Genomic DNA, 121,468 nt, shown 5'->3' with positions numbered 1-121,468 from the left:
CTGAATGGCACACACACATTCACAATTCGTCTCAAGGCTTGAAAATCCTTATTTAACCTGTCTCCTCCCCTTCATCTACACTGATTGAAGTGGATTTAACAATTGCCATCGATTTGGAATCAGTGTTCACCTGGATTCACCTGGTCAGTCTAGGTCACGGAGAGAGCAGATGTTTGTAATGTTTTGTATATTCAGTGTATATTGAAGGCTAGGAATGTTTTTCAGATACTGTATATCCTTGACAAAGGGTGTTTTTCTTTCCTCACAATGAGGTATTTATTTACAAATTGATACACATGGTGGTATTATGACCTTAGATGAGATTTTTAATGTTAATTATTGCTTTAATGTTATTCTAACCTTTGTTCAGTGTCCCAAAAAAGAAAATGAATGTAAATGTTAACGCTTTTAACTTCATTCATGTTGTTTAAAGCAGTACTCCCGTGTGTTATTTTAGCATAGTGTTGTGTAGATGCAAAATGTAGCAATACATCGGTGTGGAGAAAGTCAGTACTACAGTATACTGCTGTACGACACATTTCCACCAATCACGTGTGTTTTGAGTACAAGATCAAAAACACACTTGGTGGCTCCCTCCCCTCTCACCCTTTTACATTTAATATTGAAAAATAAAGTATTTTCCTACAATATCTTAATTTGTGGGGGTCAATTGGTTATTTCATTAAATTGCTCACAATCAAAATGTATTTCAATGAATTTTCCATCAACATTGTCAAAGGATTGTTATTTTATGATGATGATGATTAGAATATCCATTCAAAGTCTTTGGCTCTTTACTGCTCTTCACTTGGATCAAACAAACAGTCATCAGTCGTTTAGGAAGTACAAATAGAAGTAGTCTTGCTATTAATTACATAATTACACAATGATAAAAGGTAGACTACATTTATTTCCTATATTGCAGTGCAACAATCAGCATACAATTGAAGTTAAATCTGAAATGGAAAAATAGCTACAAAGATTATACTGAGGAACTTGTAATGTCAACATTATTTCACTATACAGAAAATAAACAAGGATATCAGTCATTATTAAATTGTTAATAAATGATAACTGCTGGTCCACAATGAGATGACGGACTCATAAGAAAGTCAAATACCAGCAAATGGAGTCAAGTAATCTAGATATCAAACCTGAAGGACAAAATAACACAATCACACTTACAAACGTTAAACTTCAACATGGTTATAGATGAGTTAGCAGCTAGCTGACATCATCACGAAAAAAGATGTACGCGCGTTTCCATGGGGCAGTCGTTAGCAGTGTTTATTGTGATTCTGGACGGCCAGATTGCTAGCAAGAATGACAAACTGCCATGTGTGAAATTGTACGTGGCTCGTTTCATCTCGTTCTTGGTACCATGTCTTGTTTTGAGGTGTTTTGACTGATTTAATGTCAATAATAATATGGCTAGAATTCGCTAGCTAGCTAAACAACAATTAACAATGTATTTGAGAGACAAGTGGTCATTGTGCACATTTATGTTTTCAATAAACAGATGAAATATAGCTTACATGTTGTCAACCATTTAAGCCAACACCGTCTGTTTCGCCCCATTGGCTGTGCATGCATCAGTTTTGTTGCTAAACCAACCCATCTATTAAAATAGTTTGAAAATTGCATTTTATATTAGTGGTGAACAGAAAGCGCTTGGGAGTTCCCTCTATGAAAATACATTTACAAATGCCTACAAATCCTATGACTGAAAAAATTTATAAACTTATTTTAAAAGGTCCACTGCAGCGGTTTTTATCTCACTATTAAAATCATTTCTAGGTAACAATTAGTACCCTACTGTAATTGTTTTCAATTAAAATGGTAAAAAAGGAACAAAAAAATAGCTTCTTAGCAAAGAGCAATTATTAAGCTAGGACTATCTGGGAGTGGTCTAAGTAGGGAGGGGAAAACTGACAATTTGCTGTTATTGGCAGAGAGGTTTGGAACTCTTTCTTACTGGTCTATTAACTAATTCACCATTGAAGGCCACATGTACATCCCATCAAAACAGGCTAAAAATTCAGACGGTCTTTTCAAACATCTCTTACACATTATCAGAATTTTCACAGTATTATTACAACCTCATATTGTATCTTCGAAATATGTATAAAACACAGGCAAATCATGTTTTTGACTCCCCCGGGCCTCTTAAATGAGAAGTTCTTAGACGAGAATATATTGTGTCACCATGGCCTACAAGTATAGTGCTTGAGGTTTCTTTTACCATGACATATTCATAGATAACAGGTAGACTCTGTGGCCTTCTCTGTCCCACTATTGTTTGTGGAGATATGTTCTGATGAAGGTTGGCTGCCGGGAAAGCTCAGCTATAATTCAATTACATTTGCATCTGACTGGATGTGTGCAGATACTTTTTCCTGTTTCTCCAACTGTGACAAAAAAATAAAAAATAGAAGATATTCGGAAAGTGTATATTTTCACAGCACCCCAAAGTGGTTTGTGCTCCACTTAATCTATGAGAGTTGTGGGTTAACGATGACATGCATAATTCAGTATTAGCTAAAATTAAGATGTTATTGTAGATACAGTATAAAAAATACAAAGAAAGTGTAGTAACTAAATGTAACATGTCCCAGCATCACTGCAGCAATAAATAATCTGTTTTATTTGGACGATAACACTACTTATGACCTGCTTATGCTGAAAAGGTAAACCCGAAATCCTAATTATACAACATAACACGTCGACACAATCAGTTATTCCCAGAGCCCGTAAAGCCATACTTGTAACATTTATTCAATCAAATATAACAGTTCCAACAGTGCTTCGTTTTCATTTAGCAATGAAACAAGGTTGTGCAGCTTAGAAACGTGTCTCAATAATATCGAATAGTTTTAAGGCCTCGAAGTAAAGATTTCATTTAAATGTAGCCATTGCACGAAGACGGGATGTATATTGGTCTTTATTTTCACACAGCAAAATAAACAAAACCCACAAAAATCTACTTTTAAAAAACACAACAAAGAACTAAGTAAAACTTTGAAATGCCCTCGTGAGATAACTAAGCGTTGACAGAGTTTGGGAAACACTGGGCTATCTGTGCACGTTTTGGTTTTAGCCCCAACATTACACAGTTGATTATTCAAATCAGCTGTGTAGTACTTGGGCAAAACCCAAAACATGTACCCCTTGGTTTGGAAAACCCTGCATTAGCCTGAAAGGCTGCTATGATAGAGGGTGCTTCTGCTCTTTTCCCTTTATTTATTGCCTTCCTACTGAGCCTATGGACATGGGTGGTCCCTCTGGTTCACTGGAGGAGGTTCTGTAGCATGGCTGTGGCATACGTGGGCCTGGCCTGCTTGCTTTCGATGGCGTTTCGCAGGTATGTGATCCCGTCGCAGCGTTCCCAGATCTCCTCAAACTGCCGAGGCAGGATCTCAGCCCCTCTCTTCCGGGTCAGCCCGGTCTCTTCCAGGCTTAGCTCACACATCTCCATGTCGTCTTTCCCTGAGGATGGAGGGAGGGAGAGAGAGAGAGACACTGACAGTCAAAACAGGATTTAATAGGGTAGGGAGAATGCATACACAGAGAATATATATGATTGAATACAGATATTTTCAGGACACACGCACAAAACCATCTACTTGGCACACTCATAATTACTGACCAACTAAATGTAATAACTAAAACATGCACTAATACATACTGCGCTTAGAGTTTCAAACACATCAATGCACATATCCAGAATATATCAAAGCTGATCCAGCTGGAGGGACCCACCTGCCACCAGCAGGATGGGTTGCTTGTCTGGGTGCAGTTCCAACTGCCTGGCGATCCAGGGCCCGTCAAAGTGGGCGTACCACCAGCCCTTCTTCTTGTTCTGGGGGTCCTTGTACTGGTCAGCGGGCCGGATGAAGGGAATGCGGAAGTATCGCTGCTGGCGGTTCATGGCCATCTCCTGCTGCTGGGTGGCCACGGCCGGGGCCGGATTCTGTTGGGCTGTAATGTGGCGGGTTTGACGTCATTATACTGCCAGATATGATATTATGTGATTACATTTGGAATTACGGGTGTTTTTGTTTTGTAAAGAGAAGCAATCCTGTGTTGGTCCTGTGTGACTCAGTTGGTAGAGCATGGCACTTGCAACGCCAGGGTTGAGGGTTTGATTCCCACGGGGGACGAGTATGGAAAAATAGTATGAAAATGCAAGCACTCACTACTGTAAGTCACTCTGGATAAGAGCGTCTGCTGAATGACTAAAATGTACAATTTTATACAGAGAAGAGTCCATTAATGTTTGAAGCAATTTCCCCTCTGAAGTTAAGACCATGACTGAGTTGAAGGGGTGAATCTTTGGGTGGTGGAAGTAAGCAAAAACATGAAACTCTGAAAATATGAGACATCAAAGATGAGATAAAATACAAAAACATATGCCATGGGGGGAAGCCAGGTAAGCTGCTTACAAGGCAGACTTTCAAGAACTTGCTTCCTGAAGCCAAACCAAAGGCAAAGTAAATGGGACCTTCGAGAAAGCTTTCACATCAATAGAGACATATGCAAATACAGGGAAAGCAACTAAATCGGTCTGTTCTTGGGATGAAAAAGAAATGAAGGGCAAACAAAGGAGACTGTAGCTTTCATGTGCGTAAAGAATACATTTACTTTAAAAGTGTTTTTTGGGGTACGAGGTGAATGCATCATGCTTAGCTGGTTTCCGAGCCCGAGATGAATGCATCATGCTTGGCTGTTTTCAAATCAAATCACATTTTATTGGTCACATACTCATGGTTAAATCAAATCAAATCATCAAATCAAATTTTATTTTGTCACATACACATGGTTAGCAGATGTTAATGTGAGTGTAGCGAAATGCTTGTGCTTCTAGTTCCGACAATGCAGTAATAACCAACGAGTAATCTAACTAACAATTCCAAAACTACTACCTTATACACACAAGTGTAAAGGGATAAAGAATATGTACATAAAGATATATGAATGAGTGATGGTACAGAACGGCATAGGCAAGATGCAGTAGATGGTATCGAGTACAGTATATACATATGAGATGAGTATGTAAACAAAGTGGCATAGTTTAAAGTGGCTAGTGATACATGTATTACATAAAGATGCAGTAGATGATATAGAGTACAATATATACGTAGACATATGAGATGAATAATGTAGGGTATGTAAACATTATATTAAGTAGCATTGTTTAAAGTGGCTAGTGATATATTTTACATCAATTTCCATTATTAAAGTGGCTGGAGTTGAGTCAGTGTGTTGGCAGCAGCCACTCAATGTTAGTGGTTGCTGTTTAACAGTCTGATGGCCTTGAGATAGAAGCTGTTTTTCAGTCTCTCGGTCCCAGCTTTGATGCACCTGTTATTGCGATTGCACCTGCTATTGCGATTGCAGCGAAATGCTTACGCTTCTAGATCTGACAGTGCAGCAGTATCTAACAGGTAATATTTAACAATTCCACAACAAAACCTAATATCTAACAAATTCCACAACTAAACCTAATACACACAATCTAGTAGGAATGAGAGGAGAATATATAAGTATAAAATATATGGATGAGCAGTGACAGAGCAGTTAAGATGTAATAGACAGTAAAGAATAGATAGTGAAGGATACATTATATACATATGAGATGAGTAATGCAGGATATGTAAACATTCTTGAAGTGACTAGTGGTCCATTTATTAAAGTGGCCAATGATATCAAGTCTGTAGGTAGGCAGCCGGCTCTCTGTGCTAGTGGTGGCTGTTTAACAATCCGATGGCCTTGAGATTGGAAAACATCTTCTATCTCTCTGTCCCAGCTCTGATGCACCTATACTGACCTCACCATCTGGATGGAAGCGGGGTGAACAAGCAGTGGCTCGGGTGGTTATTGTCGTTGATGATCTTTTTTGCCTTCCTGTGACATCGGGTGCTGTCGGTGTCTTGGAGGGCATGTAGTTTGCCCCGGTGATGTGTTGTGCAGACCGCACCACCCTCTGGAGAGCCCTGCGGTTGTGGGCGGTGCAGTTGCTGTACCAGGCGGTGATACAGTCCGACAGGATGCTCTCAATTGTGTACCTGTAAAAGTTAGTGAGGATTTTCGGTGACAAGCTACATTTTTTCTGCCTCCTGAGGTTGAAGAGGTGCTGCTGCGCCTTCTTCACCACACTGTCTGTCTGGGTGGACCATTTCAGTTTGTCCGTGATGTGTACGCCGAGGAACTTAAAACTCTCCACCCTTTCCACTACTGTCCTGTCAATGTAGATAGATAGGGGGCTGCTCCCTCTGCTATTTCCTGAAGTCCACGATCATCTCTTTTGTTTTGTTGACATTGAGTGTGAGGTTATTTTCCTGACACCACATTCCGAGGGCCCTCACATCCTCCCTGTAGGCCGTCTCGTCGTTGTTGGTAATCAAGCCTACCACTGTAGTGTCGTATGCAAACTTGATGATTCAGTTGGAGGCGTGCATGGCCTTGCAGTCGTGGGTGAACAGGGAGTACAGGAGGGGGCTGAGAATGCACCCTTGTGGGGCCCCAGTGTTGAGGATCAGTGAAGTGTAGATGTTGTTTCCTACCTTCACCCATTGGCGGCGGCCCATCAGGAAGTCCAGGACATAGTTGCACAGGGCGGGGTCGAGACCTGGGGTCGATAACAGGGTCTCAAGCTTAATGATGAGTTTGGAGGGTGTTGAATGCATCATGCCTGGCCGTTTTCCGGTCCGAGGTGAACACAACATGCTTGGCTGTTTTCCGGGTCCGAGGTGAACGCAACATGCTTGGCTGGTTTCCGGGTCCGAGGTGAATACTTCATGCATGGCTGGTTTCCGGGTCTGAGGTGAACACATCATGCCTGGCTGGTTTTCGGGTCCGAGGTGAACCCATCATGCCTGGCTGGTTTCCGGGCTCGAGGTGAACACATCATGCTTGGCTGGTTTCCGGGTCCGAGGTGAATACTTCATGCCTGGCTGGTTTTCGGATCCAAGGTGAACCCATCATGCCTGGCTGGTTTCCGTGTGCGAGGTGAACCCATCATGCCTGGCTGGTTTCCGGGTGCGAGGTGAACCCATCATGCCTGGCTGGTTTCCGGGTGCGAGGTGAACCCATCATGCCTGGCTGGTTTCCGGGTGCGAGGTGAACCCATCATGCCTGGCTGGTTTCCGGGCCTGAGGTGAACCCATCATGCCTGGCTGGTTTCCGGGCCTGAGGTGAATAGATCATTCGTGGCTGGTTGGAGCGAGTGGTCATGGTAGTGCACCACTAAACCCGATGAGGCGTCGTGGCAGCTGAGTCTTATTGGACGGGAGCTACAGTAGGTTTTGGAGCCGGGCTTTTTAGAATACTAAGTGAATGTCTGAAAAGAACATGTGGGCTATTTATAAAATGTGCATTAATCCTCCTCCATCATCATGAGAAGAAATGACGCCATGGAGACACCCCTGTTTTTACCGTCTAGGGCTCACTGGGGCATTGCTGCTTTTTCTTGCTTCTATTCCATGTTAATACGACAGGAACGCAAATGACTATTTCCCATTTTAAAAGTCAAGTCGTGTTGTCATGACACCAGAATTTTGACTTTGATACGATTCAGTTTAAATATCACAATACTCGATACCATCATGATACTCGATACCAAACTGATACAACAGCCCCCCCAAAAAAGAAAGGCATATTAACCAAAGTGACAGAATGGCACTTGATCCAGACAGATAACTCTGCTCCCCCTACAATTGCTGGGCATCTTTTCGATTCAATATCATTTCATTTGAAAAAGGTTACATCAACATGTTTTAGAGACTGTTGATTAATTAGTGCATACATGGCTATATAAATCATACACTCAATTTTACTTTGTTTTTTTTTACCAATCTAACGACATAACAGTAATCATTTATTTGAATGGTAGATCTCTATTGATACATTGGGTAAATCAAGGCCTATTCACAATACAGGTGAATGCATATTCAATAGTAGTCTGTGCATGCATTGAGTTACTGAGCTTGTTTTGGCTGATTTCATGGGGCTTCAGATGACAATCTGTTTCCCTTCCATTTGGGACTTGTGTTGTACTGATCAACATTTGCATAGAAATATCTTCTTTTAGAAAAGTGTGCCCTGTGCCTTTAATCAGTAGGAACGTCATTGAGAAGGCCGGCCCTTCAGAGCCCTATTCACACACATAGTTGGTTCAATAGATAATCTTAGGAAGAAAGAGACTGATGAAGTGAATAAATAAAGTTTTGGTGGCAATCAGCTTTGAAATCAGCATATTTTGCGTTATGGTTTGCATATTATCACAAACAAAGTACTGATGTTCCAGTAAGGGAAGTTATCCTACAAAGCTGGAAGCTAACGGTATCTTCTTGCATTGTAACGTGTTCTAGCTGGTAAGGACTTTGTTTTGCCAATAGTTTCAACAGTTCTACATGCCGTGTTGCATTATTCAAGTGTGTTAACTTATGTGCAGCATGAGTGAGGAGCTAACATGATGCAGACTCTCAGCGCAGGCTAAGTGGAGTATGAGGGAGGAGCTAACATGATGCAGACACCCAGCGCAGGCTAAGTGGAGTATGAGGGAGGAGCTAACATGATGCAGACTCCCAGCGCAGGCTAAGTGGAGCATGAGTGAGGAGCTAACATGATGCAGACTACCAGTGAAGGCTAAGTGGAGCACGAGCGAGGAGCTAACATGATGCAGACTCCCAGCGCAGGCTAAGTGGAGCATGAGTGAGGAGCTAAGATGATGCAGACTCCCAGCGCAGGCTAAGTGGAACATGAGTGAGGAGCTAACATGATGCAAACTCCCAGCGCAGGCTAAGTGGAGCATGAGTGAGGAGCTAACATGATGCAGACTCCCAGCGCAGGCTAAGTGGAGCATGAGTGAGGAGCTAACATGATGCAGACTCCCAGCGCAGACTAAGTGGAGCATGAGTGAGGAGCTAACATGATGCAGACTCCCAGCGCAGGCTAAGTGGAGCATGAGTGAGGAGCTAACATGATGCAGACTCCCAGCGCAGGCTAAGTGGAGCATGAGTGAGCGAGCTAACATGATGCAGACTCCCAGCGCAGGCTAAGTGGAGCATGAGTGAGGAGCTAACATGATGCAGACTCCCAGCGCAGGCTAAGTGGACATGAGTGAGGAGCTAAGATGATGCAGACTCCCAGCGCAGGCTAAGTGGAACATGAGTGAGGAGCTAACATGATGCAAACTCCCAGCGCAGGCTAAGTGGAGCATGAGTGAGGAGCTAACATGATGCAGACTCCCAGCGCAGGCTAAGTGGAGCATGAGTGAGGAGCTAACATGATGCAGACTCCCAGCGCAGGCTAAGTGGAGCATGAGTGAGGAGCTAACATGATGCAGACTCCCAGCGCAGGCTAAGTGGAGCATGAGTGAGGAGCTAACATGATGCAGACTCCCAGCGCAGGCTAAGTGGAGCATGAGTGAGGAGCTAACATGATGCAGACTCCCAGCGCAGGCTAAGTGGAACATGAGTGAGGAGCTAACATGATGCAGACTCCCAGCGCAGGCTAAGTGGAGCATGAGTGAGGAGCTAACATGATGCAGACTCCCAGCGCAGGCTAAGTGGAGCATGAGTGAGGAGCTAACATGATGCAGACTCCCAGCGCAGGCTAAGTGGAGCATGAGTGAGGAGCTAACATGATGCAGACTCCCAGCGCAGGCTAAGTGGAGCATGAGTGAGGAGCTAAGATGATGCAGACTCCCAGCGCAGGCTAAGTGGAACATGAGTGAGGAGCTAACATGATGCAAACTCCCAGCGCAGGCTAAGTGGAGCATGAGTGAGGAGCTAACATGATGCAGACTCCCAGCGCAGGCTAAGTGGAGCATGAGTGAGGAGGCTAACATGATGCAGACTCCCAGCGCAGGCTAAGTGGAGCATGAGTGAGGAGCTAACATGATGCAGACACCCAGCGCAGGCTAAGTGGAGCATGAGTGAGGAGCTAACATGATGCAGACTCCCAGCGCAGGCTAAGTGGAGCATGAGTGAGGAGCTAACATGATGCAGACTCCCAGCGCAGGCTAAGTGGAGCATGAGTGAGGAGCTAACATGATGCAGACTCCCAGCGCAGGCTAAGTGGAGCATGAGTGAGGAGCTAACATGATGCAGACACCCAGCGCAGGCTAAGTGGAGCAGGCACGGTGCCTATGACCTATACGGGGGACATTGGCTGCTCTGATAGACAGACTTGATCTGTGAAACACATTTAACAAAAATATTGTTTTACATGTTCTAGTATTGAAAAAGTAGCGAAGTTTCGGGAATATCGTGCAGAAAGAAATAAAAAACAGATGAAAGAATAAAAAAGGAAGCTACTGTATAAAAGGCAGAGTCCTTAATGGACACAAATTGTGATAGCGAGGTTAAGCTAGAATGTGTTAATGTCTGAACACAATCCTGGGTTGAGGAGCGCAGTCTACAGTAGTAGCATCCCACGACAGGGAATCTCACTCACCGTAGTCAGTGATAGATTTGGGGGCCCTCTGCTCAGCAGCTGTGTCACGTTTCTTGTTCTTGGATTTCCAGGCGTGGTAGACCTTGAGACGGCGATGGAACTCCTCCCTGCATGCCGCCAGCAGCTCAATATCTACACAGGGATGACAACAGTAAATTAAACATGCTTAAGGTTATAGGAGTAGGCCTTTTATGCCACTATTAATGTAATATCCGTGAAACAAATATGGACTATTTTCTATACCACCTTTACCAATAAAATATACACTGAAAAAAAATATAGACACAACATGTAAAGTGTTGGTCCCATGTTTCATGAGCTGAAATAAAAGATCCCATACATTTTCCATATGCCCAAAAGATTATTTCTCAAAAATGTTGTGCACAAATTTGTTTACATCCCTGTTAGTGAGCATTTCTCCTTTACCAAGCTAATCCATCCACCTGACAGGTTTGGCATATCAAGAAGCTGATTAAACAATATGATCATTATTACACAGGTGCACCTGTGTCTATACAATGCCACAGAGGTCTCAAGTTGGAGAATGTAATTGGCATGCTGACTGCAGGAATATCCACCAGAGCTGTTTCCAAAGAATCAAATGTTAATTTCTCTACCATAAGCCACCTCGAACGTCATTTCAGAGAATTTGGCAATACCTCCAACAGGCCTCAACCTCAGACCATGTATAACCATGCCAGCCCAGGACCGCCACATCCGGCTTCTTCACCTGTGGGATCGTCTGAGACCAGCTACCCGGACAGCTGATGAAACTGTTGGTTGGCACAACCGAAGAATTTATGCACAAAATTGTCAGAAACTGTCTCACGGAAGCTCATCTGCATGCTCGTCACCTCACCAGGGTCTTGACCTGACTGTAGTTTGGTTTGTGCTGTTCATGGATTAATCTCGGGTTTCAACTGTACCGGGCAGATGGCAGACAGTGTGTACGGTGTCGACAGTGTGTACGGTGTTGCATTTTATCGATGGCAATTTGAATGCACAGAGATACCGTAACAAGATCCTGATGCCCATTGTGATGCTCTTCATCTGCTGCCATCACCTCATGTTTCAGCATGATAATGCACAGCCCCATGTCGCAAGGTCCCAGTTGGCCTGCACACTCAACAGACATGTCACGCATTAAGCCTGTTTGGGATGCTCTGGATCGACCCATATGACAGCGTGTTCCAGTTCCTGCCATTATCCAGGAACTTCACATATACATTGAAGAGGAGTGGGACAACATTCCACAGGACACAATCAACAGCCTGATAAACTCTATGTGAAGGAGATGTGTCTCGCTACATGAGGCAAATGGTGGTCACACCAGATACTGACTGGTTTTCTGATCCACGGCCCGATTTTTTTTTTTTACGGTATCTGTGACCAACATAAGCATATCTGCATTCCCAGTCATGTGAAATGAATAGATTGGGCCTAATGTATTTATTTCAATGTAGTAATTTCCTTATATGAACTATAAGTCTTTGAAATTGTTGCATGTAGCGATTATATTTTTGTTCAGTATAATTTCTGTGAATCAAATGGAGTATTTTCTATACCTCCTTTACCAATAAAATGTTGGTTATATCGATATAGTTTGAACATTCACAATTGGCCCAATGGACAGTGAACAGGTAAGTCTACACTCACACACAGTCGTTGCAATGTTTTTTTTGTAAAACAGATATATCGATATGGGCAAATGATATCGACACAGATTTTCCATATCGGTGCCCATCACTGGGTACACATGTAATAATATTCAAGGTAATACTCAAGTTTTAATCTGCACCGGTCAGGAAACGACAAACATTCAAATTGGTGAGAGAAAGCTGCAACAGGATGGGTGTAAATAATTCAAAAGGGCCGTGGAGAACGTAACAAAATCGTTACAACCCTCCAGATTTAATTTGCATCACAATTAATGCATTAGACAATTAGCCAGTTTCCCATCCACTCATATAGGGAACTTCAGGGCTGTGAACTAAATTAATCGGGCTATTAGCAGAACTGTTGGTCCGGAGCGCTCCCTAACTGCCAGCTGGCCTATTCATCTGTTTACATGTGGATTCAGACAGACGGTAGGACTCTCCTCCTTGTTTTACTACTGAAGCTGCTACAGAGAGCAAAACACTGTAATCCACCATAATGGTAATCATTTCATCGTCTGCCACCGGACTGCATCCTTATTAACGTAGCAGCTGTGCGTACAGTCTCCCGTCGGCCCTGGTCGACAGTTTTGCCCGGCTGCAATCTCCTCGAAATTACCCTTTGGCTGTCCCTGAAAACTATAGGAGAAATCACACCAAGGCAGGAAACTCAAGAGTGGGGCAAAAAGAAAAAGAAACATACCACACTTTTGAAGAGGTTACATTACTGAAAACACGGCCAGATGTTCAATTATTAACAAAGGGGCTGAATTAATGATGGCGTGATTGATGGAGGTGCACAGAGCAGGATCAAGAATCTCCCCGAGAGCTCAACACCTTGCCTGTTCCTCCCAGGGCTTTTTCAGAGTAGCATAGTGAATGGATGGGGCCCCATGCTGTTAGTAGCCCTTCAGGGCTGGTAGTGGTGAGAGGGGTTGGGGGAAAGTCTTACCGCACGAGGTGTTGATGACGTCCCGCAGCTCGGCGTATTTCCATTTGCTCAGGTCGTACTTCTTCACGCCACCGGCTTTGAGTGCCTGCACCTGTGAACCCCTGCAGTCTCGGCAAGCAAGGGAGAGAAGAGAGGAAGTCAATTTAATTGTAATTGAACATCTGACAGGTCCAAGGAGTGGGACGTCTCGGAATCCCAGCTCGGATTGGCACACCATAATGCTGTGGTCATGTTCAGACACTAAACTACTGGTAACAATTAGAGAAGTTATCAAGTGCTAAGTTGGGGAAAAAAGGGGGAAATCTGTCTGAGGGTAGCCGGACTGCATGTATATGCCCATTTCACCCTATAACCTACTCCCTAGTCCCCACCCACTAGGGCTGTCCCCTACTAAAAAAAAAGAGAAAGTCTGGTGAAAATGTTAAAATATGTATCTTTCCATATGTGTTTTACTAAAATCAACTATAAATGCACTGAGCTCATTGTTTGACGAAATAAGACAAATAACTCAAAAGAGGGAGCCAGAAATCAAGATAACCTGACCATCCTCCCGCTCCCACTTCGCAGGTTCTACTGTTTCTCTCCTGAAGTTGCTGGTAAAATGATACACGAGGAATCGGCAACCTTTCATGTGGAATTCCAATTTATCTTCCCATTTCTACCGATCTGCATGCCAGTTAGGGTTTTCATATGCACATTTTTGTAGAACAGTTTAATTTATAATAACGTCTTTGTATCTCAAAATCATTGCCATGTGGTTGATCAAAATCTAAATTAAAATTATACAAACCTAAAAAGTAACTTCTATTGCCATTTCCAACTACGTAAAAAATATCCTATAAAGTCAACAAATAAAAACATTGTAGCCTGCAGGGAAAAAATATCCTGATAAAAATAAATATTCTATAAATCACATTGGCTACATTGCAACAAACTTGAAACATTGTATCCATTAACTTGGGTCCCTCCAGAAGCCGGAGCTAGCAAACTTGCAACATTATAAAATATTCTGGGCCAGTGAGTCGGGACAAAGACAGCGGTAGGCTATTTGCGCAAGGGATAAAAAGTAATTAGGTAGGCCTATTTTATGACATTTCCACTGGATCAGAGAGCTGGAAAGATGTATATGCCTACATTTGCAAGCGGGCCAGGTACCCTGTAAGCCGAATTCTATGCGTAGTCAGGTGCGTGTCCTTACTCAAAATCGACAGGAGTGCTCAAAACAAAAGACAGTGACTAAATTGACAAAATATGTAAGTGGAATTAAATAAACCAAAATGTTTCTCAAAAGTGTAGCATAGGTTGTGCACTCTACAAACAATGTGTCCACATCGACAGTGAGAACTATAAAAGACTGGAATAATAATAAATTGAATGCCTTAACCTCTTGAACCTCTGTGGACACTATTTCATTTTTGGATGAAAAACGTTCCCGTTTTAAACAAGATATTTTGTCACGAAAAGATGCTTGACTATGCATATAATTGACAGCTTTGGAAAGAAAACACTCTGACGTTTCCAAAACTGCAAAGATAGTGTGTGAGTGCCACAGAACTAATGCTACAGGCAAAACCAAGATTACATTTCATACAGGAAGTGAGCCAGACTTTGGAGGCGCTGTGTTCCAATGTCTCCTTATATGGCTGTGAATACGCAAGGAATAGCCTGCACTTTCTGTCGTTTCCCCAAGGTGTTTGCAGCATTGTGACGTATTTGTAGGCATATCATTGTAAAATTGACCATAAGAGACTACATTTACCAGGTGTCCGCTCGGTGTCCTCCGTCAAAACTATTGTGTAATCTCCAGGTGCGTGCATTTTTCCATTTTGAAGAGAGGAGAAACCAAACTGCAACAAGTGATTTATCATCGAATAGATATGTGAAAAACACCTTGAGGGCTGATTCTAAACAACATTGGCCATGTTTCTGTCGATATTATGGAGTTAATTTGGAAAAAAGTTTGCGTTGTAATGACTGAATTTTCAGGTTTTTTTCTTAGCCAAATGTGATGAACAAAACGGAGGGATTTCTCCTCCACAAATAACCTTTTTGGAAAAACTGAACATGTGCTATCTAACTGAGAGTCTCCTCATTGAAAACATCCGAAGTTCTTCAAAGGTAAATGATTTTATTTGAATGCTTTTCTTGTTTTTGTGAAAATGTTGCCTGCTGAATGCTAGGCTTAATGCTATGCTAGCTATCAATACTCTTACACAAATACTTGTGTAGCTATGGTTGAAAAGCATTTTTTGAAAATCTGAGATGACAGTGTTGTTAACAAAAGGCTAAGCTTGTGAGCCAATATATTTATTTCATTTGCGATTTTCATGAATAGTTAACGTTGCATTATGGTAATGAGCTTGAGGTTATAATTACGCTCCCGGATACGGGATTGCTCGTCGCAACAGGTTAACAGAAATAACCGTAAACAAACAAACATTGTAGAACAGAAATTATAGGAATTAATGGTAAATGTACTACTGGTGATATACGTAATGGAGAATTGATAGACACTAACCATTCACACAATAAAGTTATGAAAAAATGAATGTGCACAAATTTGCGTGAGCACGCGCATTCTGTAGAGATGAAAATTGTACATCTCAGCCACACTCTGCTTCTTTGACTGTGCCATTCCCGTGGCCTCCACCAGCGTTCTGCTGAGACCTCTAATTCAATAACCCGGCAGGCCGGACTTGGCCCCTATATACGGGTGGCCCTCCGGGTCTGTAAGGGCTTCTATGGGCCAAGGCTTGGTGCTAATCCAATAGCTGACAATAAGCTAACCTCGTGGGAGGAGGGCCAGCCTGGGCAGATAATAGAGCGACAGAAAGATGACAGGGAGAGACAGTGGAGTGTGTGGTGGTGGCAGCTCGTGGGGCTGAGTGCTGGATAATTGACATGTCACCCCCTCAAAGTGCTCCTGGTGTAACCAGGATTGATGGTGAGATAGAGACTCTGAGGGGTGTTGGCCAACGTTGGAGGGATTAAGAGCTACTGTAACAAGGGCTTACAAAAGAATGCCTACTGAAGATGAGACGAGCAACTCTGATGGATGTCATGCCTTTAAGGAAGTTTGTTGTGTTCAAAGTTCTATAGCTGTTGTCAAACCACAGCGGACACAACATCTGATTTTATCCTAAAATAGACACACACAATCTGATTTCAAGATTCAATACACTTAACAAGATAACACCCTTGGCAAAAATGTCTTCATTTCCTATTGCTCACTCGGATTTTTAACTATTTCATAACGAACAAAACAATGATTTTCGGAAATGATTTGTTTGATTAATTTGGGTGATTCTGGTGATCGTTCAATTTGGCTGCTGGGGGGCAAGGAGATCCCTAGCTCCGCTAAAACCATTGACAACAACGTGCCATTTTCATAGGAGTTTAATCTTATATTTGGTTTTATTTTCATCACCTCTTTTAAAGAGCATCATCAGATATATATTTTTTTATTATTCGATGCAAAATGGTGACGTTTTATTGATAACGACCAATTGCAAGCAGGTGCTTCAACAGACGAGTGGTTCCTGAGTTAATTAAGCAATGAACATCCATCATGCTTAGGGTCATGTATAAAATGACCAGTTGCTCATTGTTTTGGCTACCATGGCTAGAAGAAGAGATCTCAGTGACATTGAAAGAGGGGTCTTAAAGGAGTATAGGGGTTTAAAGAGTGTATGTGTCTCAGTCACCAGATTTGACACGTATGGAAGATTCTGGACTGGCGCCTGAGACAGCGTTTTCCACCACCATCAACAAAGCACACAATACATCTTGGAGTTCTAGACACTTGTATAACACGGCACATTGAAGCTGTTCGCCCTATTAAAATACACTATGTTGGTGTTTCACTTATTTTGGCAGTTACCTGTATCCGTAGTATAATAGTATTCCCCATTAGTCACGGAGACCAGGGAGGCTTCCACTAAGAGCTGTCTGTGCAGCCATCTGATACGTGATGTCAGCGCGTGTTGTGACAGTCTCACACTGTTGTGACACCTGTGGCGTGTTGACACCTATGAGCGGTGGAATATGCTTAACTGTATCCCTCAGTGACCAGGTGTGAAAAAGTCACTTGATGGGTGAACAGGTACCTTTAGGCCAGGTGTTCAGGAAACACAAATACAATACTCCTCTGTTCCAACTGTAACTAACCATGACTAAACCTATCATCTCTATGACGGTAGGTGCTACTGATATCATTACAAGAGTGTTAAGACTGAGTACTAACGAACTAGTTATTAAGTCCTGTCACCAACGGTGGTTAGGAGTTAGTTCTACAGTACATCTCAACTGTGTAGTTGATTAGTTTACAGAGGGGAATGAGCATTGTGTGTTTGTTCAGGTAATTGTGCAAAGCTAGCTATCAAAGATACAATAGGAATGGAAAATAAAATGGATTTCCATGTCAATAAGAACAAATACAATGTATGACAAAAGCCATAGAATATACATTGTGAATGCCTGAAGATGTTGATGTCCATCAGCACTGCAAACAGAGGATAATGTATGATTAGACTGGGGCAACAGAAAAACCATCAGCCCTATTATACATTCCTGTTTAGATTTGGCACGCAGTGGTCATGGTCATATGTTTCGACAGGCTAATTATCAGACGTGCTTATCCCCTGGCCCTGTTGATTCATGCCCTGGGCGGGGAACACAATGGCGGATTGAATCATGACTGGAACACAGTGTTATTTGGTTCTATCCAACGTGAAGAATTAGATAATTAGCGTATTGTTTATGATGGCTTTGCATGGGCTGGTATAATCCTGGATCTAGGTTGATGAAAGATTAGATGAGGTTGAGATGAAGGATTAATGGGTTGTGTTAGGTTACTGGAAGAAGGAGGATAAGCTATTGGCTAATGTCTTACATGGCTCTCACTGTGTTTGGATAGAGACCTGAGAAAGACCCATTGCTGGGAGAGGGGAGAACAAGAGGAGGAGAAAAGAGGTTACACATGCATTCAGTGGACAGGTGTAGTCTCCTTATGGACCTAAGAAATACAACAGCTATTTTTATTTGACGTGTTGAATCCTTTCAGCTCCTATTAAAACATTTCTGGGTTAAACAACAACCTTGGTGGGCCCAGTAAAAACCTAATCTAGGGCTTGAGTATTGACACGTGACAATATATTCATTCTAACATATAGATGGACAGATAAGTGTGTATATCTGTATGTGTACCTGCGCAGACTGGGGTCCATCTGGGCCTCGTCGTTGATGAGTTCGGCTTCGCTCTGGGCGATCCTCATGGCCAGCTCTCTGTCTCTCCTCTCCTGCTCCAACAAGGCCGATCGCTGGACGTCCTCCTCCCGCTCCAGCGCTATCTGGATGTCCATCTCCGCCTGAACACAAACACACGTTTATCATCGTCACTGCATCATAATTCTCAACATCCCCATCGCATCATCAGGGATTGATGTCGTTCATCTACAGGGCATACAATTCCTATATGAAAACCGCTATTGATGTGAAGCATCACTAGAGCAAAGAATAGACTATCATTATCACTGGGCCTCGACTTTCAAAAAGTTGAAATTTAAAAAGTTAGGAAGAGTATTTATTAAATGCCATAGATTCACCCGAACACGCCACTTTTAATCTTCAAACACAGCCAATAAACAACTCAGAGAGGGAGAAACAGATTTTTGCTGTTCTAGAGAAGTTGCAGAGGAAACCTTAGAGGTAGGTTAAGCTGAGGCTCTTGTGGACTGAAGAGAGAGGCTTCAGAAACTCATAACCGATGAAAGCTTTGTGTGTGAAATGGACCGCTAAAAGCAACGAATATGTGAATATCAATGCTGGGCTGGGTTGAGCTGAAAATAGCAGACGTGAGTGCTTCCGCTTGCGGTCCATTCATTGACCTAGCGTCAGTACGCCTCGGCGTACCTGGGCCTTTACCAGGCCTGGGCCTTTACCCCTGGTAGATTAGAGACAGTGTAGTGGTGGTGACCTCCAGGAGAGAATCACCAAGGCGATAATAGGAGGGTAGAGGAAGACCCAAAGGGGGGTAAAAAGGGAAAGAATAGGAGGTCAGGGAAAGGGGGGGCTGGTGGGTTGAGGGGCTCCAGCGGTCTAAGGCACTGCATCTCGAATCCAGGCTGTATCCCTACTGGCCGTGTTTGGGAGTCCCATAGGGCGGCGCACAATTGGCCAAGCATCGTCCGGGTTTGGCCGTCATTGTAAACAAGAATTTGTTCTTCACTGACTTGCCTAGATAAATAAAAAGAGGATTGCAGAAAAAAAGGGAGGGCTGGTGCGTTGAGAGGGAGAGAAAAGGATTGTAGGGACTAGAGAACAGTAGAGCAAGAAAAGAGAAGACCGGCGAGAGAGAAGGCGAGAGCGCGCTACATTTTCCACTTCATATTACAGTAACTAGGCTACTTTTCATTTAAAAGTTTTAATTGGTTAGTCCATCGTGCCCGCTCTCGCTATAATGAACGATATGCATCTTCGAGCGATCTGTTGATAGGATAGGCTCCAAATGAAATCAAATTGTATGTCACATGCGCCGAATATCTTACCGTGAAATGCTAACTTACAAGCCCTTAACCAACAACGCAGTTCAATAAATAAAGTGAAGAAAATATTTACTAAACAAACAAATGTAAAAAATAAATAATCTAAAAATAACACAAGAAAATGGCATTACAATAACGAGGCTATATACAGGGGGTACCGGTAGCGAGTCAATGTGCGGGGGTAAAGCATAGTGACTATGCATAGATAATAAACAGCGAATAAAAACAAAGGGGGGGCAGGCAATGTAAATAGCCAGTGTGACCTTTGATCAATTGTTCAGTTGTTTTATGGCAGAAGCTGTTAATTAAGGAGCCGTTTGTGGTCCTCGACTTGGCGTTCCGGTATCGCTTGCCTATGACTTGGGTGACTGGAGTCTGTCAATTTTTGAGGCCTTCCTCTGACACCACCTAGTATATAGGTCCTGGATGTTAGGAAGCTTGGCCCCAGTGATTTACTGGGCTGTACGCATTGCCCTCTGTAGCGCATTACGGTCAGATGCCGAGCAGTTGCCATACCAGGCGGTGATGCAACCGGTTAGGATGCTAAATGGTGTAGCTGTATTGTGTATTGTGGATCTGGGGACACATGCAAAATATTTTCAGTCTCTTGAGGGTGGAAAGTTGTTGTCGTGCCCTCTTCACAACTGTCTTTGTGTGTTTGGACCATGATAGTTTGTTGGCGATGTGGACACAGAGGAACTTGAAGCTCTCGACCCGCTCCACTTCAGCCCCATCGATGTTAATGGGGGCCTGTTTGGCCCGCCTTTTCTTATAGTCCATAGTCAGCTCCTTTGTCTTCCTCACATTGAGGGAGAGGTTGTTGTCCTGGCACCACACTGCCAGGTCTCTGACCTCCTCCCTATAGGCTGCCTCATCGTTGTCGGTGATCAGACCTACCACTGTTGTGTCATCAGCAAACTTAATGATGGTGTTGCACTCGTGGGTGAACAGGGAGTACAGGAGGGGAGTGAGCACGCACCCCTGAGGGGCCCCAGTGTTGAGGATCAGCGTGGTATATGTGTTGTTGCCTACCCTCACCAGCTGGGGGCGGCCCGTCAGGAAGACCAGGATCCAGTTCCAGATGGAGGTGTTTAGTACCAGGGTCCTTAGCTTAGTGATGAGCTTTGAGGGCACTATGGTGTTGAACGCTGAGCTGTAGTCAATGAACAGCATTCTCACATAGGTGTTCCTTTTGTCCAGGTGGGAAAGAGCAGTATGGAGTGCGATTGACATTGCATCATTCAAGGGGATGGCTTATTTTGGACCCAAACTTGTAGCCTAACTTCTCGCCTTTGGGACAACAACTCCCATTGTTAGTGTGAAGACATTAGCATCTCGTCATACAGATCTCTGGTTGCAGTCTAATTTCTTTACATGGAGGAGGGAGAGAGCATGATGCTTGTGGATTAGCACATCCCATGTAACATAGCTGAATTCAGAAAAAAGTTGGCCATCATATAAAAACTGGGAAAGGTTAATCCGTGTTTATTTCTGGGTCTGACAAGTGAAAATCAAAACTATTGTCACTAACCACATGATCAAAATCATATCACTTCACTAGTGTGACATTGAGGGGGGCAGAGCAAGCTTCTAACGGGGAGCTCACCCTGCGAAGCAGATTTTTTTCTATTTTGACGTTAAGGTTATAAAACGGTCATAAATAATGCACTGTGCAAAACTGTGATGTAAATGTAAATACCATGTACTGGTGCATCAAAATACATAAAAAGTGGCCAATATTATGTTAAAATGTTATATTTGTTCTAGTCCCGCTTCATCAACCATAGCCAGGGTGTGACATGGGTTATTGTGGTGTGTTTTTGTCTTGGGGTTTTGTGGGATGTCTAGCGTAGTCTATGGCTGCCTGAGGCGGTTCTCAATCAGAGGCAGGTGATTATCGTTGTCTCTGATTGGGAACCATATTTAGGCAGCCATATTCTTTGAGTGTTTGGTGGGTGATTGTTCCTGTCTCTGTGTTTAGTTTCACCAGACAGGCTGTATAGTTTTTTCACGTTTCCGTCTGTTGTTTTTGTACATTTCAGTATTTTCACGTCAAGTCATTTTCCATCATTAAACATGAGTAACCACCACGCTGCATTTTGGTCCGCTCCTCCTTCAACAGAAGAACGTCGTTACACCACTTACTTCCAAATTCAACCTAAGTGGTAACGAGGAGTCAAAATCCACAACTTGGCCTAACTATTGTTTTCTGATACATACATTTTCTTTTGAGTGTTTCACATAGCCAGCCACACAGAGTTATGGCGCATAGTAGGCCATTTACTGTGCTTTGATTGACAACTGAACAGCAAGAGTTGACTAGTTTATAAAACGTGCCTAAGTGACTGAATAAACTGAATATAGACTGAATAAAGTTGATCTCCTATATCCCTTTGCCATTCAGAAATCATGCAACATGGTTATATATCTATGGTAACGAATTGGGACAAGTAAACCAAAGGATTTTCTAGGACGTCGGGCCTTGCCAGACAGTGACTTTAAAGTGAGTGACTCTCGTCTCGTGGTGAGGCGTTATGCCCATAGGGGGTACGTGCCCCCCTTTGTCCTGTTTAACAAAAATATATATTTTTTGTTACATTTTTTGTTGTTTCTCTGTAATACCACTAGCCACCTAGCAATGTTATGAAGTTGGCTTTAGCTAGACCAGCTTGGGAACCTCCACTACATGACCAAAGGTATGTGGACACCTGCTCATCGAACATCTCATTCCAAAATCAGGGCATTAATATGGAGTTGTCCCCTCTTTACTGCTATAACAGCCTCCACTCTTCTGGGAAGGCTTTCCACTAGATGTTGGAACATTGAATGGAAGAAAGTCCCCACAGCAGCCACAAGAGCATTAGTGAGGTCGGGCACTGATGTTGGGCGATTATGGCAGCAGTCGGCGTAGGCCAGTCAAGTTTTACACACCGATCTTGACAAACCATTTCTGTATGGACCTCAAATTGTGCCCAAGGGCATTGTCATGCTGAAACAGCAAATGTCCTTCTCCAAACTGCTTCCACAAAGTTGCAAGCACAGAATCATCTAGAATGTCATTGTATGCTGTTGCGTTAAGATTTCCCTTCACTGGAACTAAGGGGCCTAGCCGGAAATATGGAAAACAGCCCCAGAGTATTATTCCTCCTCCACTAAACTTTACAGTTGGCACTATGCATCCGAGCAGGTAGCTTTCTCCAGGCTCCACCAAACCCAGATTCGTCAGTCGGACTGCCAGATGGTGAAGCGTGATTCATCACATCAGAGAACGCGTTTCCACTGCTCCAGAGTCCAATGGAGGTGATCTTTACACCACTTCAGCCGACGCTTAGCATTGCACATGATGATCTTAGGCTTGTGTGTGGCTGCTCGGCCATGGAAACCCATTTCATGAAGCTGCCGACGAACAGTTATTGTGCCGACGTTGCTTCCAGAGGCAGTTTGGAACTCGGTAGTGAGTGTTGCAACTGACAGATGATTTTTACTCGCTACATGCTTCAGCGGTCACATTCTGTGAGCTTGTGTGGTTGTTAACTTAGAAAAACAAATTTAGTGGTTTTCCTATTAAAAAAATGTGTAATTGAGAGGGAAACACAATGTTTTAACACGGGATCGGTGTCCCCCCACGGGACGGTTGAGCTAACGTAGGCTAATGTGATTAGCATGAGGTTGTAAGCAACAAAAACAATTCCCAGGACATAAGCTTTCTGCCCATATAAGATGTCTAAATTCTTGTTAATCTATCTTCACTGTCCAATTTACAGTAGCTATTACAATGAAAGAATACCATGCTATTGTTTGATACAACATTTTGTACAGAGATGCAATGGTTCATTGAATCCGTCTAAAACTTTGTACATACTCTGCTGCCATCTAGTGGCCAAAATCTAAATACATGATTGCATTTCTCTTGCGTTTCAAAGATAGTTCAAAAAAATAAATGCATGTTTTTTTCTTTGTATCATCTTTTACCAGATCTAATGTGTTAAATTATCCTACATCAATTTCACATTTCCACAAAGTGTTTCCTTTCAAATGGTGTCAAGAATATGCATATCCTTGCTTCAGGTCCTGAGCTACAGGTAGTTAGATTTGGGTATGACATTTTAGGCAAAAATTGGAAAAAAGGGGGGTACAATCCTTAAAAGGTTATTAATAAAATACATAATTTAAAGAACAAACATCGGTGGCAATACATATCTTACGGTAAAACTGTAAAGACTTTAATCTCAATGGTCAGAACTAGAAGCACAAGCATTTCGCTATACTCACATTAACATCTGCTAACCATGTGTATGTGACAAATACATTTGATTTGATCAGGACAATTTTTCTAAGTAAGAGAACATTAAACCTTTTTAACATTTAACCGTAATATCTAACAAGTAATATAACCTAACAATAGGCCTAGACAAGATCCAGAACATCTAAAAATACACTGAATTCAAATATATTCAGTAATATAAATATTAAAGTAATGTCTTTCGACACAATACCACAACTATTGTTTCCAATCTATGAGGTAAACTTGATAAAGTATTCAATCATTTCACTGTGTATTTCAGATGGAGTCAAGCCATTAGAATGTACCAGAGGCCAACAAAATACACCTCATTCTGCAAAAATGTCGAACCACCGGCCCAGGGGTGGCCGGCTACTGTATGTACTTGTGGAAAAATGTGATAAATGAGGAAGGAAGAGGATTGATGGAAATGGAGAGTTGAGAACAGAAGAAGAATGAGAGGAAAAGGGAAGAAAGGAGGGGAAAAGGGGGCCCGGGGCTGGGAATAGAGGGCAGAGGAGGAGAGAAAGAGGGAACAGCATATTGCAATACAAGACAGAAGAAAAGAGGAATACAGGGTAGGAGAGAGGACAGGAGGGGAATACAGGGTAGGAGAGGACAGGGGGGATACAAGGTAGGAGAGGACAGGGGGGATACAGGGTAGGAGAGGACAGGAGGGGAATACAGGGTAGGAGAGAGGACAGGGGGGAATACAGGGTAGGAGAGGACAAGAGGGGAGGGGAATACAGGGTAGGAGAGGACAAGAGGGGAGGGGAATACAGGGTAGGAGAGGACAGGGGGAATACAGGGTAGGAGAGGACAGGGGGGAATACAGGTTAGGAGAGGACAGGGGGGAATACAGGTTAGGAGAGGACAGGGGGGATACAGGGTAGGAGAGGACAGGGGGGATACAGGGTAGGAGAGGACAGGGGGAATACAGGGTAGGAGAGGACAGGGGGAATACAGGGTAGGAGAGGACAGGGGGAATACAGGGTAGGAGAGGACAGGGGGAACAGGGTAGCAGAGAACAAGAGGGGAATACAGGGTAGGAGAGGACAGGGGGGATACAGGGTAGGAGAGGACAGGGGGAATACAGGGTAGGAGAGGACAGGGGGAATACAGGGTAGGAGAGGACAGGGGGAATACAGGGTAGGAGAGGACAGGGGGGAATACAGGGTAGGAGAGGACAGGGGGATACAGGGTAGCAGAGGACAGGGGGGATACAGGGTAGGAGAGGACAGGAGGGGGAACACAGGGCAGGAGAGGAGAGACGACAGGCTGCTCCATAGCAAGAGACTACAGGCTGCTCCATAGTAAGAGACTACATGCTGCTCCAAAGTAAGAGACTACAGGCTGCTCCATAATAAGAGACTACTCCATAGACTACTCCATAGTAAGAGACTACATGCTGCTCCATAGTAAGAGACTACATGCTGCTCCATAGTAAGAGACTACAGGCTGCTCCATAGTAAGAGACTACAGGCTGCTCCATAGCAAGAGACTACTCCATAGCAAGAGACTACTCCATAGCAAGAGACTACATGCTGCTCCATAGTAAGAGACTACATGCTGCTCCATAGTAAGAGACTACAGGCTGCTCCATAGCAAGAGACTACTCCATAGTAAGAGCTGCTGCTCCCATAGTAAGAGACTCCACAGGCTGCTCCATAGTAAGAGACTACAGGCTGCTCCATAGTAAGAGACTACAGGCTGCTCCATAGTAAGAGACTACTCCATAGACTGCTCCATAGTAAGAGACTACATGCTGCTCCATAGTAAGAGACTACATGCTGCTCCATAGTAAGAGACTACAGGCTGCTCCATAGCAAGAGATGACAGGCTGTTCCATAGTAAGAGAGACAGGCTACTCCATAGTAAGAGACTACATGCTGCTCCATAGTAAGAGACACAGGCTGCTCCATAGTAAGAGACTACAGGCTGCCATAGTAAAAGACTACTCCATAGTAAAAGACTACTCCATAGCAAGAGACTACATGCTGCTCCATAGTAAGAGACTACATGTTGCTCCATAGTAACAGACTACATGCTGCTCCATAGTAAGAGACTACTCCATACAGGCTCCATAGTAAGAGACTGCTCCATAGTAAGAGACTACAGGCTGCTCCATAGTAAGAGACTACATGCTGCTCCATAGTAAGAGACTACAGGCTGCTCCATGATAAGAGACAGGCTGCTCCATAGTAAGTGACTACAGGCTGCTCCATAGTAAGAGACTACAGGCTGCTCCATAGTAAGAGACGACAGGCTGCTCCATAGTAAGAGACTACAGGCTGCTCCATAGTAAGAGACGACTCCATAGCAAGAGACTACATGCTGCTCCATAGTAAGAGACTACTCCATAGACAAGCTGCTCCATAGTAAGAGACTACTCCATAGCAAGAGACGACAGGCTGCTCCATAGTAAGAGACGACAAGGCTGCTCCATAGTAAGAGACGACAGGCTGCTCCATAGTAAGAGACTACAGGCTGCTCCATAGTAAGAGACGAAAGGCTGCTCTATAGTAAGAGACAGGCTGCTCCATAAGACATAGTAAGAGAACACTCTCCATAGTAAAGAGACTACTCCATAGTAAGAGACTACTCCATAGTAAGAGACGACAGGCTGCTCCATAGTAAGGGACGAAAGGCTGCTCCATAGTAAGAGACGAAAGGCTGCGCCATAGCAAGAGACTACAGGCTACTATCAGGCAAAAGGGTCAATATGTGATGGAGTGGGCAGTGTTGGAGTGTCTTGTAGGAGGAGAAGCGTAACAAAGCTCTCCTTTTCTACAAAAAGGTCACTTCATTGGGGTCACAAACCTGCATAATCTTCTTTTCTTCCTCCCTCCTCTTCCTCTCCTCCTCCTCCTGCTTCCTCTTATGCTCCATCTCTGATTTCCTAATGAGAGGGGGCAGGGACGACAGAGATGGTTAATGCTCTTATATGGCAAAGCGCCATGTTACTTTAGATCACAGATGGACATGCCTCTGCCTGATCAATGTTCTCAATGACATGATCAAACCATGAACCATGTATAAGCTCAGTCTCTGAGCATCAACTCTGGACATATCCTGTTGGGGGTTTCTTTAAAATTGAGAGGTCATCATGCCAATGACTTCAACCAAAATATGAAGGGCTGCTTTGGTGCACTTGTGCAGGCTTTTATTCCGGCCCAGCACTAACACACTAGATCCAAAAGCCCTCCACTACCGAAATAGCCCACCCTAGTGCTACCCATTTATGTTCCGACCCCCCCCTTACTTCTTTCTGTCGTTCTCCTCCTGCTGCCGTTGCTGGTCGTCCTTCTCCCTCCTCTTCCTCTCTCTTTCCATCTCCTCTTCGATGCGCCGCAGCCTCTCCATCTCATCTTCCTCCTGCTTCTTCTTCTGCATGGAGGAGAGCAGCTGCTCCAAGCTCTTCACCAGCCCCTGGTACTCCTGGTCAATCTCCTTCCTGGTCATCACTGTGGCCTATAGGAGGGGGCATAGGTTAAAAGGTCATAGGAGTGGTGTCATAGGCTAAAACCAGAATTATTTGGACCTGTCTGTCATACAGTATGTCATGGTCAGTATTATAAACATATACACTGCATTTGGAAAGTATTCAGACCAGTTTACTTATTCCACATTTTGTTACATTACAGCCTTATTCTCAAATGGATTAAATAAAAAATGTTCCTCATCAATCTACACAAAATACCCCACAATGACAAAGTGAAAACCGGTTTCCCCGAAATGTTTGCAAATGTATTAAAAATAAAAGAGAAGTAATGTATTTACATAAGTATTCAGACCCTTTGCTATGAGACTCAAAATTGAGTTCAGGTGCATCATGTTTCCATTGATCATCCTTGAGATGTTTCTACAACTTGATTGGAGTCCACCTGTGGTAAATTCAATTGATTGGACATGATTTGAAAAGGGCACACACCTGTCTATATAAGGTCCCACAGTTGACAGTGCATGTCAAAGCAAAAACAAGGCCACGAGGTCGAAGGAATTGTCCGTAGAGTTCCGGGGCAGAATTGTGTCAAGGCACAGATCTGGGGAAGCGTACCAAAACATTTCTGCAGCATTGAAGGTCCCCAACAACACAGTGTCCTCCATCATTCTTAAATGGAAGTAGTTTGGAACCACCAAGACACTTCCTAGAGCTGGCAAATGGGGGAGAAGGGCCTTGGTTAGGGAGATGACCAAAAATCCGATGGTCACTCTGATAGAGCTTCAGAACTCCTCTGTGGAGATGGGAGAAACTTCCAGAAAGACAAACATCTCTGCAGCACTCCACCAATCAGGCCTTTATGGTAGAGTGGCCAGACGGAAGCCACTCCTCAGTAAAAGGCACATAACAGCTCACTTGGAGTTTGCAAAAAGGACTTTCAGAGCATGTGAAACAAGATTCTCTGGTCTGATTGAAACCAAGATTGAACTCTTTGGCCAGGACCTCAGACTGGGGCGAAGGTTCATCTTCCAACAGGACAATGACCCTAAGCAAACAGCCAAGACAACGCTGGAGTGGCTTTGGGACAAGTCTCTGAATGTACTTGAGTGGCCCAGCCAGAGCCCGGACTTGTACACGATCTAACATTTCTGGAGAGTCCTGAAAATAGCTATGCAGTGATGCTCCCCATCCAACCGGACAAAGCTTGAGAGGATCTGCAGAGAATAAATGTGAGAAACTCCCCAAATACACATGCCAAGCTTATAGCGTCATACCCAAGAAGACTAAGGCTGTAATCACTGCCAAATGTGCTTTAAAACTTCTTAGGGCTGAAATCCCGTTAACGGGATCGATACGACAACAGCCAGTGAAAGTGCAGGGCGCCAAATTCAAAACAACAAAAATCTCACAATTAACATTCCTCAAACATACAAGTATTTTATACCACTTTAAAGGTAATCTTGTTGTTAATCCCACCACAGTGTCCGATTTCAAAAAGGCTTTACAGTGAAAGCACCACAAATGATTATGTTAGGTCAGAGCCAAGCCACAGAAAATCACAGCCATTTTTCCAACCAAAGATAGGAGTCACAAAAATCAGAAATAGAGATAATATTAATCACTAACCTTTGATGATCTACATCAGATGACACTCATAGGACTTCATGTTACAGAATACATGTATGTTTTGTTTGATAAAGTTAATATTTATATAAAAAAATCTCAGTATACTTTGGCGCATTATGTTCAGTAGTTCCAAAAACATCCGGTGATTTTGCAGAGAGCCACATCAATTTACAGAAATACTCATTATAAATGTTGATGAAAATACAAGTGTTATGCATGGAACTTTAGATACACTTCTCCTTAATGCAACCGCGGAGTCAGATTTCAAAAAAGCTTCACGGAAAAAGCAAACCATGCAATAATCTGAGTACGGCGCTCAGAGAACAAATACATTTATACGCCATGTTGGAGTCAACAGAAGTCAGAAATAACTTCATCAGAATGCACTCCCAGGAATCCCAGTTCCACAATAAATGTTTGATTTGTTCGATAATGTCCATCATTTATTCCCAAATAGCTACTCTTGTTAGTGCGTTTGCTAAACAAATCAAAACTCAAAGCGTGTTCACTAGATGCAGACGAAATGTCAAAAAGTTCCGTTACAGTCCGTAGAAACTTGTCAAACGATGTATGGAATCAATCTTTAGGATGTTTTTAACATAAATCTTCAATAATATTCCAACCGGAGAATTCCTTTGTCTTCAGAAAAGCAAAGGAACGGGAGATACATCTCATGTGAAATGCGCGTGACCAGCACGTGACTGCTGCCAGAACTGACTCATTCCCCTCTCATTAAGCCCCCCTTCATAGTAGAAGCATCAAACACGTTTCTAAAGGCAGTTGACATCTAGTGGAAGCCTTAGGAAGTGCAATATGACCAATATCCCACTGTAACTTCAATAGGGGCTGAGTTGAAAATCGACCAATCTCAGCTTTCCCACTTCCTGGTTGGATTTTTTCTCAGGTTTTTGCCTGCCATATGAGTTCTGTTATACTCACAGACATGCTGGGCAACATGGACTTTCAACTCCCTCCAAGATGTTCTATGGGGTTGAGATCTGGAGACTGGCTAGGCCACTCCAGGACCTTGAAATGCTTCTTACGAAGTCACTCCTTCGTTGCCCGGGCGGTGTGTTTGGGATCATTGTCATGCTGAAAGACCCAGCCACGTTTCAACAATGCCCTTGCTGATGGAAGGAGGTTTCCACTCAAATTCTCACGATACATGGCCCCATTCATTCTTTCCTTTACACGGATCAGTCGTCCTGGTTCCTTTGCAGAAAAACAGCCCCAAAGCATGATGTTTCCACCCCCATGCTTCACAGTAGGTATGGTGTTCTTTAGATGCAACTCAGCATTCTTTGATCTCCAAACACGACGAGTTGAGTTTTTACCAAAAAGTTATATTTTGGTTTCATCTGACCATATGACATTCTCCCAATCTTCTTCTGGATCATCCAAATGCTCTCTTGCAAACTTCAGACGGGCCTGGACATGTACTGGCTTAAGCAGGGGGACACGTCTGGCACTGCAGGATTTGAATCCCTGGCGGCGTAGTGTGTTACTGATGGTAAGCTTTGTTACTTTGGTCCCAGCTCTCTGCAGGTCATTCATTTTTGCTCACCGTTCTTGTGATCATTTTGACCCCACTGGGTGAGATCTTGTGTGGAGCCCCAGATCGAGGGAGATTATCAGTGGTCTTGTATAGTGGTCTTCCATTTCCTAATAATTGCTCCCACAGTTGATTTCTTCAAACCAAGCTGCTTACCTATTGCAGATTGAGTCTTCCCAGCCTGGTGCAGGTCTACAATTTTGTTTCTGGTGTCCTTTGACAGCTCATTGGTCTTGGCCATAGTGGAGTTTGGAGTGTGACTGTTTGAGGTTGTGGACAGGTGTCTTTTATACTGATAACAAGTTCAAACAGGTTCCATTAATACAGGTAACGAGTTGAGGACAGAGGAGCCTCTTAACTTCTTTGATATAGAGGGCGCTCTTTTAATTTTTGGATGAAAAACGTTCCCATTTAAACAAGATATTTTGTCACGAAAAGATGCTCGACTATGCACATAATTGACAGCTTTGGAAAGAAAACACTCTGACGTTTCCAAAACTGCAAAGATATTTTCTGTGAGTGCCACAGAACTGATGTTACAGGCGAAACCCAGATAAAAATCCAATCAGGAAGTGCTGCATTTTTTGAAACCTTCTCATGCCAATGATTCCTTATATGGCTGTGAAGGAGCTAGGAGTCAGCTTACGTTTTCCCCAAGGTGTCTACAGCATTGTGACGTATTTGTAGGCATATCATTGGAAGACTGACCATAAGAGACTACATCTACCAGGTGGTTGCTTGGTGTCCTCCGTTGCAATTATTGCGTAATCTCCAGCTGCAGTATTTTTCCGTTTGCTTCTGATGAGAAGCCAACTGCCACCACTTATAGATTATCGAATAGATATGTGAAAAACACCTTGAGGATTGATTCTAAACAACGTTTGCCATGTTTCTGTCGATATTATAGAGCTAATTTGGAAAAAAGTTTGGCGTTGTAAGTGACTGCATTTTCCGGTATTTTTCTTAGCCAAACGTGATGAACAAAACAGAGCTATTTCGTCTACACAAATAATCTTTTTGGAAAAAATTAACATTTGCTATCTAACTAAGAGTCTCGTCATTGAAAACATCCGAAGTTCTTCAAAGGGAAATGATTTGCTTTTGTTTGTTTTTGTGAAAATGTTGCCTGCTGAATGCTAGGCTTAATGCTATGCTAGGCTATCAATACTCTTACACAAATGCTTGTGTAGCTTTGGTTGAAAAGCATATTTTGAAAATCTGAGATGACAGTGTTAACAGAAGGCTAAGCTTGTGTTTGAATATATTTATTTAATTTCATTTGCGATTTTCATGAATAGGAAACGTTGCGTTATGGTAATGAGCTTGAGGCTATGATTACGCTCCCGGATACGGGATTGCTCGACGCTAGAGGTTAAAGAAGAAGTTACAGGTCTGTGAGAGCCAGAAATCTTGCTTGTTTGTAGGTGACCAAATACTTATTTTCCACCATAATTTGCAAATAAATTCATAAAAAAATGCTACAATGTGATTTTCTGGATTTTTGTCTGTCATAGTTGAAGTGTATCTATGATGAAAATTACAGGCCTCTCTCATCTTTTTTAAGTGGGAGAACTTGCACAATTGGTGGCTGACTAAATACGTTTTTGCCCCACTGTATTAGCAACTGGGACTGAGGAGCAGGCAGTTTACTCTGGGCACCTTATTCATCCAAGCTACTCAATAATGCCCCCCAGCCATAAGAAGTTTTGAAAAAAGTACTGAGTAAAGGGTCGGAATACTTATGTAAATGTGATATGTTTTTTGTGTGTTTTTTTCAAACATTTCTAAAAAACTGCTTTTGCCTTGTCATTTTCGGGTATTGCGTGTAGATTGATGAGGGGGAAAAAACGATATAATCAATTTTAGAATAAGGCTGTTCAGTAACATCATTTTGAAAATGTCAAGGGGTCTGAATACAATGTAGACAACATATGCCTTCATAGACTAAACCTTGTTAATCGTTGGTTATGATTCCCAATATGTGCTACTACCATCCCCATTAGCACTGCTACAGACACAGGAGCGCACCGACTGACACAGGCATTTGAGATAGTCTTTTCGAACTGCCAAAAGTAACATCCAATTCCCAACATCCCAGAATCTCATTTAATTAAACTTTTTCTCATTTAATCATTGTTTCCTATACATGTGGTGGAATTAAAACTGTCCAATTTCAGGAAGTGAGAGGGGCAGCCCTCCGCAGTGGGCCTGGCAGAAATCCCCTTGTTTGTTTAGGGTTGTGACACCCTCCAGATCTATTCAATAAGCTAACCAGAGAGACATCGACTCAGAGGCCCACCGCCACCTGCTACCACTGCTGCCCTGGTCACCTCGGTGTCACACCCTGTCTATCTAGTGGGGGGTATAGGGTGGATTGATTTCCCTGACGTGGTTCAGACAGACACCACAGGGGGAAATGACAAGCTGACTGACAGCTATTGTTTATGACTATTGTATAATTCAGCTAGCGATGCTACGCTAGGCCCTTAGCGATACTACACTAGGCCCTTAGCGATGCTACGCTAGGTGCGTCATAAAGGGCTAGGAATAGCATCATTAGCTGGTGAACACAGAGCAGATGCCAATGGGCTAACAGAGGAGCGCAGGGTTGGGCAGACGCAGAGGTGACTGAACTAGGGAACGAGGGAGACAAAAAGAGGAGACTAGAAACATTTGCTGTTGTGGAAAATGTTCTGCTGGGATGCCAGTCTTCTAGTCTCCCGAGTGGAGACTGATGTTTCTAGCAGAGGGAGAGAGGGGAGTGTTCGATTAAATTAAAAACACAGTATTTCTCAACCTCTTTCCCTGAAGAAATACAGCCAAAATGATGTAAAGTTTGGCAACTCATTTGAGAAATGAAACAGCGGGGACTGTAAAGCAACACAAAACACACACGATAACATAAGCACTACACACACAGACACACACACACATGGATTTTGTGCTGTAGATATGTGGTAGTGGAGTAGGGGCCTGAGGGCAGACACTTAGAGTGATGTGAAATCGGTTATGAATGTATTGTAATGTTTTTAAAATTGTATAACTGCCTTAGTTTTGTCGGACCCCAGGAAGAGTAGCTGCTAATGGGTATCCATAATAAATACAAATCCCTTACCATATACCGACTGATGTTTATAGCAGAAGAATAGAGGGGAGAACCATTACCATATTTAGCCATTTTAAAGGATTACGGATCAAAACAACCCCAAGAAATGGCTCCCTGACAAGATGACAGGGAGATGAAATGAGATTATAGAGAGATGTGATGAGATCAGCGGGATTAGATTAGAAAGTTAAGACATATTAGGGTGTGTTCGTAATTTCAGAGTGTTTCGCTCTCGGAGTGTTCAGAGCCACACTGGATGATTCGGCCAAAGAGTAGGGTTGAACTGAGCATTCTGACCTAACAACGGCAATCAAGCACCCAAGCGAACTGGCTAAAGTTAGATAGCTTGATAGCTACTTCCAGACATAAATGAGAGAACATTCTCATGTTATCCAGAGCATAATGTTGCCAGCAGCACAGCATTGAACTGTGCTGCTGGCAACAATTTAATTACGTTTTTTTTTGCCAAGGTTTACCGTCACCGGTCATATTCAACGGGGTGTTGAGCGTTCGTAAATTCATCAGTTATTCTGAGAGCGAATTTAAGAACGCACCCAGTCACCCTGGCCTCGTTGGTGTAGGATGAAGATGGCCCTAGACCAGTGTTCCTAAACTGGAGGCCCACCGGCTGAATTTGGCCCATGGGTGAGTTTATTTGACCCCCAAGTTTTCTGAGCAATTTCAATTTTTACTGTTCGACATAAAAGTTTGTAAAAAAACAAGCAAATCAGCTCCAAGTTATTTGAATTTTGGAAAACTGTTGCAAAGTATTCCCACGCATAATAGAGTGATATGTGTATACAAATTAAGCAAGGTTTGAAATGATGTTTTACGCAAATATCTCTTTGGGCTTCTTGTGGTCAATTTGCAGTGTACAAATTATTAGTAATTATGTTCCGGCCCCCTGACCATCCACTCAAGAAAAAAATCGTTCTGCCATAGACCTGGGTCCGTTTTATTATTTCCCCCACTAATGGCTAAAGTCCTAGTACAGTCCAAAAACATGATTTTCCTGTGCTTTTATATGTATTTACACACACTGAGGTTGAAATAATACTGTGAAATTGTGAAAATTATGCTAATGCCCTTTCAGTGTAAGAGTTGTTTGAAAAGACCGTCTGACATTTCAGCCTGTTTAGGCCTTACTCAAATTAGTTACAAACCAAGAAGAAGAGCCTCTCTGCCAATAACAGCTAGTTTTCAGTTATCCCCACTCAAACAACTCCCAAACAGTCCTAGAAATTTGATAAGAAGCTATTTTTGTTTATTTTTGACCATTTTAATTGAAAACTAAATCACAGTCATGTGTTTAATTGTTAGTCAGAAATGACTTGATATTGAGATAAAAACAGCTGCATTGGAACATTTAAGGTTAGGAATGGGGCAGGGGAAGCGGATCAAAGATCTGTGCCTAGGAGAGCCCTCCTCACCTTGATATTGGCCATGAAGGTGTCGATGGAGGCCCCCAGCTCCTGGACCTGCTGGGCCATCTCCTGCTTGCCCTCCTTCAGAGCACCCACCACCTCGTTGAAGCGTTCCATACGCATCTTCAGGTTACGCACCTTCACCATGCCGTCGACACTGTGGCCGTATGAGCCCACGCGCACACACGTTAGTGTGAGCACGCTCGCACGTGCACATACAGTCAGAATATCATGATAACAAAACAATTCAAAAAGCCATCACCCGGATGGATGCATTCACCAAAGCAATATATATTTTCCAAATGCAATACGGTGACAGAGCCGGCCACGAGTCACGGCTGAGCTCTCCAGATTGATTTGAACTTCTAACTGCAGAATGTGGAGAAGCCATCAAAAGGCACAGAGTGTGAAGCACTTTTAAACAAAGATAATGTGTGTGCGCGCAGGCGTGTGGGTGTGTGTGTGTGTGTGTACACCCACCGTGGCTTATGCTTCTTCTTACAGAGCCACATGCGGACGGTCTTCTGAATCTTAACAAGGGCAGAGGCACGATACTTCATCTTCTCCTTCACTGGGGGGGAGGGGGGAATAAATTGTCAAATCTAGTCAACGTAGTATTGTCAACATATCCTACATTACTCATCTCATATGTATATACTGTTCTATACCATCTACTGCATCTTGCCAATGCTGCATGGCCATCACTCATCCATATATTTATATGTACATATTATTATTCATCCCTTTACATTTGGGTGTATATGGTAGTTGTGAATTTGTTAGATTACTTAATAGATACTACTGTATTGTCGGAACTAGAAGCACAAGCATTTTGCTACACTCACATTAACATCTGCTAACCATGTGTATGTGACCAATACAATTTGATTTGACTTGATATTGGGCCAATTCACACAGAGATAAAACCACACACAACTCTTAATAGGGATATTACATTAGAATTTTTTGGGGGGGAAATAAAATGGAAGAGCAGCCAGCCATCACAATGCATATATCCTCGGATATGGGATATCCTGACGGTTAAAAAAGCAGGTAACTGGTGGGCCGAGGCAGTCTACAGTTATTACTTACAACGTGATATCATTGATTTGATACTTTACCCTAATAAGCACTGCCGGGGCTGCACTTTGTTAAATGGGAGGGAAAATCAATATAACTTGGCACGGAGGGTAATGGTCCAAGGAACTGCTTTTAGTGTGAAAGATTGCCTCGAGCAATAGAAAAGTGAAACATAAGAACTATGGTAGTAGAATACAGCTGCCGGAGTGTGGTAATCAGTGTTCGACTAAATGGAGGGGAAAAAACTATTTCTCAACCTCTTGCCCTGTGAAGAAGTAGAGCCAAAATTATGTAAAGTTATGAAAAGTTTAACAACTACTGACTCATGAAATCATTTGAACCCTTTTCATTATATTGGCTGTTTTGTTTGAGAAGTTAGTTTGGTCTTTTCCACCATTTTAAAGCCCATGTAGGGACTCATTTTGCAAATTAGCTCAACCTAAAACATGACGCTGCAAATTAGCTCAACCTAAAGCATGACGCTGCAAATTAGCTCAACCTAAAGCATGATGCTACAAATTAGCTCAACATAAAAAATGACGCTACAAATTAGCTCAACCTAAAGCATGACGCAACGAATTAGCTTAACCTAAAGCATGATGCTACAAATTTGCTGAACCTAAAGCATGATGCTACAAATTAGCGCAACCTAACACATAACGCTGCAAATTAGCTCAACCTAAAGCATGAGGGTGCAATGTGTCAATCTTTTCATTGTATCGGTCCCTAACAACTAAATCCATTATTATTGTTAACTAGGAGGAGTGCTATTGTTCTACAGTACATTGTCCAGCTCAGTGCGAGTATGAGTCAGGGGTGTTGACGTACATTTGATGACAGAAAGGGAGCACCACTGGACCTTCTTCCAACGGCTGATGACCAGCCACTGGTTGACCTTCTTCACCAGCTCTGCCAGGTGGTCCGGGTCCGACTTCATGATCTGGTCAAACTCTGCAAACTGACCACGAAGCAGGACATCAAGAGAATTACTCGAGGTAATTTGGCCCGTATGACATTCATGCACATTAAAAAGAGAGCTGAAAGCAGTGCTTACCTTCCCAGGGCGGAAGAACACTCTGGTCAAACCAAACTTGTAGTCATTCTCATTCAGCCCCAGCGCTTTGAACAAAGCCTGCAGAGGAACAAGAACAAAAACCACCAGTCAAAGTCTTCTAAAAGTATAAACATGTGAATAATACAAGGTTTATATGAAATGGAATGCTGATCTTGGGGGAGCCACCCACTTTGCAGAAGAGCCTGGCGTCCAGTCGTGTGAGCTTGTCAGGCATGTACTGTTTGTACATGTTGTAGAGCTCATGGAAGGGAGCTCGGGAGGGGAAGCCTCCTTGCATCAAGTCCAGCACTGACACCATGCCTGGTGAGGAAAGGGGAGAGAATGGTGTTTGTGTACGTGTGTGTATCCTTAGTAATCTTTATAACGAACTACTGCATTTTAAACTTTTTTTTTCTGTGAATATGTTAATAATAGTTCTGCGAGTATGTTCTTCCTCTCCTAGCCAATACCTGAACACTGCAGCTGAGACAGAATCTGGGCTCCTTCAAACTGGTGGCTCACCATCTTCAAGTTGGGTTTCACACAGCGAATGAAGCTGGAACCCTTTGAAAGACAGGTAAAACATATCTATCAGATGCAATCTGAGTTCAGTTGATGACTACCAGTGTGAGAGAGAGGACATCAGATATGGCGACACAGATACTCACAGTGCTGCGAAGCTTCTCCAGAAGTATATTCAACTGGGTCTGTGAAGGCAGGCAGAAAAATAAGCTTGTTTAATACTTAGTCTGAGTCCCACCACACTGCACAACAAGGTCCTTAGGAGCACTTACAAACAAATTGGTAATATATTTGACGTTGCACATTTAAAACTGAAAAGAACATTAGTTATAATGCTGACATACCCAATAGAAAGTAAGACAGGTGAGGGATAACAGCACACAGAAAGACAAAAAAGATCCATGCATGACCCATGAGGATTCTGCAGAAGCCACTTCAACTAAATTGAATGTTTTCGCAAATTATATAAGACATTTACTGAAACTGCGCTATTGTCACGAATATTACCGAAGGTGACTCCCCTTCTTGTTCGGGTGGCGCTCGGCGGTCGTCGTCGCCGGTCTACTAGCTATCACCGATCCGTTGTTCTGTGTTCCTTTGGTTTTGTCTGATTAGTATCACCTGTTTCTTGTTTGGTTGTTAGGGTAGGGTTATATATAGTTTGTTCAGCCCGCTTCTGTTTCGTGCGGGCTTGTTCGTCTGTTCTATGTTTGAGTGTATTTTGTTTGTATTTTGGGTTTCGCGCTGTCCGTTTATATTTCTGATCATTTGTTTTCCTACTTTATTTTCCTACGTTATTTTTCCGGGACATTAAAGCGTGTTTTTTCCCACATCTTTTGCTCTCTGCGCCTGACTCCACACCTCCTCACTCATTTGCCGTAACAGAAGCCCGCAAAACGACATGGAGTCAGCAGGAGCAGCGACCACTCCTCTTCCCACTATGGAGGAGAGAGTCCTTCATCACACGTCCATCCTCCATCGCCTAGGATCAGCGATGGATCAAATGATGGAGAGGATGGATCGTTGGGAGAGGAATGGTCTCCCTACTACCCCACCGACCCTCCCACCAGCAACTCTACCATCTCCCCCATCTGGATCCGGTTCCAGCGCTCTGCGCATTACGCCTCCGAGGGAGTTCGATGGAGCAGCGACGGGGTGCCAGGGATTCCTGCTTCAACTAGACCTCTACCTGGCCACCGTTCGGCCGGCTCCCTCGGACGAGGAGAGAGTGTGGGTCATCACATGCCTTACGGGTAGAGCTCTGGAGTGGGCTAATGCGGTCTGGAACGGGCCCGACTCAGCGAAGGACAATTACCCGGAGATCACCCGCCGTTTCAGGGCCGTGTTCGATCACCCTCCAGAAGGTCGAGCGGCGGGTGAGAGATTGTTCCATCTCAGACAGGGGACGAGGAGCGCGCAGGACTTCGCGCTGGAGTTCCGGACCTTGGCCGCTGGAGCAGGGTGGAACGACAGGGCCCTGATAGACCATTACAGATGTAGCCTGAGAGAGGACGTCCGCAGGAAGCTGGCCTGTCGGGACACTACACATAGCCTGGATGGACTGATAGACCTGTCGATCCGGTTGGACCATCTGCTAGCTGCTCGCGGACGTTCTGAAAGGGTCCTGTCAGTTCTACCTCCTGACCCTCCTGCTCCTATCCCGATGGAGCTAGGAGGGACGCGTCTAGGGAGATCGGAGGAGGAAGCTCCTCCTGTACCAGTTGTGGACGGAGAGGGCACACGTCTGGTCGGTGCTGGAGGAATTCATCTGGGAATCGAGAAGGCAGGCAGAACACTCCTCTCGGTCACCCCAGGTGAGTAAGCACCACACTCTCCCAGAGTTTCCTGTTGGTCACATGTTCTTATTAATTTGTTTCCTTAATTATTCTCCTTCTCTCCAGCATAAGGCACTGGTAGATTCAGGCGCAGCTGGAAACTTTATAGATCGCGGACTAGCTCAGAGGTTGAGGATTCCGTTAGTAAAAGTAGACCCCCCTTTTTACGTGCACTCTTTAGATAGTCGACCATTAGGGTCAGGGCTGGTGAGGAAAGCCACAATTTCGTTGGAGATGATTACGCAGGGGAATCACAAGGAGCGAATTAGTTTGTTCCTTATCGATTCACCTGCGTTTCCAGTGGTGCTGGGGATTCCCTGGCTAGCTATTCATAATACTACGATTTCGTGGAAACAGGGAACTCTCCAGGGGTGGTCTGATGAGTGTTCAGGCAGGTGTGTAGGGGTTTCCATCGTTGCGACAACGGTGGAGAGTCCAGACCAGGTTTCCACCGTGCACATTCCAGCTGAGTATGACGATTTGGCTATCGCTTTCAGTAAAAAGAAGGCGACCCAATTACCACCCCATAGGCAGGGGGATTGCGTGATAAACCTCCAGGGTAACGCTGCACTCCCCAGGAGTCATGTGTATCCTTTGTCCCAGGAGGAGACGGTGGCTATGGGAACTTATATCACCGAGGCTCTGGGACAGGGGTACATTCGGCCCTCCATGTCACATGTCTCTTCGAGTTTCTTTTTCGTGAAGAAAAAAGATGATGGTTTGCGTCCGTGTATTGATTATAGAGGTCTAAATTCCATCACGGTGGGTTTGAGTTACCCACTACCTCTCATTGCTACGGCAGTGGAATCATTTCACAGAGCGCAGTTCTTCACTAAACTGGATCTCAGGAGTGCTTATAATCTGGTGCGTATTCGGGATGGAGATGAGTGGAAAACTGCATTTAGCACTACTTCTGGCCATTATGAGTACCTCGTCATGCCATACGGTTTAAAGAATGCTCCAGCTATATTTCAATCCTTCGTGGATGAGATTCTCAGAGACCTGCACGGACAGGGTGTAGTGGTGTATATTGACGATATTTTGATCTACTCCGCTACACGCACTGCGCATGTATCTCTGGTGCGCAAGGTTCTTAGACGACTGCTGGAGCATGACCTGTATGTGAAGGCGGAGAAATGTGAGTTTTCCAAACGATCAGTTTCCTTCCTGGGTTATCGCATTTCCAGCTCTGGGTTGGTAATGGAGGGTGACCGCGTAAAGGCCGTGCGCAATTGACCGACTCCGACCACGGTAAAGGAGGTGCAGCGGTTCTTGGGGTTTGCCAATTACTACCGGAGGTTTATCCGGGGTTTTGGTCAGGTAGCTGCCCCTATTACCTCACTGCTGAAAGGGGGGCCGGTGCGTTTACAGTGGTCAGCAGAGGCGGACGGAGCTTTTCACAAGTTGAAGGCGATGTTCACTGAGGCGCCGGTGTTGGCGCATCCGGATCCTTCTTTGGCGTTTATAGTAGAGGTGGACGCATCCGAGGCTGGGGTTGGAGCGGTGCTCTCACAGCGTTCGGGTGCGCCACCGAAGCTCCGCCCCTGTGCCTTTTTTTCGAAGAAACTCGGGCCAGCGGAGCGGAATTATGATGTGGGGGATAGGGAGTTGTTGGCTATGGTTAAGGGCCTGAAGGTGTGGGGACACTGGCTTGAGGGGGCTAAGCGCCTTTTCCTTATATGGACTGACCACCGTAACCAGGAAGTATATCCGATCAGCTAGGAGACTGAATCCTCGTCAGGCAAGGTGGGCCATGTTTTTCACCAGATTTCGTTTCACTATCTCGTATAGACCAGGTTCCCTCAACACTAAGGCCGACGCGCTGTCAAGACTCTATGACACCATCGATCCTACTCCCATCATTCCAGCAGCTAAGCTGGTGGCACCAGTAGTATGGGATGTGGACGCGGACATCGAGCGGGCGCTATGGGAGGACCCTGCACCTCCGGAGGGTCTTAGGTACGTGCTGCTGGCTGTTCGTGATCAATCGATTCGATGGGCTCATTGTCTACCCTCGTCGGGTCACCCAGGTATTTTTAGGACAGTGCGAGGTCTTCAGAGGAAGTACTGGTGGCCCACTTTGAGGAGGGATGTGCGATTCTATGTCTCCTCCTGTTCGGTGTGCGCCCAGAGTAAGGCTCCTAGACACCTGCCACGAGGTAAATTACAACCTCTTCCCGTTCCACAACGGCCGTGGACCCATCTATCGGTGGATTTTCTTACTGACCTTCCCCCCTCTCAGGGTAACACAACGATCCTGGTCGTTGTGGATCGGTTCTCTAAGTCCTGCCGTGTTATCCCATTGCCCGGTCTCCCTACGGCCCTACAGACTGTGGAAGCTCTTTTCACCCATGTCTTCTGGCACTACGGGGTGCCCGAGGATATAGTTTCTGATCGGGGCCCCCAGTTTATCTCCCGTGTTTGGAGGGCATTTATGGAACGTCTGGGGGTCTCGGTCAGCCTGACCTCAGGGTATCACCCGGAGAGTAATGGGCAGGTGGAGAGGGTGAACCAGGAGGTGGGTAGGTTTCTGCGGTCGTATTGCCAGGACCGGCCAGGGGAGTGGGCGAGATATATTCCCTGGGCAGAAATAGCCCAGAACTCACTAAGCCACTCCTCTACCAACATGTCACCATTTGAGTGCGTGTTGGGGTACCAGCCAGTCCTGGCACCGTGGCATCAGAGCCAGACTGAGGCTCCTGTGGTGGAGGAGTGGGTGCAGCGCTCTAAGGAGACCTGGAGGGCTGTCCAAGAGTCATTACGCCAAGCGAGTGTAAGGCAGAAGAAGAGCGCTGACAGTCACCACAGTGAGGCCCCCGTGTTTGCACCAGGGGACAGGGTCTGGCTCTCGACCCGAAACCTGCCCCTCCGCTTGCCCTGCCGGAAGCTGGGTCCGCAGTGTATAGGGCCATTTAAAGTCCTGAGGAGAATAAACAAGGTTTGTTATCGATTATTACTTCCTTCGTATTATCGTATTAACCCCTCGTTTCATGTGTCTCTTCTCAGCTGGTCCCATGCAGGAAGGTGAGGTTCCGGAGGTTCCACCGGCCCCTCTGGACATCGAGGGGTCCCCGGCGTACAAGATACGAGCTATTCTGGACTCGAGACGCCGGGTGAGGGGCTTGCAGTACCTCGTTGACTGGGAGGGGTACGGTCCGGAGGAGAGGTGCTGGGTTCCGGTGAGGGATATTCTAGATCCATCTATGTTGAGAGAGTTCCATTGCCTCCGTCCGGATCACCCAGCGCCTCGGCCCCCGGGTCGTCCCCGAGGCCAGCGTCGGCGCGCTGCGGGAGCTGCGCGTCAGGGGGGGGTACTGTCACGAATATTGGCACTCGGCGGTCGTCGTCGCCGGTCTACTAGCTATCACCGATCCGTTGTTCTGTGTTCCTTTGGTTTTGTCTGATTAGTATCACCTGTTTCTTGTTTGGTTGTTAGGGTAGGGTTATATATAGTTTGTTCAGCCCGCTTCTGTTTTGTGCGGGCTTGTTCGTCTGTTCTATGTTTGAGTGTATTTTGTTTGTATTTTGGGTTTCGCACTGTCCGTTTATATTTCTGATCATTTGTTTTCCTACTTTTATTCATGTTATTTTTCCAGGACATTAAAGCGTGTTTTTTCCCACATCTTTTGCTCTCTGCGTCTGACTCCACACCTCCTCACTCATTTGCCGTAACAGCTATGTAGACACAAGAGAACAACACAAGAGAATGACTGTATGTAATACCCAACTTGGCAATATTTCACTGGTGATAGTAGAGATTAATATTTTAAAACATATTAAAATAAAAAAATAAAACTTACCTATGTTCCCTTCCTCACAGCATTGCATTGCAATAGATTGCCTCACATTGCCTAACTTTTCTAATGTTATTTGATGTTGTATTAATAAAAGCATATCTGTTTGTAATCAAACTGAATAGATCCGTCCTGCTTTTTTCTCGACAATGCTACACTCAGGTAATTTTTTCATATCTTATGTGATGAATTATTAATAAAAGTGTCAACTCAAGCATCCCCACACACAAACAGACCATACAGGAAGACAGGTGGTGGAGGAGTATGATAGGAAAACAGCAATGGGTGCTGTGTGTGCGCATCTGCTGATGCAGTATTGGGTTATCGAAACAATCAACAATGACAGAGATGGCCGCCTCGCTTCGCGTTCCTAGGAAACTATGCAGTTTTTTGTTTTGTTTACGTGTTATTTGTAACATAGGTACCCCAGGTAATCTTAGGTTTTATTACATACAGTCGGGAGGAACTACTGGATATAAGAGCAACGTCAACTCACCATCATTACGACCAGGAATACGACTTTCCCGAAGCAGATCCTGTGTTTTGCCCACCACCCGGGACAATGGATCGGATCCCAGCCGGCGATCCAATACAACGATATCGTAAAAGGGGCAGACGAAGCGGTCTTCTGGACAGGCACCGGAGACGGGCACATCGCGCACCGCTCCTGAGCATACTACTCGCCAATGTCCAGTCAACAAGGTTGATGAAATCCGAGCAAGAGTAGCATTCCAGAGAGACATAAGAGACTAACGTTCTTTGCTTCACGGAAATATGGCTCACTCGAGACACGCTATCGGAGTCGGTACAGCCACCTGGTTTCTTCACGCATCGCGCCGACAGAAACAAGCATCTTTCTGGTTAGAAGAGGGGCTGGGGGGTATGCCATGTGAGTAACGAGACGTGATGTGATCATAACAACATACAAGAACTCAAGTCCTTCTGTTCACCTGACTTAGAATTCCTCACAATCAAAAGTCGAACGCATTATCTACCAAGAGAATTCTCTTCAATAAAAATCACAGCCACATATATTCCCCCCCAAGCAGACACATCGATGGCCATGAACAAACTTTATTTGACTCTATGTAAACTGGAAACCACATATCCTGCATGAGGCTGCATTCAATGTAGCTGGGGATTTTAACAAGGCTAATCTGAAAACAAGACTCCCTAAATTCTATCAGCATATCGATTGTGCTACCAGGGCTGGTAAAACCCTGGATCATTGTTATTCTAACTTCCGCGACGCATATAAGGAAGCTCCCGCACTCAGGTCTGTTCAATGCTGGTCCGACCAATCTGATTCCACGCTTCAAGATTGCTTCGATCATGTGATATTTGGGATATGTTCCGCATTGCGTCAAACACCAACATTGACGAATATGCTGATTCGGTGAGCGAGTTCATTAGCAAGTGCATCGGCGATGTCGTACCCACAGCAACTATTAAAACTTCCCAAACCTGAAACCGTGGCGTCAGTATAGAGACAAAGTAGAGTATGTGGCAGGGTCTACAGTAAATCACGGATTACAAAAAGAAAACCAGCCCCGTCGTGGACCAGGATGTCTTGCTCCCAGACAGACAAAACAACTTCTTTGCTCGCTTTGAGGACAATACAGTGCCACTGACATGGCCTGCTACCAAAACCTGTGGACTCTCCTTCACTGCAGTCGACGTGAATAAAAGATTTAAATGTGTTAACCCTCGCAAGGCTGCAGGCCCAGACGGCATCCCCAGCCGCGTCAGAGCATGCGCAGACCAGCTGGCTGGTGTGTTTATGGACATATTCAATGAATCCTTATCCCAGTCTGCTGTTCCCACATGCTTCAAGAGGGCCACCATTGTTCCTGTCCCCAAGAAAGCTACGGTAACTGAGCTAAACGACTACTGCCCTGTAGCACTCACTTCCCGTCATCATGAAGTGCTTTGAGAGACTAGTCAAGGACCATATCACCTCCACCCTACCTGACACCCTGACACCCTAGACCCACTCCAATTTGCTTACCGCCAAAATAGGTCCAGACGACGCAATCGCAACCACACTGCACACTGCCCTAACCCATCTGGACAAGAGGAATACCTATGTGAGAATGCTGTTCGTCGACTACAGCTCAGCATTTAACACCATAGTACCCTCCAAACTCGTCATCAAGCTCGAGACCCTGGGTCTCGACCCCGCCCTGTGCAACTGGGTACTGGACTTCCTGACGGGCCTCCCCCAGGTGGTGAGGGTAGGTAACAACATCTCCACACCACTGATCCTCAACACTGGGGCCCCACAAGGGTGCGTTCTGAGCCCTCTCCTGTACTCCCTGTTCACCCACGACTGCGTGGCCATACACGCCTCCAACTCAATCATCAAGTTTGCAGACGACACTACAGTGGTAGGCTTGATTACCAACAACAAGGAGACGGCCTACAGGGAGGAGGTGAGGGCCCTCAGGGTGTGGTGCCAGGAAAATAACCTCACACTCAACGTCAACAAAACAAAGGAGATGATCGTAGACTTCAGGAAACAGCAGAGGGAGCACCCCCCTATCCACATCAACGGGACAGTAGTGGAAAGGGTAGTAAGTTTTAAGTTCCTCGGCGTACACATCACAAACTGAATTGGTCCACCCACACAGACAGCTTGGTGAAGAAGGCGCAGCAGCGCCTCTTCAACCTCAGGAGGCTGAAGAAATTCGGCTTGTCACCAAAAGCACTCAAACTTTTACAGATGCAAAATCGAAAGCATCCTGTCGGGCTGTATCACCGCCTGGTACGGCAACTGCTCCGCCCACAACCGTAAGGCTCTCCAGAGGGTAGTGAGGTCTGCACAACGCATCACCAAGGACAAACTACCTGCCCTCCAGGACACCTACACCACCCGATGTCACAGGAAGGCCATAAAGATCATCAAGGACAACAACCACCCAAGCCACTGCCTGTTCACCCCGCTATCATCCAGAAGGCGGGGTCAGTACAGGTGCATCAACCGAGAGACTGAAAAACAGCTTCTATCTCAAGGCCGTCAGAATGTTAAACAGCCACCACTAACATTGAGTGGCTGCTGCCAACATACTGACTCAACTCCAGCCACTTTAATAATGGACAAATTGATGTAAAAAAAATGTATCACTAGCCACTTTAAACAATACTACTTAATATAATGTTCACATACCCTACATTACTCATCTCATATGTATATACTGTACTCGATATCATCTACTGCATCTTCCCTACGCAGTTCTGTACCATCACTCATTCATATAGTGGGGGAAAAAAGTATTTAGTCACCCACCAATTGTGCAAGTTCTCCCACTTAAAAAGATGAGAGGCCTGTAATTTTCATCAAAGGTACACTTTTTTCCCCCCAGAAAATCACATTGTAGGATTTTTTATGAATTTATTTGCAAATTATGGTGGAAAATAAGTATTTGGTCACCTACAAACAAGCAAGATTTCTGTCTCTCACAGACCTGTAACGTCTTCTTTAAGAGGCTCCTCTGTCCTCAACTGTATTAATGGAACCTGTTTGAACTTGTTATCAGTATAAAAGTCACCTGTCCACAACCTCAAACAGTCACACTCCAAACTCCACTATGGCCAAGACCAAAGAGCTGTCAAAGGACACCAGAAACAAAATTGTAGAACTGCACCAGGCTGGGAAGACTCAATCTGCAATAGGTAAGCAGCTTGGTTTGAAGAAATCAACTGTGGGAGCAATTATTAGGAAATGGAAGACATACAAGACCACTGATAATCTCCCTCGATCTGGGGCTCCACACAAGATCTCACCCCATGGGGTCAAAATGATCACAAGAACGGTGAGCAAAAATCCCAGATCCACATGGGGGACCTAGTGAATGCCCTGCAGAGAGCTGGGACCAAAGTAACAAAGCCTACCATCAGTAACACACTACACCATCAGGGACTCAAATCCTGCAGTGCCAGACGTGTCCCCCTGCTTAAGCCAGTACATGTCCAGGCCCGTCTGAAGTTTGCAAGAGAGCATTTGGATGATCCAGAAGAAGATTGGGAGAATGTCGTATGGTCAGATGAAATCAAAATATAACTTTTTGGTAAAAACTCAACTCGTCGTGTTTGGAAGACAAAGAATGCTGAGTTGCATCCAAAGAACATCATACTTACTGTGAAGCATGGGGGTGGAAACATCATGCTTTGGGGCTGTTTTTCTGCAAAGGGACCAGGACGACTGATCCGTGTAAAGGAAAGAATGAATGGGGCCATGTATCGTGAGATTTTGAGTGAAAACCTCCTTCCATCAGCAAGGGCATTGAAGATGAAACGTGGCTGGGTCATTCAGCATGACAATGATCCAAAACACATCGCCCGGGCAACGAAGGAGTGGCTTTATGTACATATTATCTTTATGTACATATTCTTCATTCCTTTACACTTGTATAAGGTAGTTGTGTATAAGGTAGTTGTTGTGAAATTGTTGGGTTAGATTTCTCGTTGGTTATTACTGCATTGTCGGTACTAGAAGCACAAGCATTTCTCTACACTCGCATTAACATCTGCTGACCATGTGTATGTGACAAATAAAATTTGATTTGAGACAAGTTATCTTCTGTCCCTGGCTGATGCTTTGCTTCTTCGTGACTTACTTTTAGCCCTGTGCTGCTTTCTGACTTTTTCATACCCTTTCTCTAGCTGACTTTATCCAACTTTTTCCACAAAGGAAGGATTTCTCAGGAAAAGAGGTGGGAGACTGGAAGAGGCCTACAGGAAAGGAGGGATGGAAGAAGAGTGGCAGGAGAACGGCAGGGAGAGGAAAGGGGTTAGAAGTTCAAATGTCAAAGTAGGAAATTGTACACAGTTTTCTCTAACATTGTGTCAGAAAACATTTGAAATCAGCAATAGGGAAAATGATTAGACTACAAACTAAACACCAGGGTCTTATTCTGGATCAAAAAGGGACTTGGGGCCCGGAAGGGCCCGTCTGAATTTGAGACAACTTTAGAGGCCCCTATCTTGGCAAATTTCCTGCAAATCTACAATTTCTCCTTGGAGCGGAGAGAAATGCTTTGCAGTTTAAAAGCACATTTCCTGCAGTTCTACAACTTTTGCCATGCTGCTGAGAGAAAATGTTGCAGTTTTAAAGCACATTTCCTGCGATTCAATTATTCTGGCTAATGCTGTGTTCTTTTGCTCAAGCATAAAACCTATACTGATAAATTCATTGTTTTTATTAATTTTCAATTCTCCCTCACTGTCTTTTATTTTGGTGATTTTTAGTTCTCAAAGATTATATTCTTAAAAAATACACTGAAGGTTTTTCCATCCCGAAAATGTATTTTCACTGTTTGGACTTGGACGACCCGAAAAAACACTTAACACAAATTAATTTGAACTAGAAGAATTCATTTTAAAATCAAAGTGACATCAGAACCAAATGCTGCTACAGTCTCTTTCCTCACCTTGAATTTGTTGCCCACACTGATAAAGCTGAGTTTGCCAGCCTTTTGTTTGGAGTCCTTGCTGTTGTTGGAGTTCTCAAAAAGCTCCCTCACAAACTTATCCTTGGACTCACACACCAGGCTCTCCAAGGACATATGGAGAGCATCATTATTCTTCTCGACAAACTGGGTCTGCAGAGACACACACACACACACACACACACACACACACACACACACACACACACACACACACACACACACACACACACACACACACACACACACACACACACACACACACACACACACACACACACAAATACCCACGCATACACAAAACATTTAATTAACAGACTTTGCCATGTGCGCTACTGCTAACAAGCTGAGAAGACTATTACCAGCAGCAGCTGTATATTTTAATGAAAACATCTTTCTTTTCTTTTAATGGTTACACCACGTTTGAGATATAACGGAGTACAGGTTGACGTAGTGTTATGAACCAATCATCCAAGAGCAAATCGACATGTAACCATTGACGTGCGTGACGGTTACCGTCTCGTAGCACACTGCTCCGGCAAAGTGTCTGACGATGAATCCTTCATCATCTCTGACATTCCTGTGGACAGCCAGCTTGGACTTCCTAGGAACCTGAAGAGACAGCAGCAACATAATATATTATACCCTCTTTACATAATGTGTTGGTGTGTGTATATATGTGTTGCTGTGTCGGTGTGTGTGTGTCTCTATGTCGGTGTGTGTGCGCTTCAGTGTGTGTGTGTGCGGGCGTCGGTGTGCACATCGGTGTGTGTGTGTGTGTGTGTGTGTGAATTTGTGTTGGTGTAAGTGTGTATGTGGGTTAGTGTTGGCGTGTGTGTGTATGTGGGTTAGTGTTGGCGTGTGTGTGTATGTATGTGTTGGTGTGTCTGTATGTGTGTGTATGTGTGTTGGTGGGTTTGTGTGTGTACGTGCGTTGTGTGTGCGTGTACGTGTGTGTGTGTGTGTGCATGTGTACGTGTTGGTGTGAATGTGTGTGTACATGTCTATAAGACCCTCATCAATTTGCATGACTAGCGCTAACAGTATGATTTTACATTGTGCGTGGATACTATTTATAAAAGGATACTCACCTAGCTCTGGTGGTATGGCATTATGATTAATATTATACAACCATAAACAACTGAAAGAATTTTCTTTTCAATATGAAAGGGATGATTAATATCACCTAAAAACATCTGCAGCCGACCCAGTCTAATCCTTTGGTCTGAATTGATACCAATGCAGCATTTCAAACAGGATTTTTACACCTGTTAAAAATGTATAGAAAAAGGAACAAAAGTTCCCTAAGGGAATGGGCCTGCTGGTTCACAATAGTTCTCGTGTTTCACATAGAAGAAGTAGCAGAACGTCTATTATAATACCATTCTGACCCCTAGGCATGAAGATCTAGTTAGACAAGGCAGTATCAGTTGACTAAAAGCTGAACCAAGGTCAGTTTAGCATTTTTCAATATAAACGGTTCAAGTCAGGATCCAGGATGGGTAAACTGATCCCAGATACGTGCCTGCAGCGAACTTCTACCCAAAGCTCTCACCGTCAGTCTGAAGTGGTCTTTGTGCTTGCTGTGGATGGCCTCTGCAAAGTGCTGGTCGCTGGGCAGTGGTAGGCGGTTCTCTTCATCCAGAATGTCCAGGATGCCCACCAGCTTGGCTTCCACCAGGTCTATGGGAATAAATAAGATGCATTATTACGGATGCAATCAGCAGCATGTTCAGTTCAAGTCCAATTATTGAGATAAGAAAGTTCTTTATTGATCCTAAAGAGGGAAATTAAATGTAAAAAGTCCTGCGCTCCTAGAGTTGTAATGCCATCAGCGTTTTTAAAAGTTTGTCAATGTCACTGTGCGAAGCCATATGCAAAATGTCCACACGGTGTGGACAATAAAGTTATATTCTATCCTATTCCAGAGAGAGGCGGTCGGTGAATCAATGTTCCCTTTCCCTGGGAACATGGACAACTTTTGTGTCTGTCTTTCACTCTGCGGTGTGGCCTAAGATGTCTGGTTTCACTGTGCGGTGTGGCCTAAGATGTCTGGTTTCACTGTGCGGTGTGGCCTAAGATGTCTGGTTTCACTGTGCGGTGTGGCCTAAGATGTCTGGTTTCACTGTGCGGTGTGGCCTAAGATGTCTGGTTTCACTGTGCGGTGTGGCCTAAGATGTCTGGTTTCACTGTGCGGTGTGGCCTAAGATGTCTGGTTTCACTGTGCGGTGTGGCCTAAGATGTCTGGTTTCACTGTGCGGTGTGGCCTAAGATGTCTGGTTTCACTGTGCGGTGTGGCCTAAGATGTCTGGTTTCACTGTGCGGTGTGGCCTGAGGCATCGGGTGTTGAAATTGGAGGCACAATGCCTTGTTATCCAGATGTTCATCATAATACGTCCCAGTGAATTATTCATTCAGTTCATGATGTTTGGAATAGGATCTGACAGAGGCACACCAATACATTTGCATTTTTAGGCACCTGTGCATAAATTGGGGGGAGATTGATGATATATTTAAATGGACATCCAAGCAGGTCATTTGCAAGTCATATAAACGTTATTCATGGCTGCCAGTTAACCTGGCAGCTGAATAATCATAACTCTGTTTGATATACAAATCTAAAATGGTTCACCTTGCCACCAATGGGATGTTTTATCCCATTCACTGGAGGTGGGGTTGTGAAAACACAGGCAGCTTGGCTGAGTCTCTCAGTCTCTCTCCCCAATTCAGGGGTTCAAAGAACACTGACAGTCACTCATTACACTGACCGGTTCCATTCAGAGTCCTCAGCTATGGATTCTTCATAGTTTAATGAGGAGCCACATGTTGTGGTGCCCTCAAGTCACTAGCACCGGATAAGTTATATTGTTAAGCCCACAGCAGTAGGGAATGAGCCCAAACTGTTTTAGCCAATCTCAGTTTCTGGAAAGTGCGAGCGCTCTGTGGAGGGCTACTTCTCTGTCAGTCTACACATCTGTCAGTCTGTATCTCATGTCTTGTATGAGCCTTCAACATTACATGCTGACCAGACTGGACACGTCGCGTGCGTTGCAAAATAAATGTAGACATACATGTTATTCAATCACTGCCCCCCCCCCCCACTGCTCGCGAGCATCTGCATGGCCAGGCGCTAAAATAGAACTTGCTTCTATTTGTGACGCTCAACGCGCTGCAAGTCCGGCCTCTCCCATCTCCGCATTGGTTTTTAGGAGCCTATTACCCACGTAAGATGAACTGATGTCCACACTCCAGTTGGTTGTAGTGATGCACCGTAAAGTTTGTTGCCAACCGCCATATAAAGTCCAAAGAAGAAAAAGAAGCATGAAGCAGGTGAGATGACGAGAAACACATTTGGTTTAACGTTTTATCTGTGGATTAATTGGTCGGAGTAGAGTACCCTGGGTATTTCAGGTAAAATAACAACCCAATGTTTACATCCCAGGACAAATTATCTAGCAACAGCAAGCTAGCTAGCTAAATTGCAATAAATGTTTAATGCTTTCGACCTGTCCCCAAATTAATATATTTGGTTCCGAGTTTGTTCTGATATTTCAACATACGTGTCCTTATCGTGTCTGGTGTGGGGGTACAAAATCAACATGCGCAGGCGGTTTGGCCAGCATGTTAAACATACAGGGATTCAAGTCAATCATATTTCTATATTTCCTCCTGCTGCTGGAGATCTCCACTCCAATCTCTACAACGTGCACAATCACACTTCTCCGTGCCTCTCCTTCTGTTTGGTTTTTAGAGGCCACCCCAGACCCAGATATTTTTCCTTCTATAGCCAGTCCAGAAACAGATCCAATCTCTTTCCTTCTATAGCCAGTCCAGAAACACATCCCATCTCTTTACTTCTATAGCCAGTCCAGAAACAGATCCCATCTCTTTACTTCTATAGCCAGTCCAGAAACAGATCCCATCTCTTTCCTTCTATAGCCAGTCCAGAAACAGATCCCATCTCTTTCCTTCTATAGCCAGTCCAGAAACAGATATATTTCCCCATCCAGTCCAGAAACAGATATCCTTCCTTCTATAGCCAGTCCAGAAACAGATCCCATCTCTTTCCTTCTATAGCCAGTCCAGAAACAGATCCCATCTCTTTCCTTCTATAAAAAGTCCAGAAACAGATCCCATCTCTTTCCTTCTATAGCCAGTCCAGAAACAGATCCCATGTCTTTCCTTCTATAGCCAGTCCAGAAACAGATCCCATATATATTTCCTTCTATAACCAGTCCAGAAACAGATCCCATCTCTTTCCATTTATAACCAGTCCAGAAACAGATCCCATCTCTTTCCTTCTATAGCCAGTCCAGAAACAGATCCCATATATATTTCCTTCTATAACCAGTCCAGAAACAGATCCCATCTCTTTCCTTTTATAACCAGTCCAGAAACAGATCCCATCTCTTTCCTTCTATAGCCAGTCCAGAAACAGATCCCATGTCTTTCCTTCTATAGATCCCATATCTTTCCTTCTATCAGTCCAGAAACAGATCCCATATATATTTCCTTCTATAACCAGTCCAGAAACAGATCCCATCTCTTTCCATTTATAACCAGTCCAGAAACAGATCCCATCTCTTTCCTTCTATAGCCAGTCCAGAAACAGATCCCATATATATTTCCTTCTATAACCAGTCCAGAAACAGATCCCATCTCTTTCCTTTTATAACCAGTCCAGAAACAGATCCCATATATCTTTCCTTTTATAACCAGTCCATAAACAGATCCCATATATATTTAATTCTATAACCAGTCCAGAAACAGATCCCATATATCTTTCCTTCTATAGCCAGTCCATAAACAGATCTCATATATATGTCCTTCTAAAGCCAGTCCAGAAACAGATCCCATCTCTTTCCTTCTATAGCCAGTCCAGAAACAGATCCCATCTCTTTCCTTCTATAGCCAGTCCAGAAACAGATCCCAGATCTTTCCTTCTATAAAAAGTTCAGAAACAGATCCCATCTCTTTCCTTTTATAACCAGTCCAGAAACAGATCCCATATATCTTTCCTTTTATAACCAGTCCATAAACAGATCCCATATATATTTAATTCTATAACCAGTCCAGAAACAGATCCCATATACCTTTCCTTCTATAGCCAGTCCATAAACAGATCCCATATATATTTCCTTCTATAGCCAGTCCATAAACAGATCACATATATATTTCCTTCTATAACCAGTCCAGAAACAGATCCCATCCCTATCAGTCTTTCCTTTCCTTATAACCAGTCCAGAAACAGATCCCATATATTTTTCCTTCTATAGCCAGTCCAGAAACAGATCCCATCTCTTTCCATTTATAACCAGTCCAGAAACAGATCCCATCTCTTTCCTTCTATAACCAGTCCAGAAACAGAACCCATATATCCTTCCTTCTATAGCCAGTCCATAAACAGATCCCATCTCTTTCCTTCTATAACCAGTCCAGAAACAGATCCCATCTCTTTCCTTCTATAGCCAGTCCAGAAACAGATCCCATCTCTTTCCTTCTATAGCCAGTCCAGAAACAGATCCCATCTCTTTCCTTCTATAACCAGTCCAGAAACAGATCCCATCTCTTTCCTTCTATAACCAGTCCAGAAACAGATCCCATCTCTTTCCTTCTATAACCAGTCTAGAAACAGATCCCATCTCTTTCCTTCTATAACCAGTCCAGAAACAGATCCCATCTCTTTCCTTCTATAGCCAGTCCAGAAACAGATACCAGATCTTTCCTTCTATAAAAAGTCCAGAAACAGATCCCATCTCTTTCCTTCTATAACCAGTCCAGAAACAGATCCCATATATATTCGCTTCTATAGCCAGTCCAGAAACAGATCCCATCTCTTTCCTTCTATAGCCAGTCCAGAAACAGATCCCATCTCTTTCCTTCTATAGCCAGTCCAGAAACAGATCCCATATATCCTTCCTTCTATAGCCAGTCCAGAAACAGATCCCATCTCTTTCCTTTTATAACCAGTCCAGAAACAGATCACATATATATTTCCTTCTATAACCAGTCCAGAAACAGATCCCATATATATTTCCTTCTATAACCAGTCCAGAAACAGATCCCATATATATTTAATTCTATAACAAGTCCAGAAACAGATCCCATATATATTTCCTTCTATAGCCAGTCCATAAACAGATCCCATGTATATTTCCTTCTATAACCAGTCCAGAAACAGATCCCATCTCTTTCCTTCTAAAGCCAGACCAGAAACAGATCCCATCTCTTTACTTCTATAGCCAGTCCAGAAACAGATTCCATCTCTTTCCTTCTATAGCCAGTCCAGAAACAGATCCCATCTCTTTCCTTCTATAGCCAGTCCAGAAACAGATCCCATCTCTTTCCTTCTATAGCCAGTCCAGATACAGATCCCATCTCTTTCCTTCTATAACCAGTCCAGAAACAGATCCCATCTCTTTCCTTCTATAACCAGTCCAGAAACAGATCCCATATATCTTTCCTTCTATAACCAGTCCAGAAACAGATCCCATATATATTTCCTTCTATAACCAGTCCAGAAACAGATCCCATCTCTTTCCTTTTATAACCAGTCCAGAAACAGATCCCATATATCTTTCCTTTTATAACCAGTCCATAAACAGATCCCATATATATTTAATTCTATAACAAGTCCAGAAACAGATCCCATATATATTTCCTTCTATAGCCAGTCCATAAACAGATCCCATATATATTTCCTTCTATAACCAGTCCAGAAACAGATCCCATCTCTTTCCTTCTAAAGCCAGACCAGAAACAGATCCCATCTCTTTACTTCTATAGCCAGTCCAGAAACAGATTCCATCTCTTTCCTTCTATAGCCAGTCCAGAAACAGATCCCATCTCTTTCCTTCTATAGCCAGTCCAGAAACAGATCCCATCTCTTTCCTTCTATAACCAGTCCAGAAACAGATCCCATCTCTTTCCTTCTATAACCAGTCCAGAAACAGATCCCATCTCTTTCCTTCTATAACCAGTCCAGAAACAGATCCCATCTCTTTCCTTCTATAACCAGTCCAGAAACAGATCCCATATATCTTTCCTTCTATAACCAGTCCATAAACAGATCCCATATATATTTCCTTCTATAGCCAGTCCATAAACAGATCACATATATATTTCCTTCTATAACCAGTCCAGAAACAGATCCCATCTCTTTCCTTCTATAACCAGTCCAGAAACAGAACCCATATATTTTTCCTTCTATAGCCAGTCCAGAAACAGATCCCATCTCTTTCCATTTATAACCAGTCCAGAAACAGATCCCATATATATTTCCTTCTATAGCCAGTCCATAAACAGATCCCATATATATTTCCTTCTATAACCAGTCCAGAAACAGATCCCATCTCTTTCCTTCTAAAGCCAGACCAGAAACAGATCCCATCTCTTTACTTCTATAGCCAGTCCAGAAACAGATCCCATCTCTTTCCTTCTATAGCCAGTCCAGAAACAGATCCCATTGCTTTACTTCTATAGCCAGTCCAGAAACAGATCCCATCTCTTTGCTTCTATAGCCAGTCCAGAAACAGATCCCATTGCTTTACTTCTATAGCCAGTCCAGAAACAGATCCCATCTCTTTGCTTCTATAGCCAGTCCAGAAACAGATCCCATTGCTTTACTTCTATAGCCAGTCCAGAAACAGATCCCATATATCTTTCCTTCTATAGCCAGTCCAGAAACAGATCCCATCTCTTTCCTTCTATAGCCAGTCCAGAAACAGATCCCATCTCTTTCCTTCTATAGCCAGTCCAGAAACAGATCCCATCTCTTTCCTTCTATAGCCAGTCCAGAAACAGATCCCATCTCTTTCCTTCTAAAGCCAGACCAGAAACAGATCCCATCTCTTTACTTCTATAGCCAGTCCAGAAACAGATCCCATCTCTTTACTTCTATAGCCAGTCCAGAAACAGATCCCATCTCTTTACTTCTATAGCCAGTCCAGAAACAGATCCCATCTCTTTCCTTCTATAGCCAGTCCAAAAACAGATCATATCCCTGTCCTTCTATAACCAGTCCAGAAACAGATCCCATTTATCTTTACTTCTATAGCCAGTCCAGAAACAGATCCCATCTCTTTACTTCTAAAGCCAGTCCAGAAACAGATCCTCTCTCTTTACTTCTATAGCCAGTCCAGAAACAGATCCTCTCTCTTTACTTCTAAAGCCAGTCCAGAAACAGATCCTCTCTCTTTACTTCTATAGCCAGTCCAGAAACAGATCCCATATATCCTTCCTTCTATAGCCAGTCCAGAAACAGATCCTCTCTCTTTCCTTCTATAGCCAGTCCAGAAACAGATCCCATATATCTTTCCTTCTATAGCCAGTCCAGAAACAGATCCTCTCTCTTTCCTTCTATAGCCAGTCCAGAAACAGATCCTCTCTCTTTCCTTCTATAGCCAGTCCAGAAACAGATCCCATCTCTTTCCTTCTATAGCCAGTCCTTACATTATGTTTAATCCTGAAGCTTACAGTACAGGTATAGTATGCATCACCTAGAGACTTGTTGTCAGTGTGCTGTCTCATATATTAAAACAGCCAAATAGTTTAGAAGCTGCTCTTGGGGAGTTAGACTTCCCACCCTGATGAGTTGAGATAGATTGTGTGAGAACCACATTCTGGGAAAAATCCTGGAATCTATGTAGATATACTGTAAGTGCAATATTATAAATATTTGGGGGTTATGTAAGAGCTCCAACATAGAATGAAATATAGTATAGACATCTCAATGGGCTTCACAGTTTACTGCAGAAGAAATACACAACAAGATCTGTGTAATAATACATAGACTCATTTCCCAGCCAGCTGTGTCAGGAGAAGTCGTGAGCGCAGTTCTGACCCAGAAAGAGGCGTGTTTACGGAGTCAATACAACAACATCCAACTTCAAATGCAGTTTTAGTTAACAAACACGTAATCAGATGTTTATCGTCTACAACATTGCAGATGTCTTCGGAGGATGGAATACCTAGCAAACTACCTCAATGTGTTGTGAAATGTAGTCTGAAATTAAATCTGTCATGAAATGTCATGAAAATCTGTTCTGAAATGTGATCCAAAATTAAATCTTGTGAAATGTATAACGGTCTTAATTCTGCTGGACCGCAGGAAGAGTAGCTGCTACCTTGGCAACAGATAATAGGGATCAATAACAAATACAAATACCAAGCCAGCAAGGCAAGGTAAAAAATCCCAAATAGAGCTATATAAAACCAGAAGAATTATATACCTGCTGATCATAGGTATAGTCATCCGTCTTGCGTTTCATGGTAATCACTCACTTAAGTTTGTCAAGGTCCCATCCCGACATCTGCATATTGCTATTCTGCTACAGGGTTTTTTTGACGCAAGAATGAATGAGCATCACTCAAACGTGACGTCTGCTTGTAAACAAAAAAATGTCTCTATGGAGTAAGGTGAAAATGGTTTGGCAGTGGCACCCACCTATACAGTCCTGGTTGTCGACATAATGAACTTCACTGACTCCCAGTCCCTCCTTCTGATACAGCTCTTGCTCCTGCAGAAAGAGTGGCAAGCCAACACTGAAGTAGGAAGATGTTTCTCCTAACCACTGATGCTGGCTCAGATCTTTTTTCATCCCCGTAATAGGGAGAGTGTATTGTTGGTTAAGGGCTTGTAAGTAAACATTTCACTGTAAGTTCTACACCGGTTGAATTCGGTGCATTCGACATACTGAATCAAGTACTGAAAATGGCTTTGTATTTCTTTATATATCTGGATTATTTCAGGTCAACGGACACAAATCTCTGTTTATCTAGTTCAAACGTTGTGAAAAGTCCTTAAAATTATCAATTGTTAACTGGAGACCTTTGCAAATCAATGAATAAAACAGGATTCCCCAGTAGAAAAGAGAAACACTCATCTCCACAGACAGAAACCATTACCATTATAATGAATGTAACGTGTAGAGTGACTCTTCTATGGAGAGATCGCACAGGCTGTGTGTGTGTCTGTGGAGAGATCGCACAGGCTGTGTGTGTCTATGGAGAGATCGCACAGGCTGTGTGTGTGTCTGTGGAGAGATCGCACAGGCTGTGTGTGTGTCTGTGGAGAGATCGCACAGGCTGTGTGTGTCTATGGAGAGATCGCACAGGCTGTGTGTGTGTCTGTGGAGAGATCGCACAGGCTGTGTGTGTGTCTGTGGAGAGATCGCACAGGCTGTGTGTGTGTCTGTGGAGAGATCGCACAGGCTGTGTGTGTGTGGAGAGATCGCACAGGCTGTGTGTGTGTCTGTGGAGAGATCGCACAGGCTGTGTGTGTGTGGAGAGATCGCACAGGCTGTGTGTGTCTGTGGAGAGATCGCACAGGCTGTGTGTGTCTGTGTGGAGAGATAGCACAGGCTGAGTGTGTGTCTGTGGAGAGATCGCACAGGCTGTGTGTGTGTCTGTGGAGAGATCGCACAGGCTGTGTGTGTGTGTCTGTGGAGAGATCGCACAGGCTGTGTGTGTGTCTGTGGAGAGATCGCACAGGCTGTGTGTGTCTGTGGAGAGATCGCACAGGCTGTGTGTGTCTATGGAGAGATCGCACAGGCTGTGTGTGTGTCTGTGGAGAGATCGCACAGGCTGTGTGTGTCTGTGGAGAGATCGCACAGGCTGTGTGTGTCTGTGGAGAGATCGCACAGGCTGTGTGTGTGTCTGTGGAGAGATCGCACAGGCTGTGTGTGTCTGTGGAGAGATCGCACAGGCTGTGTGTGTGTCTGTGGAGAGATCGCACAGGCTTTGTGTGTGTCTATGGAGAGATCGCACAGGCTGTGTGTGTGTCTGTGGAGAGATCGCACAGGCTGTGTGTGTCTGTGGAGAGATCGCACAGGCTGTGTGTGTGTCTGTGGAGAGATAGCACAGGCTGTGTGTGTGTCTGTGTGTTGTGTGTGTCACGCATCTTTAGCTTGTCGACAGACATCCTCCTGGGTCTTCAGTTGGAGTCCAGAGCTTAAAGAACCCTAGCAACCCACCTCCGCGCCCCCCACAAGTCTCCATCAATCACTCACCTCTTTAAGTATGCGCTCGTTGAAGAACTGCTGCAGCTTCTCATTGCAGTAGTTGATGCAGAACTGCTCAAAGCTGTTGTGCTCAAAATACTCTGGGGGGGGACATGAAATTGTAAATGATCTGCCACAAGAATGCTCTTCTTCAGGCAGTTACTGGTACTGTATATATCCAATTAAGTCAGGTAGTAAAGTTTTTAGAAAGATAATAGTTTATGTGAGGCCATGCAGGAAACAAAAGCCTACCAAATACATGAATGGTCAGATGGCTAGATAGACAGAAAAGACAGACAGGAGGGAAAAAAAAACGAGAAACTCACTGCTCGAGAACGACATACTTACCAAAGCCAGCGATATCCAGCACCCCAATGAAGTTGGAGGAGGTGTTGAAGGGGAAGCACTGGTTGACCCTCCTGACCACGTGATCGAAGAGGCAGCTGTACACGGCCTTGGCCAGGGCGTCCCGGGCATTGTTTGCCTGTTCCACCTTCAGAGGCACCCTGGGGGGAAAAGACAGCGGGGCACTGAGAAGCTGGAGGTCAAAAGAAAAGCTATTAGAAGTGACTGTACTCCCTGAACCCTGGCTCACTCTCATTACCATAGCACTCTACAACACCACTTGGCTTCAATTATTCAAAGTGGTTGAATAGTTCTTCTGAAGTGAACAAGTTCAGCTATGGTGTAGTGCTCCCCATCCTGCACCCAGCCTTGTGGCTGGTATCTAACAAGGTGGACTGGAAAACTATTCAAAATGTATCCTGCTGTTTTTTCTCTCCTGAACAGGCTGCAGAGCAAACTTTTGACCTGTTGAAGTCAGGCCCAGATACCATTTCTACTTACTTCCCACCCCAGTCCTCATCTATAATCTATTCACGATCAGCCTCCTTAAAATGGTTCTCCATATAGACCTTAGCCACTCCATTTCAGATCCAAAGACACCAGCCACTCCACTCACTCACCCCCCCCCCCCCCCGATTCTCAACCTCCTCAGGAAAAGGCGAAGTGTCTGGGGCCCAAATGACATGGCCCAGCCCCCTTTCCGGGGTGGCAGGTAGCCTAGTGGTTAAAGCGTTGGGCCAGTAAACTAAAGGATCGATTCCCAGAGCTGACAAGGTAAAAATCTGTTGTTTTGCCCCTGAACAAGGCAGTAAACCCACTGTTTCCCAGTAGGCCGTCATTGTAAAGAATTTGTTCTTAACTGACTTGCCTAGTTAAGTAAAGTTGAAATAAAACATTTAAAATCCACCTGCTTTCAAGCCACCAGGCTCCAGGCTACCTCCCCTCCCCCCTCAGTTACAGCTGCATTATTCATGGTGAGAAAAGACTGGGGCCAGGCTGCATCTGGGCCTGTTGAAATATTAATCCAGCCCTGTTACTCTTGGATGGTATCAATACAGCACCACTGGGCTGTTTCCTCCTAGGACCTCTGCTTTGAAATATCTGTCTAGGAACACTGTAGACTCTATTCTCGGCTGGCGTTAAGGAGGCACAAATGTCAAATGCGCGTTAGTTTGCAATTTCATTGTGTAACAACTGTCATTTTTCCAGCCCTTACGCCAGCTTCGTCGATTTACCTGTCTATCTGGAAGCAGTAACGATGAGTGGACGTTCCCCGTCCTATATATTGGCTCTTTTTCCAGCTCCTATAAAAAAAGTTTGAATGTGTGTAAAATCCTACATAGTCTACGCCTAATATTATATGCGTACAAGGAGTAATTATGGTGCCTGTAACTGTACTTAGACAGCCTATTTAAAACAAGTTGTTTCGTTTTATTAGAATTATTCACTGTCTTTTTAGGTCTTATCAATAGTGAATTTAATTTTGCTTATTGAAAATGTTTGGCCTGTCCATAGCTCAGACATAACACATTTTACAGTAGGCCTATATATCAGTGTGCATGCCATTATAACAATATATTTCCATATTGAAGCCATGCAATTACTGTTCAAAAGTAATTATAACATATTCAACATATTTAGCAAATATGGGATAGGCCTACATTTGTTATTTTGTTTCTGTAGGCTATTTAACAAAATAGGCTGTAACGAACGAACATTCGAATTTGAGATGATGACAACGCAATACATAAAACACAGTAAATACACAACTTGAAGTAACCAGACTGTACAGTGCAGTCGGAAAGTTCAGACCTCTTGACTTCTTCCACATTTCGTTGTTACAGCCTTACTCTAAAATTGAATAAATACTTTTTTCCCCCTCATCAATCTACACACAATACCCCATAATGGCAAAGCAAAAGCAGTTTTTTTATGCTGCAAATTTATGTTAAAACCCCCCTGGAAATATCACATTTACGTAAGTATTCAGACCTTTTACTCAGTACTTTGTTGGATCACCTTTTTTGCAGCGATTACAGCATCGAGTCTTATTGGGCATGACGCTAAAAGCCTGGCACACCTGTATTTGGGGAGTTTCTCCCATTCTTCTATGCAGATCCTCTCAAGCTCTGGTTGGATGGGGAGCATCACTGCAAAGCTATTTTCAGTTCTCTCCAGACATGTTAGATCCGGTTCAAGTCCAGCCTTTGGCTGGGCCACTCAAGGATATTGAGAGACTTGTTTCCCAAAGCCACTCCTGCGTTCTCTTGGTTGTGTGCTTAGGGTTGTTGCCCTGTCGGAAGGTGAACCTTCGCCCCAATCTGAAGTCCTGAGCCCTCTGGAGCAGGCTTTCATCAAGGATCTCTCTGTACTCTGATCCGTTCATCTTTCCCTCCATCCTTACTAGTTTCCCAGTACCTGCCGCTGAAAAACATCCCCACAGCATGATGCTGCCATCACCATGCTTCACAGTAGGGATGGTGCCAGGTTTCCTCAAGATGTGACGCTTGGCATTCAGGCCAAAGAGTTTAATCTTGGTTTCATCAAACCAGAGAATCTTGTTTCTCATGGTCTGAGAGTCTTTATGTGCCTTTTAGCAAACTCCAAGTAGGCTGTCATGTGCCTTTTACTGAGGAGTGGTTTCCGTCTGGCCACTCTACCATAAAGGCCTGATTGGTGGAGTGCTGCAGAAATGGTTAAACCACCTGACCAAGTCCTAAAACAATGAGACTCCCTAAATCTTTCTCAGATTATTTCCAATCCCACAAGGTATGACTCCACACACCAAGAAAATGCTACTCTCCTCAATGTTATCCTCACAAATAATCCTGATAGGTATCAGTCAGGTGTTTCTGTAATGAAATTAGTGATCACTGTTTTACAGCCTGTGTTCATAATGGCTGTTCAGTGAAACGACCTGTCCTGATTTGTCATACAGTAGACGCTTGCTAAAAAACTTTAATGAGCAAGCATTCCTTCATGAACTGGCCTCTGTAAAATGGTACTGAATCAGCTTTATCCCCTCTGTTGAAGACGCTTGGACCTTCTTTTTTGATATTTTCAGTGACATTGTTAACAATCACATCCCCATAAAGAAAATTAGAATTTAAAACAGGTTCAGCCCCTGGGTCGACCACGATCTGGCAGAGTTACTCCACCTCAAGAATTGCATTTGGCGAAAGGCTCGGCACACATACTTAGACTGACTGGCTCTCGTTCGCAAATGAGTGCACTCAGGCTATATCCAGAAGGCCAAAGTTAGTTACTTTAAGGAGCAGTTCTCTCTCTGTGGGTCTAACCCAAGAAGTTCTGGAAAACGGTTAAAGACCTGGAGAATAAACCCTCCTCCTCACAGCTGCCCATGTCCCTTAATGTTGATGTGGTTGTTTCTGACAAGAAATACATGGCTGAGCTTTTTAAATCACAACTTCATTAAGTCAGGATTCCTATTTGGCTCAGCCATGCCTCCTTGCCCATCCAACATTTCCTCATCTCCCTCCCCTTCTAATGCGACTAGCCGCAATGCTCCTCCCTCTTTTCCCCCTGCCCCGCTACAATGTTTCTCCCTGCAGGCAGTCACTTTGTCCAAGGTGCTAAAGGAGCTCCTTAAACTTGACCCCCCAAAAAACATCTGGGTCAGATGGTTTAGACCCTTATTTAAGGCTGCTGCCCCTATCATCACCAAGCCTATCTCTGACCTTTTTAACCTGTCTCTCCTTTATGGGGAGGTTCCCATTGCTTGGAAGGCAGCCATGGTGTGTCCTTTATTTAAAGGTGGAGATCAAGCTGATCCTAACTGTTCTCGGCCTATTTCTATTTTACACTGTTTATAAAAAGTGTTGGAAAAACTTGTCAATAATCAACTGACTGGCTTTCTTCATGTCTATAGTATTCTATCTGGTTTCTGCTCAGGTTATGATGTGTCACTGCAACCTTAACAGTCCTCAATGTCATCACTGCCTTTGATTATAAGCAATGACGTGCTGCTATTTATGTTGACTTGGTCAATGCTTTTGATACGGTAGACCATTCCATTATTGTGGGCCGGTTAAGGAGTATTGGTGTCTCTAAGGGGTCTTTGGTCTGGTTTGCTAACTACCTCTGTCAAAGAGTGCAGTGTATAAAGTCAGAACATCTGCTGTCTCAGCCACTGCCTGTCACCAAGGGAGTACCCAAAGGCTCAAACCTAGGCCCCATGCTCTTCTCAATTTACATCAACAACATAGCTCAGGGAGTAGGAAGCTCTCCCATCCATTTATATGCAGATTATACAGTCTTATACACAGCTGGCCCCTCCCAGGATTTTGTGTTAAACGCTCTACAACAAAGCTTTCTTAGTGTCCAACAAGTTTTCTCTACCCATAACCGTGTTCTGAACACCTCCAAAACAAAGGTCATGTGGTTTGGTAAGAAGAATGCCCCTCTCCCCACAGGTGTGATTACGACCTCTGAGGGTTTAGAGCTTGAGGTAGTCACCTCATACAAGTACTTGGGAGTATGGCTAGACGGTACACTGTCCTTCTCTCAGCACATATCAAAGCTGCAGGCTAAAGTTACATCTAGACTTGGTTTCCTCTATCGTAATTGCTCATCTTTCACCCCAGCTGCAAAACTAACGCGGATTCAGATGACCATCCTACCAATGCTAGATTACGGAGATGTAATTTATAGATCGGCAGGTAAGGTTGCTCTCGAGTGACAAGATGTTCTTTACCATTCGGACATCAGATTTGCCGCCAATGCTCCTAATATGACACATCAATGCAGTCTGTACTCCTCTGTAAACTGGTCATCCCGTAAACCCGTCGCAAGACCCACTGGCTGATGCTTACTTATAAAACCATCTTAGGCTTCACTCTCCCCTATCTGAGATATCTACTGCAGCCCTCATCCTCCACATACAACACCCGTTCTGCCAGTCACATTCGGTTAAAGGTCCCCAAAGCACACACATCCCTGGGTCGCTCGTCTTTTCAGTTTGCTGCAGCTATCGACTGGAACGAGCTGCAACAATCACTCAAACTGAACAGTTTTATCTCAATCTCTTCATTCAAAGAATCAGTCATGGACACTCTCACTGACAGTTGTGGCTGCTTTGCATGATGTATTGTTGTCTCTACCTTCTTGCCCCTTGTGCTGTTGTCTGTACCCAATAATGTTTGTACCATGTTTTGTGCTGCCACCATGTGTTGCTACCATGTTGTTGTCATGTTGTGTTGCTCCCATGCTGTGTTTTCATGTGTTACTGCCATGCTATGTCGTTGTCTTAGGTCTCTTTGTAGTGTTGTGCTGTTTCTCGTCGTGATGTGTGTTTTGTCCTATTTTTATGAAATTGTTTTATTTTTAAATCACAGACCCCGTCCTCGCAGGAGGCCTTTGCCATTTGGTAGGCCGTCATTGTAAATAAGAATTTGTTCTTAACTGACTTGCCTAGTTAAATAAAGGTTAAATAAAATAAATACAAAATAAAATTGTCCTTCTGGAAAGTTCTCCAATTTCCACAGATGAACTCTGGAGCTCTCTGTCAGAGTGACCATCGGGTTCTTGGTCCCCTCGCATACCAAGGCTCTTCTCCCCTGATTGCTCAGATTGGCCGGACGGCCAGCTCTAAGAAGGGTCTTGGTGGTTACAAACTTCTTCCATTTAAGAATGATGGAAGCCACTGTGTTCTTGGACCTTCAACACAATCCTGCCTCAGAGCTCTATGGACAATTCCTTCGACCTCATGGCTTGGTTTTTGCTCTGACATGCACTGTCAACTGTGGGACCTTATATAGACAGGTGTGTGCCTTTCCAAATCAATTGAATTGACCACAGGTGGACTCCAATCAAGTTGTAGAAACATCTCAAGGCTGAGCAAAGGAAACAGGATGCACCTGAGTTCAATTTTGAGTCTCATAGCAAAGGGTCTAAATACTTAGATACGTAAATATGGTATTTTTTTGTTTATGTTTAATGAATTTGCAAACATTTCTCTAAACCTGTTTTCGCTTTGTCATTATTGGGTTATTGTGTGTAGATTGATGAGGATAATGTTTTACTTAATACATTTTAGAATAAGGCTTTAAAGTAACACAATGTGGAAAAAGTCATGGGGTCTGAATACTTTCCGAATGTATTGTATTGAGCCACGGAGCACGTTCTAATTGGCCAGTGAGGGGTCAAGCCCCGACACACCTTCAACTTGTTAATTCATCAAAAGATAGCCCTTTCGCCTCAGTTACTGCGCCCATAATTCTGGTTGTGAAATTAGCAAAAGTATTTTAAACCCCCCCTTACCTATAACGCTACCGCCAGGGCTTAGATTTTCAATTTGTTCGTTGAGCCCTGAGTGTATACAAATACAAACAAATAGTCATTTGTGAATATGGCCAGAAATGAATATTGAGTAAGGATATTGAAATTATTGAGTGCTCCTTCCACATGAACTTGAATGGAGAGTTGAATTGTGTGTATGGGTAACGTCACATAGCTTTACGTCAACAGCTTTATGGCATACTCAAGACTAGATCCACAATGTACCAGTCTTAGTTAAGTTTTAAGCCTTCCCCTCTTATGCAATCCATCTATATAAATAAGGGCGGCTAAGCATGGCCCAAATGGGTTTAAGAGCCAACAGGACTATTACTGTAAACAGTATAGATGTAGCCTATACGATTAGCCCATCTTTAGCCTGTCTACTGACTGGATCCATCGTAATGGGGAGACGTCAACATACGTGGCATCAAGACAGAGCATTACGCCACACAAAAAGTGTAATCTTTCATCAGCTCCACATACCAGAGCCCTGCACTGAATTCTGAAACAGTTAAAACTCTGGCCCTTTCCCCTGACACTTTGAAACCCTTGAGGGGAGTGAAAAGTGAACCCGTGGAGGAGAAGGGTATGAAATTGGAATTCAGCGCTAATCTTCTTCACCACACCACAACATTGACCCTGGCCTAAACTAGTAAATAAGGGCAGGATGTTAAGTGCAGCAGTAGTGGATTTACAATCAATTAGGATTTTAATATTTTATGGTCTTTGATTGTAAATTGGTGTACAATTCAGTCTATGACTGCGAGAAACCAATAAAATATACTAATCTAATTTAGAGGTATTCTTACTTGATAACTGTTCCTTTGGCGCCCCCTGCTGTTGTGAGCATGACCCTGGTGGTGAGGCTGACTCTCAGGTCTTCCTGGTCCAAACCCAGCAGGTCAGCACAGTAGGCTAGTGTCGGACTGGACTGGTTCATCAGGATGCAGCCGCCTGGAAACACACACACAAGTAGACACGCATACACACACACACACACACACACAGAGGAATGATTGGTGCGCACACAAAGAAACGGGCAACTTCCATCATGCCACTTCAATTGGATTTTGGATGGATTCTACTTCTTTCTTTCTGCTGCCTAGTGCTTGAATACAGCATCTCACGGTGAACACACACGCCACACATTCTGCAGACGTAATGGCTTCATTGCAGGCAGTGAAGTCGGCCTAGATAATGTCCTGCAAAGACAGGAAGAGGGTGTGATGGAGGGAAATGGGCAGATGTATCCATTTCAGAGGAGCGAGAGCACCATGCGATGTTCCAGGTAATATCTGCTCTCCAGGCAGTACTCTATTACATCATCCATCTTCAGCTTGAATCATGACTTTTCCTATCTGTCAGATGCATTTCAGCACTTCTGGGTCAGTTACATTATAGGAGAGTGGTTTCAGTTGAGCATGTTCTTTTCAATGGGTCTACTTCCAAAGTGGGACAGTGAGACCCGGCAGAGAAGAATGTGTCAGCAAGGGGTGGGGAGTAGAGGAGACAAGAGGAGAGTAGTGTAGACGAGAGGAAAGAAGAGGACACTAGAGGCAACTAGAGTAGAGCCGAGGAGACTACAGGAGAATAGAGGAGACTACAGGAGAGAAGAGGAGACTACAGGAGAGAAGAGGAGAAGAGACTAGAGAAGAAAGAAGAGGTGAGGAGACTAGTGTAGAGGAGACTAGTGTAGAGGAGACTAGAGGAGAGGGTACGAAAGTCGTGAAGACTAGAGGAGAGTCGAGGAGACTAGAGGGGAGTCGAGGAGACTAGAGGAGAGTCGAGGACACTATTGGAGACGAGGCGAGAGGAGGAGAGGAGACTAGAGTAGAGGGAAGGAGACTAGAGTAGAGGGGAGGAAAGAAAAGGAGGGAGGACTAGAGGAGAGGAGACTAGAGTAGAGGAGACTATAGCTAGCTAACGCACTTTTGTACATCTCGCTGTAATGTACAATTGACCTTATTTTAGCGCCCCCAAAATACTTCCAGGTCAACTGTAATATGAATACCATTGTAAAGCAGAATTTCTCCCCTTTCCAGCAAAATCAATGAGGAGACCTTCATGCTGCCCATCTCTGCATGATTGAAGAAGGCAATGAGCTCGGTCAGGTTTTTAAAAATGGCGGGATGGGTAGCAAAACCTACTGCATGATAATGAAAAGGGGAGATTAGCCATGTGGGGAAACAGCTTTTTTCACCCGATCTGTCCAACTTATCACCTCTAAAATGTCTAATTTATAACACTATAAAGAGTTTATATAATGTGTCATTACATATGTATTTGAAGGTTTGTGTCGAATTTGAATGGGGTTTTTGGGCGGCACTAAAGTTATCTGCAGAAGTAAACAGCGGCTGCCGAGGCTTTTAAGAGTCATGATGGCTTGCAGTGATGATGAAAAGAATGAATGCATTCAGTTGTACAATTGACTAGGTAACCCCGCCTTACCCTGTTCCTGTCCCTGTCTTGTTTTGTTGTTAATCTGTGAGAGACGCGCTACACCTGGTGGAGAGAGGCTGTATGACACAGAATTAGTTGCATTTTGCGCACTGTACGTTACATCATGACATGTCACAATTTAACGTACAGCGTCGGAGGGGTCCGTTTTTTTCAACAATTCTCCAATACTATCGAGCCATTACCATGTCAATCAACGCTTGAATAGAAACGTAGTTCACACCCCAGATTTTGATGCCAACACAGTCACTACAGTCCCATTAGTTTTCATTTGAATGCCGCGGTTGCGCAAATTTGTACGGAATAGGGTGGGTCAACAGTAGAGGAGAGGAGAGTAGACGAGAGGAGAGTAGTGTAGATGAGATGAGATGGAAGGAGAGTAGGAGACGAGGAGAGTAGTGTCGACGAGATAAGAGGAGAGTAGACGAGAAGGGACAAGAGTAGTGTAGACGAAAGGAGAGGAGATTAGAATAGAAGAGAGTAGAATAGACTAGGTTAGACGAGACCAGAGGAGAGGAGAGACCAGAGGAGAGATGAGAGGAGACTAGAGTAGTGTACACGAGAAGAGAGGAGACTAGAGTAGAAGAGACTAGAGTAGTGTACACAAGAAGAGAGGAGACTAGAGTAGTGTAGACGAGAAGAGAGGAGACTAGAGTAGTAGAGACTAGAGAAGACGAGACTAGAGGAGACGAGACTAGAGACTAGAGGAGAGACTAGAGAGGAGAGACTAGAGGAGAGACTAGAGGAGAGACTAGAGGAGGGGAAAGGAGGGAAGAGGAGAGGAGAAGAGAGTAGTGTAGAGGAGAAGAGACGAGAAGAGAGTAGTGTAGAGGAGAGGTTGCGCAATGTGGCGTGGGAGAACTCTGCGCCTGTATGTGTATCTGCGGGGACATTCTAATAGACGAGATTAGACGAGACTAGAGGAAGGAGACGAGACTAGAGGAGACGAGACGAGACTAGAGGAGACGAGAGAGCTACACTAATGGGGCTTTCACACCAAACTGGTTTGGAGCGGTTTACCAAATTCCCCCCTTATTTCAGTTTGTTTGGGCTGGTGTGAACACACTATCCACGCTCGGGAGCGCATTAAACAACGCACCCTGGTTTGCTCAAAAGGGTGGTCTCAGTTTGATTCAACTCGTACCGGGTTTCGTTGCAGGTGAGAATGAGTTTCGTAAAAAACACAAGGAAAAAAAAGTCATGCACTATTATTGGTTGTTTGACTGCGAGCATTTGATGAAATGCACGCAGCATCATATCTTGATATGGCTGAAACATTCTGAGTATAGCAGCACATTTATGAGCAGGGATATAGGCTGCTGAATATAACCTATTCACATCGCATGTTGTTGGAAGACCAAAGCAAAAGTAATACGATGTTCGGGACACACAAGTGATTCTTCTTGACAGTCATAGATGGATTTAACTTTTTCATAGATGCATTTTTGGTCAACAAACAAATTACTAGCATGGACACGTGGTTTTGTTTAGGTGTTTTAGTTTATTTGACATTTGGCAATGTGAAACCAACCGATGTATTATTTAATGTAATAAATAACCAAACTGAATCAAACTATACCTCTGAGCTATGTGTGAAAACTCCTTAAAAGAGAGGTTGTGTAGGTAACTTGATTTACCCGATGTGCTCCCAGTCTCCTCAAAGTCGACGTTGCCCAGGTGCAGCACCCCGGCCACCACCCTGAACAGGTCCAGCTTCTCCGTGTCGTCCAGGCCAATCTTCTTCATGGCCCCGCACATCCTGTTGAAGTCTCCCTGGTCATCCAGCAGAAGGTCCTTTAGGGCACCCAGCTTCACATGCTGGAAGAAGGTGAGACTGGAGAGTCAGGATACTGCACCTGGGCCCGTATTCACAAAGAGTAGGTGTGCTAGGGACCTGATCCTAGATCAGCACTATTTGTGAATACAGGCCCTGTACTAGTTTAGGTCAGGAGTCTTTCCAGCATCATGTGGCCTGACTATGGGAAAACTCCTGGTCTCTTGTAGGCTGTCATTAGTCGTGTGAGAGCCATCACACACACAGCAAACTATCCTACTATATGAACAAGTCTGCAGTGATACAGTAGGCTTCACTTCCTGGGACGAAGTGGATTTATGCCCACTCTTCACGAACGCGCACATTGTGTAATCTGTCATTACATTAATATAGCTCATTCTCATTCTTCTCTCTGCCTTTTCTTTCTAGAAGCATTATTCTGCACATGACTATATTATTATTTAGCTCCTTTGTTAGCAGTAAGCTACAGTTTACAGTCCTTTGTTAGCAGTATACAGTCCTTTGTTAGCAGTAAGCAACAGTTTATAGTTCTTTGTTAGCAGTAAGCTACATTTACAGTTCTCTGTTAGCAGTATACAGTTCTTTGTTAGCAGTAAGCTACAGTTACAGTCCTTTGTTCGGAGTATACAGTCCTTTGTTAGCAGTATACAGTCCTTTGTTAGCAGTATACAGTCCTTTGTTAGCAGTATACAGTCCTTTGTTAGCAGTATACAGTCCTTTGTTAGCAGTATACAGTCCTTTGTTAGCAGTAATACAGTTTATAGTTCTTTGTTAGCAGCTACATTTACAATTCTTTGTTAGCAGTATACAGTCCTTTGTTGTTACAGTTTACAGTATACAGTCCTTTGTTAGCAGTAAGCAACAGTTTATAGTTCTTTGTTAGCAGTAAGCTACATTTACAGTTCTTTGTTAGCAGTATACAGTTCTTTGTTAGCAGTAAGCTAGTTACAGAGTATACAGTCCTTTGTTAGCAGTATACAGTCCTTTGTTAGCAGTATACAGTCCTTTGTTAGCAGTATACAGTCCTTTGTTAGCAGTATACAGTCCTTTGTTAGCAGTATACAGTCCTTTGTTAGCAGTATACAGTCCTTTGTTAGCAGTAAGCTACAGTTTATAGTTCTTTGTTAGCAGTAAGCTACATTTACAATTCTTTGTTAGCAGTATACAGTCCTTTGTTAGCAGTAAGCTACAGTTTAAAGAATGGGTGGGTCTAATCTTGAATGCTGATTGGTTAAAACCGCATTCCAGCCGGTGTCTATTCCACAAGTTACCACCGGCTAAATCTATGACGTTAAAAATGGCTATTTACTCTGTTCCATCTGATCGTGCAATAAGCACAGCCAGGCACTGTATAAACATCTCCACAATAAAAAGAATCTAGACATTCTCACATTTCTTTTAGACTAACATTTAGTTTTCAAAACCAGAGATTTGCATAAACTTTGCTGTCTGTCTCTCCGGCATTTGCAACATTGTTTCAATATTCAAATTCGATCTCCAGCTGTCTCATAGTAATGAACGTGTTGGGAGTCTGGACGACACACACACAGACAGACAGGCAGGCAGCGTTTCTTAGCCGGTCGAAATCATTAATCATCTGGCATAATTTATAGTTTGAAGTTGATTTAATAGGTGACATCAAAAAGGGATCATAGCCTTCACTTGGATCATAGCCTTCACTTGGATCATAGCCTTCACTGTTCAGTCTGTCATGGAAACTTACAGGTGTTCCTAATGTTTTGTCCCTCAGTGTAGTTTATGCCCAGTTCGGAAGGAAAATGCTTGTATGGAAAAATTAGTTTCATATAATCTGTTGCACACATCAATGCAGTAATTTACCGGTCTATAGCCTACTCAAGTGTGAAACGCTGTTTCTGTGCAGAAAATCATCGTTAACACCCACGAGCTAGAAACTCTGTTTAGTTCATTCTGTTAATGTTTTCCTTTGTTCACACTTCCCACGTTGTGTCGGAGTGCCGTGTGTCCCGTCTGTTGGGCGTCAGGAGCACGCGAATCCACGCACACTGTAGATGCGCGTGTGTGTACATGGAAGTGGTCACGTTTGTTTTAGACAGAATGTTTGTAAAGAGGTAATTACGAGGAAGCCAGGTACATTTGTATTAGCCAGATGTTGGTGTTCTATTGCCCTACATATTGGTATGTTCCAGGAAGTGTATCTTGGGTATATATGGGCTTGTTTTGGAGAGTAATTAAGTTCTGTTTTAGAATTCAAGTGGTTAGGCTCCTTGAGCCAGGTACACCCACAACTTGTAAGAGCTATGGAAGCTACAGGGTAAGCTTGTTTTAAGCTTAGTGCATATTATTATAATATATTTATATTTTATATATATTTTAACCTTAATTTAACTAGGTAAGTCAGTTAAGAACAAATTCTTATTTACAATGACGGCCTACCAAATGGCAAAGGCCTCCTGCGGGGGCGGGGGCTGGGATTTAAAAATAAGGGGCAGAACGACAGATTTTTACCTTGTCAGCTCGGGGATTCAATCTTGCAACCTTTCGGTTACTAGTCCAACGCTCTAACCACTAGGCCACCTGCCACACGGAGTTTGTTCTTTTGTTTTGAGAAGTAAGTCTATTGTCTACCTGTTTTGTAAATATTCATCCCCGCTAGCACTATTGAACACTGTGAATAAATATGGACACCTTTGCACCAGAACTTTCGGCCGCCTTCTGAATATCTGCCCTTAAGACCGCATCTCTGCGTTACCTGTTTCACACGGACATATCAAATTCTCACTCTCACTATTCCAGTATCAGAAATGAGAAATCCACCACTGACAGATATAAGCAGAGGTATAGAAAAGTACAGTGGATTTGTGATTTCTGGTTTGAAGGAGGGCTGGAGGACTTGGAAGCAGAAACAGAGGCACACCAAAGCGAATGTCACAGTGTTACGTTGTTCAATACTACTACAGCAGGGATTTTTCTGCAATTGAAATCCCAAATAGTCACCAAAAATATATATTTGGGATGGAAAAACACTTTCAGTGTAAACTGACTAAAACCAGATAAACTATGTAGAAAAGACAATGGAACTATATATATATATATATATATATATATTTTTTTTTTAAATAATATAATCTTTCAGAACTAGCAATCACCAAAATAAAAGCGAGACAGTCGGGGAGAATTGAACATGTAAAAAATAAATGTATATATAGTATTGATTTTGTTATAATGTTTGAGCAAAGAACACATCATTAGCCATGGCAAAATGCTTAGAATGGCAGGACATTAGCTATAAAACTGAAACAATTTCTCTCGGCGCCATGGAGAAATGTGTAGAATCGCAGGAAATTGGCTTAAATATTAAAACATTTCCACTGACCATTCATAAGTATGTATCTGTAACAATATCTATTTAGACTGAGAATACACCACACTGTGACATTCTGAGCCAGATAGAAACTAGACAACAAAGAAAAAATGTCAAAACCCCATCCATGCACATTGATAAAGAAACATGCTCTGCATAAGGTCCTGCTTGCACTACAATCCCATGCATGTGAAGCTGAGTCTCTCCTCAGGGTTTACATCGTGAATAATACACAGAGCATCTCCTACAGAAAGCGTCATCACCTTATTATCCTGCATTACATTGACCCGAGGCAGGGCAAAGAGACGCACAACAACCTTGATTAGTAACACGCCAAGTGTCATGAGATCATTGCTCTCTCAACACAATGAGTAGAAGCTGTGAAAAGGTACACTTGGTTAATTGTCAAAAAGGTAAAAACAATGACCAAATCAAACAGGTCTACATAGGAATATAACATATAACATTCACACATAGCCTACAAGAGATTGGCCAGACTTTCACCTGTGCCAATGTTTCTATTTCTTTTCCTTTTTTGTGCACAATAACTGTTTAATAAACAAACAATGATACATGTTCCTACTTTACACAGTGAAATTAATGTATTGGTAACACACCCGAGGGACAAAAATGGTGCGTTATTCTTATGAGAGTTAACAACACAATTAATCACATTTCCTGCATGGGCAAAATTAGAATTACTTTCACATCTGACATAATTTAATCAAAAAACACAGACCTCAACTAATTCCGAAACAACAAATTCTCATTTGATTTGGATTTCTTTTGCCCAATTTCCATACGTGCAATAATTGACTTAGGAGCTTTCTCTCATATCAAGGTTCAGTGAGCGTACAGTACAATAACGTTTGCAACGCAAGATGTTTATTTCTGAAGACAAACCTTGATACAGTTTTGCATGAAAACCTGGCCCAAAAAGTCTATATATATACAACTAAATAAATGACTACTCAGTCCTTAAAGTTCATATTCACATTCAATTCAAAGCCATTTGTGGCCAAGATGATATGGAATAAATCAAGCACTACCAGCTGTGAAGGCCAGAGGGGTAAAACAGAATAGACTGAAAGGTACAGTACCTCAGGACTCTTGCGATTCTGCATGATCTGTTTGTCTGTGTCCTTGCTGGCAAAGTATCTTGTGCATCCTCGATTCAAATACTACGAAGACAAAGGAGAACACACACAAACAATTAGCATTCAACAAATAACATACGTGTAGACAAACCATATAAGCCAAACTATGTGGGATATGTTTATAAAATTGAGAGATATAGACGTCGGCAGAACATATGACTTGAATGAGACTGACGACGACTTGGAACAAGAGAGTAAAAGTGGCTTATGTGCCAAGTGAATGAGGTAGCATTAGGGATAATAGTGCTTTTTCATAGCAGGTCTGGTCGTGTATACCTATCCTCAGCCAGTATCTCTGCTCTCTCAACTCCAGTACTGATGCTAATAAATGATTTGTTTAATTTAGTAATTCATTCATTTTGTAGAGTAACAATAAATTCAAAAACAGTGGCATTGCTGTTTGTCATGTTCAATGAACTATCTATTATGTAAAAGTGGCTTCACGGTTGGCTTGGTTTTAATAGCTTTGGAATTAATTGCCTCTGTTGATGCGACTGTCTCCGTGGAGACTTGATATAATCGTACTGTGAAAAATACCCAAAACAACAACTATAGTTGTTGAAGCATTGTTATAGCGTTGTTTAGAGCGCAGGTGAAATTAACCAAAGAATTGAGGTAATCCCCTAACACCTTTAGTGTGTTAGTTCTAGAACACCAATCACAGTTCTATTACATCACAAATCCCATATTCACAAACATGCGCTTAGTTTCACTGGGGGCTCAGCTGGAACAGAGAAATGCCTAACAAATACTAAGTAGGTGCAGACTCTCTCCACTTTCAAACAAGTAACAAGACTTTAGTTCGTTGGATATAGCACACATGACATCTCGTGGTCATGTAGAGAATAGCGTAACACTACTAACCAGACATAGCACTATATTTGGGTCAGTTGAGAACATGGTGGAAAGCCTCTGTTGTCGAGGACTACTTTTACACTATTTGGCAGTAAGATTATGTCAAGAGGAAAAATGAAGACACAGTGATGCCAAAACTTTGGTGGTTTACCCAATAAATTACTGGGAGCTTGTAATATAGTGTGCAACTAGTTATTTTTATAGCATACAGTTAATTTGCCATTAGTCAGCACCTCTACACTAAATAATTGTCTCTGGGTGTGTGCCAACTCGTACTTTTTAGTGGAAAATGTACAACTAAAAAAGAAAAAAACACTGGAAAATGTCCATCAATGACACGACTGCCGATTCAATGGAGTTTTTCCATTGACACAATTTGCTTCACGGTGGAAGAATTTGGCAGCGGGATCTGTGTCGCTTCATTAGGCAGGGAGAGGAACAGGCCACCATTAGGCAGGGAGAGGAACAGATGACCTCCCCCTCTCAAAGAACTCAGTGAGGCATGTGGAACAGGTCTATTTGCAGCATTCTTTCAAAAGGACTCATCCATCCATTCTCTCAACTTGGTATGCAAAGACTTGACGCTCTCTGGTTACACTCTTCAGTGATACACCGGTCGTGTTCTCTCTCTCTCTGTGTGTGTGTGTGGTGTGTGTGTGTGTGTCTGACCCTGAAGCTGTCAGGGGAGTCAAGGTGCAGCTTCTGTCTGATGTCTTCAGAGGCTCCGGCACACAGCCTGTAGAAGATGTGGTAGTTCCTCTCCTCTTTACTCTGCATGCAGATCCTTGACTTTTCCAGCAGGTAGTGGGACACGAAGCCACCTACCACATTATTCTGTTACAAACACACACACACACACACAAAATGTGGGCCGATGAAGCAACAATTAAATTGGCCAACACACTGCAATGCATTACGTACATTGAATTTGACCAAAATACTGAAATTCCTTATGACGAAAAAAAAACATTCCACAGAAAATGATGGCTAACCTTTTCATTGAAGTGGATTTCCACAAATTTTCCAAAACGACTGCTGTTGTTATTCCGGACTGTCTTGGCGTTTCCAAACGCCTCTAGCAGGGGGTTTGCTGAAATTCACAAGCACAAAATAAGTATTTGGGATCTCTTCAACTGTAGAAGAGAAAGTATGATTAGGAAGTTATATGTTAAATCCTACCTTCAACAATTCTCTCATCAATATCTTGCCCGGTGCCGTATGACGTTGTTAAATATCTATGGGATGAATGTCAGATGAAGACTAACAACAATGCTACAGTATATGAAGTTAATGTTTGGACATGAGGTATACTACAGAAAACATGGCTTACTCATTGACAACCAATGTCATTATACACAACATGCTAAGTTTGGTTAAAGGTAGAATCAACTAGATGACATTGCAAAGAACTGTAACGCTTCACTCACACAGTTACACAATGTATTATGTGTATGTGCTCTTCATGCAGTTTCAAAGTGGTAGCTACAGGACTAGGGCTGTTACGGTGACCATATTACCCCCAAACCAGATGTCACGATTCATGACTGCAATCAAATTTCACCTGACCGTTGAGTCCCGGTAATCTACTCCTATGTGCGCTGTAGGCTACATGAATGGATCTGATTTGTTGGTATTACCCAACTCGCTAACAACCACCCGGTCGGTATTCAGTGCTCCATTGTCTCTAAATCACTCTGACATCAATGCAAATATAATTGAAAATCACATCAAACGATTATCAAAACTTTATTAATCTTTTGAAATTCACTGCTACATTGTTTGACCTGTTATTGATCAACTTGAAGAAAAAATTGGTTACCGTATGCTAAGCTCCAAACTTTCTGCCCATTAGTCTGGGAGAACACAGGCCTATGCGATGCGGTTGGTACATTGATTGTTCATGGCGGCTTACAGAGTAGGCTAGTTAGCCTACAATTACAGTGAATTTGTATTTGATTTTGGATAGTGTAGTAATAAGGAATTTCCATAATTAATAGCCTGACATTACATTTAGCTACAGAATGTCTCGCCACCGTGCGTTTCCATCTCCTCCTCTCTCTCCTTCATACCTTTCTCCAGCGTGCAGCGAGGGACTGTCAACAGTTTAATGACATTTGTTTTGTTGTGAAAACATGTTACTATCGATGTTCCCAAATAGATTTCACTTGGTTTCCCAAATTAAGCACTGGGTAGCTTCAGGAACAGGGTTGGAGAGCCCATGGCATTCAGAGTTTGGGCAGAATATCACCTGTCACACAGTGAGAGGCAGGCTACTCCTCAAACAGTGGTTGATGCGTAGAGTGAAATAAGGGTTCTTATAACCCCAGACATTTCTATATGCAATCACTTGTGAAAGTAGAATTTTGATGGTTGCCACTAAAAAGAGGATGGTCCCAGCTTTCTACTGCTACTATATCCATTTCTTAACTACTAATATTAAGCACATTGCTCCACTTTAAAACCGTAGTAGTATACACGGCATGATTGAAAAAGGAACCGGGAAGGCACAGCCTCCATTCACTATTCAAGTGCATATGGACGACATGCGTTTTTTCCCCTGCCACTGTTCCTGCCAATTTGATAATGGGACATTCTGAATCAAATTTCATGCCTTTACTAATATAAGATTAAATTGAGAATAGTTTGATGGGTGAGAATATGATAATTTGAGAGAACAGCGTATTAAGCCTGAGGCCAGGAACAAAGCACAAGCTTTTTTGCAACTTTTTCAAATCATAAATATAGTTGATTCATGCAGCCCAAGGTTTCTATAATTCACAACTAACGTTTCCAAATAACCCAATCTAGCATATAGGACCTATTTCAAACAGCCACTTCACTCGCTGGGGAATAGGAAAAATATCCATTCAATTTCATTCAGCTAAGATCAATTATTTGTAACTTTTTGTATTATTTGTTGGTTTGGCAATGCCACTGTCAGCCAGAAAAACATGCTGAGAAGGATTATTACCACAGCAAGCAAGGTACTTGGAGTCAAACAGACAGGCCTGGATGAGATCTTTAAGGTCAGGGCCCTCCGTAAGGCTCAAGCCACCCGCTGTTCCTGGACTTTGAATTACTCCCCTATGGGCGCAGGTATAGGGCACCCCTCAGCAGGAAAAACAGAACGAGACAATCATTTGTGCCAGGTGTGATATCCCTCCTAAATAGCTCGGGTGAATGTTCCCATCGACCCCTTAAGGCCAGCAGGCTAGTCTTTTCTTCTTTAAAAAAAAAAAGTTTTATTTCTTATTTCTTACTATTATTATTTTTTATTGGTGCGTAACTGTTACGAAAGTTGTATTGTCAATCTTGTTTTGTATTTAAAAGCCACTTTAAATGTGTACATGACACTGCAACAAAATCTCCCCATGGGGACAATAAAGTCAGAAAGTTACATTCTTCTTACTACAAAATCATAATATAAAATAAATGACACAGGATTTATAAGCATATTTTGTCTGCTAAATGAACTAGATATTGGATATATTGTGAAAGTGTGTGTTAAATTGATTTATTAGTCTATTTTTAAATGTAGATGTTCCAAAGGCACCCATCTGCTGCTTGTATGAGTGGAGGCCTGGAGATGCTTAACATGTTTATGTTAATTAGCGGTCAATTACCGTGAGCCCGGCAGTCATTTGCATGACAGTTACCGGCTGACAAAGTTTCATGACAGTCACAGCCCTATACAGGACCAAAACATTGGCAAAGTTTAGCCTCGAGCTTAAGCGTTCTAAGTTGTTGTGGAAATTGCCCCAGTGTTTACTTTGTGCATGCAATGTAATCTTGTTGAGTCTACCTTGAAGATTAGTATGGTTTTCTGTAATAACTAACACAATCATAGTGGTCCTTTAGCCCAAACCTGAGGACAAACTTGGTGTTTTCTGTCTTCCCGGCCCCAGATTCTCCAGACACTACGATAGACTGGCTCATCTTCAGGACTCTCATGTCCCGGTAGGCCTTGTCCGCTGAAAAATCATCAATCATGTAACGGATATGATGCTTTGACAACACCTAGCCTTAATTGAAATGTAACTCAAATATAGCCATTGCTTTAAACAGACTATATTTATGTCCAGAAACCAGGCAGTATAGCAGCCATTGTTGTAATAATAGATACAGTGCCTTGCGAAAGTATTCGGCCCCCTTGAACTTTGCGACTTTTTGCCACATTTCAGGCTTCAAACGTAAAGATATAAAACTGCATTTTTTTGTGAAGAATCAACAACAAGTGGGACACAATCATCGTATATTGCACAAATCTGGCCTTTATGGAAGAGTGGCAAGAAGAAAGCCATTTCTTAAAGATATCCATAAAAAGTGTCATTTAAAGTTTGCCACAAGCCACCTGGGAGACACACCAAACATGTGGAAGAAGGTGCTCTGGTCAGATGAAACTAAAATTAAACTTTTTGGCAACAATGCAAAACGTTATGTTTGGCGTAAAAGCAACACAGCTCATCACCCTGAACACACCATACCCACTGTCAAACATGGTGGTGGCAGCATCATGGTTTGGGCCTGCTTTTCTTCAGCAGGGACAGGGAAGATGGTTAAAATTGATGGGAAGATGGATGGAGCCAAATACAGGACCATTCTGGAAGAAAACCTGATGGAGTCTGCAAAAGACCTGAGACTGGGACTGAGATTTGTCTTCCAACAAGACAATGATCCAAAACATAAAGCAAAATCTACAATGGAATGGTTCAAAAATAAACATATCCAGGTGTTAGAATGGCCAAGTCAAAGTCCAGACCTGAATCTAATCGAGAATCTGTGGAAAGAACTGAAAACTGCTGTTCACAAATGCTCTCCATCCAACCTCACTGAGCTCGAGCTGTTTTGCAAGGAGGAATGGGAAAAAATGTCAGTCTCTCAATGTGCAAAACTGATAGAGGCATACCCCAAGCGACTTACAGCTGTAATCGCAGCAAAAGGTGGCGCTACAAAGTATTAACTTAAGGGGGCTGAATAATTTTGCACGCCCAATTTTTCAGTTTTTGATTTGTTAAAAAAGTTTGAAATATCCAATAAATGTCGTTCCACTTCATGATTGTGTCCCACTTGTTGTAGATTCTTCACAAAAAAATACAGTTTTATATCTTTATGTTTGAAGCCTGAAATGTGACAAAAGGTCGCAAAGTTCAAGGGGGCCGAATACTTTCGCAAGGCACTGTATGTGCGCTCACCGATTGCGTAGACGTGAGGTGGTAGAGTGCCCAGGGACCGGCCACGATAAGACGTGATGGTCTCTGGAACGTACAGTTTGGGGATGTCATAGTAAGGGTTCACAGCAATCAAGATGTTGGCGACGTATGTCTGTGTTGTTACAAAACAAATCATCATATTAGATAGAGCAGTGGTTCTTCACCTTTTTCAGTTACTGTACCACCAAGTACATGTTGCTTTTCCTGCAGTACACCCACATGAATTTTACCAATCTATGGTCTCATGAGTCTTCTCAAGTACCCCTTGTGGATAGGCCAAGTATCCCAGGGGTCCTAGTTCCTCTAGATGAGAACCACAGACATTTTCACAACTTGATGAGAAACTAGGTCTATGACCACCAGATGTCTCTTACAGGAAGAGAGAGGTTCATCTTCAAGGCCTAGGATTAATGTACCATTGATTTGGAATGTCTTACATAGATCTTGTCTTTACTATACCGAACTCGGATGTTGTTTAAGAGCGTGCCTTCATTCAGGTACATAAGAGAACCTGAAAGAAAAACAAAAGTTGCTCATGAGGAAGCATCCTTTAAAAAGTTACATACACAAACCTTAAGTCCATATCAACTTGAGGATAAAGGAAAATTGTTTACATTTTAGTAATTTAGCTGATGCTCTTATCCAAAGCAACTTACAGGAGCAATTACAGGAGCAATGTGCCCTTGATTAAGGGCACATTGGCCGATTTTTCACATAGTCTGCTCAGGGATTTGAACCAGCAACCTTTGCGTTACCAACCCAATGGCCTTAACCACTAGGCTAACAGGCTGAGTACAAAATACATTTTGAAATATATATTATTCAATTATTGCACCCACACTGCTCACGTGCGCCAACGAGCGTCTGTGTTGCCAAGGGCTAAAATAGAAGTCACTTCTATTTGTGACACAGATTGCGTTGCAAGTCCTGCCTCTCCCATCTCCTCATTGTTTATAGAAGAAGGTACCCATGTGCCATCTCCTCATTGGTTATACCCATGTGGGTGACTGAAAAATTAACGGGGTCAGTGGCGATAATGCACCTAATTTATGAAACTTGCCAATCGCAATATAAAGTCAAGAGAAGAAAAAGCCTAGGAGGAGGAAAGATGACTAGAAACGATTCGGTTGACCGTTTTGTGTGGATTAATTGGCAGCGTAGAGGACCTTGTGCATTTCAGGTAAAATAACAACTCAAAGTTTATATCCCAGGACAAATGAGCGAGCAACAGCAAACTAGCTAAATAGGACATATTAGATTGCAAGTGAAAGCTAGCTAGCTAAATTACCATAAATGTTTAATGCTTTTCGATTTGTCCCCAAATGAATGTAATTGGTTCAGAGTTTGTTTTGATATTTTCACCTGTGTGTCGTGATCACGTTTGGTTAGGGGGGACAAAATAAATGTATGCACGGTGGAGCACAATGGCGCACGCGTGCAGCCAGTTTGGGTTCCGTGTAAGTTTTGATTATGAACTTACAGTTGTCCTCCATATGTTTGTTGACGTCTTCCTCAGCAGGGAACACTTGGTTCATAGGAGCCAGAAAGGTCTGCAACATCAAAAGCACTTCTGTTATACTAACATTAACATCTAAACATTCTCATGAGAAGTCTTGCACCAATTGTCGTGTATTTGAATAGCCAGTCCATTTAATCATGTCTCATAAGGGCCTACTGAAAATGTTCTACTTCAACCTGGTCATTAGCAATGCAATAACATAGTAACAAAAATCAACATTTGAGCATTTGTTGTCAAGTTCATCAATTAAGTCTCTGATATTCTCCCAGTAGGCTACTATACAGTCTGAGGCAATGGCAAAACATTGAAAGGAACAAGCTGCTTGTGAGAGAAACAATGGGAGGGACATGGCAGGCTGATAAATAATTTGGTGGGAGGGAAACAGGATATGAGCTGTGTGTGTGTGTCTGGCTAGTGCATGAGTTTAGATACGGCTCTGTACTGTTACTGTGGGAACAGAACATTATTTACAACACCCTACACACACCATGACAGGCCTAAACACACCCTCCTGCCCAGTACATTTTATGAGTGTGTGTGTGTCCCCCACTGGTACAAACAGCATGTACGTGAAAATAAGCTTGAGCTTTTTGAGCCACAGCACCTAGCTGCCAGCCCAAACAAAAATGGGTACAAAACTCCCCGCTAACAAGACATAGCCAGGATACTGCTCTGACAGAGAATTATGCTGGGCAGAGCTGTGGCTTTAATGAACTCAGTGAAATACACTCAATGAGCCCCTGTATCCCTTAGTGACTGGTCCAGGGCCTGATTTTCTGTTAACCAGCTCATAACGGTTTCTGGTAAAATTAAAATAAACTATATATATATATATATATAAAATACTGAGAGTCGACGTCCGAGCCCCCAACGGATATCTAAGAAAAAAAACTGTTCCTTACAAATCTGTCAGTTAAACTGAAGATATCTGTGGTGGAAGGTGACAGAGATAGAGCGGTGTTTGTCAGACAATGAGACATCCCGAAAAGCAGTATTCTCACAAAATTGCCTGTAGCGTTCAAACGGTTTGGCCTACAAGGTATTATGACCCCTTTATGGAAGGGTGAGACTCTCACAAACACGATTTGCTCTACGACCCCCACAAGAATCTTGGGACTCATCTGAAGTCGGTACAGCCGATCTGCCAACTTCTGTCTGTAGCATCCAAACAGTTTGGGCTACACACTAATTCCTCTGTGGAAAGGTGAGACTCTCGCGAACATATCAGTTATTTTTCTCTAGGACGCCCACAGGCCTCAACAGACTCGTCTGAAGGTCCCCTAGTACCAGCTGAACATTCTTTATGGAAGTATACATATTATGGAGACTGTTTAGTGTCAAAAATGTATTTAACATGTACAAAATTAATACATTCCTGATATCTCTCAGATACAAGCCATACAGTTCAGAACAAAACTTCCTTTTTTCCTTTTTTACCTGTTGTTCCATGTAGTTAATCTGTTATTCAATGCGTTTGTATGGGCTAATAGCAGTAAGTCCAAATCAACATTTATTAAATAGATTGTATATATATCTATAGACACTATATACACACACATTTCAAGGGGTCTTGTTATGACCTTAAAACAATTCCATATATCTAAGTAGAACCCCCCCCCTCCCGCAGACAGGGCTTAGACTGTAACAGGTTAAGGATAACTGTAAACAGGGAGGGCACTAACAGTTAACTAACTAACTAACTAACTAACTACTCTGCTGTTAGCTTGCTATACACCATACAGGCTTTTGTTGTTGTGAATATCAGGCTCATTCAGTGAAAGCAATGCACTGGGGAGTGACCTAAGGTGTAGTGCAACAGGTGGCTCCTTTTCCTCTAATGATCTTTCCCTCCCAGTAACACAATCACCACACCTGCTGCTCACATGACTTATTGATTGCCTATGTTAGTGACACTGGTACAACGCAGGGCTGTTTTACATGCTCTCATATTGCTTACGTTTTACATATTATCGGTTTATACATCTCTGTAATTCAGGTTAGGGCTGGGCGATATAGTTTGGGATTTAGAGTGTTATTTCAAAATGCTTGTATCACAAGAATACAGTTTTATTTTATGAGCATTTATGTCCATTAGTTCTCATAGCTTTTTGGTCTCGTCTCCTTCAATCCTCCTGCCCATTCTCTCTCACACACACGCACACGCACACACCAAGCAAAACAACAAAGATGAGATATCACTTCTTCCTCTCTGACGAGCAGTTTCAACACACCATTTGCATTTGAGGTTTGTCCAACAGAAAAATCGGTCATATGGACAAAAACACATTAAAATAATGTCTCACTGTAATAGAGAAGTTAAAAAAGTTAACGATACCCTTTTTATGTCTCAACTCCTCAAAGTGTGCACAGAGTAGACAATATTATAGCAGGAAAATCAATGATTCTAGAAAATGAATACTCAGTTTGTCGCACGCGGCGTTGCGGTACTACATAGTGCTAGCAGCATTTTAGCTAAAGACTTATACTAGCTGTCTAGTCTTTTATAAATGTGCAATAAGCATAAAACACAATTATATAAGGAATTGGCAACTCGTCCTCATTCTGAGAAATAAGATGGGCCACTTGATTTTAACATCTGAACACAGCGGACAGGCTAGCATGCTGTTCAAACAGTTGGAGACAGACAGAAGGGTGTGTTCATAACAATTAAACTGTTCTTCCTTGTTAGCTAGCAAAACAGATCCAAGTTAGCTAAAACTTCAAATATAAAAAGATTAGCTGGCTACTCACTAGCACATGGTCTTGCTGCTACAAGAAGTTAGTCATTATTAGGTAATGTGCATTATGGATGGTTCTGGTTAGATTTGTAGCAAAAACGGCATATTCATAGACTGACTTAAAAACCAGATCAAAAAATTTCAAAAAACTGGGTTAAACCATTTGAATAAAATGTAACTATTAGTGGGTCTTATGGTTGTGGAAGGCTTATATTTAGCCTAGGTATAATTTCATGAGCCATGAATTCATTACATTATTGCTGATTGAAATGTGGTATATTTGACCTTTAAAATAGTACAAATCAAATCATGCAATTGGTTAGCAGATGTTAATGCGAGTGTAGCGAAATGCTTGTGCTTCAAGTTCCGACAGTGCAGTAATATATAACAAGTAATCTAACAATTCCCCAACAACTACCTAATACACACAAATCTAAAGGGGTGAATGAGAATATGTACATATAAGTATATGGATGAGCGATGGCCGAGCGGCATAGGCAAGTTGCAGTAGACGGTATAAAATACAGTATATACATGTGATATGAGCAATGTAGGATATGTAAACATTTTTAAAGTGGTGTTATTTAGCATTGTATAAAGTGACTAGTTATCCATTTATTAAAAGTTGCCAATGGTTGGGTCTCAATGTAGGAAGCAGCCTCTCAAAGTTAGTGATTGCTGTTTAGCAGTCTTGAGATGGAAGTTGTTTCTCAATCTCTCGGTCCCAGCTTTGATACACCTGTACGGACCTCGCCTTCTGGATGATAGCGGTGTGAACAAGCAGTGGCTCGTGTGGTTGTTGTCCTTGATGATCTTTTTGGTCTTCCTGTGACATCAGGTGCTGTAGGTGTCATGGAGGGCAGGTAGTTTGCCCCCGGTGATGCGTTGTGCTGACCGCACCACCCACTGGCGAGCCAGGCAGTCGAGGGCAGTTGAGGGAGGTGCAGTTCCCATACCAGGCTGTGATAAAGCCCAACAGGATGCTCTCGATTGTGCATCTGTAAAAGTTTGTCATGGTTTTGGGTGACAAGCCAAATTTCTTCAGCCTCCTGACGTGTACGCCCAGGAACTTAAAAAAACCTTCTACCTTCGCCACTGCTGTCCCTTTGATGTGAATAGGGGGGTGCTCCTTCGGCTGTTTCCTGAAGTCCACGATCATCTCCTTTGCTTTGTTGACGTTAAGTGAGGATGTTTTCCTGACACCATGAGTGCCCTCACCTCCTCCTCCTCCCTGTCTCGTTGTTGGTGGTGATCAAGCCCACTACTGTTGTGTCGTCTGCAAATTTGATGATTGAGTTGGAGTGGTGCATGGCCACGCAGTCGTGAGTGAACAGGGAGTACAGCAGAGGGCTGAGCACACACCTTTGTGAAGCCCCAATGTTGAGGGTCAGCGAAGTGGAGATGTTGTTCCCTACCTTCACCACCTGGGGGCAGACCGTCAGAAAGTACAGGACCCAGTTGCACACATTGGGGTTGAGACCCAGGGCCTCCAGCTTGATGATGAGCTTGGAGGGTACTATGGAGTTGAGCTGTAGTCAATGATCAGCATTCTTACAGAGGTATACTTTTTGTCCGGATGGGATAGGGCAGTGTGCAGTGTGATGGCGAGTGAGTCATCTTTCGACCTGTTGGGGCGGTATGCAAACTGAAGTGGGTCTAGGGTGGCCGGTAAGGTGGCGGTGATAGGATCCTTGACAAGCCTCTCAAAGCACTTCATGATGACAGAATTGAGTGCTACGGGGTGGTAGTGATTTAGTTCAGTTATCTGTGCCTTCTTGGGTACAGGAACAATAGTAGCCATCTTGAAGCATGTGGGGACAACAGACTGGGATAGGGAGCAATTAAATATATCCGTAAACACACCAGCCAGCTGGTCTGCGCATGCTCTGAGGAATCAGCTGAAGATGCCGTCTGGGCCAGCAGCCTGGCAAGGGTTAACAAGTTTAAATGTTTAACTCACGTGTCCGTGACGTGGCTGTTTTTGTAGTCCGTGACTTCCTGTAGACCCTGTCACATACATTTCGTGTCTGAGCCGTTGAATTGCGACTCCACCTTGTCACTGTACCGGAATTTTGCTTGTCTGATTGCACATTTAAGACATGGAATGCAGCGCAATGTCCTTCACAGAACAAAACAAATTTAAAAAACTATTAAAACAAAAACTATTTACTAGACAAACATGAGGATAAAAAACAAAAGAATAAACAAAACTGAATGATTAAAAGCAACAACAAAAAATAGTGTTTTAAGATATTTTTAATATGTCCACAGTTTTGGCTCCCCTCAGGCAGGATATTCCAGAGGCTGGGGGCATAATAACTAAAGGCTGCCTCTCCATGTCTCCTGGTTCTAGGCTTTGGGATAGTTAAAAGGCCTGTGCCAGAGGACCTGAGGGACCTACTGGGTCCACAACTTAAAAGCATGTCTGACATATATTAGTGAATGATTTAAAATCCAATAGAAGTATCTTGAAATTAAGTTTAAAAACTCACAGGCAGTCAAGCCAATGCAGAGACCTTAAAACCGATGTAATGTGTGCTCTGTCTGGTCTTGGTCAGTACCCGTGCTGCATCATTCTGTATGTTTTGTAGTTGACCAATATTTATTTTATTTCACCTTTATTTAACCAGGTAGGCTAGCTGAGAACAAGTTCTCATTTACAACTGCGACCTGGCCAAGATAAAGCAAAGCAGTTCGACACATACAGAGTTACACATGGAATAAACAAACATACAGTCAATAATACAGTAGAAAACGTCTATACACAGTGTGTGCAAATGAGGTGAGATAAGGGAGGTAAGTCAATAAATAGGTCATGGTGGCGAAGTAATTACAATATTGGAATTAAACACTGGAATGGTAGATGTGCAGAAGATGAATGTGCAAGTAGAGATACTAGGGTGCAAAGGAGCAAGATAAATAAATGCAGTATGGGGATGAGGTAGTTGGATGGGCTATTTACAGATGGGATATGTACAGGTGCAGTGATCTGTGAGCTGCTCTGACAGCTGGTGCTTAAAGAAAGTGAGTGAGATATGAGTCTCCAGCTTCAGTGATTTTTGCAGTTCGTTCCAGTCATTGGCAGCAGAGAACTGGAAGGAAAGGCGGCCACAGGAGGAATTGACTTTGGGGGTGACCAGTGAGATATACCTGCTGGAGCGCGTGCTACGGGTGGGTGCTGCTATAGTGACCAGTGAGCTGAGATAAGGTGGGGCTTTCCCTAGCAGAGACTTGTAGATGACCTGGAGCCAATGGGTTTGGCGACGAATATGAAGCGAGGGCCAGCCAACGAGATTGTACAGGTCGCAGTGGTGGGTAGTATATGGGGCTTTGGTGACAAAACGGATGGCACTGTGATTGACTGCATCCAATTTGTTGAGTAGAGTGTTGGAGGATATTTTGTAAATGACATCGCCGAAGTCAAGGATCGGTAGGATAGTCAGTTTTATGAGGGTATGTTTGGCAGCGTGAGTGAAGGATGCTGTGTTGCGAAATGGGAAAGCTGATTCTAGATTTAATTTTGGATTGGAGATGCTTAATGTGAGTCTGGAAGGAGAGTTTACAGTCTAAACAGACATCTAGGTGTCTTTGTCCACAAGTAGTGGAGTAGTAGTGGAGTTTGTCCACAAGTAGTGGAATAGTGATGCTGGACAGGCGGGCTGGTGCGGGCAGCGATCGGTTGAAGAGCATGCATTTAGTTTTACTTTGTAACGTTTATCGTCGGAAGGAGACCAAGGTGCAGCGTGGTAAGTGTTCATGATTCTTTAATTACTCAGAACACCAAACAAAAACAACAAAAAGAATAACGAACGTCACGTTCTGCAGGCTTCACAGAGCTAACAAAAAACAAGATCCCACAAACACCAAAAGGAGAATGACAACTTATATGTGATCCCCAATCAGAGACAACGATAAACAGCTGCCTCTGATTGGGAACAACACTCTGCAAAAAAAGAAAAAATATATATATAGAAAACATAGAAATAAAGAAACTAGAATGCCCACCCTAGTCACACCCTGGCCTAACCAAAATAGAGAATAAAAGCCTCTCTATGGCCAGGGTGTGACATACTTGCATGTAAGAGCAGTTGGAGGGTGAGAGCAGTTGAAGCTCATCTGGAGGTTAGTTAACACAGTGTCCAAAGATGGGCCAGAAGGAAACAGAATGGGGTCATCTGTGTAAAGGTGGATCAGAGAATCACCAGCAGCAAGAGCGACATCATTGATGTATACAGAGAAGAGAGCCAGCCCGAGAATTGAACCCTGTTGCACCACCATAGAGACTGCCGGACAACAGGCCCTCCGATTTGACACACTGAACTCTATCAGAGAAGAAGCATTTTCACTGTTTTTTGCCCAAGTGGGACGCAACTGTCCCCTATACCATAAGAAGTTAAGAACATTCTTATTTTCAATGACGGGCTAGGTACAGTGGGTTAACTGCCTTGTTCAGGGGCAGAACGACAGATTTTTACCTTGTCAGCTCGGGGATTCAATCTTGCAACATTACGGTTAACTAGTCCAACGCTCTAACCACCTGCCTCACGAGGAGCCTGCCTGTAATGCGAATGCAGTAAGAATCCAAGGTAAGTTGCTAGCTAGCATTAAACTTCTCTTATAAAAAACAATCAATCAATCATAATCACTAGTTAACTACACATGGTTGATGATATTACTAGTTTATCTAGCGTGTCTTGCGTTGCATATAATCGATGCGGTGTGCATTCGCGAAAAAGGACTGTCGTTGCTCCAATGTGTACCTAACCATAAACATCAATGCCTTTCCTAAAATCAATACACAGAAGTATATATTTTTAAACCTGCATATTTAGCTAAAACAAATCCAGGTTAGCAGGCAATATTAACCAGGTGAAATTGTGTCACTTCTCTTGCGTTCATTGCACGCAGAGTGTTGTAATTGTCATTGTTACAAATAAATAAATCAAAATTGTCCGATTAATCGGTATCGGCTTTTTTTGGTCCTCCAAAATCATAATTGGTCGACCTCTAGTTGATGCACTCAAAATCTGTAGCAAATTCAGAGGTAAGACAGTGTTAATAATGCTTTCAGTTCTACCCTGTGCTATAGGCAACATGGTAGTAAAAAATACAGAGCGGTGATCAGATAAAGCAACATCAACAATAGAGAATGTTTAAAGCCCCATGGTAATAACCAGGTCCAGTATGGCCAGTTATGGGTGGGCTTAGTAACATGTTGGATAATGTCCAAAGAGCTCAAAAGATTAATAAATTCATGGGCTTTGGTGTCAGTCTCTTTGTCAACATGTATATTAAAATCACCCAACAATGACTTTATCATAGTTCAATGGCAGACAAGGACAATAGACAACAGTTCATTGAAATCAGTAAAGAAACAAACAAAGCTTATTTAGAGAAAACATCGAGATATACACTGAGGGGCTGTTTTGTGGACACAGATTAAACAGGGTCCTTGACGAAATTTCAATTCTAAACTGGATTATCTGAAATTGCATTTCTCAGACATGGTTTAAAATAGTCTCAGACTTGCCCTAGTCTAGATTTAAAAAGTCTGATTTCCAGAAGGACAATTAGAGTTAATCTAGATCTAAGTGAAGGCTTAAATTAAACCTGGCCAGTGGCAGGCTTAACTTCAGATTAATGGATGTTGGCCGCCAGGTTGACCTTGGCTATGGAGGAGAATGGATTACCTGGACTATTTCAATGAAGATCAAAAAGCACCACCAAGGCCAGACAGAAGGGCAGTTATAGACATGAGCAAACTACAGAATTGTTTAGGATAAAAATCAATTTGTAGTTCTCCAACACTATTGCATGTTGGATGAGTGCAACTTGTGACTGAAGGATTTCCAAAACTCCCCTTTGAATGCTCAGCTTGAAGGAGGACAATAGTGGAATCACACTTGGTGACTAGGGGTATGCACAGACCAACTTCATGTTTACCCCCCATCTTTATGCAATAGAACATGAGCAAAAACGGTACAACCATGCTCCTATCTGCAAAAAAAGGTCATTTCCAGAGTCTCAGAAACACATTGCTCTTCCAACCAAGATGCTGCTGTATTGTCATAATTGCAACAGCAGTGCTTGACAATTACCTCAAACAGCATGGATGACCAGATCCTGGCATTGAAGAGCATGACCCAGATGTTCCCATGGTTGAGGCAGACAATGACAGCAATGGACAAACCTGCAGAGATGCTTTTGCTATACTGCACTTCTCACAACAAAGATAGCTCAAGCGATTGAAGCAAACAATGGCCATGGATGGCCAATGGTCAAGGTATAAAAATAAAAAAAATAATTCACAAAATGGAAATATCAGGATCCAGAACTGGTTCTGGTTTGAGAAGAACATTGGTACTGCTGCTGCTTCATGTTTCTCTTCTCATCCTTCATAGCCAACTCAACACAAAAGGATATGCTTTTTCATATCTCTTCTTTTAAATCCATTAGTTTCTCATGCATGCTCAGCCTCGGTCTTTGTTGCCAGCCCAGGTTAGTGACACAATCTTCCCTCGTAGCTACTGCAGATGTAGCGGGTTGACCTTCATCCTGTTAGGATCGAACCCTTGTTTTCTCTTTCAATTTTCGCCTAAAATGACATACCCAAATCTAACTGCCTGTAGCTCAGGACCTGAAGCAAGGATATGCATATTCTTGACACCATTTGAAAGGAAACACTTTGAAGTTTGTGGAAATGTGAAATTAATGTAGATGAGTAACACATTAGATCTGGTAAAAGATAATACGAACAAAAAACATGTTTATTTTTATTGTTCCACCTTTGAAATGCAAGAGAAAGGCCATACATTCAGAGAAGACTATACTGTAGGTGTAATTTAGATTTGCCACCAGATGGCAGCAGTGTGCGCACAAAGTTTCAGACTTTAATAACTCTACCTACATGTACATATTACCTCAACTAAGCAGTGCCGCCGCATATTGAATCTGTACCGATACCCCCCTGTATATAGTCTCCACATTGAATCTGTACCAGTACCCCCCTGTATATAGCCTCCAAATTGAATCTGTACCGATACCCCCCTGTATATAGTCTCCACATTGAACTGTACCGATAACCCCGTATATAGTCTCCACACTGAATCTGTACCGATACCCCCCTATATAAAGCCTCGATATTGTTATTTTACTGCTGCTCTTTAAAAATACTTGTTACTTTTATTTCTTATTCTTATCTGTATTATTTTAAACTGCACTGTTGGTTAGGGGCTTGTAAGTAAGCATTTCAGTGTAAGGTCTACACCTGTTGTATTCAGCATTTCACTGTAAGGTCTACACCGGTCGAATTCAGCATTTCACTGTAAGGTCTACACCGGTCGAATTCAGCATTTCACTGTAAGGTCTACACCGGTCGTATTCGGCATTTCACTGTAAGGTCTACACCGGTCGTATTCGGCATTTCACTGTAAGGTCTACACCGGTCGTATTCGGCATTTCACTGTAAGGTCTACACCGGTCGTATTCAGCATTTCACTGTAAGGTCTACACCGGTCGTATTCAGCATTTCACTGTAAGGTCTACACCGGTCGTATTCAGCATTTCACTGTAAGGTCTACACCGGTCGTATTCAGCATTTCACTGTAAGGTCTAAGGTCTACACGGTCGTATTCAGCATTTCACTGTAAGGTCTACACGGCATTTCGGCATTTCACGTAAGGTTCAGCATTTCACTGTAAGGTCTACACCGGTCGTATTCAGCATTTCACTGTAAGGTCTACACCGGCATTTCACTGTAATTCAGCATTTCACTGTAAGGTCTACACCTGCATTTCTGTAATTCAGCATTTCACTGTAAGGTCTACACCGGTCGTATTCAGCATTTCACTGTAAGGTCTACACGGTCGTATTCAGCATTTCACTGTAAGGTCTTCAGCATTTCACTGTAAGGTCTACACCGGCATTTCGTATTCAGCATTTCACTGTAAGGTCTACACCTGTCGTATTCAGCATTTCACTAAGGTGTACACCTGTCGTATTCAGCATTTCACTGTAAGGTCTACACCGGTCGTATTCAGCATTTCACTGTAAGGTCTACACCTGTCGTATTCAGCATTTCACTAAGGTGTACACCTGTCGTATTCAGCATTTCACTGTAAGGTCTACACCGGTCGTATTCAGCATTTCACTGTAAGGTCGTATTCAGCATTTCACGGTCGTATTCAGCATTTCACTGTAAGGTCTACACACTGTCATATTCAGCATTTCACTGTAAGGTCTCAGCATTTCACTGTAAGGTCTGTCGTATTCAGCATTTCACTGTAAGGTCTAAGGTGTATTCAGCATTTCACTGTAAGGTCTACACCGGTCGTATTCAGCATTTCACTGTAAGGTCTACATTTCACGGTCGTATTCAGCATTTCACTAAGGTACAGGTCTACATTTCACTGTAAGGTCATATTCAGCATTTCACTGTAAGGTCTACACCGGTCGTATTCAGCATTTCACTGTAAGGTCTACACCTGTCGCATTCTATTCAGCATTTCACTAAGGTAAGGTCTACACCGGTCGTATTCAGCATTTCAGCATTTCACTGTAAGGTCTACACCGGTCGTATTCAGCATTTCACTGTAAGGTCTACACCGGTCGTATTCAGCATTTCACTGTAAGGTCTACACCGGTCGTATTCAGCATTTCACTGTAAGGTCTACACCGGTCGTATTCGGCGCATGTGACTAATAAAATGCGATTTGATTTGAAAAGTGGGACAACAAAAAAATAGAGTATCTCACCTGCAGTTGTTCTAGCGTCCTGTTGTTTACTTTTTCCATTTGAGTTGAATTCATTACAAATGGTAGTCCAGGGATTATTATATATTTTTGGGGGGGGTTGACGAATCATGCTGTTTGTTCTCCATAATTGGGTGGTTTGAGAACTCGCTTACACAGGCTTTCTTCAAAGTCACTGAAATTCTTTGAATGTTTTCTTTTACCTCTGTCCATTGTTTGGTTTAGGTGACTTGCTCCAATTCCACACAATGCTTATGTATTAGCATCCCATTCCTGTTTTGTTTTTTTTAAACATCCTCAGGTCAGCACCAAGTGCACATCATTAATCTAATCAGGCTTCAAAAAGATTAACTGGTTAGTCCCTATTTACCTTAGTCTGGGACTCTCTAGCCTATAACTAATTAATCTGAAGTTAAGCAATGTCTCAGAAAGCCATTTTTTTATCTGAATTCATTTAAGTAGGATTAGCCCAGTCCTGATTTAAATTAAACACTGTCAGTGAAATTCTTCCCACAGTTGTGTCAAGTTGTCTGGATGTCCTGTGGGTGGTTGACCATTCTTGAAACACACAGGAAACTGTTGAGCATGAAAAACCCAGCAGTGTTGCAGCTCTTGACACACAAACTGGTGCGCCTGTCACCTACTACCATACCCCGTTCAAAGGCACTTAAATCTTTTGTCTTGATTCAGGTCTTTCTGAAAGGGGAACCTTCATGGCTGCAGTGTGCCAGCCAATAATCTAACCCACACTGGCACCAAATGTTCAGAGGTTAGCATTACAATATATATTATGTTATTCAGCTACTGACCCAATGATAGCTCTGGAACGTGTGTGGGGAGAGAGAGAGCAAAATGAATGTTGTGTGATGAGTAAGTTATAATACAAAACATAAAACAGACACTCATTCCATGGAGGGCAGAGTCGAGTGTGTCGGTTTTTGATATTTCCTTTAAATTGGAGTCCAACTATGACCTAGATGAGTTCATAACTAATCAATGACCTTTAATGATCAATCAAATACAAGGGAGGAGAGAGGGGGAAAAAAGCAGGCACTCTGCCGTCCATGGAATGGGATTGACACGTGTTCTAAACTGTGCCGAGTCTGACTGACCTTGCCCTTGTGGTTGAGTGGTTCGATGGCGAGGGTGTCAGCTCCGATATCCACAATCATGCCCAGCTGGAACCCATCGGTGGGGTGGGGAGCCCACACTGGCTTACCATCCTCCATGGCTAACCACAGCTACCTGGTGGGCTCTGCACTACATGAAGAGAAGAGTCAGGAAATAGAAGTCTTATAACATGTATGCCAACAACAAAATACTGAGTTTTCCATTGTGGGTAGGATCCCTGATCGAATAAATATGCTATGTTCCATACTTCCTCCAGATAAACAAGAAGCCTATAAACACAATTGTATGAATGACAAAATTCATCCAACCATGTGAGTACGTGCAACCCTAGTGTGTGCATTGCTTTCCATTATCTTGTTATTCCCTTCATGAATGACTGATCCTGTAAATGAGGATTTTTCATTGGGAAAGGACAGGACCTACACATCTCTCCAAAATGAGGATTTTCCATTGGGAAAGGACAGGACCTACACATCTCTCCAAAATGAAGATTTTCCATTGGGAAAGGACAGGACCTACACATCTCTCCAAAATGAGGATTTTCCATTGGGAAAGGACAGGACCTACACATCTCTCCAAAATGAGGATTTTCCATTGGGAAAGGACAGGACCTACACATCTCTCCAAAATGAGGATTTGCCAATGGGAGAGGACAGGAGTAGGGTTGAATATTTTCCTGGTGTTTTAAAAATGTTCCATCCCAACACTATATTTCTACTCTCCTTGTTAATCCGGTATTTCCTGCAAAAATTAGAAGTCTCATTCTAAAGCATATAAATGTCTAGATTTGATTCGAGATTTGAAATTAAATACTGATGCAAAATTAGCCCTACAATAAAATACATTGTATGAGCCCTACAATAAAATAAATGTTATGTACCTAAGACCAAAAAAATCCAAAACTATGTTATACAACACATAGCCTTCGATATAAAAAGTACCAGTCAAAGGTTTGGACTCCTATTCATTCAAGGATTTTTCTTTACTTTTACTATTTTCTTAATTGTAGAATAACAGCGAAGACATCAAAACTATGAAATAACACATAAGAAATCATGTAGTAACCAAAAAAAGTGGTTCTTCAAAGTAGCTACCCTTTGCCTTGATAAAAGCTTTGCACACTGTTGGCATTCTCTCAACCAGCTTCACCTGGAATGCTTTTTCAACAGTCTTGAAGGAGTTCACACATATGCGGAGCACTTGTTGGCTGCTTTTCCTTCCCTCTGCAGTTCAACACATCCCAAACTGTTTCAATTGGGTTGAGGTCGGGTGATTGTGGAGGCCAGGTCATCTGATGCAGCACTCCATCACTCTCCTTCCTTGTGAAATAGCCCTTACACAGCCTGGAGGTGTGTTGGGTCATTGTCCTGTTGAAAAACAAATTGATAGTCCCACTAAGCACACCCCAAATTGGATTGCGTATCGCTGCAGAATGCTGTTGTAGCCATGCTCATTAAGTGTGCTTTGAATTCTAAATAAATTCTTGACAATATCACCAGCAAAGCACCCCCACACGATCACACCTCCGCCTCCATGCTTCATGGTGGGAACCACCCATGCGGAGATCATCCATTTACCTGCTCTGCGTCTCACAAAGACACAGTTGATGGAATCGTCAGACAGATTTCCTCCAATCTAATATCCATTGCCCGTGGTTCTTGGCCCAAGCAAGTCTCTTCTTATTATGGGTGTCCTTTAGTAGAGGTTTCCTTGCAGCAATCCGACCATAAAGGCCTGATTCATGTAGTCTGCAGCAGAGGAAACGCTGGGTCTTCCTTTCCTGTGACGGTCCTCATGAGAGCCAGTTTCATCATGATGGTTTTTGAGACTGCACTTGAAGAAACTTTCAAAGATCTTGACATTTTCCGGATTGACTGACCTTCATGTCTTAAAGTCATGATGGACTGTCGTTTCTCGTTGCTTATTTGAGCTGTTCTTGCCATAATATGGACTTGGTGTTTTACTAAATAGGGCTATCTTCTGTATACCACCCCTACATTCTCACAACACAACTATATTGGCTCAAAACGCATTAAGTAAAAGAAATGCCACAAATGAACTTTTAACAAAGCACACCTGTTAATTGAAATAGAATCCAAGTGACTACATCATGAAAATGGTTGAGAGAATGCCAGGAGTGTGCAAAGCTGTCATGGCAAAGGGTGGCTACTTTGAAGAACCTCAAATATAAAATGTTTTGATTTGTTTAACCCTTTGTCTACTACATGATTCCATGTGTTATTTCATAGTTTAGATGACTTCACTATTATTCTACAATATAGAAAATAGTACAAATAAAGAAAACACCTTGAATGAGTAGGTGTCCAAACTTTTGACTGGTACTATGTATATTTGTTTATTTTAAGGCACACGAGACACCCGTCTGATTCACGCTCAGTGAATTAAATCAATTGAGGAGCCTGAGTCTAATCCATTGCGGAGGCCATGTGGATGGCAGAGTCCAAGAAGGGGAGTGTGGCTAAAATGCACGTCTCCCTCCGGAATGCGCTCTCTCCCACCAATTTGTGCACATTCATTGTTTCAGAACTTCATTGTGTGAATTGTTTGCCTTGATTATTAGTCTATCAATTCGCCATTACATGTATCACCAGAACTAGCCTACATTTAGCTTGAATTCCTATACATTTCTCATCTACAATGTTTGTTTGGTAATTTCTGTTAATCCATTCAATATATTATTATTCCAGTATTTTACCACTGTCACTATCAGAGTGGACACGTTGTTTGCAGAGCACACAACCTATGCTACACTTCTGAGAAACAAGTTTTGGTTAATTTTTTTAATTTACGAGTTTTGTAAGTGCAGTCATTTTCTTTTGTTTGGAGCGCTACTGTCAATTATGAGTTAGGAGGCGCACCTGATTACACATAGAAGTAGGCCTATAGGATACCTGGCCTGCGTGCAAATGTAGGCATATAAATGTGCCCATTTGTGGATCTGGGAGTATTCCTGATTGGCTCAACGCACCACCACTAATGACCTGTGGAGCTTCTCAAAATAATGTTGTTTTCTTCACCTCAAACCGCAAGCAAACAAAGTCCGTTTTTACATCCATTGAGGAGGACAATCTATCCTCAATGTATTTGAAAAATATTTCCAGCTCTCTCCCTTTCAATAACCAGTCAGCATGAGAGAAAAATGGAACGCTCTAATCCAGTGGAAGCATCATAAAATAGGCCTACCTGATGAGCTCTCATCCCTTGTGCAAAATAGCCTACAGCTGTGTCTGTCCTAAACTCACTGGTGCTGGAAACTGAGGACCAAGAATATTTTATACAACGCAAGTTCACTAGTGCTAGCTTTCGGCCGGACGCAAGTTGATACAATGTTTAAAGTTTGGCTACACATGGCCAGTCTGCAACAATGTGATAGGATATTTGTTGGCTTTATGTAGATTATTTTTACATAGTCGGCAATGGCAATAGAAGTTAAACCTTAAAAGTATCATTTAGATTTGGATAGAATTTTGATTAACCACATGTCAATGATTGAGATACGAAGACGTTATTAAATATTAAACTGCTCCATGAAAATGTGCATATGAAAACCATAACTGGCACGCAGATCGGTAGAAATGGGAAGATAAATTAGCATTCCACATGAGAAAGGTTGCCGACTCCTCATGGAGCCTATTACCGGCAAGTAATGGAGAGTAATGGCAGAATCTGCAAAAGCAAGCAGGATGGTTGGGTCAGGTTTGACACTTGTGGTTATCATGATCTCTTGCTCCCTCTTGAGTAATTTGTGTCTTATTTCATCAAACAGCATCAGACAATATATTTGATTTTCTTAAAAGACACAGGGTGAGTCTATATATGGAAAAATAAACATTTAAAAGTTTTAACCATTCAATTAAATCGAAAGAACCAACGACTTTCGGTCTACACATATACACACACATACATATATATACACACATACATATATATACACATACATATATATACATACACACACACACACACACACACACAGTGGGGCAAAAAATGATTTAGTCAGATACCTATTGTGCAAGTTCTCCCACTTAAAAGATGAGAGAGGCCTGTAATTTTCATCATAGGTACACTTCAACTATGACAGACAAAATGAGAAGAAAAAAAATCCAGAAAATCACATTGTAGGATTTTTAACGAATTTATTTGCAAATTATGGTGGAAAATAACTATTTGGTCAATAACAAAAGTTTCTCAATACTTTGTATACACTTTGTTGGCAATGGCAGAGGTCAACCGTTTTCTGTAAGTCTTCACGAGGTTTTCACACACTGTTGCTGGTATTTTGGCCCATTCCTCCATGCATATCTCCTCCAGAGCAGTGATCTTTTGGGGCTGTTGCTGGGCAACACGGACTTCCATTGAAAATCTCCCTCCAAAGATTTTCTATGGGGTTGAGATATGGAGACTGGCTAGGCCACTCCAGGACCTTGAAATGCTTCTTACGAAGCCACTCCTTCGTTGCCCGGACGGTGTGTTTGGGATCATTGTCATAATAAAAGGTTTTGAATGATTTAATTAAAGATATTGTCATAATGCTAATTTCACCAATGAGCCAATGATTGACAAGGAACATTTTTATTTATTTATTTTACCTTTATTTAACTAGGCAAGTCAGTTAAGAACATATACTTATTTTCAATGACGGCCTAGGAACAGTGGATTAACTGCCAGTTCAGGGGCAGAACGACAGATTTGTACCTTGTCAGCTCGGGGGTTTGAATTTACAACCTTCAGGTTACTAGCCCAACACTCTAACCACTAGGCTACCCTGCCGCTAACGAACCCCACCACTTAGTATAAAAGCAACATGCAAGAATTTCAAAGATTTTTACAGAGTTACGGTTCATTTTAGGAAATCAGTCAATTGAAATACATTCATACTCATGCTGAAACATGAGTTGATGGCGGCAGATGAATGGCATGACAATGAAGAATCCTGCAGTCAGCATGCCAATTGCACGCTCCGTCAAAACGTGTGACATCTGTGGCATTGTGTTGTGTGACAAAACTGCATATTTTAGAGTGGCCTTTTACTGTCCCAAGCACAAGGTGCAACTGTGTAATGATTAAGGCTGCAACGGGTCGGAAACTTTCCAGTTAACTCTGGAATTGTCCTGTAAATTTTCCATGGGAAGTTAAGTACTAGAATTTGGGGAATTTTGCTTAAATTCGTCAAAAAAGCTAGCTTATAGCAGTTGACCTTTTTTGTGAGATACATAAAGCAATTCTAGGTCTTCTGGCATATTTTGGTTAAACTATCCCCAATTTAATGGAATTGCACCCCTCTGCATGCACAGTGCATTCTTCCATCACATTTACAGCCGATTCTCAAGATCTTGCACACTAATTTGATGCTACTGAGCCCACACTACGAAACTGTCTGAGCCAAGGACTACATGCTTTCTGGTAAGTTTTGATTACAATACTGGGTGGGTGAATATATTTTATATGACATACATCATTTTTGTTAACTAGTAAATAGTAGCCTACAGCAAAGTGTGTTTAAATTATTTCTAACAATTTATGCTAGTTATTTTTGCTAAGATGTGGGTTTTAGCTTGCTTGAGCCTAACTGGGGAGTGTTAATTCATCTGTTTCCATACATGTTTAATTTTAAAACATGTATCTTACAAAATGAGTTGTTTAACTGCTTAACTATTTACCTGTACATGGAATTGTATTTGTTGTTTTTTTAACTCCTTTTGTTTCTAATCTTTACAGGAAAAAGCCACGGGCACTGATGTGTGAAGACATTTCACTGCAGCTAATGTAGAATGAAAAGCAGTGTACATTTGCAAATACTGTGCCAAATCATATGTGTGGAATACAACAAAGGTGTAAAAAAATAATCTAGCCAAGTGCATAAAGTTCCCTCAGCACTCACGTCTGACAAAAGTCCCTCTACTTCTATTTGAGGTGAAAATGATGAATCAGACACCTTATCGATAGCAACAGCTCATGGCCCTCCTGAAATCAGAAGTGTTTTTTATTCAATGGAGGAACGTAGTCAGAGAAATGCCAATGAATGTCTTGCTCGACCTGTGTATGCAACTGGTTCACCTCTGTTGCTCACCGGCAATGTGCATTGGAAGAGATTTCTGAATGTACACCCATACACCCAGCATACACCCCACCAACCAGATATGCTTTATCTACTCATTTGCTGGATGCAGAGTTCAACAGAGTTCAAGTGCAAGTCAAGCAAATTATAGGGAACGCAGACTGTATTGCAATCATCTCTGATTGGTGTTCGAATGTTCGTGGGTAAGGAATAATTAACTACATCGTCTGCACCCCTCAACCAGTATTCTACAAGAGCACAGACACAAGGAACAACATACACACCGGTCTCTACATTGCAGATGAGCTGTAGGCAGTGACCTTGGACCACAGAAGGTATTTGCACTGGTGACAAACAATGCTGTGAACATGATGGTGGCTTGGTCTAGCCTTTTGTGACTAGGGGGCAGTATTTTCATTTCTGGAAAAATAACGTTCCCGTAGTAAACAGGATATTTTGTCAGGACAAGATGCTAGAATATGCATATCATTGACAGCTTAGGATAGAAAAAACTAAAGTTTCCAAAACTGTAAAAAATATTGTCTGTGAGTATAACAGAACTGATATTGCAGGCGAAAGCCTGAGAAAAATCCAACCCGGAAGTGCCTCATGTTTTGAAAGCGCTGCGTTCCAATGCGTCCCTATTGAGCAATGAATGGGCTATCAACCAGATTACTTTTTTTCCCTATTCCCCAAGGTGTCTACAGCATTGTGATGTAGTTTTACGCATTTATGTTGAAGAATACCCGTAAGCGGCTACATTGCGCAACTGGTCACCTGATGGCTCCCAGAGTGATTCTCGCGTAAAATACAGAGGTAGCCATTATTCCAATCGGTCCTACTGAAAAACCAATTGTCCCGGTGGATATATTAATCGAATAGATATTTGAAAAACACCCTGAGGATTGATTATAAACAACGTTTGCCATGTTTCTGTCGATATTGTGGAGCTAATTTGGAATATTTTTCACGTTTTCGTGACTGCAATTTATGGGCAATTTCTCAGCCAAACGTGAAGAACAAATCAAATCAAATTTATTTGTCACATACCCATGGTTAGCAGATGTTAATGCGAGTGTAGCGAAATGCTTGTGCTTCTAGTTCCGACAATGCAGTAATAACCAACAAGTAATCTAACTAACAATTCCTAAACTACTGTCTTATACACAGTGTAAGGGGATAAAGAATATGTACATAAGGATATATGAATGAGTGATGGTACAGAGCAGCATAGGCAAGATACAGTAGATGGTATCGAGTACAGTATATACATATGAGATGAGTATGTAAACAAAGTGGCATAGTTAAAGTGGCTAGTGATACATGTATTACATAAGGATGTAGTCGATGATATAGAGTACAGTATATACGTATGCATATGAGATGAATAATGTAGGGTAAGTAACATTATATAAGGTAGCATTGTTTAAAGTGGCTAGTGATTTATTTACATCATTTCCCATCAATTCCCATTATTAAAGTGGCTGGAGTTGAGTCAGTGTCGTGTGTTGGCAGCAGCCACTCAATGTTAGTGGTGGCTGTTAACAGTCTGATGGCCTTGAGATAGAAGCTGTTTTTCAGTCTCTCGGTCCCAGCTTTGATGCACCTGTACTGACCTCGCCTTCTGGATGATAGCGGGGTGAACAGACAGTGGCTCGGGTGGTTGATGTCCCTTTTCTGTAACATCGGGTGGTGATGCAGGTGTCTGTGTGAGACCTCACCACCCTCTGGGACTTACAATACCAGGCGGTCAGGATGTTTGTCTGTGATGCTTTTGTGACAAGCCAAATTTCTTCAGCCTCCTGAGGTTGAGCGAACTTAAAACAGTTTGCTGTGATGTGTATGCCGAGGAACTTAAAACTTGCTCTCTCTCCACTACTGTTCCATCGATGTGGATAGGGGGTGTTCCCTCTGCTGTTTCCTGAAGTCCACAATCATCTCCTTAGTTTTGTTGACGTTGAGTGTGAGGTTATTTTCCTGACACCACACTCCGAGGGCCCTCACCTCCTCCCTGTAGGCCGTCTCGTCGTTGTTGGTAATCAAGCCTACCACTGTTGTGTCGTCCGCAAACTTGATGATTGAGTTGGAGGCGTGCGTGGCCACGCAGTCGTGGGTGAACAGGGAGTACAGGAGAGGGCTCAGAACCCTTGTGGGGCCCCAGTGTTGAGGATCAGCGGGGAGGAGATGTTGTTACCTACCCTCACCACCTGGGGGCGGCCCGTCAGGAAGTCCAGTACCCAGTTGCACGGGGCGGGGTCGAGACCCAGGGTCTCGAGCTTGATGACGAGCTTGGAGGGTACTATGGTGTTGAATGCCGAGCTGTAGTCGATGAACAGCATTCTCACATAGGTATTCCTCTTGTCCAGATGGGTTAGAGCAGTGTGCAGTGTGGTTGAGATTGCATCGTCTGTGGACCTATTTGGGCGGTAAGCAAATTGGAGTGGGTCTAGGGTGTCATGTAGGGTGGAGGTGATATGGTCCTTGACTAGTCTCTCAAAGCACTTCATGATGACGGAAGTGAGTGCTATGGTGCGGTAGTCGTTTAGCTCAGTTACCTTAGCTTTCTTGGGAACAGGAACAATGGTGGCCCTCTTGAAGCATGTGGGAACAGCAGACTGGTATAGGGATTGATTGAATATGTCCGTAAACACACCAGCCAGCTGGTCTGCGCACGCTCTGAGGGCGCGGCTGGGGAGCTATTTTGCCTACAAAAATAATATTTTTGGAAAAAAGGAACATTGGCTATCTAACTGGGAGTCTCGTGTGTGAAAACATCCGAAGCTCATCAAAGGTAAATTATTTAATCTGCTGCTAGCTGGACAAAATGCTATTCTAGGCTATTGATAAACTTACACAAATGCTTGTCTAGCTTCGGCTGTAAAGCATATTTTGAAAATCTGAGATGACAGGTTGATTAACAAAAGGCTAAGCTGTGTCTCAATATATTCCACTTTTGATTTTCATGAATAGGAATATTTTTTAGGAATATTTATGTCCGTTGCGTTATGCTAATTCGTGTCAGTCGATGATCACGCTCCCTCATGCGGGATGGGGAGTCATTCGAGGCTAGAGTGGAGGAGTCCTACCCTCACATCACACCCATTGGCTGTGCTGCTCATGCATTGAACTTGCTCCTCAAGGAAATCATGGAACTGAAAACAATTGAAACACTCTACAAAAGAGCCAAGGAAATTAGGTATGTTAGGTATGTGAAGGGTCAGCAAGTTATAGCAGCAATCTACCTCACCAAGTAAAGTGAGAAGAATAAGAGCACCATTGAAGCTGCCCAGCAACACCTTTTGGGGTGGTGTTGTCATCATGTTTGACAGTCTTCTGGAGGGGAAGGAGTCTCTCCAAGAAATGGCCATATCACAGTCTGCCGATATGGACAGACCCATCTCTTTTTATGTTTTTTATTTAACTAGGCAAGTTAGTTAAGAACAAATTCTTATTTACAATGATGGCCTACCGGAGAACAGTGGGTTAACTGCCCTGTTCAGAGGGATCATCCTGGACAATGTATTTTGGGAGAGAGTGTTAAGCAGCCTGAAACTTTAGCAGTAGCCATTGCATGGATTGACGGAGACGATGCCACCCTGTCTGATGTTCAGACTCTGCTTGCCACTTGCCAGATGTAAGAGAAGAAATCCATACTGCCCTGCCCACTTCACCATTGGTCCAAACAGAGGAACCTGCAGTTCTGAAATACATCAAAAAGTGTGAAGACTGCCTGAAGCCCATACATGCCACAGCGTACATGTTGGACCCCAAGTATGCCGGCAAGAACATTCGGTCTGGTGCAGAGATCAACAAGGCCTATGGTGTCATCACTACCATGTCTCACCACGTTGGCCTGGATGAGGGCAAGGTTTTTGGCAGTCTGGCGAAGTACACTTCCAAGCAAGGGCTTTGAGATGGAGATGCAATATGGCAGTCGTGCCAACAAATCTTAGCCACCTGGTGGAAGGGACTTTGTGGGTCAGATGCTCTTTCCCCTGTTACCTCCATCATCTTCCAAATTCCACGAACATCAGCCGCCTCAGAGCACAACTGGTGCTTGTTTGGGAGCACATACACCAAAGCAGGCAACAGGCTGACCAATTTAAGAGTTGAAAAATTGGTGTCCATACGGGCAAATTTGACACTTTTTGAGCCTGACAACGAGCCATCCTCAACAGGGTTGGAAAGTGACAGTGAATATGAGGCCTCAGAGTCTGATGTTCAAGAGGTGGACATTGAAGAGGTCCAGGGAGAAGACATGGAAGCCTGAGAGGAAGACAATCAAAGCTTTATTTTCTAGACCATCATTTTACAGATGTTGAAAACGTTTTTGGGAGATGCGATGGCTCATTGGGGTTCATTCAATATTCCCTTTTGTTGTTCAGTGAAATCATTCTTCATGTGAAGAGTCAACTCATTTTTAAAAAACTATTTAGTTACAAATTGAACTTTAATTATTTCCATTGAAATTATTTAATAATTGCAATTATGTCTACTTATGATAAGGTAAAAGCTTTGTTTCTGTCTCCATATGATATGGTAAATATATCCAATGCAAAAAACATCTACATTTAAATGATATTAATATTAATTTGCATATATTTCCGTTAATTCCCACAGAAAGTTTCCACCTCCGAATATTCCCCAAAATGACGCTAGCGTCCCACCTGGCCAACATCCAGTGAAATTACCGAGCTCCAAATTCAAAAACAGAAATACTCATAATAAAAACACACAAGTGTTATACATCAGTTTAAAGATTAACTTCTTGTTAATTCAACCACAGTGTCAGATTTCAAAAAGGCTTTACGGCAAAAGCATACCATGCGATTATCGGAGAACAGCGCCCAGTAGACAAATCATTACAAACAGTTACCAGCCAAGTAGAGGAGTTACACAAGTCAGAATTAGAGATAAAATTAATCACTTACCTTTGATGATCTTCATATGGCTGCACTCACAAGACTCCAATTGACTCAATAAATGTTTGTTTTGTTCGATAAAGTCCCTGTTTATATCCAAAAACCTCAGTTTTGTTCAGTAATCCACAGGCTCAAACGCAGTCACAACAGGCAGACGAAAAATCCAAATAGAAAGTTCATAGAAGCATTTCAAACTATGTTTATAATCAATCCTCTGGTTGTTTTTAGCCTAAATAGTCGATAATATTTCAACCGGACAATAACGCTGTCAATATAAAAGGTAAACAAGAAAGGCGCACTCTCTGTCATGAAAAAGCTCTGGGACACTGTAGGGTCCACTCATTCAGAGTGGTCTTACTCCCTATTTTTCAGAATACAAGCCTGAAACAATTTCTAAAGACTGTTCTAAAGACTATCTAATGGAAGCCATAGGAAGTGCAATTTGAGTCCTAAGTCAAAGGATACTGTAATGGCATTCGATAGAAAACTACAAACATTTTAAAAATCCCACTTCCTGGATGGATTTCTCTCAGGTTTTCGCCTGCCAAATCAGTTCTGTTATACTCGGACATTATTTTAACAGTTTTGGAAACTTTAGAGTGTTTTCTATCCAAATCGACCCATTATATGCATATCCTAGCTTCTGGGCCTGAGTAGCAGGCAGTTTACTTTGGGAACGCTTTTCATCCGGAAGTGAAAATAGTGCCCCCTACCCTAGTGAGGTATGATATGCCACACCTGAAATAAGCTACATACTTTGTACTCTTTAAAGATTGACAAAACTGAAATCAAATGTTATTGGTCCCATTTTTTAGCCACAAGCAGACTTCAACATCAAACAGTACAGTAGAGGAGCATTTTGTATGAATCAATTATTGTTACTTAAAAAAATGGGCACAATGTTTTAAATTCAGAGATGCTACGCTATAGCATTATAACATCTATATAATCAGTGCATAATTTTGTGTTCTTTGCTTATGCCATATTGATAGTGTCTGTTACACCAAAGTAACATACACTGCTTATCAAATTAATCATCACAACAAACCAGCCACCTAATACAGGTCCCATGTGGTTAGCTTCAACTCGAACATGTAATCCTCTTATGGCTCCTAAGCCCCAACGGAAGTGAGATATTTGTGAAGACTGTTGAAGTGTAATAAGGTGTGGTCAGCAGTCAGGCCTTGAAAATAAAAAACAGTCTGAGGAGAGATGCACAGACAAAGACACCAGTGCGGTCATGGAGGAGACCAGGGTTCAAAGGTTAAGTTGTGTTTCCTGGAACACACATGCCTCCTGCCTACTTCTAGCTTCCTGTTCCCTCTATAGAAGAGAGGATATGGAAAATACATTGGGATATCTGCTCTGCTGCAGTCTGACCGGATGTAGGGAGGAGTAAGGTGGTGCCGGGTGTGTCAGTGGCCAAGCAAGCATTACAACCTAAAGGAGCCCATACACGGCTCGTTAGAGAACTCTTTTTTTTTTTTTTTGAGGGGCATACAAGCAAAATCTGTTATTGTACAGAACAGAGAGCATTCATTAAGCACAATATGAATTAGCCTAGCGCAGCGTTTCCCAAACTCTAGGGGTGGACGTTTTGGTTTTGGCCCTAGCACTACACAGCTGATTCACAACAAAGCTTAATGAGGTCATTATTTGAATCAGAGGTGTAGTGCTAGGGCAAAAACCAAGACCTGCACACCCTTGCGGTCCCCAGAACAGAGTTTGGTAAATGCTGGCCTGGTGCATGAGGACATAGGTCTCCAAGCGTAAATATTTTGATGGTTCTAGACGCAGACTGCTGTTGATAAAAAGCCAGAATTATGCCACTTCAATCTTTTTGTGATGCTTATTTTATGGTAAGTGAAGCATCATGGCATGCACATTTAGTTCAACCTACTCCCTAGCTTTGTCCAACAGCCATTGGCTGAAACTAGCTACCTCTATTATGTCTAATACATTTAAAGTGTACACATGCATAATTCTTGCCTGACAGCTTTAATCACGTTGACATTATACGGATGGATATTTAGTCAAATTTTGGAGCATTTATCAATCCAATACTAGCTATATTTACCAAATAACAGCAGGTAGGCTCGAGCTAGATAATATTACCTTTAGCCCTGAACTATCACTAAAACAGCCCAATAATAACCTAGCTATACAAATGGCAGGCATTAGCTATACAGCTAGCGTCTGTAGTTAGAAAGCAAGCTATAGCATTGTGAGAGACGTTAGGTCGGTTTATACTTGGTCTAACGACATGTCTGTAGACAATTAGAAAACGACACGTATCGCTAGTCAAAACATTTAATTTTTACTCTGTTGAAATGTCTTTAGACAGTCTCTGCAACTGTCAGTTTCCTTGTTGCACAGACATGAAATAACTTAACGTCTCTGCGACTGTCGCAACTAGAGAATGACTAATAACCCGAGCCGCTATAAAGTCGGGGAAATATTGCTCTGCACTTGCTCTCCTTGTCAGATATGACATTTTCTACTAAGCTATAAATGTGCATTGCCTTTGAGCTAGTTCTCATAGTAGCTTCAGAAAGTGATATGAGTGATGGAGAGAGATGTGAGGAGAACTGAAAAGGAACAGAGTTACGGCCTCACTCTATCCAATCATTGCAGTAAGCAAGATACAACGCGCCCAGTTTTACAAAGCACCCAGTTCTTGACAGATAGTTGAATAAGCCAATCGAATCTTCCTGGCAGCTGAAAAATATACACTGAACAAAAATATAAAAACGCAACATGAAGTGCCCCATGTTTCATGAGGTCAATAAATAAATAAAAATGTTCTATAGGACAAAAATCATATTTTTCTCAAAGTTTGTGCACATCCCTATTAGTAAGCATTTCTCCTTTGACAAGATCCACCTCCATCCACCTCGGGTGTGGCATATGAAGAAGCGGTTAAAAATCATTAACATTACAAAGGTGCATCTTATGCTGGGGAAAATAAAAGGGCACTTTAAAATGTGCAGCTTTGTCACACTACACAATGCCACAGATGTCTCAAGTTGAGGGAGCAAATGGCATACTGACTACAGGGCTGTCGCCAGAGAATGTAACGTTTATTTCTCTACCATAAGCTGCCTCAAATATAATCCTTTAGTGGGGAAAAAATATTTCTGATTGGCTGGGCCTGGCTCCCCAGTGGATGCACCCATGCCCAGTAATGTAAAATCCATAGATTAGGGCTTAATGCAATTAAGTTGACTGATTTCCTTATATGAACTCAAACAGTAATATCTAACAAATTATTTCATTTTGCTTTTATATATTTTTGTCCAGTATATATATATTATATACACATACATACACACACTCGAAAAATATAGTTTCAGAAGCATCCGTGATCAGAAATCATGACGATGATAATGTTATATTCTCAAACTAACAGCAGTGCCTATATGATGTCCTTCCACACAGTCATGACATGCTGGGAGTGATGCTTCTATGCAAATATTGATAAAAATATTGTACATAGTATATTCATATGTATATATTCTTATTCCATTACTTTACTTAGATGTGTCTATTGGGTAGTTCTTGTGGAATTTTTAGATTACATAGGTATTAGGTATTGCTGCACTGTCGGAACTAGAAGCACAAGCACTGCCCTACACTCGCAATAACCATGTGTATGTGACCAATAAAATTGTATTTGATTTTTTAAATAAGTCCCAAATCTGTAGCACCACAGACAACTATGCCATCTTAAAATGTACCCAGTTTCTCAAGAGATTTACCACTCAAATAAAATTATTACCACTATGTTATGTAGTTAGATTACTTCGTTTTTACCCAAATGTATTGTTTGATTTTAAAATGTGTGCATTAATGCATTCATGGGTTTCTGGGGAAATGTCAAAATGTTCTAATTCAATGATATTGAATATAATAATTTTAGAGGCCCCCCCTAAAAAATCCATATCTGCCGTGGTTAATGGGCTGCTACAGCAACAAGACCAAATCCATCTGTGGTGAGACGGTGCAGGAGTTCTAAAATGTTCAGATAGAATTACCTACTTTTATTCCGACACACTCATAACATTAGTTATTTTCTGTAAACTCACCATCATTACCTTGTAAATAATGATACAAACTGGAAACCACATATCATGAGGCCACATTTATTGCAGCTGAGGATTTTAACAGAGCAGATTTGAGGAAAACGCTATTGAAGTTCTATCAACACATTGACTGTAGTAATCGCTCTGGAAAAACACTGGATCACTGCTACTTCCCCTTTCGAGAGGCCAACAAAGCCCTCCCACGCCCTGCCTTTGGCAAATCAGACCACGACCCCATTTTGCTCCTCCCTACCTATAGAAAGAAACTCAAACAGGAAGTACCCATGCTAAGGTCTATTCAACGCTGGTTTGACCAATTGGAATCCATGCTTCAAGATTGTTTTGATCACGCGACCTGGGATATCCTGTTTGGGATAGGGGGCAGCATTTTTCACTTTTGGATGAATAGCGTGCCCAGAGTGAAATGCCTCTTACTCAGTCCCAGATGCTAATATATGCATATTATTATTAGTATTGGATAGAAAACACTGAAGTTTCTAAAACTGTTTGAATGAGGTCTGTGAGTATAACAGAACTCATGTATGTGGCAGGTGAAAACCTGAGAAAAATCCACCAGGAAGTGGGAAATCTGAGGTTTGTAGTTTTTCAAAGCTTGGCGTACCGAATACACAGTGTCTATGGGGACACGTTGCACTTCCTAAGGCTTCCACTAGATGTCAACCGTCTTTAGATACATGTTTCAGGTTTCTGCTATAAAGGAGGGGGGAATGGGAGCTGAATGAGTCATGGGTCTGGCATAGTGACTCAGGCTCGAGACGCGCAGTCCCGACAGAATTAGCTCTCGTTCCAGGGCTTTTCTACAGACAATGGAATTCTCCGGTTGGAACCTTATTGATGATTTATGTTAAAAACATCCTAAAGATTGATTCCATATATCGTTTGACTTGTTTCCATGACCTGTAATGGAACTTGAGTTTGTTTGGACGTAGTGCTCGCGCCTCATGAAGATGGATTACTGGGCTGAACACGCTAACAACAAGTGGCTATATGATAAATGATGGACTTTATGGAACAAATCAGTCATTTATTGTCGAACTGGGATTCCTGGGAGTGCATTCTGATGAAGATCATCAAAGTTAAGTGAATATTTATAATGTTATTTCTAACTTCTGTTGACTCCAACATGGCGGATATTTCTTTGGCTGGATTGGGTTCTGAGCGCCGTACTCAGATAATGCTTTTTCCGTAAAGTTTTTTTTTTTAATCTGACACAGCGGTTGCATAAACCAGTAGTCCATCTTTAATTCTGTGAATAACACTTGTATCTTTTATCAATGTTTATTATGAGTATTTCTGGGATTTGATGTGGCTATCTGCAAAATCACCGGATGTTTTGGAATCAAAACATTACTGCATGTAAACGCGCCAATGTAAACTGAGATTTTTGCATATAAATATGCACATTATCGAACAAAAAATACATGTATTGTGTAACCTGATTTTCTATGAGTGTCATCTGATGAAGATCAAAGGTTAGTGATTAATTTAATCTATATTTCTGCTTTTTGTGACTCCTATCTTTGGCTGGAAAAATGGCTGTGTGTTTTTTTGACTTGGCTCTGACCTAACATAATCATATGTTGTGCTTTCGCTGTAAAACCTTTTTGAAATCGGACACGATGGGTAGATTAACAAGAAGTTTCTTTCATTTGCTGTATTGGACTTGTTAATGTGTGATAATTACATATTTAAAAAATATATTTTTGAATTGTGCGCGCTGCACTGCCTTTTCAGCAGAATGTTGTCGAGGGGTTCCGCTAGCGGAACGCCTGCCCAAGAAAGGGTATGTTACAGGTAGCCTCTGAGAATAACATTGACACGGATACGGTGACTGAGTTCATCAGGAAGTGTATAGGGGATGAGGTTCTGTGACTATTAAAATTAGAGGTCGACCGATTATTCGGAATGGCCGATTAATAATTAGGGCCGATTTCAAGTTTTCATAACAGTCGGAAATCTGTATTTTTCGGGGCTGATTTTCCTATTTTTTATTTATTTTTTTTACACCTCTATATAACTTGGTTAGTCTGTTAAGAACACATTCTTATTTTCATTGATGGCCTAGAAACGGTGGGTTAACTGCCTCGTTCAGGGGCAGAATGACAGATTTTCACCTTGTCACCTCGGGGGTTCCAATCTTGCAACCTTACAGTTAACTAGTCCAACACAATAACGACCTGCCTCTCTCTCTCGTTGCACTCCACAAGGAGACTGCCTGTTACCTTGGCTTACTGCATTTGCGTAAGTTGCTAGCTAGCATTAAACTTATCTTATAAAAAACAATCATAATCACTAGTTAACTCCACATTGTTAATGATATTACTAGACATTATCTAGCGTGTCCTGCGTTGCATAAAATCTGACTGAGCATACAAACATACAAGTATCGAAGTATCTGACTGAGCGGTGGTAGGCAGAAGCAGGCTTGTAAACATTCATTCAAACAGCACTCTCGTGCGTTTTGCCAGCAGCTCTTCATTGTGCGTCAAGCATTGCGCTGTTTATGACTTCAAGCCTATCAACTCCCGAGATGAGGCTGGTGTAACCGAAGTGAAATGGCTGGCTAGTTAGCGCGCACTACTCGCTCTGAGCCTTGGCGTGGTTGTTTCCCTTGCTTTGCTTGGGTAACGCTGCTTCGATGTGGTGGCTGTTGTCATTGTGTTGCTGGTTCAAGCCAAGGGAGGAGTGAGGAGAGGGACGGAAGCTATACTTTTACACTGGCAATACTAAAGTGACTATAAGAACATCCCATAGTCAACGGTTAATTAAATATAAATGGTATAGAGGGAAATAGTCCTATAATTCCTATAATAACTACAACCTAAAACTTCTTACCTGGGAATTTTAAAACTCATGTTAAAAGGAACCACCAGCTTTCATATGTTCTCATGTTCTGAGCAAGGAACTGAAACGTTAGCACATATTGCACTTTTACTTTCTTCTCCAACACTTTGTTTTTGCATTATTTAAACCAAATTGAACATGTTTCATTATTTACTTGAGGCTAAATAGATTTTATTGATGTTAAAATAGTTAAAATAAGTGTTCATTCAGTATTGTTGTAATTGTCATTATTACAAATACATTAAAAATAAAAATATATATTTAAAAAAACGGCAGATTAATCAGTATCAGCTTTATTTGGTCCTCCAATAATCGGTATCGGTGTTGAAAAATCATAATCGGTCGACCTCTAATTAAAACCTACCCAAACCAGAAACCATGGATATATTGCAGCATTCACAGAAAACTGTGGAGCACACCACATTTAACAATGACAAAGTGACTGGGGATATGGTTAAATACAAACAGTGTAGTTATTCCCTCCGTAAGGCAATCAAAATTGGCAAAAACGTCTGTACAGAGACAAAGTGGAGTCGCAATTCATCCGCTCAGACAAGACGTATGTGGCAGCGTCTACAGACAATCACGGACTACAAAGGAAAAACCAGACATGTCGCAAACAACGACTTCTTGCTCCCAGACAAGTTAAACACCTTCTTTGCCCACTTTGAGAAAAACAGTGCCCCCGACGCAGCCCAATTCCAAGGACTGTGGGCTCTTGTTCTCCGTGGCCAACGTATGACATTTCAACGTGTTAACCCTCACAGGGCTGCCGGCTCAGAGCATGTGCAGACCAGCTGGCTGGAGTGTTTACGGACATATTCAATCTCTCCCTATCCCAGTCTGCGGTCCCCACATGCTTCAATATGTCCACCATTGTTTCTGTACCCAAGAAAGCAAAGGTAACGGAACTAAATGACTTTCGCCCCGTAGCACTCACTTATGGGATCTTGAAGTGCCTTGAGAGGCTAGTTAAGGATCAAATTACCTGAACCTTACCGGACACCCTAGACTCACTAATTTTCTCACCGCCCCAACAAATGATGCCAGCACACTACATTCATTGACTACAGCTCAACCTTCAACACCATAGTACCCTCCACGCTCAACATTAAGCACGGGACCCTGGGTCTGAACCCTGCCCTATGCAACTGGGTCTTGGACTTCCTGATGGGCCACCCCCAGGTGGTGAAGGTAGGAAACATCACCTCTCCGTTGATCCTCAGACCCCTCATGTATTCCCTTTTCACCATGATTGTGTGGCCACGCACGCCTCCAAATCAATCATCAAGTTTGCAGATGACACAACAGTAGTAGGCCTGATTACCAAAAATGACAAGACAGCCTACAGGAAGGTGGTGAGGGCCCTGGCGGAATGGTGCCGGGAAAATAATGTCTCCCTTAACGTCAACAAAATGAAAGATCTGATCGTGGACTTCAGGAAACAGCAGAGGGAGCACACCCTTGTCCACATCGACGGGACCGCAGTGGAGAAGGTGGAAACCTTCAAGTTTCTTGGCGTACACATCACTGACCATACGAAATGGTCAACCCACACAGAAAGTGTGGTGAAGTCGGCACAACAGCGCCTCTTCAACCTCAGGAGGCTGAAGAAATTTGGCTTGGCCCCTAAAGACCCTCAAACTTTTACAGATGCATAATTGAGAGCATCCTGTCGGGAAGTATCACCGCCTTGTATGGCAACTGCACCTCCCACAACCGCAGGGCTCTCCAGAGGGTGGTGTGGTCTGCCCAACGCATCACCAGGGGCACAATGCCTGCCCTACAGGACACCTACAGCACCCGATGTCACAGGAAGCCAAAAAAGATCAAGGACATCAACCACCACACTATCATCCAGAAGGCGAGGTCAGTACAGGTGCATCAAAGCTGGGACAGAGAGACTGAAAATCAGCTTCTAGCTCAAGGACATCAGACTGTTAAATGGCCATCACTAGCAGGCTCCCACCCGGTTACTCATCCCTGCAACTTAGAGGCTGACATTTCAAGCTTGGCACACGTGTATTTGGGGAGTTTCTCCCATTCTTCTCTGCGGATCCTCTCAAGCTCTGTCAGGTTGGATGGGAAGAGTTGCTACACAGCCATTTTCAAGTCTCTCCAGAGATGTTCGATCCGGTTCAAGTCCGGGCTCTGGCTGGGCCACTCAAGGACATTGAGACTTGCTTCAACATAGGGATGGTACCAGGTTTCCTCCAGACGTGATGCTTGGCATTCAGGCCAAATAATTCAATCTTGGTTTCAACAAGAACGGAGAATCTTGTTTCTCATGGTCTGAGAGTCTTTAGATGCCTTTTGGCAAACTCCAAGCAGGCTGTCCTTTGCCTTTCAGTGAGGAGGCTTCCGTCTAGCCACTATCATAAAGGCCTGATTGGTGGAGTGCGCAGAGATGATTGCCTTTTTTGAATGTTTAGGCTCTGACATGCAATGTCAACTGTGGGATCTTATATAGATGGCTGTGTGCCTTTCCAAATGATGTCCAATCAATTGAATTTACCACAGGTGGACTCCAATTAAGTTGTAGAGACATCTAAAGGATGATCAATGGAAACAGGATGCACCTGAGCTCGAGTCTCATAGCAAATGTCGAGTCTCATAGCAAAGGGTCTGAATACTTATGTAAATAAGTTATGTCCTTTATTTTTAATACATTTGCAAAAAAAAATCTAAAAACCTGTTTCGCTTTGTCATTATGGGGTAGTGTGAGAAGATTGAAGAGGGGGGGGGGGACTATTAAATCCATTTTAAAGTAAGGTTGTAAAGTAACAAAATGTGGAAAAAGTCAAGGGGTCTGAATACTTTCCGAAGGCACTGTACATAGACATGGAATCACTGGCCACTTTAATAAATGGAACACTAGTCCCTTTAATAATGTTTACATAGTTTATACATATGAGATGAGTAAAGCAGTATTATATTGTACATTTCTCGTCTTAATATTTATATTTCTTAATTACATTCCTTTACTTTTAGATGTGTGTATTGTTGTGAATTGTTAAACACTACTGCACTGCTGGAGCTAGGAACATAACCATTTTGCTGCACCCACAATAACATCTGCTAAATGTGTATGTGACCAATAACATTTGATTTGTTGTGGGTTTATTTTCCTGTTATAATGAATAAAAAGTATCTAAAGTTATGACATTGTCAGCTATACTCGTCATTATTTGAACTGGCTAACCAGTTAGCATCGACCCAAAACATTGCTTAGAAAGTTACTTTTAGTTGCCTGGCTTGCAAGGTTAACATTTACTAAATTCACTTTTAAATGGATGGGTTTATTTGTGTTAAAATAAAAATATCCACTTAGAGGAAAAAAATGTAATCTGCTTTTAATAAAGTCGTACAATTTCATGCGAGTATGTTTAGGGAAAACATCCCCCCACCCTCCAATGGGGCAAAAAAGGGTCATACATCAAAACCTCATCATAGCGAGAATATTCAGTGAGATGTGCAATGTCATTTGGTTCCGATATTTGATTTATTTAAAATAAGATACCTACACTTTAGCTTTTAGGAGTCAATCACTCAAATTTCTAAATAAAATGCACTTTGACCCATAAAAGGGGGAGATTTGCCCTGACAGTAGGGCAAAACACACCCTTTCTATTTCATTAATTAATTCTGCCCACCTATCTCTCTTAAAAATATGTTTGCCTAAGGATAGCCAGTACACACACCATACCAAACGTTGCTTATTTCTGTCAGTAAATAGACCAGGGATCTCCATCCCTGTTCCTGGAGAGCAACCTTCCTGGATGTTTCGCTCCAACCCCAGTCATAACTAACCTATTTCAATTTATCATCCAGCTAATTATTAGAATCGGGTGCTCTAGATTAAGGTTGGAGCGAAAAACCTACAGGACGTTCGTCTTCAGGAACAGGATTGGAGAGCGCGGAAAGACATTTTCCCCAAGTTATCCTACTGTATGGTATTTGGAGCACCGACAAAGTGTGATCTCGACCGACAATAGAATGAAAGTTGTCGCGGTGACATCATGAACAAACGTTACCGACATGTCACTAGACCAACTGTAATTTGTTTTAGCCTATGCAAAGCAAAATACAAATGAATGCATATTGTATCACTATTTCGACTAATAGTTGCTGTAGCTAGCGATCTCTCACTGTTAGCTAACTGTGTTCGCTCCATCATAATAGCTAGCCCCCCTCCCAGCTAGCCACGCGCTAACAAGTGCAGCATACTAGTTAGCTAAATGGTTTGCAAGAGATCTAAAAAGTGAGGGACTTACAACAATGTATCTCTCAAATGTTACGTCTGTGTTCTTGATGTGGCTCAACGAAAACGGGTTCAATTTCCCGCATACAGAATATCCTTGAGACAATATCCGATCTTTTTCTCTTGGTACTCCGTCCAGCACTTAAGCACAGCAGCAGGCAGCCTCCCCAGAGCGGAGCAGACTTCAGTCCAGACCAGCTGGGAGGCAGAGATGACGTCACTGGGAACGAACTTTCCACGTGCAGGTGCAGCCATGTACAGTAACAACCATCGTCATTCTGCTCATCATACCTGTAGCATTAAAAAGGTTATATTAGTTATATTAGTTGTAACATGACTTGATAGTATTTGAATACGAATGCAGATTGATGATTATCTATATTGAAGGATATTTATTTACACTTGATAACAAAAAAGTCATGCATATCATTGTTTAATGTTTATATAGGATTGCTTTTAAATTATTTTATGCTTCCCCTTTTCACCAGATGAGGATGGAACTAAAGCACTGAGGACAGATGAGACTGCAGCAAATTGGCATACAACACCAATGGTTACACACCTTTATTGAAACATGCGAACTTCAGACCCATAAATATTTGAGGCTAGTCATTTAAAACTTTATGAAGACATCCTATCCCCCATTGAAAGTCAACACTGGGTTTGTAAATCTAATTTGGACAGCTGATACCCATTGTATCACATTTCCCATAGGTAGAACGCGTGTAAACATGACATGCAACATTTACATGTTTACTTTCTTTGCTCATGCTATAGTCCTGTCCTCAGTGTCCAGTTCACACATAAAAGACAACTGCACACCTAATACAGCACAATGCTGGCCAAACAGTTGTTTAGGCCTATATTTTCTGCAAGTCGCATTTTCTGGGTAACTGACCACAAGGGTAAACCATTGGAGGAATGAACCTCTGTCCAATTGATTGAGGTCAGTGAGAACATCTTATTGACAACGACCCAAGGAAGAGTGGCTTGGTACCAAAAGAGGTACCAAAAGTCATTTCTGCATAGGAAACGGCTTCTTGCACACAAATCTTCTGTTGTATTATTGACTGTACGTTTGTTTATCCCATGTGTAATTCTGTGTTGTTGTCGCACTGCTTTGCTTTATCTTGGCCAGGTCGCAGTTGTAAATGAGAACTTGTTCTCAACTGGCCTACCTGGTTAAATAAAGGGGAAATAAAAGGTCAAAATGAGGCTGAGAATAGAAGGAAAAGGAAGCATCGTCTTTCAGGGAGGGACTGTGACATAACTGGAGAGCTGAGCTGTTACATGGAGGCTGTGCCAGAGGAACAATTTAATCAGATTAATAGAGCAGTACATCTGAGGCTGAGCTCCCATTGGCTCGGTTGAGCCCACAGACTGTCATGCAAGCCAGGCTAGACTGGGGAATCCCCCAGCCAGAGATGGGCATGACCAAGGGACTAGACAGAGCACACGATGAAACTGCAGTTAAATCAATATCCCTCCTAAAGTGGTTTGAACTCAAGGTACCAAAAGTCATTTCTGCATAGGAAACGGGTTGTTGCCCATCTGCTTCATTCAAGGACCACTAAACAAAACTTCGTCCTTAAACATTCACTTTAACAATGCTCACTGATCTTTAAGTGTTTTTAGGACATTTCATCTAAAGTTAACATTCATTATTAATTCACTCCAGATGCTAGGCTTCTTGCTCAACAGATTGGCAATCCAACAAAGTGTCCCTCACAAATAATTCAAGTGCTAGAAGAATTAAAGCTAAAAGGTTCCCTCTGAAGAGACGTTCGAAAAGGTACAAAACATGTTACAATGCAGACTCATGTCTCCGACATATTTTTGAACAGGACAGTAAGAATCAACCGGAGCCATTTCTAGAACAAAGCTCCATCTGCACTGAAATTGTTCTAAGTGATTTTACTGTGATGCGACAATAAGGGAAGAATCATATCAACAAATAAACAAACAGTCACAAGTGCAACCCCCCCCCCAAAAATCTATAAAAATGCCTTTAAAATAAGTTTTAAAAAGTTGGCATATATACAAGAACAGATTTGGCTGTGTACAGGTACAGCCATCTGTAAATAGCACACCCGACTACCTCATCCCCATATTATTACTTACCCTCTTGTACCCCAGTATCTCTACTTGCACATTCATCATCTGCACATCTATCACACTAGTATTAATGCTGAATTGTAATAATTACTTTAGCCTATGTATTGCCTACCTCCCTACATTTGCACACATTGTACATATATTTTTCCATTTTTAATTTTATTTTGTGTTATTGACTGCACGTTTTTTTATGTTTAACTCTGTTTTTGTCACACTGCTTTGCTTTATCTTGGCCAGGTCACAGTTGTAAATGAGAACTTGTTCTCAACTGGCCTACCTGGTTAAATAAAAGGTGAAATAAAAAACTGAAATCCAGTGAGACACAGGAACTAAAGGTGCTACAGTGTCTTCAAATCAAATCACATTTTATTTGTCACATACACATGGTTAGCAGATGTTAATGCGAGTGTAGCGAAATGCTTGTGCTTCTAGTTCCGACAATGCAGTAATAACCAACAAGAAATCTAACTAACAATTCCTAATCTACTGTCTTATACACAGTGTAAGGGGATAAAGAATATGTACATAAGGATATATGAATGAGTGATGGTACAGAGCAGCATAGGCAAGATACAGTAGATGGTATTGAGTACAGTATATACATGTGAGATGAGTATGTAAACAAAGTGGCATAGTTAAAGTGGCTAGTGATACATGTATTACATAAGGATGCAGTCGATGATATAGAGTACAGTATATACGTATGCATATGAGATGAATAATGTAAGGTAAGTAACATTATATAGGGTAGCATTGTTTAAAGTGGCTAGTGATATATTTACAACATTTCCCATCAATTCCCATTATTAAAGTGGCTGGAGTTGAGTCAGTGTCAGTGTGTAGGCAGCAGCCACTCAATGTTAGTGGTGGCTGTTTAACAGTCTGATGGCCTTGAGATAGAAGCTGTTTTTCAGTCTCTCGGTCCCAGCTTTGATGCACCTGTACTGACCTCGCCTTCTGGATGATAGCGGGGTGAACAGGCAGTGGCTCGGGTGGTAGATGTCCTTGATGATCTTTATGGTCTTCCTGTAACATCGGGTGGTGTAGGTGTCCTGGAGGGCAGATAGTTTGCCCCCGATGATGCGTTGTGCAGACCTCACTACCCTCTGGAGAGCCTTACGGTTGAGGGCGGAGCAGTTGCCGTACCAGGCGGTGATACAGCCCGCCAGGATGCTCTCGATTGTGCCTCTGTAGAGGTTTGTGAGTGCTTTTGGTGACAAGCCGAATTTCTTCAGCCTCCTGAGGTTGAAGAGGCGCTGCTGCGCCTTCTTCACGATGCTGTCTGTGTGAGTGGACCAATTCAGTTTGTCTGTGATGTGTATGCCGAGGAACTTAAAACTTGCTACTCTCTCCACTACTGTTCCATCGATGTGGATAGGGGGTGTTCCCTCTGCTGTTTCCTGAAGTCCACAATCATCTCCTTAGTTTTGTTGACGTTGAGTGTGAGGTTATTTTCCTGACACCACACTCCGAGGGCCCTCACCTCCTCCCTGTAGGCCGTCTCGTCGTTGTTGGTAATCAAGCCTACCACTGTTGTGTCGTCCGCAAACTTGATGATTGAGTTGGAGGCGTGCGTGGCCACGCAGTCGTGGGTGAACAGGGAGTACAGGAGAGGGCTCAGAACGCACCCTTGTGGGGCCCCAGTGTTGAGGATCAGCGGGGAGGAGATGTTGTTACCTACCCTCACCACCTGGGGCGGCCCGTCAGGAAGTCCAGTACCCAGTTGCACAGGGCGGGGTCGAGACCCAGGGTCTCGAGCTTGATGACGAGCTTGGA

At 42.7% G+C, this 121,468-nt stretch overlaps 1 protein-coding gene across 2 annotated transcripts; it reads right to left on the bottom strand.

Annotated features, from left to right (window-relative positions):
* Positions 1-890: 890 nt before the first annotated feature.
* On the bottom strand, positions 891-117,733 carry LOC135508415 (unconventional myosin-VI-like). Of its 2 annotated transcripts, XM_064928577.1 has the most exons (33): positions 117,591-117,733; positions 95,350-95,497; positions 82,711-82,780; positions 81,668-81,741; positions 81,213-81,342; positions 79,886-79,991; positions 77,200-77,255; positions 77,013-77,110; positions 76,690-76,854; positions 75,109-75,189; positions 70,508-70,688; positions 67,223-67,367; positions 60,120-60,277; positions 59,781-59,872; positions 58,217-58,289; positions 50,327-50,454; positions 49,288-49,383; positions 48,754-48,924; positions 37,842-37,880; positions 37,644-37,737; positions 37,364-37,494; positions 37,174-37,251; positions 36,948-37,077; positions 35,520-35,610; positions 35,046-35,196; positions 27,152-27,360; positions 26,710-26,788; positions 18,271-18,431; positions 17,957-18,001; positions 13,066-13,166; positions 10,459-10,590; positions 3,760-3,978; positions 891-3,486 (listed from the first exon to the last, which is right to left on the bottom strand). In XM_064928577.1, the coding sequence occupies exons 2-33, from the start codon at positions 95,464-95,466 to the stop codon at positions 3,287-3,289; spliced, it is 3,801 nt and encodes a 1,266-aa protein (XP_064784649.1). In that variant the 5' UTR covers positions 95,467-95,497; positions 117,591-117,733; the 3' UTR covers positions 891-3,286. The 2 variants fall into 2 exon arrangements, with proteins under 2 accessions (XP_064784649.1, XP_064784648.1); XM_064928576.1 differs by lacking the exon at positions 17,957-18,001.
* Positions 117,734-121,468: the final 3,735 nt, after the last annotated feature.

Source organism: Oncorhynchus masou, chromosome 21, assembly GCF_036934945.1.
Source record: "Oncorhynchus masou masou isolate Uvic2021 chromosome 21, UVic_Omas_1.1, whole genome shotgun sequence".
In the NCBI taxonomy this organism is placed as follows: Eukaryota; Metazoa; Chordata; class Actinopteri; order Salmoniformes; family Salmonidae; genus Oncorhynchus; species Oncorhynchus masou.
The sequence above is the reverse complement of the archived record's forward strand: the minus strand, read 5'-3'. Positions and strand labels throughout refer to the sequence as shown.

Bases quoted from the DNA above. Each gene is read 5' to 3' on its own strand.
- LOC135508415 (XM_064928577.1), bottom strand. From the start codon at position 95,466: ATGGAGGATGGTAAGCCAGTGTGGGCTCCCCACCCCACCGATGGGTTC. The intron at 79,992-81,212 runs GTGAGCGCACAT...ATGATTTTTCAG, and splicing joins ACCTCACGTCTACGCAATCG to CGGACAAGGCCTACCGGGAC. The intron at 3,979-10,458 runs GTGAGTGAGATT...GCCACATTACAG, and splicing joins CAAATCTATCACTGACTACG to CCCAACAGAATCCGGCCCCG.